Genomic DNA, 144,179 nt, shown 5'->3' with positions numbered 1-144,179 from the left:
TCCTTGATATGATCGATAAAGGAAAAAATTCAATGATATTAAAAAGTCATAAGTGAATTGATATTGATAATAGCCATAGCACATTTTTAAAGATTATTCTTCTGGTAATAAGGTAGTGGAAATGTTGTGAGCATAAAAAGAATTCACTCAATCCCAATATCTCTCCAATCGTTCAAGCTGCAATTAACTATTTGTAAAAGGGATCTCTCAATCATCGTCGAGTTGAAGATTGGTGGATGAGTCAGACCCCTGGGGCCAAAGGAGTCTCAGATCATCTCTAAGTTGAAGGAGTATGTGATGTGTCCTTCCAGAGAAAGTTTAAATCATCGTCAAGTTGAAGGCTGATGCAATGAACCTCCTTTCAATCCCTAAAAGATATTTGATCACTGTTATCATAAAGAGATTTTCAATGAGACAATTTTATCAATATAATTCTTGAGACTAAAGAAGACTTGAATCATCTTCGAGTTGAAAGAGTATGTGACATGCCCTTCTAGGGAAAATTAGAACATCACCAAGTTGAAGGCTGATGTGATGAAATTCTCGCCAAACCCCAAGAGAGCCCACTTTTCATGTCTCAAAAGAATACAAAAGATCATCAAGAGATTTCAATCAGAGAGACAATATTATCACTATAGTTCGTGGGACCAAAAAAGACTCGGATCATCTCCAAGTTGAAGGAGTATGTGATGTGTCCTTTCAAAGAAAATTAGAACATCACCAAGTTAAAGGTTGACTTGATGAAATTCTTGCCAAATCCCAAGAAAGCTCAATCCTTATGTCTCAAAAGAGTGCAAAAAGATTATCATGGGTAAACCTCAGATATCAAACTGCTAAAACTACCAAGAATATTCTTTATTTATGTGAAATTCTTTTATCAATATTCTTTCATTAATTGCTTTTATGATACTGAGAACAATTTTCTTTCTTTTCATATCAAGAAAATAGATAGCTTCCTTGTAGAAACCCAACAACAACAATTTGAACTTGATTCTGGATTCTACGAAGCTAGCCCAATTAGAGGTAATACTCTAGGTAGAAGAAGAAATATTTTTTTGCACGGATGTGCACATTTCAATTATTTTGAATCAACTGCAATTTTTAGCATTTTGGCAATATTTTCTAGTTATCCTGATATGAAGCAAGAGCTCGATGTCCATTTTGACACATCCTGGCATCACCTTATGCCTTCTTTAGAGGATTGCCTTATTTATCTTTTGCGTTGTTGAAAGATTTGTCACACTCATCTCTGAAAGGATAGCCATATTCGTCTTTCGTATTGTCAAAAGATTTGCCTCACTTTTTCTCCGAAAGGATAGCCTTAGTCGTCTTTCACATTATTGAAAGATTCACCCCACTTTTTCTCCAAAAGGATAGCCTTAGTCGTCTTCCGCGTTGTCAAAAGATTCACCCCACTTTTTCTTTGAAAGGATAGCCTTAGTCCTCTTTCGCATTGTCGAAAGATTCGCCCCACTTTTTCTCTAAAAGGATAGCCTTAGTCGTCTTTCGCGTTATCGAAAGATTCACCCCACTTTTTCTCTGAAAGAATAGCCTTGGTTGTCTTTCGCGTTGTCGAAAGATTCACCCTATTTTTTCTCTAAAAGGATTGCCCTATTCGTCTTTCGCGTCATCAAAAGAATTGCCTCACTCCTCTTCAAAAGAGTCACCTCATTCATCTTTTGTAATTGTCGAAAGAACCACCCTTGCCCCTCTTTGAGAGAGTTGCCTTATTTGCCTTTTGCGCTAATGAAAAATTTGCCTTATACTTCTTCGAAAGAATTTCCTTACTCATCTTCTGAGTTGCCTCCTGCAAACCCCCATTTTTTTCCTTTTGCAAACCTCTCTCGGATTTATTGTGCAAAATCCGAAGGTGCCATCACGGTTTCTTTATTCGAGGATTGCGTTATCCATACCCGTTCAGGTTAAGGGTTACACCTGAGCCACATTTCACGAGGGATATCCATGCCCTTTCAGGTTAAGGGTTACACTTGAGCCAACTCCGTGAGGTATCTTTCGTCCCATCCAGGTTAAGGGCTAAGCCTGAGCCTCATCTCGATGAGGTGAATTTTCTTCTCCATTCTCCATGTCATATCCACCATCATCACCAGAGCAAATTCTTTTATATCTAGTCAGATTCTTCTAACTGAGGCATTTTTATTTTCCAAATTTGGTATGTTTTTCTTTGCCACTAAGCTCGTCTTTCAACCAAATTAGTAGTAAAGAGGGGCATCTGTACACACCCCAAAATTTCTACCTTCGCTCACAAACCCTTTTCTCTTTCCACTAGGACCCGCTCTCTAAATCCTTCGAGGAACCAGTTGGCCAACATCTGAGCCAGGGCTATTCAGAGAATGAATTTTGTCCCAAATTCAAATATTTTAGAATTCAATCCTTATTTTGGCTTAATTTCAATCATCAATTTTTGCCTTCGAACATAAATGTTCAATTCTCTATCTCTGCTAGGGGTCCGGGACTTCAAATCCCTTATCCAGGGTTTGCCTTTTGCATCTCATTTCATATCATTTTGTATCATTGCATGCCAATTCATGTCATTTCATTGCATTGCATGTCATTTTTGAGATCCAACACTCTAGTTTTTCAAAATCTTTCAATCCAGATTCAATTTTAAAACCCTATTTCGAAATCAATTTCAAAAACCTGGGTTTTAGATCAATATTTGTCATTTACAAACCCCCAGGATCTTATATTCCTTTATTTCAAAATAAAAGCAATCTGGATTTATTTTAAAATCAATTCTCAGATGAGACCCATCTAGGTGGTGTCGCTTATGGATTCCTTCATTTCTCAAATTTCAGAGTTTTAGTTGAATCAGGACTATGTCTTTTCACATTTTTGAACCTTTTTAAAATTCTATTTTTGTTTTAAATCAGAGGTAATTTTATCTCTCATCAATTTCTTTCATTTTGGCCAAAATCTTAGAGTTTCGATTGGACTAGGACTCTATTGTAGAGTTTTAGTCAGATTAGGACTCTATCTCAATTTTATCATTTATTCCTGTTTTTCACTTATTTTCCAAAACCTTCTCATCTGACTTTCAAAAAGACAAAAATCTTAGAGTTTCAGTCGAACTAGGATTCTATCATAGAGTTTTAGTCAAACTAGGACTCTGCCTTTCATTTCTATTTTACTTGTTTTCAACAAAATCTGTCAAAATCTTTCATTTGGATCAAAATTTTAGAGTTTCAGTTGGACTAGGACTCTATTTCAGAGTTTCAGTCCAATCAGGACTCTATCTTTCATTGCTATTTTTACCTATTTTCAAGAAAACCTTTCAAAATCTTTCGAAAGAAGTCAAAATTTTAGAGTTTGAGTTGGATCAGAACTTTGCTCCAGAGTTTCAGTTGGATTAGGACTCTAACCCTGACTTCATTTTTGACAAAATCTTTCAAAAACTTATTCATTTATCTTTCAAACAATCAAATTTCAAAATTTTAGGACTTTATTGTAGACTTCCAAAATTTTAGGACTTTATTGTAGAGTTCCAAAATTTTAGGACTTTGTCCCAGAGTTTCAATCAGTCAAGAGCTCTACTCTAATTTCCTCTTTGTACTTTTATTTCACTTGTTTTTCGAAAATAGATTCAATTCTAAGAGTTTCAAAATTTTGGGACTCTATTCTAGAGTCCCAGTTGATTAGGACATTAACCTTGGTTTCGTCTTTTGTTCATTTTTACTAATCTCTAAGAAACTCTTTTAAAATCTCTTTGTTTATCCTTCAAAAACCAAAATTTAAGAGTTTCAAAATTTTAGGACTCTAGCTAGGAGTTTCAGTTGGTTTAGGACTCAAATTTTCTTGAATTTTATCATTTACTTTTATTTTCATCTATTTCAAAAACTTTTTTTTAACCTGTTCAAAAACTCAAATGCGGGGCCCACATACCTAGCGCCAGATTCGAGAGACTTTCAATTCATCTGGGACTCTAGACGATTTAGAATTTTAATTTTTACATTTTTGTTTTAAAACCCTTTTTTTGAAAATCTTGTTTTTAACCCCTTTATTTTCAGGTTTTTAAAATCATTTTCTAAAAAACAAGTGGGGCCCAAAATAGCTGGCGCCATATTTGAAAGTATCTTGGTTTGCATAGAAATAGCTAGTGTCCTAGTTAGGTTAGAGTCAAAATCGATTTTAAAACCTCACTTTCATTTTCATATTTTTAAAACCTTGTTTTTAGTTTTTATTTAAAGCTTAAAAATCAAATGTGGGCCCACAGTAGGTGGCGCCACATTTGGACTTATTTTAGATTAATTAGAACTCAATTAGGTTATATAGAGTCTAATTAGGAAGGTTGAAAATTCAAACCCAACTGAAAAAATCTCACCCCTTAATTGATTTAATTAGAAAGAGTTTTAAAAAATAAAAACTCATTAATTAACACTAATTAAGGAGGTTTTGAAAAACTATAAATTGGGGACTCTAGGGGGGGTCAACCCATGATTTTTCTCTCCTCTCTCTCTCCCAAATTTCTGGCTCTCTCTCCTTCAAGCTCCAGCCATCTCCATTAAAGCTCCAAGGTAAGGTCTTCTCCCCTTTTCTTAATTTTTGTTTATTTTTCATTAAAATCACCATTGTCGCCTCTTTTACCATGCTTGTCCTTTTTTTTTATTTCAAAAAAATAATGTGAGGACCTCAAGATGATGATAAGATGATGTTTGATGGTCCCTTACATATTTTTTATTTATTAATAATATTTATTTTTCATTTATAATGTTAAATGCTCAAAAAAGATCGAGATTCCACCATTCAATGGTTGAATCACTCTTTTAATGGCTAAATCAAATTCCAACCATGTTTTCCCTAATTTTTTTTGTTTATTTTATCATGTTAATATTTATTTTATATGTAAAAACATTAAATCTAATTTTTTTAGGTTATTTATTGCTTTTTCTTTATTATTTTTCATGTTTAGATTAGGTATATTCATGCCTTATCGATAAACTGTGCATCTCAATCCCAAGCACACAAAAACCATATTATTTTATATTTAATTTTTTGTCAAAAAAATACAATTTTTTTAGGGTTGATCTATGCATTTGTCAGTGATTTTTTTATAAAAAATCAGATTATTTTGGGCTCTGCAACCCTGCCAAAAAATTGAAAACCGAACTATGCTTTTTGAACCATGAAAACATTATGTGGATTTGAGAACAACTTGCCGATGCGATATCTCCCTCATCAAAGATCTGATTGATGATCCGTAAGTTGAAGTGTATTTGTTATTTTGTCTAGTATTTCCTGTAAAATTTTCTAATTTTTATATATCTGTTTGCTATTTTTCCTTTGACAAAAAGCATAAACTGTCTTAGAGAGCCTGTTATGCATTGTCTAAACCGTAAATCGACTTGTGTGGATCATATCTCCCTCATCAGAGATCCGATCGATAATCTGTAAAAAGTAGCATATTCATATATGTGTTAACTATCATATTATAAAACTTTATAATTTTTAATTATAGTTTGATATATTTTCCTGCACCTGAAACTAGATTCATTTATTTCAACTTGTTGTATATTCTCCAGAATCAAGCATATATTGTCGGAGGGATATCTCCCCAACCGAAGATGATTTTTCTGATATGTAAATAGTAAAATTTTTGTTTAGTTGTCTAGTATCTCTTTGTAAATTATTATGAATTTCTATGGTAGTTTGATACCCGATTCGGGTCTGACACTGTGACAGGTACGTGCCCGCAAGCAAAATTGCATATTTTTAGGTTTTATTTAATTTTCTTATCGAAATAATGTCAAAATTTCTATTTAGTGTTATTAGAAGTGTCCATGCTGATTTTTGTTAATTTTTGAATTTATTTGGTAGTTTATTTGGTTAAATCATAAAAACAGGATGTTCGCGGAGTCCTGATTAAACTGAAACACGAACAAAATTGATATTTTCATGATATTTCATTTTTTTAGAAACAATTTTAGACTTTTAAGGTATGATTATGTTTATAATCATGCTAGGGTGCTTTATACCCGATTTGGTGTTGATTTGAATCTGTTTGATCCCCGAATCAAGTATTTTACAAAAAACTTTTCTGAAAACCCTAATTTCAAGACCATAGTCTTGTTTGCAGGGGCATTTTTTGTCATTTTTCCCAAATTCTAAATTTTAAAATTATTTATTTTTATTATTTATTCAATTTTTATATTATCTTTTATTATGTTTATCTCAGAGAAGCATGGAAAAAGGCTTATATTTGGATAAATCCAGCAATTTCTAGATATTGCTGGATAAATCCTAAAAAGCCAACATATTTTCACTAACAAGTTTGCTAGTTTTGCAGGAACATTCAACTCTATATTTTCTTTATTTCAATTTATTATTGATATAAACTGTGAACATTGAAATAAGAATTTAATTTCCTGCTTAGAAAAAGGTTGTATTGCATATAGTTTACTTTTTTATATAAATATCAATGTGTGATGGATGATGGATAATGGATGATGGATGATGATTCATGCATGTTCAAATTTGTTGAGAAACTATGTTTTGATGATACATAATATTATATGCTTTAATATGATATGATAAATATGATATGCCTTCATGAATATGTTATATTATGACTGAATATGATTTGTCATGCATTTAATGAGTATTTGATGCAAGGTTATTTCACCTAAGAGGAATAGAGACAACCTGATCAAGTACAACTATTTGGTGCAATCATACTCTCTGAAGAAAAAGCTTGATGGGCCATACATTCATAAAGATCATCCAAGGAGATCGGCTACTTCAAGTTGAAGATTGTTTTTCTTCTTTAGAGTCATATGTAACAGAACCTTCAGAAGCATGCATATTTCATATTTCATATACTTTAAATATCATACAAGTCATCCATTTACAAAAAGCTAAGCTTTTCATAAAAGGATACGATATTTCAAAAACACCTTTTTTGAAAACAAATCATTGTACATTCTTACAAGCATTTATGAAAAAGACAACTTGACAAGATATAATAGTTAATGATTTCAAAAGCATTAATTGTACCTTCTAACATGCATTTATGAAAAAGACAACTTGAAAAGATATAAAAGCCAATGATTTCAAATATGAAAGAAAAAGACAAAATGAATTTACTCATAATACACAATCGTCTATCTTGAATTGACAATTTGAGAACACAAATATTATTTTACATACAAAATTACTTATTGATTAAACAAGACAATTGAGTTTGGAAAAGACTTTATTTATTTTTTAAATACACACTCAAGAATGTCGACTTATGCTTAAAGTCATCATTCTTTCTGTAAACATTAAATGCCACCTCAAAAAGCATTTGAGAAATGACCATTTATTTATTTAATAATAAAATCCATACTCAAGAATGTCGACTTATGCTTAAAGTCATCATTCTTTCTGTAAACAATAAATGCCACCTCAAAAAGCATTTGAGAAATGACCATTTATTTATTTAATAATAAAATCCATACTCAAGAATGTCGACTTATACTTAAAGCCATCATTCTTTCTGTAAACATTAAATGCTATCTCAAAAAGCATATGAGAAATGACCATTTATAAATAAAGTACTTAACAAAGCATTTATTGTACTTACATGCATTTAACTAAAGAAGTGACAATTTGTAAGAAAAATATTAATATACTACAAATCATTAAATTGAGTAAAGACAAAATTACATGATAGATTATACTCCAACGTTCAATGTACTACAAATCATTTATTATGAGAAAGGACCCATTACAAATTATATCTGATTTAAAATACAACAACGAATAGTGTACCCCAAATGCTATACTTATAGAAAGAAGACTTTTTAAAAAAGCAATATAGTACACATATCATTTCACACAAAGTTGTTTTTGAAATGACCTAACATCTCATATCCCAAAAGGACAATCATTTCAAAAAGGCAACGACTATTTTCTTAAGACTACATATATACAAACAAAATAGTATTTCAACAGACAAAAGTGAGCTTTCAAAGAGAAAAAAACTCCTATTCGATATTCTGAAAAAGAGCTTAGGAAAAAAAGAGAGAAAAGAAAGAGAAAAGGTCAAGAAAAGCTCTTTGACAAAAGAATCAACTGTGTGTGAAAAGAAAAGAACATTCTGAGAATCTTCATTCGTGCATTCTTATCATTCTGAAGGTTCTATAGGAAAGTATTGTAACTTTCTGTTTTCTGTTGTATCCCTTCTTTGTTGAGAGAAGTAGACCTCTGTGAAAGAGGGTGTTTCCCTTCTCTGTTGAGAAAAGTAGACCTCTGGGAAAGAGGGTGTTTTCCTTTTCTATTGAGAGAAGTAGACCTCTGGGAAAGAGGATGTTTCCCTTCTCTGTTGAGAGAAGTAGACCTCTGAGGAAGAGGGTGTTGTACTATTTATTCGGTAACACAGATTTTATAGTAAAAGGCTCAAGTGTTTTACTTGTGGACTGGATGTAGGTCAGTAACTCGACCGAACCAGTATAAATCTTGTGTTTACTGTGTTGTGCCTTATTGCCTTTAGATTTTATTTTATCGATCTATATTGTATTTCACTATTCACCCCCCCTCTAATAGAATTTCAAAATTCACCATGGTCTACACGAATGGCATATGAACTAGCTTCTAAGGAGTTGATAAACTTGGTGGGTTTCGTATTTGTGGCCATAGTCAGAATACGAACGAAACCCAAATTTATCATCTTTTTCTAAGCCATAAATGGCCTATACTGTTAGGCATTTTGAGAAACCATTGCATATTTCAAAGTTTTTCAAAATATTTTCTCTTTTTAGAATCAAATGAACTATATTTCATACGTATTTGTGGCCATAGTCAGGGATATGTAAAGAATTTATTTCATCTAATTTCTATAAGGTACAAAATCCTTTTATCAATGATTTTCCTTAAATTCTTCAAAAAATATTTTTGTAAATTGCATTCATTCATCTAGGTTAGATTACATCATAAAAAGATTTCACAGAGCCACACACCCATCCTTTTGATCAATTCAAGAGTTCAAAACTCAGAAAAATCGATTTTCTTAAAAATCATTCAAGTTTTCTACATAATCGATTTTCTCAACAACTCGGACTTGGATTGTGGGGATCGCCGGAATACTTCCTATCAACAGATACTCGGTATATCAATATCGATTAGATCCGAGATCTGTTATTGAATTGCTCATTCAATGAGCATTCTCAATATTATGCCTTGAAGAGGACTCGAACCTCCACGCTCTTTAGCACGAGATTTTGAGTCTCGCGTGTCTATCATTTCACCATCAAGGCATCTTGAAAGTGAATCGTATTCCATGAATATGATATCTATCTAGTATGATATATGGAATATATGACAAAGATGGAGTGTTGGAGTATTTCTATCGATCGGTCATGTCATATAGGGCCGAGTCGGACATCAAATTACTTCGATTTGAATTATCTGGAGGATCCCTTATATATATAAAAAAGATGTACAATCAAACCTATTTCTCGATTCAATAGAAGCCCAAAGAAGTGAATATGGTACCCAAATAACGATAGATATGTAAAAAGCATGTTCGATTACGCCTCTTCCTAATCCTAAATGGAATGTAACAATGCGGGGATCCGTATCTGTATCTATTTACATACGTTCGAATGACCCCTTCTCATAACATAATGAGAATGTACATAACCCTATTTTGTTCTGGTCCGCTATGGAATGAACTTATAATCTGATGATGGAACATCAAAATTTCTCAAAAATCAAATTTTCTTTTCTTCAGAAATATTTTTCAAATGCAATTCACGATTTTTAATCATCTCTTTTTCAAGTATTTCCAATATTCAAAGCAAACATCATGTTTTTCAATCTGCATTTTCTAAAATTCATAACACATGCCTGATTCTTTGTGCATTTAGGAATAGAACATCAGTTTGGACAAGTTGAGCAAAGCAAAGAAAATCAAAGCACTAGATTGATCCTTGATTTGATTACCTCTGGTTATGGTGTCAGGAACGGTTGACCCTCATACCAACAGGCAAGTCCCATTCTTTAGAATTATCTCGCATTTTAAAACTGTGGCAAGTTATTTTTAAAATCTTTTTCAAAGGTTAGTTTGACTTGCAAAAGTAAAAATTTGCAATGATCACACAGTTGTATATTTCTATCATGATTAGTTGTACCATGTTATCGTAGATGGTAGATTATGTTGGTATTCACAACCATGTTGGCACAATGCTTGTGTTTCTTAGTTATATGCTTTGCTTAGTTGCTCAATTGCATGGGTTGTGATTTCCATGCACGATTGTTACATAATGTTTAGTATTGCTTATGCTTATGGTTATACCTGCTTCCATGTGATATTGTTGAAATAGATCAATGTGTATACATTGCATATGTTTTTCATGTGATGGTAGCTATGTGATTTCTCACCAACTCGCGAGAGTATTGACCCCATTTTATGAGGATGTAGGTGATAACTACTAGAGCTACGATGGTGACAGTTGCACTATAGAGACTTGGGACCCAAACTTTAGACATATGCGGTTCAGACAGTCTATTTTGGGGGAAAACCTCTAGTATCTTGCAAGACTTTTGTAAAGTGACCAAATGTATATCGTTTGTCTCATACTTATAAAGCATTAATGATTTTGTGGTTCTATATGATGATCTCCCTATAACCTCTCCAAGGTTCCAACTATTTTCCCTTTTTGCTTTCGTTTGCACAAAAGTTTTCAAAAAAAAAATTAAGTCTAAAATCTAAGGATTTTCAAAGTTGGGGTTTTGGGGCGTTACAATTCTGGTATCAGAGCAGAGTCCAAGTGTGATCCAAGACTTTAGCGTGCATCATCCATCACACTATAAGTATGTTTAACTTAGTAGCTTTCTATGTTTCCTGCCTTATTTACTTTCCTTGTTGTACTATATTGTGTGTGGCTAGATGTAGTCCGACGAGAGACTCAACATAGTACTTGAGGCTTTGTATAGCTTAGCTCAAGGTATCAAAGGTCAGAACCAAGCAATTTAGACCATTATGAGCAATGTTAGAGCGATTGCACATCAAGCACTTTGTGTGCTAAATGCAAGCTAGGACATGTGGGACAAGACTATTTCTGTGAATTAAGTGATTATCCATACTATGGCATTAGATGGCATAGCAAAGCAAAGATGTTGGACATCTCAAAGCGATTATTGTAGATTTTACTCATGTCGCCATTGAGATGGTGTTACTAGGATACAACCCTGTTTGAAGATTATAAGCGATGAATCATATGCTTTTGTCATCCAACTCAGTTGGATATCTCTTTGTGACCCTCTCATAGTGGAAAGGGTATTGGGTATAAAGTACTGTATTAGTTGCTGGACAAACAACTTTTGCTTGTTTGATCATGATGCTTCACATTCTTCTATTCCTATTAGATTCGCTAGGAGTTTGTCTACTCCTGTCAAACCGTTAAGTTTTTTGTCGGAGGAGCATACTCCGATTGGTGATCCTTCTTTTGTGTAGAATGCATTCCTAGTATTTCTATGTCAGTGGCAGGAAGGAATCTACCAGCTGATATAATTATGCTAGACATAACCGAATTTGATGTCATTCTAGGCATGGATTGGTATTTCAAATATCGTACTCAAGTTTTTGGTAGAGAAGGCCGGATAGTGCTTCCTCCGCCTGATTTCTCTGATTTTGGAGATTCGTCTCTCCCGTCCAGTGGGAAGTCATCGTATGATCTCAGTATTTAAAGCCTAGAAGTACCTGCATAAAGGTGGTACTGCTTTCTTAGTCAGCTCAAAGCTGACTAAATCTGAAGAACCTTTTTATCAGAAGCCTAGATGTGGTTCGAGAGTTCCAAGTGAATTCCTTGAGGAACTGCCTAGACTAACCCTGAACAAGGAATCAAGTTTTGTATTGAGTCATTACCTAGAACAACTCTGATTTTTAAAATCACCTTATCGTATGGCTCCAGCCGAACTCGAGGAGCTGAAGCGTCACCTGCAGGAGTTAATGAAGCAAGGATTCATCTGACTGGGTGCATCTCCTGGGGGTGCACCTGTTTTGTTTGTAAAGAATAAAGACAGATCTATGAGGTTGTGCATTGATTATAGGATGCTCAACCAAGCTACGATAAAGAATAAGTGTTCATTGTCGAGAATCAAGGACCCCTTTGACCAATTGCAGAGGCCGTAGGTGTTCTAAAAAATTGACCTTAGGTCAGGTTATAATTAGCTCCAAAATTAGGAGGGATGAGGTTGTAAAGATAACTTTTTCCACTAGATTTGGGTTGTATGAATTCATAATGATGCCTTTCGCCCTCACTAATGCCCCGGTTGCGTTCATGGATTGGATGAACCATATCTTCCATCCATTTATGGACATCTTTGTAATAGTGTTCATCGACGATATCTTGATCTACTCAGAGAGTTCTGATCAACATTGAGAGCATTTATGTATCATCTTGGGAGTACTTCAGGAGCATAGATTGTTGCCAAGTTCTCCAAATGCGAGTTTTGGCTTAGACAAGTCATGTTTTTGGGTCACGTGATATCAAGTGATGAGTGTCAGTTGATCCAGCAAAGGTTGAAGCCGTGTTAGGCTAAAAGCAACCTCAGAATGTCTCAGATATTCATAGTTTTCTTAAATTAGCAGGATACTACCAGCGTTTCATTCCAAATTTTCCTAGAATTGCGCTACCGATGATGAAGCTTTTGCGTAAAGGAGTCAAGTTTGAGTGGACTGACTTATGCGAAAAGAGCTTTCAGATCTTCAAGGCGAAGCTAACGACATCTTCAGTGTTAGCTTTACCTTCTGGTAGAGGTGGTTTTGTGGTGTACACAGACGCCTCAGGAACAAATTTGGGTTGCATGCTAATGCAGCATGACAAAGTTATCGTGTATGCATCAAGAGAGTTGAAAGTTCACGAGCGAAACTATCCAACTCATGACTTGGAATTAGCAGCTATAGTGTTTGCCTTGAAGTCTTGGCGACATTATTTGTATGAAGATACATATCAAGGTGTTTGACTTGTCAACAAATCAAGATTGAGCACCAATGTCCCAGAGGTTCCATGCAGAGGATCGAGATTCCTCAATGGAATTGGGAAGATGTTACTATGGGTTTCGTGGTAGGATTACCGCGAACCAAACGAAAGCACGATGCAATTTGGGTAATCATGAACAGACTCACCAAGTTTGCTCATTTCTTACCTATCTAGATCAGTCAATCGCTTAAAAGCTTAACCGATTTGTATATTTGAGAGATCGTACAGTTACATGGTGTACCAATATCGATCATTTTGGATCATGATCCCAGATTCACATCGCAACTGTGGGGACAATTGCAGTCAACTTTTGGGGATAAGGTTGAAGTTCAGTACAACCTTTCACCCTCAGACTGATGGACAGTCAGAAAGAATGATTCAGATGTTAGTAGATACGTTGCAAGCTTGCATGCTCAAATGAAAGGTGATTGGGATACACACTTGTGTTTAGTCGAGTTTGCCTACAATAACAACTATCACGCTAGTATCGGGATGACTCCGTAAGAAGCCTTATTGAAGAGACCTTGTCGATCACCGTCATATTGGGATGATATCAATGATAGATTCAAAGAATCGTCGATTGTTCTTCAGCACTACACTTAGCAAGTGCAGAAGATTCGAGAACGTTTGAAAGCAGTTCAAGATAGACAAAAGAGTTACGCCAATAAAAGATAACAAGAGATTCATTTTGATGTTACCAACGAAGAGTGTCTTTCGTTTCAAAAAGAAAGAAAATTTGAGTCCTAGATACGTCAGACCATTCAGGATTCTCGAGAGAATCGGAGAAGCAACTTATCGAGTTGAGCTACCTCAGCAGTTTGCCCAACTTCATAATGTTTTCCATGTATCGATGTTAAGGAAGTACATTTCTGAATCCATCACACATCATCCGATATGAAGACATGGAAGTACAAGAAAATTTTACGATAGCCGAAAGCCTGTCGAGATTGTTGATTGTCAAAAATTAAGTTTTGCATACCAAGACCATTATGTTGGTTAAAGTGCCTTGACAACACCATGGCATCAAAGGATGCACATGAGAGCCTAAAGCGAGTATGAGGGAGAAATACCCTGATCTCCTTGTTGATTGATGTTTGTGATTTCGCAAACGAAATCCTTTTTAAGGAGGGTAGGATGTAAGACCCATGAATTTTTTTAGAAAAATTCAATACATGATGAAATTTCAAAAAAAATATATATGTGTTTATGTGATCTATGTATATATATATATGCGTGTGAAACCCTAAAACATATATATATATATATATATATATATATATATATATATATATATTGTTATGCATTTTTCATCGAACCTCTAAGTTTCATTCAAATTGCATAGAACTAATCAAATTGCATATCAAAGAGTTTAAATGATTTAAAACCCTTTTATTTTATGTAATTTGATAAAGAATTGAGGTTTGTGAAATTCTTAAGTTTCACCGAATATTAGAAAGAATATTTCAAATAAAGTAAAATAAATAAAAATATTCACTCAAGAGGGTGTGTGGGGCCATTTCTGAAAGGTTTTCAAACCCTAGAGGGCATGTGGGGTAGTAGAAGGGCATTTTTGAAAGAGTTTTCAAAAGAATTTAAATGAAATAAGCCTATAGGGGCGGTTTTGGGCTGGAGGGTTTATTTACAAAAGTGCCACCGCCTAGAAGGGTGTGACACTTAAGTGAATGAACCACAACAGTTCATTCCTTTGATTATGTCCCAACCCTTGGATCAAAACCCTAAGGGAGGAGGAGGAGCCCATTCTCTCCTCCATTTTTCTCTCTCCCTCTCCCTTCCAAAAACTGTGGGGGCCTTCTTAAAGGGAACCGCCTTGGTATGCCTTAGTGTAGTGGTGGGTACCTATCATGGGACTCCCCCCTACACTATAGAACAAGGAGAAAGCGGTTTTTCTACCTCCTCCATCCGACGACTTCATAAGGTGAGGAAAAACTATGTCTTTCATGGCTTCTGTTCTATGAAAAATGGTTTAGTTAGCATGAAGTCCTGATTTTTCCATGGGGTTCTATGCCACATGTGAAAGGGGATGAATTAGATGTATTTTAAAGGTATTACGGTCTGTATTTTCCCTTCTTGATCTTACCCACCATGTTCACGCATCTTGCACCATGGATTTGTTGTTTCATTCTTGCAAAATGTGTTGGGTTTCCATTTTTTTTTTTTTGCATCCACGAGGAAACCGTGTGGTGGTGGTGGACCAAACTCCCAAGGTTCGAACATGCCCCTCTTTAGTCAGCCATAGGCCTATCTAGGCTGCAGGGAAACCACCTATAATGGTCGTTCTGCAGCAGGGTGACCCCTCTCGCCGCCATCTCCCCCTTCATGCTTGTTGAGAACCTCGATTGATGGTGGTTCTGGTGCTTCAGAAGCACCTGGTCCTTATTGTGGACTAGGCTTGGGTTTTGTCCGAATATGGCAACAATCCAGACCGTGAAAAGCAACAAACCATTGGCAGCTGTGATGCCATAGCCTGGGCCCTAACCGGTAGCTAGGGCCACTCTTCGGAGTTGGTTTCGGCCAGCCTGCTGCCAGATCAGGCCGAGCTCCATCAGTGTAGATCCTCCTCATGTTGTTCCTCCTCCTTTCCCCTATTTTGTCATGATTCCTAGCAAGCTTTGTAGCAAGTTGTTCTCGTCGCGAAATTTTCCCCCGTCTTCCCTCCCTTGCGGAAGAGAGAGGAAAACACTTTCGCGCTTCAAACTTGACCGGATTTTGGAAAATGTTTTTGAAATACTCGCCTCCATTTTGAAAATTGCGGGAAAATCCATGGGATGGGGCTCGACCTGTCGGTACGAGGTTCGACCGTTCCTGCCGCCTTTAACAGGTGTAATCGAACCAAGGACCAAAATTGTGCTTGACTTAGTTAAATCATCAAAATCATGTTCTATCCTAAATGCACAGAGAATTCAGGCATGTGCTATGAGACTTTGAAAAATGTAAGTTGGAAAACATGATGTATGCTCAGAAAACATTTTGAGTTGAAAAGCATTTCCCAGGAAATCAATCTTTCAGGAAACTCAGACGAAGAAGATTTGAAATCTCTGGAAAGTTTATAAAGATTTGGAAAATCTCGAAGAAGTGAGAATCTCGAGAAAATCTTGAGAAAGTTTATAAAGACTTGGAAAATCATGAAAAAATGGGAATCTCAGGGAAATGGAAGGAATTCTGGAGAAAAGATGAATATTTGAAAAGAAAAACACTGGTCAGGAAAACTCGGACTTTGAGAATTTTCTTAAGAAAATGATGGAAATTCATTGGAAAACTCTTTGAAGAAGGAAAATCAAGACTTGGCAAATTGAAATCCCGAGAATCTTGTCCTTGAAATATCTGAAAATCAACTTTGATTCTTGAGAAAGATGAGAAATTCATTTTTGAAATTCTTAAGGAAATAACATTTCCAGGGAAAATCAAGGGAAAACTTTGATTTTGGAAATCCAACTTCGGAAATTTTAGAGGTTTCTTGAGAAACTGATTTCCATGAAAGATTGTGAAAAACTTTCTTTGGGAAAACCGATTTTGGAAAAATCTTCAAAATTTCTTGAGAAATCGATTTGAGAATGAAATTTTCTCAAGAAAATTTTGAGAAAACCAATGATTTCATGATGCAAATGATATGAGTGAATGAATGCACTTTGAGAAGATTTTCTGAGAGATTTCATTGGAAAATGTGTATTAAGTCGAAATGAATCCTTCCCATATTCTGACTGTGGCCATGAATATGTTCAAAGTTCATTTGAATTAATTCACAATATTTTGAAAAACTGAAAATATGATGTGCATTTTAAGATAGCCTAAGAGTGTAGGCTCAATGTGACTAGTAGAAAGATGATGGATCTGGGTCTCGTCCATATTCCGACTAGGGCCGTAAATATGGATTCCACCGAGTTCATCAACTCCCTAAGAGTTGGTGCACGTGCCATTCATGAACATCCATAGTGCTTTTGAAATAAAATGCATGAATCATAGAAACAGGATATTGCATGAATTTAAACTATATGATATGCACCCTAGTCTAAGCAGGAAATTAACTCTCTTATTCCAAAATTTACATTATTACATCACTAAATAAATGAAATAAAAGAAATTTGCAGACTTCAGCTCTTTCATTTGAATGTCCCTGCCAAACTTGAAATGGGGTTAGCTCAAATATGTGAGTTTTTCCAAGATGTTCCAATAATATTATGAAATTATTGGACTTAATTGGATATAAACTCTATTCTCATACTTCCTTGATATTTGAAATGATGAAAATGCAATAAATTCAGTAGAAAATAGTTTGAAATTCGAAATGGTGGTCAAAATGACCAAAATACCCCTAATTATAAAGTTATACCTTTAAAATCAGGGTTTTTTGAAGGAAAACTTGGTAAAATTGAGATTTCGAAATTCAAATTGAATCAAATGATGATGAAATGCAGTATGAGACATGATGACATGCTGATAAACACATTAGGACTGTAAAAGCATAATTTGACATTTTGCAATTTATCCAAAATAACGAATTTCTCTTATTTTTCACTTGGATCCGGGTCCCGCGGGGCCCTGTTTTGATGATATGGCTAAATCAAGCCTCAAATGAATTCCGAATTAAACCAAATTCGGTATGAAGCATCTACCTACTCTGATAAACAGCCTAGAATGCTAAAAAACACGAAATGATATGATTGAAATGCTAAAATTTGAAGAAAATCTTAAAAAGGGTGGATTTCGCCTACGGACCCGAACCAAATGCAATGCTTAATATGATAATGAAAAATTTACAACATAAAAACTTTTGATATTTTTCAGACTTATAAAGACCCGAAATGGAACATTTTTGGTTTTTACATCCTTGGGATTTTAGCCATGGTGAGTTCGGTAACAGGGATTTGGTTCTGACGGAGGTAAAAATCAATCTAATCTAATATAAAATGCTAAACAAATAGAAAACAGCCATGGAAATTTCTGATATTTAACAGAGCTACTCAAGACACCCACCGAAACAACTTTCATGTTCATGAATTTGGCATTTGATCAACATAAACATGGATAAAAAATATAACTTTTCATTCCTAAATCGATAGAACAGACAAATGTGACCAAACAGGTGACTGACAAAAAAAATCCGAAACAGATATCACAACTGTTCAAAAAATCACAGGCTTTTAGGTTCAAATAGAGTACATCTCGGACATAACATTCAATTTTTACAGATTTGGATTTGGATCAATACCCAAAGAGAACCCATCGACCTAAGTCGATCCAAAGTCTCAGAGGCCCAAATCAGGCTCTGACACGTGTCCCGCCCTATCGGATTTTAGTCAGACATAAAAAAAAACTAGAAAAATCTGAGAAAATCCGGTTGACAACTAGACATCCGTTCGAATTCAGAACATCTTTCGGATCGAAAATCGGATCTCCCATGAGGGAGATCTCGATTTTACAAGTCAAAAAAGACATTTTAAAATGCATCCCGGGTAATAAAACCCGACTCACCCTTTTGAATGTTTACCCCAGTAAACGAATTCAAATCTCTTCGAATTTTGGCACATTTCTAGGGACACCTAAGGGCGCATTCCAGGATTTTTTTGGATTTTTTAACAAAAATTACACGCATGAAATGACGTGTGGACTGACTGACAAAAACAGAGAACTACTGAAACTGAGCAGAATTGAAATAAATGCTAAATGAATCCTAATTAACTCATGAAACATGCTAAATTAACGAAATAAAATACAAATTAAATCTAGCTAAATGCATGAATGCTAAAAATCATCAAGGAAGCATAATTATGTATTCTTATATTTGTCGTTTTATGAGAATAACTCAATCCATTCCTCGGATGAGCTCTTTCTTCAAACGACACCTGAATCAAATCATGATATGAAATCAAGAGGAAAAGAGGTGCACCTTGCTTCGTTACGCAGCTTTGAAACTCTTGAAAGGGACCGCTATCAAGGGCTTCGTTCGTCCTTCGATCCGGGCTTCGGATGATCCACCAAGATCGACCCATGCTTGAATCGAATTGGCCACAACACGAACAATGTAGGTACTTCACTGCACCTCCTCCACTGAGCCCAAGGGGGTGTGAATTCCAAAGTTCAAAATCGGGTTCTGAAGAAAGTCTAGGTCGAATTTCAAAATCCAAAAGAAGCTCTTCTAGGCTGGGCATGGAGCCTTGTTTTTATAGATTTTTTCTGAAAATTTTGAATTTCAAACAAGCTCAATCTGAGCCCTCCACGTGGCGCCATCTCAGAGAGTGCTATTTTGATTTTTTGAGAAAATAAAATGGGAAAATTTGTGGGTGAAACACCTCAGCAGAATTTGAAATTTTTTAAAATTGGGGTTTGCTTGATTTTCTTTGCAGAAGGCTCCCAGATTGCGTCACCTCAGAGGGTGCTCTCTTGGAGTTTGAAATTCAAATTCCTAATTTTCTGAAGCTTCTCAAATGGTGCCACCTTAGGGGGCTAATTTTATAAAAAAATAAAATAAATAAAAGAAATGAAGCCAAGTGAGGCTCTGGAATGGCGCCACCTCAAAAGGAGGTTTGAGGTGTAAAGTTGGAAACAGTAGGAGCATGCCATGTGGCACCACCTCTGGAAGCTCTTGACACATGTCAGAAGGACAGGAGTGGAAGAAACAGACTGTGCCACCTCAGGGGAATTCAAATTCTACTTTTCTACACGAAAGGAGAGGCTGACATGTGGCGCCACCTCCAAGTTGCTCCACACTGCCATGTGGCAGGAGAACAAGGATGGAAGAAGCAAAATGTGCCACCTGAGAGGGGGGTTTTTTCTACTTTTTCTGATGCAGGGAGGTCTGGACATGTGGCAGACAAGTGTCAGCTGTCTGGAGAAACCTTCTCAAATGGCGCCACCTCAGAAGGTGATTTGAATTTCAAATGGGGGGTTGGCTCTGGAGGAATGGAGGATGGACATGTGGCAGTTCCTCAGAGTGTCTCCTACAATGCCATGGGGCAGGATGGAAAAGCAAGGAACATGTGGCGCCTTCATAGACAAAGTAGAAAAAGGTAGAACTCCAGGATTTGCGCCACCTAGCTCTTGTCTGAAAATTTTTGAATGGTTGCTTTTTCTGAAGAAAGCCAAGAGTGACATGTGTTCTCTACTTTTTCTGAAGGAAGCTAAACATGACATGTGTCATCTACTTTTCTGAGAAAAGTAGGGGAAAGACATGCGTCATCCTGCTTTTTCTGAAAGAAGCAGAGATTGACACGTGGCAGAGGGAAGAGAAGGAGGTCCAAGCCATGTGGCGCCATCTCAGACAAAATGGAAAAGGTGAAGTTCAAAATTTGCGCCACCTCTGGAGAGATTTGATTATTTGAATTCCAGTTTTTCTGAAGAGAGCAAGAAATGACACGTGGCATCTACTTTTTCTGAGAAGAGCAGAGAATGACACATGTCACCTGCTTTTTCTGAAAAGAGTAGAAGATGCCATGTGTCCTCTGCAGGAGACAAACTTCAAATGGCGCCACCTCAGAGGAGACAAGCCTACCTTTTCTGGAGGAAGCTAGGAGTGACACGTGTATCCTACTTTTCTGAGAAAAGTAGGAAGAGACATGTGTCAGTCTACTTTTTTTTAAAAGAGGGAGAGGTTGACACGTGTCCTCTGCAGGAGACACTCTTCAAATGGCGCCACCTCAGAGGAGACAAGTTTTTCTTTTTCTGGACAGAACAACACATGACACTTGGCATCTCAGGATGATCTTTGGAATGACACATGGCGCAGGGTGAAGATGGTGGATGCTGATGCTTGGTGGAAATGTTAAAGAGATGAATGAAAATTTAGGGTGTTTACAGATGCCCCTCTTTGCTACTAAGCCGGCTCGTGGCCGAGCTTAGTGGCAAAGAAAAACACACCAAATTTGGGCTATAAAAAAATGCCCCAGTTAGAAGGATCTGACTGGGTGTGAGGAAATTAGCCCGAGGAAAATGGTAGATATGAAGCGAAGAATGGAGAGAAAAGATTCACTCTATGAGAGTGAAGTTCAGGTTTTTATGCCCTTAACCTGGATGGGACAGAAATACCTCGTATGGCACGAAACTCAGGTTTGACCCTTGACCTGATTGGGGATTGAAATATCTCATAGAAATGAGACCCAGGTTTATACCCTTACCTAATCGGGTGGAAGATGGAATACCTCTTTGAATGAGGCTCAGGTTTATGCCCTTATCCTGATCGGGCAGAAAATGGAATACCTCTTTGATTGAGGCTTAGGTTTGTACCCTTATCTTGATCGGGCGGAAAATAGAATACCTCATCAAAGGAGGCTCAGGTTTGTACCCTTATCATGATCGGGCGGAAAATGAAATACCTCTTTGAGTGAGGCTCAGGTTTATACCCTTATCCTGATCAGGCAGAAAACGGAATACCTCATCAAAGGAGGCTCAGGTTTGTACCCTTATCCTGATCGAACGGAAAATGAAATACCTCTTCAAAGGAGGCTCAGGTTTGTACTTTTATCCTGATCGGGCGGAAGATGAAATACCTCTTTGATTGAGGCTCAGGTTTGTACCCTTAACCTGATCGGGCAGAGAATGGATGGAATCCTCGAAGGAAGAGACCATGATGGAACCTTCGGATCTTGCACAATAAATCCGACAAGGGTTCTGCAAAAGGAAGGAAAATGGGGTCCCTAAAGCTTGAAAAGGGATTGATTTTTGGCGTCTCATTGCTGAGACTAAATAGCTTTTGAAATTGCCTTTTGCGGGAAATGATTGGTGGTTCGACCTCGAACCAAAATGGGACTGTCTATGGTGGGACAGTGGGGACACAGGAAAGTGTGCAATCTGAGAGTTCATGCTCTCAAAGAAGGGAAGGAATCAAGTCCTTAAGAGGGATTTAAAATTGGTGTCAGGATGTATCAAAAACGGACATCAAGCTCTCACTTCACGTCAGGATAACTAGAAAATATTGTCAAAATGTTAAGAATTTTGTTGTTGATGCAAAGTATTTGAAAATGATACGCATTGTTGCAAAATATTCTTTCTTTTCTACCTGAAGCATTACCTCCAAACAAGGTTCACTTCGTAGAATCGAGATTGGAAATCCAAATTGCTTGCGATTGACCTTCTTTAAGGAAGCTATCAATTTCCTTGGTATGAGCAGGAAAGAGAATTTGATATTGTGAAAGCAGTTGATGAAAGAGTATTGATAATAGAATTTCACAAATTTAAAGAGGATTCTTGATAGATCTGGCAGTTTGATATTCTGAGAGCTTCTCTCATGCTAATCTTTCTGCACTCTTTTGGCTTTCTGGTGTTTTGGCTACATTCTCCTTCATTTTGGAGACGTTCTTACTTTTTCTCTCTTTCTTTTCTTCTCTTTCTCTCTTTTGGAAGGGTACGTCACAAGCTCCTTCATTTTGGAGATGTTTCGATCCTTCTTGGACGATATTGACTCATGGGCTAAAGATCTTTGGATGATAGCTAAAATTAAATATCTTTTAGGGATTGTCGAGAGGTTCATCGCATCTGCCTTCATCTTGACAGTGCTTTCAACTTTTTCTGGAAGGATCCGTCACAAACTCCGTCATCTTGGAGATGTTTCGAATTTTCTTTGGCCCCCGAGGTCTACTCGCTTAGTTCGCCTTCATCTTGACGATAAGTGAGAGATCCCTTTTGCGGATATTTAATTGCAGCTTAGGTGATTCTGAGGAGACAGGACTTGGGTGAATGCTCTCTTTTCTAGCGCTTAGGATATTTCAATTGCCTCATTTTACAAGAATAGTCTTTAAAGATGTATCATTGACTGCGATCAGTATTGATCATCTACGGCTTTTCAATAACCTTGAATCTTCTTTTCTGGCCATATCGAGGATTTATCCTTCATCCTTTTGGTTGGCCAATAGAAAGAATTTGAATTCTGAATCTCTTTTCGCAAAAGCTTCATTCTTTTGGAAGTAATGCTGAACGTAAATTGAGATAGAGATTAGTGCAATAAAGATTCTAAAATCAACAAGTAATTTGATTAACAGACTGACAAAATTTTCTCGAAATCCTTGGTGAAGGTGAGTATTTGAAGTCCGGCTCAATACATCCGTGACGAAAATTCTCCTCTCTTTTTCCCTAAAAAGAGAGACTCAGGCTTAGCCCTTACCTGAATGGGAAGTGGGAAATACTCTTCTCTTCCCTGAAGAGGAGGTGTTTGCAAAACGGACTTTCGAAGAGAAATTAAGCTTTCGTCAAAGCTCCCTAATATTAGGCTTCTCTTATGGAAAGGGGGCCGATAATAGTGAGGTCTGAAAATTGGGTCATGAAAGGAATGAGTCCATCACACTCTCCCTGCCAGGAGGGTCTTTCATGACGAAAATGGCCTAGTATGAAATTGGGGGGTCACAAGAAAAACGAGTCTCTGTCGATCCTCTCCCTTAAAAAGGGTTCCTCGTGTGAAATTGGAAATTGTTTTTGCAAACGGTTCACAAAGACGCGAGTCCCTTCAAACTCTCCCTGAAAAGGGGCTAAGTGAACGAATTGGATAGCATGCGAAAAGAACGAGCTCCCTCGAACTCTCCCTAAAAAGGGTCTCTCGCAAGAGAAAATGATTGAAATTGGATATTGAGATTGATTGACCCAAAGGTCGAAATTGGAAATTGGAAAATTGGTTGCTGGAAATTGAATGACCCGAAAGTCGAAATAGGATGACCTGACGGTCGAAATTGAGAATTGGTTGACCAAAAGGTCGAAATTGTGAATTGAGTGACCCGAAGGTCGAAATTTGGAAATTGGGTGACCCGAAGGTCGAAAATTTGGAAATTGATTGACCCGAAGGTCGAAAATTGGAAATTGGTAATTGAAATTGAGAATTGGAAATTGGGTGACCCAGAGGTCAGAATTGGAGAATTGCCTGATTTGAAGATTTAAATTAGAATTTGGAGGGCAAAATATCAAATTTGAGCAGTTGACAGACCCTGATGATTGAAATGACTTGGATCAATCAAAGTAGAATGATAAGTTCGAGTCAGAGCTCGAATAAAATACAGAGATCACAAGTCGGAACCCGGATCAACAGAAGAAAATGAAGAACTCGAGTCAGGGCTCGAATAAGGTAATGAGATCATGAGTCGGAACCCGGATCAACAAAGGAAAATGAAAGGCTCGAATCAGAGCTCAAATAAGATAATGAGATCGCGAGTCGGAACTCGGACCAACAAAAGAAAATGAAGAGCTCAAATCAGAGCTCAAATAAGATAATGAGATCGCGAGTCGGAACTCGGATCAACAGAGAAAAATGGAGAGCTCGAATCTGAGCTCGAATGGATAAAGAGATCTCGAGTCGAAACCCGGATCAACAAATGAAAATAAAGAGCTCGAATGAATAAAGAGATCTCGAGTCAGAACTCGGATCAAAAAATGAAAAAATGAAGAGCTCAAGTTAGAGCTCGAATGATGAGATCTCGAGTCGGAACCCAGATCAACAAAGGAAAATGATTTGAATAAAAACCCGAGTCGGAACTCGGTTTTCCGAAAAGTTGGGATTTTGAAAATGTACCATTTTGAACACTGGATTTTGAAATAATACCAGTTCGAGCACTAGGTTTTGGTTCAGTATTGGTGATTACCTTTCAATTTTGAATCATTTAGGAATTGTGATGGGACAGTTTGTTGAAATCCCAATACTGACCGGATTGTTGTTAATGCAGTTGAATGCAAATGAATATGAATTGATGCATATGAATGCACACGTGCGTGAAATGAGGAATTTGTTTATCCTGCCTGCATACAGAATAAAATTTTAAAAATGCCCCAGTGTAACTGGGAAAAGGAAGTTTGATCATTATTTAAAGAATATAGGAAGATTACAAAGGAAGAGTAAATGCTTTAAGTATAGAACTTTTTCAAGTGTCGAGCATTAATGGGATCTGACAATTCTACCCCATCAACATTGATGAGCCGATATGAGTTGCGGGGTAATGCTTCTTTGACAACATAGGGACCTTCCCAATTTGGCGACCATTTGCCGTCGGGGTGATGCTTGAGATAAGCTGTGGATCGAAGTACTAAATCATTGACTTTGAATCTTCTTTCGATGATAGACTTCGCATATTGCCTGACTACTCTCTGGCGATAGGATTGAGCATGCTCTGCTGCTTTTAGAATTCTCTCGTCGAGTAAGTCTAGTTGTACTAGTCGCTGCTGTTGGTATTGATCAAGAGGTAATTCTAGAAGCGACGCGAATTTCAAAGCGGGCTTTTGAACATGTAGCGGCAATACTACTTCTGTCCCATATACCAATTCTGATGGTGTAGCATTCGTTGGAGTGCGAACGGTGGTCCGATAGGCCCATAGTGCATCGTGGATCTTCTCATGCCAGTCACGGCCTGTTTCTACAGTTCGCTCCAAGATGCGTATTAAAATTTTGTTGGTGGCCTTTGCCTGACCATTCCCTTGAGGATAGTAGGGAGCGGAAAAATGATGACAGATTTTGAACTTTGAGCAGAATGTCTTTATTTTTTCATTTTTGAAATGACTACCATTATCTGACACGATGTCATGTGGGATGCCGAAACGGCAAAGGATGCTCTTGTGAATAAAAGAGACCACGTGTTGGCCTTCTACTGTGCGAAGAGTGATAGCTTCTACCCACTTGGTGAAATATTCTGTTGCGGCAAGGAAATATTTGTGGCCATTTGAAGCTGAAGGAGTGATGGGACCTACGACATCGAAGGCCCACATAAAGAACGGCCATGAAGAAACAACAGATTGTAAATAAGTTGTCAGAGCATGAATAGAAGGTGCATGTATTTGACATTGCACACACTTCTTCACATAATGATAGCAGTCTTGTTGCATAGTCTTCTAGTAGTAACCTGCTCTGATGATTTGCTTGACAAGGATTTGGTAGCCGACGTGGCCACCACAAATGCCTTCGTGTGCTTCTCGCACAACCTCTTTGGCTTCGTCTTCATCTAAACATCTGGAATACTCTGAACTGAATCCACGACGATATAGGACGTTCGCCAGAATGAAGTATCGAGTGGACATACGCTGGATTGCTCGCTGCTCTTTCTTTGAGAGTTCGGGAGGAAATTCACCAGTTTCTACGAAAGTTTTGATATTGTAATACCAAGGTTTCTTTCTTTGCTCAACTTGGTTTACATGCTCTATTGGAAGGAAAGCAGGTTGGTCAAGTCTGCCAATTTCAAAAGAGCGACAAGATTCTCCATTTTTAAATGCCATAATGGAGCCTAAACTGGCTAGGCTATCGACCACTTGATTAAAATCTCTCTTGATATGGAATAGCTGAAATTCTTCCAACTTGCTGACAAGAGCTAAAACAATTTTCTTATAAGGAAATAACTTTTGATCTTTGACCTGCCATTCGGCTCGGACTTGATTGACAACAAGTAATGAGTCACCATAGGCATGCACTCTCTTAACATTGAAGTCTAATAGAATCTTTAGACCTTGAATCAGGGCTTCATATTCAGCCATGTTGTGAGTGCATTGAAAGTCTAACTTGAGAGAAAATTGAATCATTTCTTTCTCAGGAGTGATTAGTAAGATTCCAATGCCTATTCCAGCCATATTCTTAGAACCATCGAAAAATAAATTCCAAACTGGATGTTGCTGGATATTGCATATTTGCTCATCTGGGAAATCGTCTTCGGCTTTCACCTCTTCTGCCAGAGGAAAATCCGCCAATTGATCTGCAATTGCTTGGCCTTTGATTGACTGCTGCGAGACATATTCTAAGTCATACTGCACCAGTAAGACTTGCCATTTTGCGACCCGTCTGCTTAGGAAAGGTTGCTCCAAGATGTATTTGAGAGGATTGAGTTTGGACAAGATTTTGACTTCAGATGCCAGCAAGTAGCATCTTAGCTTCTGACACATCCATACCAGAGCTAGGCAGGTCTTCTCTATTGGAGAGTATCTCTTTTCATAATCTATGAAAGTCTTACTCACATAATAGATGGCATGTTCTATCAAGCTGCTTTCTTTGTATTGCGCTAAGAATCCGCCGCATGCGACTTGATTGACTGAGATGTATAGCAAAAGAGGTTTTCCCAATTCTGGCGGCTTCAAGATGGGAGTATTGAGAAGATACTTCTTGATTTGATCGAACGATTGCTGACACTCTGGTCCCCATTCGAACTTCACTCCTTTTCTGAGAAAGTGATTGAAAGGTTCGCATCTCATTGCCAAATTGGAAATAAATCACCAGATTGATTGCATACATCCTTGAAGGCTACGCAATTCTTTGAGGTTTGTTAGGGGTGGCATATCAATGATAGCCTTTGCTTTTGCTGGGTCAATTTCAATTCCCTTTTTGCTGACCAGAAAACCCAACAGTTTGTCTGATTTAACTCCAAAAACACAATTTTGCAGGTTAAGCCTTAACTTATAAAGGATGAGTCGCTTAAAGACTTGATGAAGCGCTTCGAGGTGATCTTCTCCCTCTTTAGATTTCATGAGGATATTGTCAATATACGCATCCATGATTTTGCGCATCTGATCGTGAAAGATAACGGCCATTGCCCGTTGATACGGTGCTCCAGCATTCTTGAGCCCAAAAGGCATAACTGTATAGCAGAAAGTGCCCCAAGGCGTGGTGAAGGAAGTTTTTGATTGATCGCGGGCTGCCAACTTAATCTGATTATAGTCGGAATATCCATCCATGAAAGAGAACATAGCATGTCCTGCCGTGCTATCGACTAGAAGATCGATGCTTGAAAGTGGATAATCATCCTTTAGAGTTGCTTTATTGAGGTCTCTGAAGTCTATGCAGATCCTTTCTTTACCACTTTTCTTTTGGACAACGACGATATTGGCTAACCAATCTGGGTAGTCAATAGCTCGGATAAATCTGCTTTGAGCAAATCTTTGAGTCCTTCTTTGACTTGTTGTTCTATTCTAGGATCCATTTTTCTCAGCTTTAGCATCTGGCTTTAGAACGAGTCGGTGTTCGACTAATTTTGGGTCTAAACCTGGCATGTCTTTATATGTCCATGCGAACACTTCTTCATGTTGCTTGAGAAAATTAGTAAGTCTTTCCTTCTCTTCTGGACTCAAACTGGTTCCGATCTAGAAAATTTTAGGATTTTCCTCTAAACCGATATTGACATCTTCAGTCGGATCTTGTACTAGAGGAGATGGTTCATCCTGCTTCTGAACTGCAGCGAACTCTGGTAACTCTTGAAGAGACTGATCATATTCTGTATAATCATCTGACTGCTTTGCACTCTTGCCATCTTCGGTGCTTGCTTTGACTCTGTGAATTACTGTCGACTTCTGAAAAGCCTTGGGATTGAGAACGAGCTTCTTGATTGTTCGAGAAGTCATTCTGAAATTTTGGATAAGAAATTTGGTTCAGATAAATCGGCCTATAGTAAAACAAGCAATCATTTGAAGAGAACTTATGCATAAAATGGCATTTAAAATTATAAAATGAAGAGATAGACGAAAAGGAGATAGATGGCATCCAGATAGATAAAGAAACTTGGAATTTTATTGATTTTGAATTGATCAAAGATGTTGATAAAATGAGACATTTATTTTAGAAAGAATAGAAAGAAATAACAAATGGTCTTTATTGTGCCCCTTTGACAAAAACAATCTTCTTTGGCGTGCTTCCGCCGGAGAACCCTAGTCCTGCTATGTGAGGACGATGCTTCTGGATCACTGGCTCGATGCGGCCATCTTCGTTCTTACCCAGTCCCTTGAAGGGTTGATAACCATGCTTCAAAAGTAAATCGAATCCCTTTCTTGCCTTCATGAATTATGGAAACAATGGGTGATCCTTAATGGTATTGTAGTTGATTCGACCTCCAACCTTGAGGAATTGATGACCTCTCCATCGGGTCATGGCTACGATGTGCAGAGATGGTTCCAATAATGCCTGGAGTATTCTTGATTCTCTCCGTGACAGATCTCTTCACTTTCCCTGATACTGGGAATATCCGCGGTGAATGATGGCCGGGGAATCATGGGCTGCGGGAGCCTTTCTTCTGGGTCTTCTCCCAGTATTGTGGTAATCATTCCACCTTTTGACCATTTTACACATTGATGGAGGGTGGAAGGCACAACATTTGCATTATGAATCCACGTCCTTCCGAGCATCAAGTTGTAGGTGGGTGGCACATTAACCACATGGAAAAGTACTAAATGCACTGAATAGTTGATGAACACTTCCAGAAATATCTTGCCTTTTGCCGTTAAACCCATAGATAGTGATGGGATCTGGAATATATTCTTCGTCCTTGATCCCTAATGCCTTTGCTATCATCTCGGGACAAATATTGAGGCTACTGCCTCCATCTACCAGCACATGTGGTACTGTCATTCCCCTGACTCGAACGACAATGTACAAGGCATTATTATGAAATGAATGAGGCTTTGGAAGGTCCTCATCCGAGAAGGTGATTGGTGCATTGGTCATGAAAGAGTTCACAATCTGTGCCATGTCTTCAGGAGTGGTACTGGGCTTAACTTTGATTTTCCTGAGTAAATCATCCAGTATTCGTTGGTGCTTGCTAGAATTCTTGGCCAAGTAAAAAATGGAGACATTGAATAGAGCGGTCAGAGGCTTATGAGTTGAAGTTTCCAGCCTGGGTTTGATGATTTTCTTGAGGAAGTTAGGAGTTCCCTTTGACTTGGGGCTGACTTTACAGGTGCTTCCGAAACTTTCATTTTGCCGAATGTTGAAATTAGGTCCTTCTTCTTAGAAGCTGGAGCTGCCTGTCGTAGCATTGACACCTGATGCTGAACCTGGAGATCTTGTGCGGAACACGGCTTGATGTGTTCGTGAAGCAGGAATGGTTGTGCGGACACCACTGCCGTGGTGTGCGAAGGGAAGGGATGATTGAGAATGTCCATTTTCTCTTCTTCTTCTTCTTCTCCTTCTACTAGAAGATTTTTTTCAATGAGATCTTGTATAATGTTTTTGAGAACAAAGCAGTTTTCAGTGTTGTGTCCTACTGTCCTGTGGAACTTGCAAAATTGATCCTTCCACTTCCCCATAGGCACAGGGGGATCAACCAATCTGGGCAACTTGACCATCTCTTTTGACAACATATACTCGAGCACATCCTCGAGTGTTTGGTCTAAAGGAGTAAATTTTTTGTCGTAACTCCATCCTTCATGTCTAGTCTTCTCACGCAGTTTCGGCCCTTGATCCTGCTGAGGAGGCTTGCTGTATTGAGGGGCAGGCTTTGCTTTCTGATGATGCATAAATATCATAATTTATTAATATAATTTCACTGCATAAATGCATCATCTATAGGTTTAAAGTATACACTTAGGTGCATAATGATGTTAGGGGGCTCTGGTTCGAATTTCATCAAAATCGGAGTTAATTTGAAGGAATTATGGCATTTACAGTGTAACGGGTAAAATATCGAATCCGATTTGAGAGATTTGGATCCAGATGCTCATTTAGACTTTGGATCTGAACCAAATTACATGGATTTAACCTAAATCCAGCCCACTTAAGTTTTGTAAAAACATTTTCTAAAAACCCCCTGCAGAAAGAGGCGCCCAACAAATATTTTTATTTTAAACCTATTTTTGAAAATAAACCCAAAGTAGCCAAAACGTCAAAAGGGAGAGGGGGCGCCCATTCCAGTTTGTCTTTGTCTTGATTTTCGTGCCCTAGGGGCACGATTCTAACTCATCCACCTTCTCCCTAGCCGCCCCTCTCATCCACCTTCTTCCTCATCCATGGAGGCCATCTTCAATGGAGACGCCACCCTCTTCTTCCATTCTTTTCTTTTCACATCTTGTCTTTCTTCTCCCCCTGCTGAAACTAATCATTGAGGTTGCCTTTTGCAGGTATTTGCAGCATTGGAGTGTTCTAGCCGTGGTAGGGGTGCAGTCTACTTCTCCATGGCCGGTCGTCTCTACCCCCGTACGGCCCTCTACGCATCTTCACCACTTCTTCTTCTTCTTCCTCTTCCCGGAACACCACCACCTGTGGATCCCTGCAAAAGTACAGCAAAGAGATGTTAGACAGCATCAACGAGGTTCCTCGTGGCATGGAGTCAAGCAAAGTCCGCTCTTCTCTTCATCCCCCCATTCTTCGGATCGACCCAAGAGGTAGGTCTTCTTCTATCTTCTCTTCTAGCTAAAACCTATCATGTGTGTGAGTTAGGTGTGCTGTGTTTTCTGTATTTTTGTCAGCCTTAGTGTAGCTTTTGTTCGTGCAAAAACCAGCACGTAGTGTGTTTAGGTTTTGTGTTAGTGAAAATAATGTTTTTAACCCAACGATTGGGAGTTTTTATGTCTTTTTGGGTGTGTGTGTGCTTAGAAATGGATTTTCTTTAGTGTTTACGTTCTTTCAGTAGTTCCTATCCTCATGTACTTCGTTTTAGTTGAACCTAATATATTAGAAACCGTGTATAGGTTAGTTCTTGTTTTTGACGTTTTTAGATTTTGATAAAAGTAAGTACCGATTTTTGTTTTTCTGTTTTTTAGGTAGAACGTCCAGCAGTTTGTAGCATTTTCTGTAGTTCTTTTCTTTGTTATGTTCATGTCAATTTGTTCATTATTGTTTAGGTTTTTCATAGATTTTAAATCGTGTATGGTGTTTAGTATGAATTTCTGTTTTGTGTTTTTGGTGCTAGTCGAGTTGTAGCGTTGTGTAGAATTCATTTTTCAGTTTTTATTTTCATGTCCAGCATAGTATTTTGTTCATTTCTTCATGTTTTTAGTTTTAATAGTTTAGTTGTATCATGTGTAAGATAGTATAATTCGGTTTTGCTTAGAATCCTTAGTTTGTAGTTTCTATGTTGCTAGCTTAATGTAGATTGCATATTAGGTTTGTTCAATTCATGTGTTGCTTAAAATTTCTGTAGATAGTAGCTTATAGATGATTGTTATTGTGTTTGATAAGTAGTTTAGGTATGTGTTCTTTAGAATAATTATAATCTTTAATTTTCGTTTTAGCTAAATTAACATTAGTATAGAATTTCATTTTTCTTAGTGTAGTGTTAATTCAATAGAGACTTTCCAAAGTTGTGATTTCTTATGCATACCCTTAGAATAATTTATATAGATAGTAAGTTAGTAGATTAATTTTATTTTAGCCTAGGTATGTAAATAATGTATATTTTCGTTAAGGGCAATGTGGTCAATGTAGTAAGAGACGTTTTTTGGTAGAAGACCAATCCCTCTAAAATCGTGAATTGCAATTAAGAGGAAAGCCCTAATTCCCAACAAAGTCATAAATGACTTCTCATTTTCAAAGAGGAAACCTTTGGAATTCCAAGGACTCTTTAAAAAGCATGTACACATTTTTTTGGAAAACCTTGGGAATTCCAAAGGATCTTCTAAAAGTGTCTACACGACTTTTGGAGCACAATTTGAAATTCCAAGTTTTATTTAAAGCTAACCCCAAAAATCGTGTGGGATGCTTTGGGAAAGAATTTCAAAAAGAGGATTTAATGCTTGTATTTTCAAAAGAGTTCCAAAATGATTTACTCGATTTTGGCAAGAAGATAAATGCTATCTCTTCTTTCAAGAGCTAGCCAAAAACGTGTAGTGTGTTTTTGGGAAAGAATTCAAAAGGTTTTAATGCTTTTAATGCAAATATGGAAAAACGTGTGGATTTTAATAACTGGACGATTTTTGAAATTGAAAGCTTTCCTTAAGTGCAATTAAGGCAATAAAGAGGAGAGGATTCATACCAAATTCGTGGATTGCTATCTTTAAAGCCCTATTTAGTATTGCTTAGATTGATTTAGTCTTAATTAGGTGTTACTTAAATTAGTAATGTAGTAATAGTATAGATTTTAGAAATTCGTGTATTCTAATTAGGTTAGTGTTTATGGAATTAAATTAGGTTTGTAAATTCGTGTAGGTTTAATTAGGTAGATTCTAATTGTAGTTTATATTTAATGTAGTAATTAATTTAGATTAAATTTAGTGTTTTTAGGAACTAACCATGAATTATTATAGCATTTAATCTTAGTCTAAATCCTAGTCGCCCCTAGCTTAGTCAAACCCCTAGTTTGTCTTAACTAAACCCATAGTCAAACCCTACCTAATCCCAATAGTCGAACCCTATTAACCCTTGTTAAACCCTATCCTAACCGTACCCCCTACTAAACCCTAGCCGACCCTACCTTAGTTAGATGAGTTAGTGACTCTAGGGTGGTGTATAGTCAATGCCATATCCTTAACCGACCCCCTATTCTAAACCTTAACCGACCCCTACCTTATCCCATCCGACCATAGCAACCTTAGTTAATCAACCCTAATCATTAGATAATTAGGTAATCCTAGGAGCCTAATCTTAGTTAACCTCTAACCCTAGTTAGAGTAAACCTTAGTTAGTTAGACTAATTAACCCTATTCGACCTTAGCTAACCATAGGTATTAACCCTACCTTATCCATAACCGATCTCTAGTTAGACTAACCTTAGATTTAGTTAACCTTAGTTAGCGAATTAATCCTAGATAGTTAGTTAACATAGTTAGTGTGTAATTTAGTTAGTTCCTAACCCTAGGTAGTTAGTTAACATAACCGTAGGTTAGATAGTTAATTAAGTTAGTTAGTAAAGTAGAATTAATATTAGAATAGATAGTTAATTTAGTTAGTGATATTAGATGTTATATATTAGGTTTAATTAGAGTGTATACTTATTTAGGTATCTTATTTAGAGTATTAGTGAGTTTAGGTTAGGTTAGTTCTTATATTTTGTAACTTAACTTAATTGTTATTCTTTGCTGTAGTTTAACAGTAGGTTGGGTTCAGTTAGGACTGTTTTTATACGTAATTCAATGTCCAAATGTCAAATGTGGATTAAAAGGGATGAATAGTGCACTGAACCAAAACCCTAATTTTTACCCGATCGTGCACTAGCTAGTTCATGTAGATTTTTCGTGAGTTTTCTGAATATTATTTTTCTATTCTCCACATTGGTGTGTTAACTGTCTGCAGACCAAATTTCAGCTCGATACGAGTTGATTTGGTTGGGTTTTTAAGCATATTATGAAAACAGCTTTTTCTGATTTTGAAATTTCGGATCCAGCGATTTCCCAAATTATCCTGATTTTGAAACGCTTCGTTCTGGAGATCCAGAACGTATTTTTCACTTCTGTAAAATGTGTCAGTTCCTTAGATCTGTCTTTTACAGAATAGAAGTTATTTGACGAATTTTGGAATTCGTTTGACCCCTCAAACAGTCATTTTGCGAAAAGCTGTCAGAATCCATTTTTGCCTTCTTTAGGGACAAAACAGTCTTTTAACTATTTGTCTGATTTCGTGTAGTTTTACTGTTTTCTAGCAGTGTAGTTAGTGTATTAACAGTATTTAGAGTAATTAGAGTTATTTAATTTAGTTAGTTTACTTAGTTAGTATAATTTTAGTTTTAGATATTTAAATTAACTGTAGTTTAATTTAGAAATAGTATAGAATTAGTGGTAGATGTAATGTAGATTAATTCTTGATTTAGTTACTGATTTTGTGTTTTTATTGTGTAGGTTGTTAAGTTAGAACAGGTTCACAGGTGTAATCCAATTATACTGTGCGACTGCACTTGATGTGAAAAGACAGAAATGCCCTTGGAGACCTGCAAAAGACTTAGCCTCCGATTTTATTTTATTTTCATAGTTTAGAATGTTATTTAATGTAACTTGTAAACACTGACATAGATTGTAAACTTTGTTTTTATTAATAAAGTGTTATTTTGGAATTAATTAAGAATATTCCCATTCCCTGTGGATTCGACCCGTACTCGCCACTTCGGTGGAAAGTCGGTTTTTATATCTTTGGTTGACGATTTCCCATGTATTTCATTGAAAAATAATGTTTAAAAATATCAACTCCAAAAAGTCCAACCAAATTTTGGCGCCGTTGCCGGGGAACGGCGATATATTATGAATATTTCTGAGATATCATTTTATTAATATATGTGTTTAGTTTAGCTTAGTTTATTTAATTGTTTTAGCTTGTAGAATTAACATTGTTAGAAAAATATAGGGTTTATTTGCTGTTTTTCTTAAAGATTCACTGAATTCCATGCTTCAATGATCAATTAGATAGGTGATTCTTAGAGAAATAGTTGTGAATTCCTGTGTTTACTCACTTAGTTAATTAATTTAGATTATCTTTCATTGCATAGATTAATTGAATAGTTTAATCATAGTTTAACATAGTTTAGTGTTTAACTTTCTGATTTAGAGTAGATGTATCTTTTATTTCGTAAAGTAATTAGATTGTTCTGACATAGAGTAAAGTAGAGTAATTACTAATTTTCTGACTTAGATTATATTGATTATCCTAGTTTAATTCTAACATAGGTTAGCTGCTATTTTGTTTAGTGTTTTACTGATTTAGATCTAGATTTAGGTTATTAATTGCATTGATAGAATAAGTCTAACATAGTCTAGTTGTTTTATGTATTAGTGTTCTTAGATTATTAACTGTAGTGTATGATGTATCATATGTAAATTAAAATAAAGTAATTAGTAGTCATGTATTTTATTCTGAATTTTATTTTGATTTCATTTAAATTGCATTGTTTACATGTATGAACATCCGATCCATCAATGTATGAGTTCAAGTAATCGAATATGAAGAAGCCTTCAAGAGTAGAACATTGACCAAATGAGCAGAAAACTATGCATTTGTACATGCATAGTGGTAGTGCAGAGTCCAGTCAATCGACAACTCCAGAGGATCGAGCATACCAGGTTGTATCAATCCTTTCTTCTTAGTCATTTTATTGTTCTATAGTGTGCATCTGCATTGCATATTTGCACTATTTTGTATGCCACTAGGGACAGTGTCATTCAAGCATGGGGGGATGGTTTAGATGCACAAATTTTAAAATTTTTTCTTTATGTCTGTTTGATTGAAACTCATAAAAGTAGGTCTTTTAAGAATAAGTTGTAGCATTTATGATTGTATTTCTGCATGATCTGGCAAGTTAGAAATGTACAAGCCCCATGTGAATTTTTTTTTTCTCATCTGATTTAAATAGAGTAGTTGTTTATGAAATAGAAAAGAAAAGATAGTATTTGATATGTTAGAAAGTTTTGATTCACTTAAGTATAAGTATGCACAGTGTGTTTTATGAGAAAAATGAACAATTGAATTATGTTTTTGAAAAATGAGCTTAATAGAATAGAGCTACGTTTAGTTGTTGATTTCTTCGTGAATCCAAGTAGTAGAACTCAGACACGAGTTGAAATGTTTGAGTCTCTTACGAAATGGATAATGAAGGAGATCATTCTCTTATCCAGTCGATATCTGTGGCCTTTGTAGTTCGAGTAAGTAGAATCTGAAGGGTGTTTTACACCTGGTGCCCTAAAGCCAGCTGGTTTAGGAGTCATCAATTCGAAAACTTGTTACATGGACTGCATAGAAAGCCTAAGAGATAGAGACATTGCACGTGATGAGAGGAAAACTATACGTAACTATTAGAATTGAAGGTTTAGTGACTCGAGCAATTAAGTCCGAGGGATACTTTGTATCTAATGCCCTAAAGTACGGCCGGCTTGGGAGTCACTGACCTAAAGCTCGCTACATGGGTCATGAGACTTGATATTCGAAATAGTGCTCAATTTAGAAGAATGAAAAAGAGTGAAAAATAGAATATCAAAAGAAAAAGAATGAGTTTAAAGAGAGAAATTCAATGCTTATGAATAATTAATGAATTACTGTGCAGAAAATATACAGGTGAGGATAAATGAGTAAAACATGATAATACTTGATTTTCTAAGAAAATTCATAAATAATTACAAGTTTAGAAAAGTGAAAGAAAAATGATATTTACTGTGGTGGCATAGAAATTTCTGAATTTGTTTTGAAAATGTAGATTACATGAAATATTTGTTTACATTGAATTCTTAATTGCCTATTAATTCTGAAAAATTATTCATGCATGATTTTGATGTTTGTGGGTAGCATCTCTGCAAACCCTCACGAGACCTTACTCGTCCATTGGGGTAACCCAGGGGTTTAAAGGGCTTGTTGCATAAGCTAAATGCAACCGTGATTCCTACGAAAGTGAGTTAGTTTTTATTTCTTCAGTATTTTTTATTTTTATTTAATAAGAGCTTTCATGATTATTGGGTAGTCCATATTTTTATTGCATGTTAGAGTGTATTGCTAGGGACTAGCAATTATTCTAGCATGGGGGTATTTGATGATGCATAAATATCACGTTTTATTAATACAATTTCACTGCATAAATGCATCATCTATAGGTTTAAAGCATACACTTAGGTGCATAATGATGTTAGGGAGCACCAGTTCAAATTTCATCAAAATCGGAGTTAATTCGAAGGAATTATGGCATTTACAGTGTAACGGGTCAAATATCGAATCCGATTTGAGAGATTTGGATCCAGACGCCCATTTGGACTTTGGATCTGGACCAAATTACATGGATTTAACCTAAATCCATCCCACTTAAGTTTTGTAAAAACATTTTCTAAAACCCCCCTGCAGAAAGAGGCGCCCAGCAAATATTTTTATTTTAAACCTGTTTTTGAAAATAAACCCAAAGTAGCCAAAACGTCAAAAGGGAGAGGGGGCGCCCATTCCAGTTTGTCTTTGTCTTGATTTTCGTGCCCTAGGGGCACGATTCTAACTCATCCACCTTCTCCCTAGCCGCCCCTCTCATCCACCTTCTTCCTCATCCATGGAGGCCATCTTCAATGGAGACGCCACCCTCTTCTTCCATTCTTTTTCTTTCACATCTTGTCTTTCTTCTCCCCCTGCTGAAACTAATCATTGAGGTTGCCTTTTGCAGGTATTTGCAGCATTGGAGTGTTCTAGCCGTGGTAGGGGTGCAGTCTACTTCTCCATGGCCGGTCGTCTCTACCCCCGTACGGCCCTCTACGCATCTTCACCACTTCTTCTTCTTCTTCCTTTTCCCGGAACACCACCACCTGTGGATCCCTGCAAAAGTACAGCAAAGAGATGTTAGACAGCATCAACGAGGTTCCTCGTGGCATGGAGTCAAGCAAAGTCCGCTCTTCTCTTCATCCCCCCATTCTTCGGATCGGCCCAAGAGGTAGGTCTTCTTTTATCTTCTCTTCTAGCTAAAACCTATCATGTGTGTGAGTTAGGTGTGCTGTGTTTTCTGTATTTTCGTCAGCCTTAGTGTAGCTTTTGTTCATGCAAAAACCAGCACGTAGTGTGTTTAGGTTTTGTGTTAGTGAAAATAATGTTTTTAACCCAACGATTGGGAGTTTTTATGTCTTTTTGGGTGTGTGTGTGTGTGCTTAGAAATGGATTTTCTTTAGTGTTTGCATTCTTTCAGTAGTTCCTATCCTCATGTACTTCGTTTTAGTTGAACCTAATATATTAGAAACCGTGTATAGGTTAGTTCTTGTTTTTGACGTTTTTAGATTTTGATAAAAGTACGTACCGATTTTTGTTTTTCTGTTTTTTAGGTAGAACGTCCAGCAATTTGTAGCATTTTCTGTAGTTCTTTTCTTTGTTATGTTCATGTCAATTTGTTCATTATTGTTTAGGTTTTTCATAGATTTTAAATCGTGTATGGTGTTTAGTACGAATTTCTGTTTTGTGTTTTTGGTGCTAGTCGAGTTGTAGGGTTGTGTAGAATTCGTTTTTCAGTTTTTATTTTCATGTCCAGCATAGTATTTTGTTCATTTCTTCATGTTTTTAGTTTTAATAGTTTAGTTGTATCATGTGTAAGATAGTATAATTCGGTTTTGCTTAGAATCCTTAGTTTGTAGTTTCTATGTTGCTAGCTTAATGTAGATTGCATATTAGGTTTGTTCAATTCGTGTGTTGCTTAAAATTTCTGTAGATAGTAGCTTATAGATGATTGTTATTGTGTTTGATAAGTAGTTTAGGTATGTGTTCTTTAGAATAATTATAATCTTTAATTTTCGTTTTAGCTAAATTAACATTAGTATAGAATTTCGTTTTTCTTAGTGTAGTGTTAATTCAATTGAGACTTTCCAAAGTTGTGATTTCTTATGCATACCCCTAGAATAATTTATATAGATAGTAAGTTAGTAGATTAATTTTATTTTAGCCTAGGTATGTAAATAATGTATATTTTCGTTAAGGGCAATGTGGTCAATGTAGTAAGAGACGTTTTTTGGTAGAAGACCAATCCCTCTAAAATCGTGAATTGCAATTAAGAGGAAAGCCCTAATTCCCAACAAAGTCATAAATGACTTCTCATTTTCAAAGAGGAAACCTTTGGAATTCCAAGGACTCTTTAAAAAGCATGTACACATTTTTTTGAAAACCTTGGGAATTCCAAAGGATCTTCTAAAAGTGTCTACACGACTTTTGGAGCACAATTTGAAATTCCAATTTTTATTTAAAGCCAACCCCAAAAATCGTGTGGGATGCTTTGGGAAAGAATTTCAAAAAGAGGATTTAATGCTTGGATTTTCAAAAGAGTTCCAAAATGATTTACTCAATTTTGGCAAGAAGATAAATGCTATCTCTTCTTTCAAGAGCTAGCCAAAAACGTGTAGTGTGTTTTTGGGAAAGAATTCAAAAGGTTTTAATGCTTTTAATGCAAATATGGAAAAATGTGTGGATTTTAATAACTGGACGGTTTTTGAAATTGAAAGCTTTCCTTAAGTGCAATTAAGGCAATAAAGAGGAGAGGATTCATACCAAATTCGTGGATTGCTATCTTTAAAGCCCTATTTAGTATTGCTTAGATTGATTTAGTCTTAATTAGGTGTTACTTAAATTAGTAATGTAGTAATAGTATAGATTTTAGAAATTCGTGTATTCTAATTAGGTTAGTGTTTATGGAATTAAATTAGGTTTGTAAATTCGTGTAGGTTTAATTAGGTAGATTCTAATTGTAGTTTATATTTAATGTAGTAATTAATTTAGATTAAATTTAGTGTTTTTAGGAACTAACCATGAATTATTATAGCATTTAATCTTAGTCTAAATCCTAGTCGCCCCTAGCTTAGTCAAACCCCTAGTTTGTCTTAACTAAACCCATATTCAAACCCTACCTAATCCCAATAGTCGAACCCTATTAACCCTTGTTAAACCCTATCCTAACCGTAGCCCCTACTAAACCCTAGCCGACCCTACCTTAGTTAGATGAGTTAGTGACTCTAGGGTGGTGTATAGTCAATTCCATATCCTTAACCGACCCCCTATTCTAAACCTTAACTGACCCCTACTTTATCCCATCCGACCCTAGCAACCTTAGTTAATCAACCCTAATCATTAGATAATTAGGTAATCCTAGGAGCCTAATCTTAGTTAACCTCTAACCCTAGTTAGAGTAAACCTTAGTTAGTTAGACTAATTAACCATGTTCGACCTTAGCTAACCATAGGTATTAACCCTACCTTATCCATAACCGATCTCTAGTTAGACTAACCTTAGATTTAGTTAACCTTAGTTAGCGAATTAATCCTAGATAGTTAGTTAACATAGTTAGTGTGTAATTTAGTTAGTTCCTAACCCTAGGTAGTTAGTTAACATAACCGTAGGTTAGATAGTTAATTAAGTTAGTTAGTAAAGTAGAATTAATATTAGAATAGATAATTAATTTAGTTAGTGATATTAGATGTTATATATTAGGTTTAATTAGAGTGTATACTTATTTAGGTATCTTATTTAGAGTATTAGTGAGTTTAGGTTAGGTTAGTTCTCATATTTTGTAACTTAACTTAATTGTTATTCTTTGCTGTAGTTTAACAGTAGGTTGGGTTCAGTTAGGACTGTTTTTATACGTAATTCAGTGTCCAAATGTCAAATGTGGATTAAAAGGGATGAATAGTGCACTGAACCAAAACCCTAATTTTTACCCGATCGTGCACTAGCTAGTTCATGTGGATTTTTCGTGAGTTTTCTGAATATTATTTTTCTATTCTCTACATTGGTGTGTTAACTGTCTGCAGAACAAATTTCAGCTCGATCCGAGTTGATTTGGTCTGGTTTTTAAGCGTATTATGAAAACAGCTTTTTCTGATTTTGAAATTTCGGGTCCAGCGATTTCCCAAATTATCCTGATTTTGAAACGCTTCGTTCTGGAGATCCAGAACGTATTTTTCACTTCTGTAAAATGTGTCAGTTTCTTGGATCTGTCTTTTACAGAATAGAAGTTATTTGACGAATTTTGGAATTCGTTTGACCCCTCAAACAGTCGTTTTGCGAAAAGATGTCAGAATCCATTTTTGCCTTCTTTAGGGACAAAACAGTCTTTTAACTATTTGTCTGATTTCGTGTAGTTTTACTGTTTTCTAGCAGTGTAGTTAGTGTATTAACAGTATTTAGAGTAATTAGAGTTATTTAATTTAGTTAGTTTACTTAGTTAGTATAATTTTAGTTTTAGATATTTAAATTAACTGTAGTTTAATTTAGAAATAGTATAGAATTAACGGTAGATGTAATGTAGATTAATTCTTGATTTAGTTACTGATTTTGTGTTTTTATTGTGTAGGTTGTTAAGTTAGAACAGGTTCACAGGTGTAATCCAATTATACTGTGCGACTGCACTTGATGTGAAAAGATAGAAATGCCCTTGGAGACCTGCAGAAGACTTAGCCTCCGATTTTATTTTATTTTCATAGTTTAAAATGTTATTTAATGTAACTTGTAAACACTGACATAGATTGTAAACTTTGTTTTTATTAATAAAGTGTTATTTTGGAATTAATTAAGAATGTTCCCGTTCCCTGTGGATTCGACCCGTACTCGCCACTTCGGTGGAAAGTCGGTTTTTATATCTTTGGTTGACGATTTTCCCAAAGCTTTATTGTAAATAATTGTTTTAAAAAGATCATTTCAAAAAGTCCAACCACTTTCTGATCTCCTTTGTTGTTTGAACTTCATGCGTCGTAGCAGTAATCCCTCTTCTGCCCTTTGTGCTGATTTCGGCCTTTGTTGTTGTTGTTGGCAGAATAAGTAAAGTGAGCTTTCTTCTTCTGCTCACCTTGGGAGTTGCTTTTGGAAAAAGTGAAGCCTTCGTAGACTCTATTTTCCACACTCAACTCGAGCCATTCGGCTCGTTCAGTCAACTCGATGAAAGTCCTGGATGGTGCTGTGGAGATCAATCCTCTTAAAGGCTGCGAAAAGTTGTTCAGGATTAGGGACAATGCATGCCTTTCCGAGATAGGATCTCTCATTTTGTTGCAGGCCGATCTCCATCTGTGAATGAAATCCCGTGCCTTTTCCTTCTCATTCTGCCTTAGGTTGCAGAGATGACTCAATGTAGGCAGCGCTTCTGTGTTGAACAAGAAGCGTTCAATAAACAGATTTATAACTTTATCGAACTCCTTGAGCTCGATGGGGTTGATATGCTCATCATACCACTTAGCTGCAACTCCTTCCAAGCTGCGGGGGAAACATAGAAATAGTGCCCGGTTGTCCCTCTTGAACCTCGAGCATTCAACAAAGAAAGTGGCGAGATGAGCTTTTGGGTCGCCAGAACCGTCGAATTTGATGAATTTTCAGGGAAGATTTTCCAGATCATCATCCCCCTCTAGGCCGTCATAGAAGTCCTCACTGGTGAAGACTTTCTTGCCCTTGTCGCGGGCTTGCAGATCCTTGACAACTCAGGCCATTTCCCTGAACTGTGCTTGCAGGGGCTTTTCTGCATCCTGACTCTGAGATCTGTGGCTTTTTCTTTGTTCTCGGCCTCGCTTCTGAAATACCGGAGGCACTTCATATTCTTCGTCTGTATCTTCAGTGGAGTCTGTTCCATCTGAGATTTCTTCCAGCTGGATTTGCTTTCTGGAAGTCCTCTTATCCCTTTGGCCATGAAACTTTTCTCTGAATGGGTTTCTTTCTGAGCTGGTCCCGGGATGCTCATTCATCATTTTGTTCATCATTTTTCGAAACATGGCATACATTTGAGGGTCTATGCCATCATCTTCTTGTTGCTGCTCTTGGCTCCTCTCAGACCGGGGGGAACCCATCTCTTCTTCTGAGGCTGACGAGTACTGCGGTGTTGTTGTTCTTTTGCCTGATCTTGTTTGAACCATCAAATGTTGTAGACGCTCTCTGCATGGCAAAGACCTGATTAGACTCTGTAGGACTTGGTTTTTGGAAGAAATATTTGCTGAAAATATGGTAGACAATTTGAAAAAGATATCCCATTACTAGGGACTGAGTCGTCGCGAGAATCACGACAATTGTGTTGTCATTCTTTTTGCAAAAGAAATAAACAACGAAAATATGCCTTGTTACCTAGGCGAGGTCGTCAAACCACAATGGAAAGAGAGAGAGAATTTTATTGAAATGAGGAAAATGTGATTTTATTGATCTTGACAAAGAGGTGGAGGACAGACAATTTGCCACCATTCATGATAGTCGGCAGACACTCTAGGACCTGGAAAGATTTTAAGAGAGACAAAGGAGTCCCAGCCGTAGCGGGCAGAATGATATGCCCCGGACCATTGGGCGGAGGTGAGATCGAACTCTGCCATAGCTCCTGATAACAGTCGGGCTTCGACGTACTGCTGCCTCTGGGAGAACTGTCGAACACATCTCTCTGGTTGGTAATAAGTGCAGAAGAATGGTCCCAGCAACTTGAACCGCTTACCATAAGCGTATGTATATCTGGGAGGGGATAATTGCCGATCAAAATAGTCCCAAACTATGTCATCTTCTTGAATGCTGTTGATCATGGATCGGTACTGTGACACTGGGAGAAGTTCTTGACCATTGTATCTGAAAGAGCTTGCTCGGGCTGGAACATGTTGGAAGAACCAGGATTGAAGTGCGTAGATGCAGCCTTCAACTAAAATGGATTCTCCAAGTGAAAATCGAGTCAGACCTCGATATAGGAAAGCGAGCACTGCCATGGCTATGGAGAGGCGATTGGTTTGCCGACTTCCCCATCTTCTCATAAGCTGGATTATTCTGATATCCATGTAGTTTTGTCCATTTGGAAAGAGGGATAATCCTACAGTGCACAACACCATTGCATTCTGAATCCTTTCTTTAGTTGTCCTGGATAGCGAACTGACTTCAACGAAGGTCTCGTACTGGCGGTACAACTCGAGCCGGTCAACATATTCATTTCCCTCCAACTGGATCAGGGGCCAAGATCGGCGGCCTGTCATACGAGCTAAGGAGTCTCGGGGGTCCAAACCCTTGACATTGATAAGGAATTGATGTTCTAATGGATCGCTTGGTTGACCGGCTCGTTCTGGTAACCCCATGATCTCTGAAAATTCATCTATTAAAATGGTCATTTCTCCCCATGGGAACCAGAAGGTATACGTTCGAGGATTCCATCGCTCTGCCATTGCATGGATCAGGTTGCCGTTGATGGTCTGCTTTCCGACTGCTGACGCCAATTCTAATCTGCACTCGCTCAAATGGTCCGGGAACATTCGGAAAAAGCTTTTGAGCCAAGAATAGTACCACCGGGGAATGAAAGTTCCGGTGCTGAGGGCTCGATGTTCAGGACGACCTTGTCGCACCTCGTAGGAGATGTGACCTTCAGGAAAGATTTGATCGACTTGACTGGATGCCATCGAACTGAAAATAGAGAAAGACTCAGAATGAGACTTTTGGGAAAATGTGGGAAATTTTGGAAAATTATGCAGGCAGGATATAAAATGCAGTTGGAAATTCGAGATCCAGTAGAAAGAGAGAATGAAAAATCTCCTAGAGTTTTGAAAGAAATGGGATATTTGAGAAAATTATCCAGGGTTTGAGAAAAAGACCTTGTGAAAAATAAGGATATTTTGAAAAAGGTCTAATAAATTGGAAAACATTGGGAAATATAAAGAATTGAGGAAATAATACACATACAATCACATCCTGCACAAACATTTATGCACATTCAGCATTCCCTAAAAGGCTGACTCTAGATGCATCACTTTGAAAACAACTGTAGGACCCTAATCCTAACTCTAGGTTTAGATCATCTTTGTCAGATCCAGTTATGCCGATATACCCGAATTAAAATCCGAGGTACGTGGCATACATTCTCAACTCCGGTTCTAAGGTAAGGTTTTCCAACATCCTTGAGCGCCTACCGATATACTTCGGACTGTCGCCCGCGGTACGTGGTAGGGGGGTGTTAACCCAAATAATTGGCCCAGTTGTGAGGCTCTGTCCCGAACTAGGGTTCTGGAAGAGAGCCCAACAACGTGAAGACCGGGTAATGATAGGTAATGGAGATTTTGAAAAATGATCACATGCAAGAAATAGAGGGCTCTAAAACCTAGAGAGATAGATTTTGAAAACTTTGAAGAAGCATACATTGTTTGCATTCAGATCCTAAATTAAGGAGAGTCGTATTTAGACCTAAGTCTATGTGAACATGAAAATATCTCCTAAATCTGGTCCTACCAAACCATGCCTAAGCTATATGTAATAAATGTCAGCTAGGTTAGAATCTAGGCTCCTAGGTTCGCATGATATCAAAATAAAAGAGCTGACATTTTGTGAACATAATTTCGATAATTGAACTAAGTCAAGCACAATTCTGATCAGGCAAGGACAGGTCCCATCACGGTCGCCAAACCTGTTCTCGTCACGAAATTTTTCCCCGTCTTCCCTCCCTTGCGGAAGAGAGAGGGAAACACTTTCGCGCTTCAAACTTGACCGGATTTCGGAAAATGTTTTTGAAATACTCGCCTCCGTTTTGAAAATTACGGGAAAATCCATGGGATGGGGTTCGACCTGTTGGTACGAGGTTCGACCGTTCTTGCCGCCTTTAACAGGGGTAATCAAACCAAGGACCAAAATTGTGCTTGACTTAGTTAAATCATCAAAATCATGTTCTATCCTAAATGCACAGAGAATTCAGGCATGTGCTATGAGACTTTGGAAAATGTAAGTTGGAAAACATGATGTATGCTCAGAAAACATTTTGAGTTGAAAAGCATTTCCCAGGAAATCAATCTCTCAGGACACTCAGACGAAGAAGATTTGAAATCTCGGGAAAGTTTATAAAGATTTGGAAAATCTCGAAGAAGTGAGAATCTCGAGAAAATCTTGAGAAAGTTTATAAAGACTTGGAAAATCATGAAAAAAATGGGAATCTCAGGGAAATGGAAGGAATTCTGGAGAAAAGATGAATATTTGAAAAGAAAAACACTGGTAAGGAAAACTCGGACTTTGAGAATTTTCTTAAGAAAATGATGGAAATTCATTGGAAAACTCTTTGAAGAAGGAAAATCAAGACTTGGCAAATTGAAATCCCGAGAATCTTGTCCTTGAAATATCTGAAAATCAACTTTGATTCTTGAGAAAGATGAGAAATTCCTTTTTGAAATTCTTAAGGAAATAACATTTCCAGGGAAAATCAAGGGAAAACTTTGATTTTGGAAATCCAACTTCGGAAATTTTAGAGGTTTCTTGAGAAACTGATTTCCATGAAAGATTGTGAAAAACCTGCTTTGGGAAAACCGATTTTGGAAAAATCTTTAAAATTTCTTGAGAAATCGATTTGAGAATGAAATTTTCTCAAGAAATTTTTGAGAAAACCAATGATTTCATGATGCAAATGATATGAGTGAATGAATGCACTTTGAGAAGATTTTCTGAGAGATTTCATTGGAAAAATGTGTATTAAGTCGAAATGAATCCTTCCCATATTCTGACTGTGGCCATGAATATGTTCAGAGTTCATTTGAATTAATTCACAATATTTTGAAAAATTGGAAATATGATGTGCATTTTAAGATAGCCTAAGACTGTAGGCTCAATGTGACTAGTAGAAAGATGATGGATCTGGGTCTCGTCCATATTCCGACTAGGGCCGTAAATATGCATTCCACCGAGTTCATCAACTCCCTAAGAGTTGGTGCACGTGCCATTCGTGAACATCCATAGTGCTTTTGAAATAAAATGCATGAATCATAGAAACAGGGTATTGCATGAATTTAAACTATATGATATGCACCCTAGTCTAAGCAAGAAATTAACTCTCTTATTCCAAAATTTACATTATTATATCACTAAATAAATGAAATAAAAGAAATTTGCAGACTTCAGCTCCTTCATTTGAATGTCCCTGCCAAACTTGAAATGGGGTTAGCTCAAATATGTGAGTTTTTCCAAGATGTTCCAATAATATTATGAAATTATTGGACTTAATTGGATATAAACTCTATTCTCATACTTCTTTGATATTTGAAATGATGAAAATGCAATAAATTCAGTAGAAAATAGTTTGAAATTTGAAATGGTGGTCAAAATGACCAAAATACCCCTAATTATAAAGTTATACCTTTAAAATCAGAGTTTTTTGAAGGAAAACTTGGTAAAATTGAGATTTTGAAATTCAAATTGAATCAAATGATGATGAAATGCAGTATGAGACATGATGACATGCTGCTAAACACATTAGCACTGTAAAATCAGAATTTGACATTTTGCAATTTATCCAAAATAACGAATTTTGCTAGTTTTTCGCTTGGATCCGGGTCCCGCGGGGCCCTGTTTTGATGATATGGCTAAATCAAGCCTCAAATGAATTCCGAATTACACCAAATTCAGTATGAAGCATCTACCTACTCTGATAAACAGCCTAGAATGCTAAAAATCATGAAATGATATGATTTAAATGCTAAAATTTGGAGAAAATATTAAAAAGGGTGGATTTCGCCTATGGACCCGAACCAAATGCAATGCTTAATATGATAATGCAAAATTTACACCATAAAAACTTTTGATATTTTCAGACATCTAGATGACCCGAAATGGAACATTTTTGGTTTTTACAGCTATGGGATTTGAGCCATGGTGAGTTCGGTAACAGGGATTTGGTTCTGACGAAGGTAAAAATCAACCTAATCTAATATAAAATGCTAAACAAATAGAAAACAGCCATGGAAATTTCTGATATTTAACAGAACTACTCAAGACACCTACAAAAACAACTTTCATGTTCATGACTTTGGCATTTGATCAAAATAAACACGGATAAAAAATATAACTTTTCATTCCTAAATTGACAGAACAGACAAATGTGACCAAACATGTGACTGACAAAAACAATCCGAAACAGATATCACAACTGTTCTAAAAATCACAGGCTTTTAGGTTCAAACATAGGATATCTCGGACATAACATTCACTTTTTACAGGTTTGGATTTGGATCAATACCCAAAGAGAACCCATCAACCTAAGTCGATCCAAAGTCTCAGAGGCCCAAATCAGGCTCTGACAAGTGTCCCGCACTCTCAGATTTTTGTCAGGCATAAAAAAAAATTAGAAAACTCTGATAAAATCCGGTTAACAACTAGACATCCGCCCAAATTCAGAACATCTTTCGGATCGAAAATCGAATCTCCCATGAGGGAGATCTTAATTTTACAATTCGGAAAAGACATTTTAAAATGCATCCCGGGTAATAAAACCCGACTCACCCTTTTGAACGTTTACTGCATTAAACGAATTCAAATCTCTCCAAATTTTTGGCACATTTCTACGGACACCTAAGGGCGCATTCCAGGATTTTTTTGGATTTTTTAACAAAAATTACACGCATAAAATGACGTGTGGACTGACTAACAATAACAGAGAACTACTGAAACTGAGCAGAATTGAAATAAATGCTAAATGAATCCTAATTAACTCATGAAACATGCTAAATTAACGAAATAAAATGCAAATTAAATCTAGCTAAATGCATGAATGCTAAAAATCATCAAGGAAGCATAATTATGTATTCTTATCAAATGAGCTCTTTCTTCAATCCATTCCTCAGATGAGCTCTTTCTTCAAACGACACCTGAATCAAATCATGATATGAAATCAAGAGGAAAAGAGGTGCACCTTGCTTCGTTACGCAGCTCTGAAACTCTTGAAAGGGACCGCTACCAAGGGCTTCGTTCGTCCTTCAATCCGGGCTTCGGATGATCCACCAAGATCGACCCATGCTTGAATCGAATTGGCCACAGCACGAACAATATAGGTACTTCAATGCACCTTCTCCACTGAGCCCAAGGGGGCATGAATTCCAAAGTTCAAAATCGGGTTCTGAAGAAAGTCTAGGTCGAATTTCAAAGTCCAAAAGAAGCTCTTCTAGGCTGGGCGTGGAGCCTTGTTTTTATAGAATTTTTCTGAAAATTTTGAATTTCAAATAGGCTCAATCTGAGCCCTCCATGTGGCGCCATCTTAGGGGGTGGTATTTTGATTTTTTGAGAAAATAAAATGGGAAAATTTGTGGGTGAGACACCTCAGCAAAATTTGGAAATTTTCAAAATTGGGGTTTGCTTGATTTTCTCTGCAGGAGGCTCCCAGATTGCGCCACCTCAGAGGGTGCTCTCTTGGAGTTTGAAATTCAAATTCCTATTTTTCTGAAGCTTCTCAAATGGCGCCACCTCAGGGGGCCAATTTTATAAAAAAATAAAAGAAATAAAAGAAATGAAGCCAAGTGGGGCTCTGGAATGGCACCACCTCAAAAGGAGGCTTGAGGTGTAAAGTTGGAAACAGTAGGAGCATGCCATGTGGCACCACCTCTCGAAGCTCTTGACACATGTCAGAAGGACAAGAGTGGAAGAAGCAGACTGTGCCACCTCAGGGGAATTCAAATTCTACTTTTCTGCAGGAAAGGAGAGGCTGACATGTGGCGCCACCTCCAAGTTATTCCACACTGCCATGTGGCAGGAGAACATGGATAGAAGAAGCAAAATGTGCCACCTCAGAGGGGGGGTTTTTCTACTTTTTCTGATGCAGGAAGGTCTGGACATGTGGCAGACAAGTGTCAGCTGTCTGGAGAAACCTTCTCAAATGGCGCCACCTCAGAAGGTGATTTGAATTTCAAATGGGGGGTTCGCTCTAGAGGAATGGAGGATGGACATGTGGCAGTTCCTCAGAGTGGCTCCTACAATGCCATGTAGCAGGAGGGAAAAGCAAGGAACATGTGGCGCCTTCATAGACAAAGTAGAAAAAGGTAGAACTCCAGGATTTGCGCCACCTAGCTCTTGTCTGAAATTTTTTGAATGGTTGCTTTTTCTGAAGAAAGCCAAGAGTGACATGTGTTCTCTACTTTTTCTGAAGGAAGCTAAACATGACATGTGTCATCTACTTTTATGAGAAAAGTAGGGGAAAGACATGTGTCATCCTGCTTTTTCTGAAAGAAGCAAAGATTGACACGTGGTAGAGGGAAGAGAAGGAGGTCCAAGCCATGTGGCGCCATCTCAGACAAAATGGAAAAGGTGAAGTTCAGGATTTGTGCCACCTCTGGAGAGATTTTAATATTTGAATTCCAGTTTTTCTGAAGAGAGCAGGAAATGACACGTGACATCTACTTTTTCTGAGAAGAGCAGAGAATGACACATGTCCCCTGCTTTTTCTGAAAAGAGTAGAGGATGCCATGTGTCCTTTGCAAGAGACAAACTTCAAATGGCGCCACCTCAGAAGAGACAAGCCTACCTTTTCTGGAGGAAGCTAGGAGTGACACGTGTATCCTACTTTTCTGAGAAAAGTAGGAAGAGACATGTGTCAGTCTACTTTTTTTTGAAAGAGGGAGAGGTTGACACATGTCCTCTGCAGGAGACACTCTTCAAATGGCGCCACCTCAGAGGAGACAAGTTTTGCTTTTTCTGGACAGAACAACACATGACACTTGGCATCTCAGGATGATCTTTGGAATGACACATGGCGCAGGGTGAAGATGGTGGATGCTGATGCTTGGTTGAAATGTTGGAGAGATGAATGAAAATTTGGGGTGTTTACACAAGTCGACTGCAGCTGGGACACTTTGGGTGTTGGCGTTAGGCGGATGACTGCAACCCGGGCCAGACCATTCTAAGCCTGGTTGTGTGTGTGTGTGTGTGGTCTGGACATGAACCATGTCCACACCAGCCACCCCTTTTGGGCACCTACTTCGACCTCCCCTTCCACCATCCATTTATGGTGCCCTGTAGCTGGACGATTTCCCCTATGACATCTGGGTGCCTTTCAACCGTCAAATGCATTAGTCTACTGATGCCTGGACCGAGCTAAGTCCTTGTCGCAGGCATTTATGTGTGTGTGACCGGTCTGGACCTGAACCATGTCTAGACCAGTCACCTCTCGGACGCCAAGGCCGACCCCCTTGCTCTTTTTTAGGTTCACTTTGTGCAGCTCGATCAAGGGGCCCATGATGCCCTGTCCAAGGTACCCTTGGAGTTGATTGTTTGGCTAACGTGGCCCTGTAATTTTCCCTTCATTCCTTCCCTCTCTGGTGCCCTTCAGTCCAGGCAAATCTGAGACAACTCGTGCCTTCATCTGGGCTCTCATTCTGCCAATGTTGCAGTAGCATGCTGCAACATGACTCAGCCCCATGCTGGCCTTCCCGAATGCTTCTTAGGTTGTACTTCCCTATTGTAGTAGTGTTGTGGCAGGCATCATTTCACAACTGCACAGGCTATAAAACGCACGCCGTTGTGGCCACTTTTCCCTACTGTGCCTCCTCTGGACTTAAGCACCTTGCGAGCAGCATTTTGCGACTACCGCTATCCATGATCTAGGCCCTCCTTAGCAGTAGCATGTTGCTAGAAGATTTCTGACAAATTGGGCCCTATGGCAGCCCTTAGCTTGTTGTTAAATTTCCCCCTATAATGCGCTCTATGGAAGCGGGGTGTATGCTATAGCAGACCCGTATTTTTTGGGTCTCGCGACATGCCTGTATGGATGCCAATACCCTGCAGCGTTAGGCAACCTAGCAACACTGTGCAACTGCACTTTTTTCCCACATTTGTGGCACTCTCAGCAGTGCATTTGGTTGCTGTGAATTATCCCTGCATTGGCAATGCTTGCAGCCACCATGCTTGTGGCATCTACCCTACGACATTCGACACGTAAGGTAGCTTTTCTGTGGGCAGCGAAAATTGAGGTTTTTCGTTTTGGTCACATCCATTGGCAGCTTGCATAAGTCAATGAAATCACACGAGTTGGGTTGCTAAAATAACACTACGGCATGCTATGAGAATTGTCACATAACACAAGCGCCTAGCACACCTTGTCACGGGAACATAATGCATGTGTAGAGCAGTATGTGACTTGCTTAATGTATGTAGTTTGCATTGTAGCATTATGAAATTTATGGTATGGTAGCGTAAGGTTTGTCGCAACAAACCTGAGGTAGTGGGCCTTTTGGGCAACACTGTCCATATCGCAGTACCACCCAGTCTTGTCGCGCTTTATGGTAGCACATTGATTTCTGCAATAGCGGTAATATCAGTGCTTGTGATAGCACCTTGCTGGCTGCATTTGTCCCATAGTTTGGCATCACTTTTTTGGCTTTTGTTCTTGTTGTTTCTTGCCTTGCGTATTTGCACTTAAAGCAAGTACAATGCATCAATGAAATTGCATATTTTTCACTTTAAAAATATATTGTAGCATGCCAAATATAATGCCACATGACACCTGCACTTTTCATATATCTGGACACGAATGCGAATGTCTTTTTTTTTACGTGTATTGACATGCAAGTATTGTAGTTGTAGCATGAATGAAAACAAGTCACTTGCATCGTGGCACATCATGAGTTTTGATTGAAGCATGCTTATAGTCAAGTGTCTTACTCGTTTGATGGAATAATGAATGTGTGTAAACACCCCAAATTTTCACCCTCATCCAGTGTTTATATATTTCATGTGTCATTGCATATCATTGCATGCATTCGGCATACCATTTAATTGCATTGCATAGCATTGCATGTCATTACATCTCATTTTCGAGATCCAGCACTCCTGTTTTCAAAATATTTAATCCAGATTCGGGTTTTAAAACTTTTCTATCAAAATCAATTTTTAAAACCTGGGTTTTTAATCAGCATTTTGTCATTTGCCGACCCCCAGGACCTTATATTTTGAAATGTTTTCTCAGAAAACAATCTGTATTTGTTTTAAACTCAATTTTCAACCGATTTCAATTCTCAGATGAGACCCATTTAGTTAGTGTCGCTTCTGGATTCCTTTACTTGTCAAAAATCTCCAAAAATGTCAGAGTCCTAGTTGGATCAAGACTCTTTTTCCAGAGTCCAGTCGGATCAGAACTCTACTTTTCACTACCTTTTTATCTGTTTTCGGAGAAAACCTTTCAAAATCTTCTGTTTTGGCCAAAATTTCAGAGTCTTAGTTGGATCAGGACTCTTCTTTAAGAGTCCAGTCGGATCAGGACTCTTCTTCAGAGTTTTAATTGGACTAGAACTCTAATCTTTTACAATATTTTATCCATTTTCAATCAAATCTTTCAAAATCTGTCAAAATGAGTTAGAAACTCAGAGCTTTAGTCAAAACAGGACTCTGTTCAGAGAGACCTAGTTGGATCAGGACTCTGATCCTGATTTCAATTTTGAGAAAATCTTTCAAAATTCTTTCCATCTATCAAAATTGTTACACCTTTATCAAAGAATTTCAAAATTCTAAGGTTTTATCCCAGAGTCCTGATCAAATAAGGACTCTACCCCAGAGTCTTGATCGAATCAGGACTCTATCCAAAATTGGTTTTCTCACTTCATCTTCACTGGTTTTCAAAAGCTTTGTTTAAATTTTATCATTTGCTTATCAGAAAACCAAAATTCTTAGAGTTTTGATCGAGTTAGGACTCTTTCTCAGAGTCCTAATCAGATCAGGACTCTAAACCAAAACTTCAATTTTATCATGTTTTCAACTGTTTTTCAAAATTCTCTTACTTGTTTTCTCAAAAAATCCAAAAATCTGAGAGTTCTAGTTCAATTAGGACTCTGTCCTCAGAGTCTCGGTTGAATCAGAACTCTGTTTTATTCCAATATTTGTTATTGTTTTCACTGTTTTCATTGTTTTCATAAGTTCTTTCATCAATTTTTCAGAAAAAAACCAAAAAAAAATAGAGTTTTAGTCCGATCAGGACTCTGTCCCGGAGTCCTAATCCAGTCAGGAGTTTGTTTTAAAGTTTGTTTTACTTTCATTTTCATTTATTTCCATTTGTTTTCAAATATTAGGTCATTTTGTCGAGTCTAGTTAATTCAGGACTCTATTTCAGAGTTCTGATCGAGTTAGGAGTCTAACCCTGACTGTATTTTTTTGACTCGTTTCACTATTTTTGATAAAATCTTTTCAAAAACTCCTTCACTTGGCTTTTAAAACTCAAAATCTCAGAGTCCTAAAATTTCAGGACTCTAACCCGGAGTTTCAGTTCGCCTGAGACTCTATTTTCAAAGATTTTGAATTTCAATTATTGATTTTAACCTCTTTTCAAAGCTATTTTCAGTGTTTATTTCAAAACCTGGTGTGGGCCCACTCAGTTGGGGCCACCTCCAGAGGAGTTCTAACCCAGTTGGAACTCTATGCCATTTCAAAAATTTTAATTTCAAGTTTGCTTTTGAAAATCTTTTGAAAACACTCTCAATTTCAAGTTTTAAAATCATTTTTTTTTTGAAAAACTCAAGTAGGGCCCACTCGGGGTGGTGCCACTTTTGAGAAAGTCAGGGTTAGTCTAGGCTTAGTCAGTATCTTGGTTAATTTTATAAGTTTAGAAGAGTCAAAATCTATTTTGAAAACTCATTTTTAAAGTTTGGTTTTTAAACTAGTATTTTTAGAGGTTTTTAAAACTTTAAAAACCCAAATGTTGAAAAACGCCAAGTGGCGCTACATTTGGGGGCTTTTTAGGATTAGCTAGGTGTTAATTAGGATAATTTAGACTAGGGGTAGTTAGGTAACTCCACCCAAAAATCGCCCCCCCCCCCCCACTTTAGAGTCCAAAATTTTCAAAATTCTCAATTTTTAAACCTAAAAAAATTCTATAAATAGATGCCATAGGGGGGTCGACTTTTCCATTCACCTCTTTAGCAATTCTTGGAGCTTCTCTCACCTCTCCAGCCCTTCCTCCATTGCAGCAACCTCAAGGTAATTATTTTTTTAATTTTTAGCTTTTTATTTAATGTTTTTAATGGTTTAAATCAATTTTAACCATTGGCTCCATCTATTACATGGATTCAAGTCCAAGAACCTCAAGATAGGTTCTAGAAGATGATCTAACTCTGTTTTGATGTTTTCTAGGGAATTTAATCCATTAGAATCGATTATATTGTGGTTTTTCATGTTCTTAACCATTAAAACATGCGATTTACCCGTTAAATGGGTCAAATCCATGCTTTTTAAGGTAAAATCAAATTCCAGCCATGGATTCCCTGTTTTTATTTATTTTCTTTGCTTAGTTATATTTATTACAAGTGTTTTAACATATAAATCAATTTTGTTTTACTGTTTACTATTTTCCTTATTGTTTTCATTAATTAATGCATGGTTTATTAGATTTCATTAGATTTCCGTGTGTTTTTAAGAATGGTTCAGCAAAGAATATGTTATTTCGTATTGAAGCACTTACTGTAAATTTCTGATTTTTTAATATGTGAAAAATAGATATGCTAGTGAACTACTGTAAAAAATTAGGATGTTTTGGAATTCAGAAACTCTGTCAGAAAAATCAGATATCAAACCGTGATTTTAAATCTTTAAAATCGTTATTTAAATCCAAGAGGTAACTTGCTGTTATGTTATTTTTCTCATCTGATATCTGATTTGAGATCGTAAAGTTATGTGGATTCATGTTGAAAGGATCTATTTACTGTTAAATTTTGGTAATTTTTGGCCTCTGTTTAGTATTTTTTCTCTGACAGAAAGTCTGATTTTAAATTTAAAACTCGTTAGGGTTTGCCAAAACCCTAATCAGACTTGTAATGACCATAGATTTGAAACCACAGATTCGATTCATGATCTGTAAAAAAGGAGTTTCTATATTTTTTTGTCTACTATTCACTACTAAAATTTAAGAAGTTTTTTATTAGGTTTGTTATTTATTTCTGTATTTTCAAACCGAAGTAGCTGTTTTAACCCCTGTTAGATTTGTTATAGTTTAGTTCAAATTGCGGGAAGGGTTTCTTCCTAACCAAAGATGCTTTTTCCAATCTGTAAAAAAAAAAACCTTTGTTTTTATGTCTAGTTTGCCTCTGTAAAACTTCATAAGTTTTCATGGAGGATTGACCCCTGATTTGGGTCTAGCTCTGAAACTGGTTTGTGACCTAAGTCAAAAATAGCATATTTTAGAGTTTTAATGCAATTTTTGGATTAAAATAATGTAAAAAACTTATTTTTATGATTTCAATATGATTTTAGAGACATAACAAGTGAAGGTACCAATTTTTATGAAATTTGAAATATGTTTGATGCCTAAATTAACAAATTACAAAACAGGGCACCCGTAGGATCCCGAAACACTGCCAAAATCACAATTTTTGTGATATTTCTTGATTTTCGTGCATAAGTGTGTGTGTTTTAGGGTTTGTTCATGTCCATAATCATATTAGGGTGTTTCATATTTGATTTTGTGTTTATTTCAAACATAAATTCTAAGTTTTTATCAAGACCTATTTCAGAAAACCCTGATTTCAAGGCCATAGTCTTGCTATCAGGGGAAATTTGGTCATTTGACCTCAATTTCAAAATTCAAAACCCTAATTTTCTTATTTTTAATCATGTCATATTATATTTGGTTTAATTTATCCATATTTGGATTTTAAAAGTTGTATTTTATATAATATCTTTTTGAAAACCCTGATTTCAAGGCCATAGTCTTGGTATCAGGGGTATTTTGGTCATTTTGACCCCAATTTCGAATTTTCAAATCTTATTTCCATTATTTATTCAATTTTATTTCATATTTCATTAAGTTTATATCAGGGAATTATGGAAAAAGGCTTATATCTAGCAAAATCCAGTAATTTCTAGATATTACTGGATAAATCTAGAAAAGCCAACATATCTTCACTAACAAGATTTCTAGTTTTGCAGGAACATTGAAGACTTTATTTTCCTTTATTTTCTGTATTTAAATTTGATTAGTGATGTAAATTGTAATTAATTTTGGAATAAGAATTTCGATTCCTGCATAGAATAGGATGCATTGCATATAGTTTTAAGCTTTGATATATAACTGCTATGTATGCCAATTCATGCATATTTTTACCAATTCACTATGGTCTACACGAATGGCACGTGCACTAGCTCTTATGGAGTTGAGAAACTTGGTGAAGTTTGTATTTATGGCCATAGTCAGAATACGAATAAGACCCAGATTTGTAATCTTTGTATTAGCCACATTCAGCCTACACTCTTAGGCTAACTTCAAAATGCACTACATTTCTCAAAAATACAAAAAGGATTTTCTCAATTCCTCAAAATCAAGTCTTTCAAATCCATATTCATTCAATTCATTCATTTACAAATTTCAATTTCAATTCAGAGAAATAAATTTTCTCAAATTTTTTCTGTCTTATTCTAAAATCGATTTTCTCAAAACTCTAAGTTTTCAAATGATATTTCAAGTATTTTTCAAAGTTCAAAATTCAATTTTCCAAGTTATAGCTTCAATTTCCAAGTTCTAATTCAAAGAAACCAAATTTTTCCTAGTTATTTAAAATTCCTCAGAAATCGATTTTCATAAAACCTCTGGATTCTTCAAAAATCGATTTTCATTTTCCTCAAAAATATTCTCTCATTAACTTCATGATTTTCCAAATGTTATCTATTCCAAGAATCTCCAAATATTTTCCAATATTCAAAGCAAACATCTTGTTTTCAAATATGCATTTTCAAAAATTCATAGCGCATGCCTGATTCTTTGTGCATTTAGGAAATAGAACATGATTTAGACAAGTTGAGCAAAGTTAAGCACACAATTGATCCTTGGTTCAGTTACCCCTGGTAAAGGCGCCAGGAACGGTTGAACCTCGTACCGACAGATGAGTCCCATTCTTCGGAATTAAACTGCATTTTAAAATGGAGGTGAGTTATTTTCAAAATATTTTTCAAAGGTCAGTTTGACTCGCAAAAGTAAAATTTTGTGATGATAACAAGTTTGGCGACCGTGGTGGGACTTGTCTTCGCCTGATCAATCGTGTGCTTAACTTAGTTCAAATTGTCAAAATCGTGTTCCATGGAATGTCAACTTTTATTTCATGATATCATGTGAACCTAGGAGCCTAGACTCAAACCCAGCTGACATGAATTGCATATAGACTATGTATGGTTTGGTAGGACCATATTGAGGAGAATTTTTCATGCTCACATAGACTTAGGTCTAATACAACACTCCTCAATCTAGGATTTGTATGAAAACAATGTTTGCTTCTTCAAAAATTTTAAAATCTCTATCTCTTTAGGCTTTAGAGCCTTTTGATTTTCTTGCATGTGATCATGTTTTCAAAAACCACCCCACCTATCTTTACCCCGTCTTCACGTTGTTGGGCTCTCTTCCAGAACCATATTTCGGGACAAAGCCTCAAAACTGGGCCACCTATTTGGGTGAAAACCCCCCTGCCACGTACCAAGGGCCATAGTCCAACGTATATCGGCAGATGCTCAAGGATGTTGGAAAACTTGAACCTAGAACCAGAGAAATTGATTTTATGCCACGTACATCGAGCCTTGGCTCGAGTATATAGGTATAGCATGATTGGACACAAATGATCTGAACCTTAGAGTTAGGATTAAGGTCCTACAACTATTTCAAAACTTGTGCATCTAGAGTCAGCTTTTAGGGAATGTTGTATGTGCATACTTGATTGTACAGGATGTGATTGAATGTTAGCTTCTTTCCATTTTATTACAAGTTTTCCAAAATACTGGACGATTTTCATAAATCTCTAAATTTTTCCATCTGTTTCCATATACTATCTAAAAATCCTGTTTTATTCAAACCCTGGACGATTTTACAAATTCCCCTTTATTTCCTTCAAAACTCCAGGTGATTTTCATCCTTTCGTTCTTCTGGATCTCGAATTTCTTGCTTTATAATCATGCCTGCATCTTTTTTAAAATCCTTATATTTTCCCAAGTCTTATTCCAAACTTTCCATGTTTTCCAGTCTGATGGCATCTAGTCAACTTGATTCGGTCTTTCCTGAGGGTCACATCTCCTATGAGCTGTGACAAGGTCTTCCAGAACATCGAACTCTCAGCACCGGATCCTTCATTCCCCGGTGGTATTATTCATGGCTCAAGAACTTCTCTCGTATGTTTTCAGACCATTTGGATGAGTGTGGATTGGAACTGGCATCCGCAGTGGGAAAGCAGACAATTAACGGCAATTTGATCCACGCATTGGCAGAGCGGTAGAACCCGAGTACTAGTACCTTCTGGTTCCCATGGGGGGAAATGACTTTGTTGATGGACGAATTCTCAAAGATTATGGGATTACCTGAACCAGTTGGTCAGCCTGGAGATCCATTGGAGAAGCAGTTTTTGATTAATGTCAAGGGTCTGAATCCCCAAGACGCTTTAGCTCGCATGACAGGATGCAAGTGTTGGCCATTGATAAAGGAGAATGGAAGTGAATATGTGGACCTGCTTGAAATCTACAGACAGTATCGGGCATTTGTGGAAGTCAGTTCTTTATCTTGAACAACTCGAGAGAGAATCCAGCATGCGATGGTCTTATGCACTGTGGGATTAGCTCTCTTTCCAGATGGACGGAATTACATGGATATCAGGATAGTTCAGCTTTTGCGAAGGTGGGGAAGTCGACAGACCTGCTGCCTCTCTATAGCCATGGCCGCACTCGCTTTTCTCTACCGAGAGTTAACCCCTTTCACACTCGAAGAATCAATTCTAGTCGAAGGGTGCACCTATGCATTGCAATCTTGGTTCCTCAGGCATGTGCCAGCCCGAGCCAGCTCATTCAGATACACTGGTGAAAAGCTTCATCCAGTTGCTCGATACCAGTTCTTGATCGACAACCTTCAGAAGGAAGAAGTCGTATGGGACTACTTTGATCGTCAGGAATCACCTCCCAGATATACTTATGCATATGGCAAGCGATTCAGGCTACTTGGCCCATTCTTCGGCACATACTACCATCCAGAGCGGTGTGAGGCAGTTCTCTCAGAGACAAAAGCACATAGAAATTTGCCCACTATCAGGGATCTTGCCAGAGTTCGATCTCACATCAGATTAGTGGTCCGGAGCATACCATTCTGCCAGACATGGCTGAGACTCTTTTGTTACTCTCACTATTTTTCCTGGTCCTCATGTGTCCTCTGATTATCAGGAGTGGTGGAAAATTGTTCGACCCCCTCCCCTTTGTCAAGTTTATAAAATCATGTTTTTCCTTTCTTCAATAAAATTCCTTTAAATTTCATCCTATCTTAGTTTGACGACCTCGCCTAGGTAACAAGGCATATTTTTCAGTTGTTTATTTTTGCAAAGGATTGACAACGCAATTGTCGTAATCCCAGCGACGACTCAATCCCTAGTAATGGGATGCTCTTTCAATTGTCTACCAAAATTCTCATTAAATGTTTTTCCCAATCGAAATTTCTTTCAAAAGCATAACCATCAATTTTGCCCTACAGAGAGCGTTAGTGACATTCAAGAGAGCATATGTATCCTTACATGGTTCAGACAAGGTCCGGAAGGAAGACCGCACCAGTCCAGCTTATCAGTTCTATGTCAGCTTCAGTACGAGAAATGGCCTCTTCATAATCTGCTGGAAACAGAAGTCAGCAAGCTACTGATGACATCGACCCACAGATGTATTCGTTGTTCCGAAGAATGCTGAGCAAAGTATTGTCTGAGGAAACAGGGGCTGGTTCAGGAAAAGCCCACAATAAAAAGGTTAAAAGTCGAACAACGAAGAAGAGTGTGAAGATCAGCAGAAAACAGAATCATCGCGAAGAAATATCTGATGAATCAACAGAAGATACTGATGGCGAATATGAAACTCACCAGGAATTTAGAGGGTCTACTCAAAAGCAGGAGTCAGCTTATAAATTTGGGAGTCAGTCAGTCAATGACCCTAATCAGCCACAACTCCGAGATGTGATGAAAATAGTCAAGGATCTGCAGGCCCGTGACAAGGGTAAAAGGGTCTTTACGAGCGAAGACTTTTATGACGGACTGGATGGGGATGATGATCTTGACAATCTCCCTAAGAAATTTATCAAATTCGATGGTTCGGGTGACCCAAAGGCACACCTCGCCCTTTTCTTTGCAGAATGTTCCAAGTTCAGGAGGAATAACCGAGCCTTATTTCTTTATTTCCCTCGCAGTCTGGAGGGTATTACAGCAAAATGGTATTCAGAGCATATTAATCCCATAGAGCTGAAAGAGTTTGATAAAGTGGTCAATTTGTTTATTGAACGCTTTTTATTTAACGCCGAAGCCCTCCCGACTCTCAGCCACCTCTGCAGTCTGAAGCAGAAAGAAAATGAAAAAGCCAGGGATTTTATTCATAGATGGAGATCTGCTTGTAACAAGATGCGTGATCCAATATCAGAAGGACACACACTGTCCTTAATCCTGAGTAACTTCTCGCAACCCCTAAGGGGATTAATGTCCACCTCTTCATCAAAAACCTTCATAGAACTGATAGAACAAGCCGAATGGCTCAAGTTGAGTATAGAAAATGACTCTTATGAGAGCTTCATGTTCAGTAAGAACAACGGTCAGCAAGAATAAAAGAAGAAAACCCACTTCACATACTCTGCCAATAACAGCAAGAACCAAAATAAAGGAAATGGGAAAAATCACAGTTATGGTTCCAGAGGGTCAAATCCCAACAAAAGTGATCAGAAAGGCAAATCGATCCCTCAGTATGACAGACAACCACAGCAGATTCTTGATCAAGGGTCAAAATCTCAAGAAAAGCCAAAGCGTGAAGGGTGGAGTTATAATCGCAAATTTACTCCTCTAGATCAGTCTCTTGAAACAGTCCTAGAATATATGCTCGGCAGTGACATGATTAAGCTCCCAAGGGTAGACGATCCACCAGCAGTCATGGGTAAAATGAAAGACCGATTCTGCAATTTCCACCGAACAGTGGGACATGACACTAAGAACTGTTTCGTTCTCAAAAATATTATACAAGATTATATTGATAAAAACCTGTTGATGGAAGGGGCCGAAGGTGAGAAGATGGAAATACTAAATCAGTCGTTCCTCCAGCATTCAACTGTAGTGATATCTGATCATCCTTTTCAGCCACAAGATCACATCCAACCGTGTCCTAGCAGCGATATCGATGTACAACATCAGGTGTTAGTGTTGCATAAGGTTCAATCCAATTCTCAGAAGATGGACCTCGTTTGAGCTCTCAGTAAGTTGAAAGTTTCAAAAGAGCCTACTGGGGTGTCTTCAGAAGTAGCCAAAAGAATGCCATGGTTTCCCAAGGGCTTTATCAAACTCGTTTCAGAAAAAGGGAAAGCATCAGAAAAACAGGTCGATACAGTGCAAAGACCAATCACTGCTCTCTCTAATATCCCTATTCTTGAGTTGGCGCGTGCCTCTCCTAAGCATCAGCAAGTCCTGGATGATTTATTGCGGAAAATCAAGGTCAAGCCAGGCACCACACCTGAAGACATGGCTCAGATAGTTAATCAGGCCATGACGAATGCCCCCATAACCTTCTCAGATGAGGATCTGCCCAAGCCTTTTCATAATAATGCTTTATACATTGTAGTGCGAACCCAGAGAATGATTGTACCCCATGTGCTTGTAGATGGGGGCAGTAGCCTTAACATTTGCCCCAAAATGACTGCCAAGGCTCTGGGCATAAAAGAAGAAGAATACACGCCGGATCCAATCACCAGTTATGGATTTGATAATCACGGACAAACAGCAAAGGGCAAAATCTTTTTGGAAATATTTATCAACTACTGTGTTCACATGGTGATTTTCCATGTTGTCAACGTGCCGCCAATGTATAATCTTCTATTGGGAAGAACCTGGATTCACAATGCCAATGCGGTGCCATCCACCCTGCACCAGTGTATTAAATGGTCTAAAGGTGGCATGATCACTACTGTCCTGGTGGAAGATCCAGAAGAGAGGCTGCCTCAGCCTATGATTCCTCGACCGACCTATACTACCGATATCTCTAGCATCAGGGAGAGCGAAGAAGTTGTTCTTAGTGAAAGTCTGAAAATGTTAAAGTTAGAAGCAACACCAGAAGCAAACATACTACAACAATGGTCCAATGGCAAGGGCCACATTTCTTTAAAATCGGGGGAAATCTCGATTACAGCACTTTCAAGGACCATCCTCTTTTCCCGCAGTTTGTAAGAGCCAAGAAAGGGTTTGACCTGTTACTGAAGCATGGTTATCAGCCTTTCAAAGGTTTGGGCAAGAACGAAGATGGTCGACTAGAGCCAGTGGTCCCGGACCATCATCCGCGCAGGGCAGGATTGGGGTTCATGGGCAAAGGATCTCACAAAAATACTGTCTTCATTAAAGGGATTCATTAAAGTCTTCTACCATTTGTCTTTCTTCTTTTCAGGCATTTTCTGCAGTTTGTAGGGAAAATGTCCCATTTCAGTTTATGTCGTCATTACATTTTAAGTCTTCAATAAAGCTATCAATTTTCTCGTCTATCTAGATGCCATCTTTCTCTTACTCCTTTGCAATTTGTCTTTAAGTATCATTGTTCTTATCCTTTTCCATTTCATGCAACTTATGCCATAATGAACGAACTTTTTCTGAAAGCTACTCCTTTTCGAAATTTCAGAATGTCTTCCCAATCAATAAGGAGATTAGTCATCAATTCGTCAATCACATCGAAACTTGCAAAGATTTATCGGGTCAGGGCAAGAGCGGAGGACAGTAAGGTCACAAAGCAGCCAGAAGAAATGGGAAAATTTGATTCAGCTCTTCCAGAATTGCCAGAATTTGCAGCGATTCAGAAATAGGATGAGCCATCGACCCTAGTTCAGGATCCAACTGAAGACATCAATATTGGTTCAGAGGATAATCCTAAAATTCTCAAGATCGGCTCTTGTCTAAGCATAGATGAAAAGGAAAAGCTCATCCATTTTCTCAAGCAATATTAAGAAGTGTTCGCGTGGACTTATGAGGATATGCCAGTGTTAGATCCTAAATTGGTGGAACATCTTCTTGTTTTGAAGCCTGATGCGAAGCCAGTTAAGCAGAAATTAAGAAAGATGGATCCTTGAATCAAGCAGCAGGTCATGGAAGGACTTGAGGATTTGCTTAAAGTAGGATTCATTCGAGCAATAGATTATCCGGATTGGTTGGCAAATATCGTAGCAGTTCCCAAAAAGAATGGTAAAGTTTGAATCTGTATCGACTTCCGTGATCTCAATAAGGCTACTCCTAAGGATAACTATCCGCTCTCAAATATTGATCTCTTGGTCGATAGCACGGCTGGTCATGCCACGTTCTCTTTTATGGATGGATACTCCAGATATAATCAAATCAAACTGTCCGCTCGTGACCAATCCAAAACATCCTTCACTATACCATGAGGCACTTTCTGTTACACAGTCATGCCGTTTGGGCTCGAGAATGCCGGAGCAACCTATCAACGCGCAATGACTGCCATATTCCATGACCAGATGCACAAGACCATGGATGTATATGTGGATGCATCCTAGACAAATCCAAGGAAGAAGAAGATCATATCGATGCTTTAAGTTAGGTCTTCAAGCGACTTATTCTTTATAAGCTAAGACTTAACCCTCAAAAGTGTGTCTTCGGAGTTGGATCAGGCAAGTTATTAGGCTTCTTGGTCAGCAAAAAGGGAATAGAAATGGATCCCGCCAAAGCAAAGGCCATCATTGATATGTCACCCCTGACTACTCTCAAAGAATTGTGTAGTCTTCAGGGACGTATGCAATCAATTCGGAGATTCATATCCAATCTTGCCATGAGATGTGAGTCTTTCAATCATTTGCTTAGAAAAGGAGTGAAGTTTGAGTGGGGACCAGAATGTCAGCAATCATTTGATCGTATCAAGAAGTACCTTCTTAACCCGCCTATTCTGAAGCCACCAAAATTAGAAAAGCCTCTTTTATTGTATGTTTCAGCCAACCAAGTCGCTTGTGGTGGATTCTTGGCACAGTACGAGGAAGGCAGTCTGATTGAGCATGCCATCTACTATGTGAGCAAGACTTTTATTGATTACGAGAAAAAGTACTCCCAGATAGAGAAGACATGTCTAGCACTGGTTTGGATGTGTCAAAAGTTAAGGCATTACTTGTTAGCATCAGAGGTCAAGATTATCTCAAAACTTAATCCTCTCAAGTACATTCTCGAACAACCATTTCTCAATGGACGGATTGCCAAGTGGCAAGACCTTTTAATGCAGTATGACTTGAAATATGTTTCTCAGCAATCTATCAAAGGCCAAGCAATTGCAGACCAATTGACAAATTTTCCTTTCGCAGAAGATGTTAAAGCTGAGGATGATTTTCCCGATGAGCGGATCTACAATGTTCAGCAGTCTCCAGTTTGGAACTTATTTTTCGATGGTTCCAAGAATATGGCCGGCATAGGAATCTGCATCTTACTAATCACACCAGAGAAAGAGATGATCCCCTTTTCTCTAAAACTATATTTTCAATGTACCCATAATATGGCTGAGTATGAAGCTTTAATACAAGGTATGAGAATTCTGCAAGACTTCAATGTCAAGAGAGTACACGCTTTCGGTGATTCATTGCTTGTCGTCAGCCAAGTCAAAGCTGAATGGCAGGTAAAAGACCAGAAGTTGCTTCCTTATCAAAAGATCGTTCTAGCCCTCATCAATAATTTCGATGAATTTCATCTTTTCTATATCAAAAGAGAGTTTAATCAAATAGCCGACAGTTTGGCCAGCCTAGGCTCCATTATGTCTTTCAGAAGCAGAGAAGTTTGTCGTTCTTTTGAAATTGGCAGACTTGATCAACTTGCTTTCATTCCAGTAATGCAAGTCAACCAGGTGGAACAGAAAAGGAAACCTTGGTACCAAAATATTAAAGATTTCATTGAAACTGGTGAGCTTCCACTGGAATTATCAAAGAAGGAGCAAAAAGCGATTCAACATATGTCGGCCCGTTATTTTATTCTCGCCAATGTTCTTTATCGTCGTGGGTTCAGTTCTGAATATTCTAGGTGCTTAGATGAAGAAGAAGCCAAAGAAGTCGTGCGAGAAGCGCATGAAGGCATTTGCGGTGGTCATGTTGGCTACCAAACCCTTGTTAAGTAAATCATTCGAGCAGGATAGTATTGGAAAACCATGCAGCAAGATTGTTATCGCTTTGTAAAGAAGTGTGTTTCGTGTCAGGTGCACGCACCTTCCATTCATGCGCCAGCTACGTACTTGCAATCAGTCGTGTCTCCATGGTCATTCTCTATGTGGGCCTTCGATGTAGTGGGACCCATCACTCCTTCCGCTTCCAATGGTCATAAATATTTTCTTGCCGCAACAGAGTACTTCACCAAATGGATTGAAGTTGTCACTCTGCGTATGGTAGAAGGTCGACATATGGTCTCGTTCATTCATAAGAACATTATTTGTCGTTTTGGTATACCGCATGACATTGTGTCAAATAATGGTACTCATTTCAAGAATGAGAGAATGAAGATCTTTTGTTCGAAATTCAGAATTCATCATCATTTTTAAGCTCCTTATTATCCCCAAGGGAACGGCCTAGCAGAAGCGACGAATAAAAATTTGATCTGCATCTTGGAAAGAACTGTTGAGACGGGCCGTGATTGGAACGAGAAAATTCATGATGCACTCTGGGCATATCGAACCACCATTTGAACCCCGACCAATGCAACTCCTTCAGAACTTGTTTATGGGACCGAGGTGGTGCTACCCCTTCATGTTCAAAAACCCGCTCTTAAATTTGCATCTCTTCTAGAGATACCACTTGATCAGTATCAGCAACAAAGATTGGTACAACTAGATCTACTCGATGAGAAAAGACTTAAAGCAACAGAGCATGCCCAGTCTTATCGTCAGAGGATAGCAAGGCAGTACGCCAAGTCAGTCATCGAAAGAAGATTCCAAGTTAATGACCTGGTCCTTAGATCAATGACTCATCTCAAGCATCATCGGCGTGGCAAATGGTCACCAAACTGGGAAGGTCCCTACGTGGTGAAAGGAGCACTACCCTGTAATTCATATCGTCTGATTAATGCAGATGGGGTAGAACTATCCGACCCCATTAATGCTCGACATCTGAAGAAATTCTACACTTAGAAAATCTCTATTCTATCTTTTGTATGCTTCAAAAATCCTTTCAATAAATGATGAATTATTCTTCTATAATTCTCAGAATATACTGGGCATTCTTGTTATAAAGTTGTCTTTTATTCAAAACAACCTGTGTGCAGGCAGGATCTAATAAATCTCTCATTTTGCACGCATGTGCACTCAGTTGCATCCTTTGCATTTGCATTCATCTGCATTCATTTTACATCAAGCTTTTTCACCCATTCAGGATAAGGGATAAATCTTGAGACCTCAGCAAGGCGTTCAAGTCATCGTCAGATGATAATCTTTTAAAACCCAGTGCTCGTACTGGTAATCTTTCAAAGCACGGTGCTCGTACTGGTAACCTTTTAAAATCCAGTGCCCGTACTGGTAACCTTTTGAAATCTAGTACTCGTACTAGTAACCTTTTGAAATCCAGTGCTCGTACTGGTAGCCTTTTAAAATCCAGTGCCCGTACTGGTAATGCTTGGAAACCCAGTGCCCGTACTGGTAATCCTTGGAAACCCAGTGCTCGCACTGGTAATCTTTTGAAATCCAACGCTCGTACTGGTAGTCTTTTAAAAATCCAGTGCTCATACTGGTATTCTTTTAAAATCCAGCGCTCGTACTGGTAACCATTTAAAATACAGTACTCGTATTGATACTTTGTCAAAATTCGGTCTTCATACTGGTCGCAACATAAATCTCACATTGGGGTTCAGACTCAATGCTAATCTTCAGATCTACGAACCAAACGATCTTTATCTGACCCTTGGGTCACTCCATTCTGTTGATTTGACCTTCGGGGCAACAAGTTGTTAGACCGCTGGTCATCCATTTTACCAAGCAAACCTTTGGGTTATCAAATCCTATCAATATCGATCATATTTGTCTGACTTCAATGTTGTACCTTGCAATCATAGTCTTTCAAGATTCGACCATTTATGTCGAATTCGTCTGCCAATTAATTCAGAACCAATTATCAATCTTTTCTCTTGCGAGGGACCCTTTTTCCAAGGAGAGTTCGAGGGAGCTCATTCTCTTCGCATGTCTTTATTGTTCGTTCGTTGAACCCCTTTTTCTAGGGAGAGTTTGAAGGGACTCGTGCTTCACGAACAGTTTGCAAAACAATCTTTATTTTCATACAAGGAACCGTTTTTCTAGGGAGAGTTTCGACGGAAGCTCATCCTCCTTGTAACCCTAAATGTCTTTTGTTAGGCCACCCCTGTCGTCGAGGACCCTTTTTCCAGGGAGAGTGTGATGGACTCGTTCCTTTATGATGTCCTTTCAACATTTGTTAGCGGCCCCCTTTCCATAAGAGAATCCTAGAAATAGGGAGTTTTGATAAAAACTTTATTTCTCTTCGAAAGTTCGTTTTGCAAACACCTCCTCTCCAGGGAAGAGAGGAGTATCTTTTTATTACCCGTTCTGGTAAGGGTCAAGCCTGAGTCTCTCCTTTGGGGAGAGGAGAGGAGAATCTAGTCACGGATGTGTCATTTAGATCTCAAGTGATTTCTTTCACCAAGGATTTCAGGAATATTTTGCCAACTTGCCATGAAAAATAGTTGTTGATTTCAAAATCTTTATCACATAAAATTGTACCTTAAAATACCTTCAGTATTACTTCCGAAAGGACAAAGCTTTTGCGAAAAAGGATTCAAAATTCAAAATCTTTCTGTTGGCCAACCAAAAGGATGACGAATAAATCCGCGATATGGCCGGTAAAGAAAATTCAATGTTGTTGCAAAGCCATGAGTGGTTGATATTGATCGCAGTCAATGGCACACTTTTAAAGATTATTCTTGAGAAATTAAAACAGTCAAAATATCCTGGGTGATACAAAAAAATCCACTCAATCTCTATATCTCCTCAATCACCTAAGCTGTAATTAAATATCTGCAAAAGGGATCTCTCAATTGTCATCAAGATGAAGGCGAATTAAGCGAGTAGACCCCCGGGGCCAAAGAAGATTTGGATCATCTCTAAGATGACGGAGTTTGTGATGGATCCTTTCAGGGAAAGTCCAAAGCATTGTCGAGATGAAGGCATATGCGATGAACCTCCCGACAATCCCTAAAGGGTATTTAATTTTTGCTATCACTAAGAGATTTTCAACCAAAGAGCCATTAACCATCAATATAATCCCTGAGAGAAAGAAGGATCGGAACATCTCCAAGATGAAGGAGTTTGTGACGTACCCTTCTAAAAAAAAAGAGAGAGAAAGAAAAGTCAAGACATCTCCAAAATGAAGGATGATGTAATTCTCGAAAAATCCAAGAGAGCTCCAATTCTGTTAAAAAGAGAGTGCAGAAAGATCATCATGAGAAAAGAATCCCAGGATATCAGACTGCCGAATCTATCAAGAAGCTCCTTTAATTTTGTGAAATTCTTTTAACAATATTCTTTCACTAATAGCTCTCGCAATATCAAGAATACATTTTTTTCTATCCATATCAAGGAAATTGATAGCTTCCTTGAAAGAAAGTCAATGGCAATGATATTTGAACTCGAATCTTGATTTTACGGAGTTAAGTCCAGTCAGAGGTAATACTTCAGGTAGACAAGAGAGAATATTCTGCATATATATATGTGCTTATCTTTCTTCAATTAACTATAATTTTTTCTATCTTATTGGCAATCTTTTCAAGTTATCCTGACATGAAGGGAGAACTAGATGTCTATTTTGACATATCCAGGCGTTGTTGTTATCCCTTTTAGGATCGGATGATGGGAGTTGTCCAAGATCCTTCCCTTCTTGTTTTAATCTGAGTGCCTGGTCCCTCAGATTCGCACACTTCCCTGTGCTCCTCACTATCCCACCATAGACAGTTCTCATTCAGGTTAAGGGTTAAACCTGAATTTTCTGCAAAAAGGTCATCTGTCTTAAAAGCCATTCAGTCTCAGTGATGAGGCGTTCAAGATCAATCCCTTTTCAAGCTTTAGGGAACCCCGTCTCTTCCTTTTGCAAACCCCTCTCGGATTTATTGTGCAAAATTCGAAGGTCCCATCATGGTGTTTTCATTTGAGGATTCTGTTTATCGTCCCCTTTCAGGTTAAGGGTTAAGCCTGAGCCTCGTTTTTCCACGAGGTATTGTCCCCTTTCAGGTTAAGGGTTAAGCCTGAGCCTCGTTTTTCCACGAGGTATCATCCCCTTTCAGGTTAAGGGTTAAGCCTGAGCCTCATTTTTCCACGAGGTATCATCCCCTTTCAGGTTAAGGGTTAAGCCTGAGCCTCGTTTTTCCATGAGGTATCGTCCCCTTTCAGGTTAAGGGTTAAGCCTGAACCTCGTTTTTCCACGAGGTATCGTCCCCTTTCAGGTTAAGGGTTAAGCCTGAGCCTCATTTTTCCACGAGGTATCGTCCCCTTTCAGGTTAAGGGTTAAGCCTGAGCCTCATTTTTCCACGAGGTATCATCCCCTTTCAGGTTAAGGGTTAAGCCTGAGCCTCTTTTTTCCATGAGGTATCGTCCCCTTTCAGGTTAAGGGTTAAGCCTGAGCCTCATTTTTCCACGAGGTATCGTCCCCTTTTAGGTTAAGGGTTAAGCCTGAACCTCATTTTTCCACGAGGTATTGTCCCCTTTCAGGTTCAGGGTTAAGCCTGAACCTCGTTTTTCCACGAGGTATCGTCCCCTTTCAGGTTAAGGCTTAAGCCTGAGCCTCGTTTTTCCACGAGGTATCGTCCCCTTTCAGGTTAAGGGTTAAGCCTGAGCCTCATTTTTCCACGAGGTATCGTCCCCTTTCAGGTTAAGGGATAAGCCTGAGCCTCATTTTTCCACGAGGTATCATCCTCTTTCAGGTTAAGGGTTAAGCCTGAGCCTTGTTTTTCCATGAGGTATCGTCCCCTTTCAGGTTAAGGGTTAAGCCTGAGCCTCATTTTTCCACGAGGTATCGTCCCCTTTTAGGTTAAGGGTTAAGCCTGAGCCTCATTTTTCTACGAGGTATCATCCCCTTTCAGGTTAAGAGTTAAGCCTGAGCCTCGTTTTTCCATGAGGTATTGTCCCTTTTCAGGTTAAGGGTTAAGCCTGAACCTCGTTTTTCCACGAGGTATCATCCCCTTTCAGGTTAAGGGTTAAGCCTGAACATCGTTTTTCCACGAGGTATCGTCCCCTTTCAGGTTAAGGGTTAAGCATGAACCACATTTTTCCATGAGGTATCGTCCCCGATCAGGTCAAGGGGTTAAACCTGAGCCTTACTCTGATGAGGTATTTCATCTTTCGTCCCATCCAGGTTAAGGGCCTACCCTGAGCCTCATTTCGATGAGGTGAATCTTCTTCTTTGTTCTCTGTCCCATATCGACCATCATCATCTGAATTAATTCTTTCATACCCGGTCAGATTCGCCTAACTGGGGCATTTTTTTATAGTCCAAATTTGGTGTGTTTTTCTTTGCCACTAAGCTCGGCTTAGTAACAAAGAGGGGCATCTGTAAACACCCCAAATTTTCACCCTCATCCAGTGTTTATATATTTCATGTGTCATTGCATATCATTGCATGCATTCGGCATACCATTTCATTGCATTGCATAGCATTGCATGTCATTACATCTCATTTTCGAGATCGAGCACTCCTGTTTTCAAAATATTTAATCCAGATTTGGGTTTTAAAACTTTTCTTTCAAAATCAATTTTTAAAACCTGGGTTTTGAATCAGCATTTTGTCATTTGCCGACCCCGAGGACCTTATATTTTGAAATGTTTTCTCAGAAAACAATCTGAATTTGTTTTAAACTCAATTTTCAACCGATTTCAATTCTCAGATGAGACCCATTTAGGTGGTGTCGCTTCTGGATTCCTTTACTTGTCAAAAATCTCCAAAAAATGTCAGAGTCCTAGTTGGATCAGGACTCTTTTTCCAGAGTCCAGTTGGATCAGAACTCTACTTTTCACTACCTTTTTATCTGTTTTCGGAGAAAACCTTTCAAAATCTTCTATTTTGGCCAAAATTTCAGAGTCTTAGTTGGATCATGACTCTTCTTTAAGAGTCTAGTCAGATCAGGACTCTTCTTTAGAGTTTTAATTGGATTAGAACTCTAACCTTTTACAGCTATTTTATCTATTTTCAATCAAATCTTTCAAAATCTGTCAAAATGAGTCAGAAACTCAGAGCTTTAGTCAAAACAGAACTCTGTTCAGAGAGTCCTAGTTGGATCAGGACTCTGATCCTGATTTCAATTTTGAGAAAATCTTTCAAAATTCTTCCCATCTATCAAAACTGTTACACCTTTATCAAAGAATTTCAAAATTCTAAGGTTTTATCCTAGAGTCCTGATCAAATCAGGACTCTACCCCAGAGTCCTGATCGAATCGGGACTCTATCCAAAATTGGTTTTCTCACTTCATCTTCACTGGTTTTTAAAAGCTTTGTTTAAATTTCATCATTTGCTTATCAGAAAACCAAAATTCTTAGAGTTCTGATCGAGTTAGGACTCTTTCTCAGAGTCCTAATCAGATCAGGACTTTGAACCAAAACTTCAATTTTATCATGTTTTCAACTCTTTTTCAAAATTCTCTTACTTGTTTTCTCAGAAAATCCAAAAATCTGAGAGTCCTAGTTCAATTAGGACTCTGTCCTCAGAGTCTCAGTTGAATCAGAACTCTGTTTTATTCCAATATTTGTTATTGTTTTCACTGTTTTCACTGTTCTTTCATCTGTTTTTCAGAAAAAACCAAAAAAATCTAGAGTTTTAGTCCGATCAGGACTCTGTCCCGGAGTCCTAATCCAGTCAGGAGTTTGTTTTAAAGTTTGTTTTACTTCTATTTTCATTTATTTTCATTTGTTTTCAAATATTAGGTCATTTTGTAGAGTCTAGTTAATTCAGGACTCTATTTCAAAGTTCTTATCGAGTTAGGAGTCTAACCTTGACTGTATTTTTTTGACTCGTTTCACTATTTTTGATAAAATCTTTTCAAAAACTCCTTCACTTGGCTTTTAAAACTCAAAATCTCAGAGTCCTAAAATTTCAGGACTCTAACCCGGAGTTTCAGTTCGCCTGAGACTCTATTTTCAAAGATTTTGAATTTCAATTATTGATTTTAACCTCTTTTCAAAGCTATTTTCAGTGTTTATTTCAAAACCTGGTGTGGGCCCACTCAGTTGGCGCCACCTCCAGAGAAGTTCTAACCCAGTTGGAACTCTATGCCATTTCAAAAATTTTAATTTCAAGTTTGCTTTTGAAAATCTTTTGAAAATCTTTTGAAAACACTCTCAATTTCAAGTTTTAAATTCATTTTTTTTTAAACTCAAGTAGGGCCCACTCGGGGTGGCGCCACTTTTGAGAAAGTCAGGGTTAATCTAGGCTTAGTCAGTATCTTGGTTAATTTTAGAAGTTTAGAAGAGTCAAAATCTATTTTGAAAACTCATTTTTAAAGTTTGGTTTTTAAACTAGTATTTTTAGAGGTTTTTAAAACTTTAAAAACCCAAATATGGAAAAACGCCAAGTGGCGCTACATTCGGGGGCTTTTTAGGATTAGCTAGGGGTTAATTAGGATAATTTAGACTAGGGGTAGTTAGGTAACTCCACCCAAAAATCACCCCCCCCCCCCTTTATAGTCCAAAATTTTCAAAATTCTCAATTTTTAAACCTAAAAAATTTCTATAAATAGATGCCATAGGGGGGTCGACTTTTCCATTCACCTCTTTAGCAATTCTTGGAGCTTCTCTCTCCTCTCCAGCCCTTCCTCCATTGCAGCAACCTCAAGGTAATTATTTTTTAAATTTTTAGTTTTTATTTTATGTTTTTAATGGTTTAAATCAATTTTAACCATTGGCTCCATCTATTACATGGATTAAACCATGGATTCAAGTCCAAGAACCTCGAGAGAGGTTCAATAAGATGATCTAACTCTGTTTTGATGTTTTTTCAGGGATTCTAATCCATTAGAATCGATTATAGTGTGGTTTTTCATGTTCTTAACCATTAAAACATGTGATTTACCCGTTAAATGGGCCAAATCCATGTTTTTTAAGGTAAAATCAAATTCCAGCCATGGATTCTCTGCTTTTATTTATTTTCTTTGCTTAGTTATGTTTATTACAAGTGTTTTAACATAGAAATCAATTTTGTTTTACTGTTTACTATTTTCCTTATTGTTTTCATTAATTAATGCATGGTTTATTAGATTTCATTTGATTTCTGTGTGTTTTTAAGCATGGATCAACAAAGAATATGTTATTTCGTATTGAAGCACTCACTATAAATTTCTGATTTTTTAATATGTGAAACATGGATATGTCAGTGAATTACTGTAAAAAATTTTGATGTTTTGGGATTCAGGAACTCTGTTAGAAAAATCAGATATCAAACCGTGATTTTAAATCTTTAAAATCGTTATTTAAATCCAAGAGATAACTTGCTGTAATGTTATTTTTCTCATCTGATATCCGATTTGAAATCCATAAAGTGTTGTGGATTCGTGTTGAGATAATCTAATTACTGTGAAATTTTGGTAATTTTTGGCCTCTGTTTAGTATTTTTCCTCTGACAAAAAGTCTGATTTTAAATTTAAAACTCGTTAGGGTTTGCCAAAACCCTAATCAGACTTGTAATGACCATAGATTTTTAACCAAAGATCTGATTCATGATCTATAAAAAAGGAGTGTCGTTATTTTTCTGTCTACTAGTTTAGTTCAGATTGTCAGAAGGGTTTATCCCTAACCGAAGATGCTTTTTTCAATCTGTAAAAAGGAAAACCTCTGTTTTTATGTCTAGTTTTCCTCTGTAAAAATTCAAAAGTTTTCATGGAGGAGTGACATCTGATTTGGGTCTAACTCTGAAACTGGTTTATGACCAAGGTCAAAAATAGCATATTTTAGGGTTTTAATGCAATTTTCGGATTAAAATAATGTCAAAAAATTATTTTTATGATTTCAATCTGATTTTAGGGACATAACAAATGTATATACCAATTTTTATGAAATTTGAAATATGTTTGATGCCTGAATTAATCAAATTACAAAACAGGGCACCCGTAGGATCCCGAAACACTGCCAAAATCACAATTTTTGTGATATTTTTTTATTTTTGTGCATAAGTGTGTGTTTTTAGGGTTTGTTCATGTCTATAATCATATTAGGGTGTTTCATGTTTGATTTTATATTTATTTCAATCTTAAATCCTAAGTTTTTATCAAGACCTATTTCAGAAAACCCTGATTTCAAGGCCATAGTCTTGCTATGAGGGGCAATTTGGTCATTTGACCTCAATTTCGAAATTCTAAACCCTAATTTTCTCATTTTTAATCATGTCATATCATATTTGGTTTAATTTATCCCTATTTGGATTTTAAAAGTTGTATTTCATAAAATATCTTTATGAAAACTCTGATTTCAAGGCCATAGTCGTGCTATCAGGGGTATTTTGGTCATTTTGACCCCAATTTCGAATTTTTAAATCTTATGTTCATTATTTATTCAATTTTATTTCATATTTCATTAAGTTTATATCAGGGAATCATGGAAAAAGGCTTATATCTAGCAAAATCCAGTAATTTCTAGATATTACTGGATAAATCTAGAAAAGCCAACATATCTTCACTAACAAGTTTTCTTGTTTTGCAGGAACATTGAAGACTTTATTTTCCTTTATTTTGTGTATTTAAATTTGATTAGTGATGTAAATTGTAATTAATTTTGGAATAAGAATTTCAATTCCTGCATAGAATAGGATGCATTGCATATAGTTTTAAGCTTTGATATATAACTGCTATGTTTGCCAATTCATGCATATTTTTACCAATTCACTATGGTCTACATGAATGGCACGTGCACTAGCTCTTATAGAGTTGACAAACTTGGTGGAATTTGTATTTATGGCCATAGTGAGAATACGAATGAGACCCAGATTTGTAATCTTTGTATTAGCCACATTCAGCCTACACTCTTAGGCTAACTTCAAAATGCACTGCATTTCTCAAAAATACAAAAAGAATTTTCTCAATTCCCAAAAATCAAGTCTTTCAAATCCATATTCATTCAATTCATTCATTTTCAAATTTCAATTTCAATTCAGAGAAATCAATTTTCTAAAAAATTTTCTAAGTCGTATTCTAAAATCGATTTTCTCAAAACTCTAAGTTTTCAAATGATATTTCAAGTATTTTTCAAAGTTCAAAATTCAATTTTCCAAGTTATAGCTTCAGTTTCCAAGTTCTAATTCAAAGAAATCAAGTTTTTCCAAGTTATTTAAAATTCCTCAAAAATCGATTTTCATAAAACCTTTGGATTCTTCAGAAATCGATTTTCATTTTCCTCAGAAATATTCTCTCATTAAGTTCATGATTTTCTAAGTGTTATCTTTTCCAAGAATCTCCAAATATTATCCAATATTCAAAGCAAACATCATGTTTTCAAATATGCATTTTCAGAAATTCATAGCACATGCCTGATTCTTTGTGCATTTAGGAAATAGAACATGATTTAGACAAGTTGAGCAAAGTTAAGCACACAATTTATACTTGGTTCAATTACCCCTGGTAAAGGCGCCAGGAACGGTTGAACCTCGTACCGACAGGCGAGTCCCATTCTTCGGAATTATCCCGCATTTTAAAACGGAGGCGAGTTATTTTCAAAATATTTTTCAAAGGTCAGTTTGACTCGCAAAAGTAAAATTTTATGATGATAACAGGTTTGGCGACCGTGATGGGACCTGTCTTTGCCTGATCAATCGTGTCTTTAACTTAGTTCAATTTGTCAAAATCGTGTTCCATGGAATGTCAACTTTTATTTCATGATATCATGTGAACCTAGGAGCCTAGACTGAAACCCAGCTGACATGAATTGCATATAGACTAAGTATGGTTTGGTAGGACCATATTGAGGAGAATTATTCATGCTCACATAGACTTAGGTCTAATACAACACTCCTCAATCTAGGATTTGTATGAAAACAATGTTTGCTTCTTCAAAAATTTTAAAATATCTATCTCTTTAGGTTTTAGAGCCTTCTGATTTTCTTGCATGTGATCATGTTTTCAAAAACCACCCCACCTATCTTTACTCGGTCTTCACGTTGCTGGGCTCTCTTCAAGAACCATATTTCGGGACAGAGCCTCACAACTGGGCCACCTATTTGGGTGAAAACCCCCCTGCATCGTTCCAAGGGCCATAGTCCAACGTATATCGGCAGGTGCTCAAGGATGTTGGAAAATTTGAACCTAGAACCGGAGAAATGGATTTTATGCCACGTACATCGAGCCTTGGCTCTAGTATATAGGCATAACATAATTGGACACAGATGATCTGAACCTTAGAGTTAGGATTAAGGTCCTACAACTATTTCAAAACTTGTGCATCTAGAGTCTGCTTTTAGGGAATGTTGTATGTGCATACTTGATTGTATAGGATGTGATTGAATGTTAGCTTTATTCCATTTTATTACAAGTTTTCCAAAATACTGGACGATTTTCATAAATCTCTAAATTTTTCCATCTGTTTCCATATACTATCTAAAAATCCTATTTTATTCAAACCCTGGATGATTTTACAAATTCCCCTTTATTTCCTTCAAAACTTTAGGTGATTGTCATCCTTTCGTTCTTCTGGATCTTGAATTTCCTGCTTTATTATCCTGCCTGCATCTTTTTAAAATCCTTATATTTTCCCAAGTTTTATTCCAAACTTTCCATGTTTTTCAGTCTGATGGCATCTAATCAACTTGATTCGATCTTTCCTGAGGATCACATCTCCTACGAGGTGCGGCAAGGTCTTCCAGAACATCGAACTCTCAACATTGGATCCTTCATTCCCCGATGGTATTATTCATGGCTCAAGAACTTCTCTCGTATGTTTCCGGACCATTTGGACGAGTGTGGATTGGAACTAGCATCCGCAGTGGGAAAGCAGACAATTAATGACAATTTGATCCACGCACTGGCAGAGCGGTGGAACCCGAGTACTAGTACCTTCTGGTTCCCATGGGGGGAAATGACTTTGTTGATGGACGAATTCTCAAAGATTATGAGATTACCTGAACCAGTTGGTCAGCCTGGAGATCCATTGGAGAAGCAGTTTTTTATTAATGTCAAGGGTCTGGATCCCCGAGACGCTTTAGCTCGCATGATAGGACGCAAGTCTTGGCCATTGATAAAGGAGAATGGAAGCGAATATGTGGACCTGCTCGAAATCTACAGACAGTATGGGGCATTTGTGGAAGTCAGTTCTTTATCTCAAACAGCTCGAGAGAAAATCCATCATGTGATGGTCTTATACACTGCGGGATTAGCTCTCTTTCTAGATGGACAGAATTACATGGATAGCAGGATAGTTCAGCTTCTGCGAAGGTGGGGAAGTAGACAAACCAGCCGCCTCCTTATAGCCATGGCCGCACTCGCTTTTCTGTACCGAGGGTTAACCCGTTTCACACTCGGAGAATCAATTCTAGTCGAAGGGTGCACCTATGCATTGCAATCTTGGTTCCTCCGGCATGTGCCAGCCCGAGGCAGCTCATTCAGATACAATGGTGAAAAGCTTCTTCCTGTTGCTCGATACCGGTTCTTGATAGACAACCTTCAGGAGGAAGAACTCGTATGGAACTACTTTTATCGTCAGAAATCACCTCCCAGATATACTTATGCATATGGCAAGCGATTCAGGCTACTTGGCCCATTCTTCTGCGCATACTACCATCCAGAGCGGTGTGTCAGGCAGTTCTCTCAGAGACAGAAGCGCATAGAAATTTGCTCTCTATCAGGAATCTTGCTAGAGTTTGATCTCACATCAGATTAGTGGTCCGGAGCATACCATTCTGCCAGACATGGCTGGGACTCTTTTGTTACTCTCACTATTTTTCCTGGTCCTCGTGTGTCCTCTGATTATCAGGAGTGGTGGAAAATTGTGTTACGACAATGAAGCCATACATGATACTTCAAGTACAAGGTTTTGATGATGCACAAGTGGAATCAACTGCATTTCAGCTAAGGCTATGAAGAAATTGAAGAATTCGATGAAGAATCTTTGAAGACTAGTGTGCAAATGTTTAATTCATTAAAAGTCTTTGATTCTTGTAAGAGCCTTACTTAAGAGTGCATATTTAGGTTGCATTTCACCTTAAAAGTCTTTAGAAAAACTTTTCTAAAAGAAACCCTCTTGAAAATCTTTTTAGAAAACTCTTTTCTTAAATTTTCATGTTTATTAGTCGACCAATAGACTTACCAGTCGACTAATCCTTTCGCGCCATATTTTCTATAAAATGTCATTCTTGTCAAATTAGTCGACCGAAGGTTTTATCAGTCGACTAGACAGAATGTCTGTTTTCTGGAAAATTAGCAGCAGTCGACTAATGGTTTTATCAGTCGACTGGACAGAACATGTGTTTTCTAAAAATTTAGCAGCAGTCGACTAATGCTTTTATCAGTCGACCGAATAGAATGTTTGTTTTTCAGAAGATTTTAGCAGCAGTCGACTAAAAGGTTTTTCAGTCTACTGATGATATTATCAGTCGACTAACTTTTCTCTAGTCGACTAAGTTTCAAAAGTTCAGATTTTCAAACGGCTCGATTAACAGATCAGTTGACCGCTGATAACTGTCAGTCTACTAATAACTAACTATTAGTCGACTAACTGATGTTTCAGTCGACTAATTTTGCCGTTTTCCTGAAACTTCAAAAAAGTGTCTTTTCATTTTTCAAACGTTTTGATCGTTCAAAATGGACAATTTTAACACCCTTTCATACTCTCAATGTATGAAAAACTTTAACTATAAATATGAGTGCATTTTACACTCAGAAAAACAAGAATTCAATTGATTTGAATCATTTACTTATTGCTTTTCACTCTTATTCAGTCAAGTATTTGTTTTCTCACTCACTTGATATTTTCACTTCAGTTTTTCACTCAAATCACTTTGAGAGATAGTGAATTCATGAGTAGAGTATTTCAACAACCTCAAAAGCCAATTGCATCTCATTCGTATTCAAAAGAAAGGCTCATAAGTTGTATTGTAAGTTGTTATTTCTTTTCTGTAAAAAGGACTCCTTGGTGTAAAGGAGTTGTTTGCTTTCAGTAGGGTTGTTACTGAAAGTGGGACCAGTTTTGGTCTGTGTGATCTTGTAGTTAACAAGGTTGATAGTGGAAATCTCAAGCGGGTTTTGCTTGGGGACTGGATGTAGGTCGGGATAGACCGAACCAGGATAAAATCTTGTGTTCTTTGTGTGTTTGCTTTTCGATTTGCAAAATTCTTCAATATTCCATTGATTATTTTTTAAAGCACTATTCACCCCCCTCTAGTGCTCGTTGCCTCGATCCTAGTGCACTTTCATTTGGTGTCAAAGCACAGGTTAGCTATTACTTTGATTTGACCATCATCTAGCATGACAACTACAACATCTCTGCACAAAGAAGGAAGCTCCTCTGTTCGTCCTCCTCTCTTTGACGGAACAAACTATGGATACTGAAAAGTAAGAATGACAATATTCTTACAATCCATGGATTTAGATATTTGGAGAATTGTTTCAGAAAAGTACCAAACTCCATCAACTGATTTCAGCCGATGGACCGACGAAAAAAAGAAGACTGCTTCACTTAATGTCAAGGCAATGAATGCATTATATTGTGGCGTTGACAAGGTAGAGTTTAATCGCATCTCTCAATGCTCTACAACAAATGAAATATGGCATACTCTTCTCGTGACTTATGAAGGTACGTCAAAGGTAAAGGAATCTAAAATTGCTTCTTTAGTTCATAAATTTGAATTGTTTAAAATGAAGCAAAATGAATCTATATTGGATATGGTAACTAGAATGACCAATATAACTAACACTTTGAAATCCCTTGGAAAAAATTATTCACAAGTGGATTTAGTCAGAAAGATTCTAAGGTGTTTAACTCCTGAATGGGAGAGAAAAACCACTGCTATTGAAGAAACAAATGATCTCAATACTCTCTCTCTTGAAGATTTAGTTGGTAACCTTATGGCATATGAGGTCCAACTTCAAGACAGACAAGAAGAGCCCAAAAAGAAGTCTTTTGCTTTTAAAGTTACTTCTGATTCAGAAAATTCAAAAGAAGATGAAGATGAATATATTGCCCTCATCACAAGGCAATTCAGAAGATTCATCAAAAAGGAAAGATTTCAAAGAAAGGTAAAGAAAGCAGATTCTTCCAATCCCAATAAAGTCAAGTGCTTTAACTGCAAAAAGGCAGAACATATCAAGAAAGATTGTCCTCTTCTCAAAATCAACCCCAAGGAACAATTCAAGAAGAAAAAGGCATTTCAAGCATGTTGGGATGATAGTTACTCCTCTTCCGATGAAGAAACAAATAAAGAAGTCGCCAACATGTGCTTTGTAGCACAAGAAAATTCGGTAAGTCAATTTGACTATGATGAGTTATTTGAAGCATTCAATGATTTATATGCTAAATTTAAGAGTCCAAGTTCTAAAAATAAAGAGTTAAAAACTGAAAATTTAACTCTTGACTCTCAAAATAAAGTGTTACTTCATGAGATAGAAGATCTCATAAAGGAAAACTCTTGCCAAGCTTTTGAGATAAAAGAAATTGGAGTTAGAACCAATCTCTTACAAAAAGAAATATCTAGTCTTAAAGAAAAATCAAATGATCTTCTTTCCATAGTGACCAAATTCACAAATGGTCAAGAGAATCTAGAAAAACTTCTTGGTTCTCAAAGATGCTCAGTTAATAAAACCGGATTGGGATGTAGCTTCTTTGATACTCAAAATAGACCAAACTATGTGGTGAAAAATCAAAGACATTATTCTCAACCTTTTGTTCTAGAACTAAACTTTCTAGTTCTAATAGAAATGCATCTAATCATGGAAACTATAATGCTTATATGCCTAGACATGCTAAATCCTTTCATAGAAAGAATATTTATTATCAAAGGAAACCAAAATCCAAATGGATATGGGTTTCTAAGACAAGCTCTCATGGACCCGAAAATAGAAAGGGGTCAAATGCTCTGTTTTCTAATTTTGTTGTAGGTACACAACATAAGGAGCAAATAGATATTGGACAGCAGCTGTTCCAAACATATGACTGGAAGGCCGGAGTTATTTTCCACCCTCCAAAATAAGGATGGAGGAACCATCACCTTTGGTGACAATAACAAGGGAAAAGTAATAGGTATTGGTAATATTGGTAATCCAAAATTTCCCTTGATAGAAAATGTTCTTTTAGTAGATGGTTTAATGCATAATTTAATTTCTATTAGTCAATTATGTGATAAAGGTTTTCATGTTTCTTTTGAAAATGATTTATGCTTAATTTCTGATTTTCAATCTAAAAAGATCATTTTTAAAGGTAAAAGAAGGAACAATGTGTATGAACTATATCTAGATGAATTACCCACTTTTAATGAAAAATGTCTTATTGTTTCAAATGAAATTCAATGGTTATGGCACAAGAGACTTGGACATGTTAAATTTAAAATTATTTCAAAATTATCCAAGAATGATCTTGTAAGAGGCCTACCTAGAATACCATATAAGAAAGATCACTTATGTGATGCTTGCCAAAGGAGTAAACAAATCAAGAGTTCTTTTAAAGCAAAAAATATAGTTTCAACAAAACGTCCTCTTGAACTTTTACATTTAGATCTATTTGGACCATCTAAAATTCAAAGTTTGAATAGTAGCAAGTATGCTTTTGTTATAGTAGATGATTATTCTTGGTTTACATGGGTAATTTTTCTAAAAAGCAAAAATGATGCTTTTTCGGAATTTTCTAATCTTTGTAGAAGAATTACAAATGAAAAAGCTACATCTATTATTAAAATTCGTAGTGATCATGGTGGTGAATTTGAAAATGAATCTTTTCTAAAGTTTTGTGATTTACATGGTATATCTCACAACTTTGCTTTTCCTAGAGCGGCTCCTCAAAATGGAGTTGTTGAAAGAAAGAATAGAACTTTGCAAGAATGTGCTAGAACCATGCTTCAAGATAAAAATTTACCAAAATACTTTTGGGCTGAAGCAATTAATACAACATGTTATGTTCTAAACCGTGTTCTTATTCGACCAATTTTATATAAAACATGTTTTGAATTGTATTATGATCGTATACCAAAGATCTCATATTTCAAAATATTTGGTAGTAAATGTTTCTTGTTAAATACCAAAGATAATCTTGATAAGTTTGATTCAAAATCAGATGAATCAATATTTCTTGGATATTCTTCTAGAAGTAAATCTTATCGTAATTTCAATAAGAGAACATCTTGTATTGAAGAATCTTTACATGTTGCATTTGATGAGAATTGTGAGCAGGTTATACCTCTAAGCGAAGGAGAAGAAGTAATACTTCAAGAAGAACCCTTGATAGAGAATACTTCTCAAGAAAATATTCCTCTTCAACCGGTTTGGAAAGAAGTTCCTAATTATCCACATGAACAAGTTATTGGTGAAATAAAGAGTGGTGTCCAAACTAGAAGGCAATTAGAAAAATATATTGCAAATGTTGCTTTCATATCTAAATTAGAACCAAAGAATATCAATGAGGCTTGTGATGATGAATGATCATGCATATATTTTAGGGACTTTTCATATAAAAATATGCATGATTTCATGAGAAAATGATTTAAAAACTCAATTTTATGTTAGTTTCGAGTAAATGTGCTAAAATGATTTAAAAATAGAAAATGCATGAAAAATAGTTTTATTTTATATTTTAATGCCTATTTTAGTGTTTGACATAATTGTAGTAGTTTAGTTTTTGAAAATCATAAAAAATTAGAGTTAAAATAGACTTAGTTTTGTATTTTCTAAAACATAGTCATTTTGAGTTGTTTTGTAAATAACTTTTTGAAGAGAGGTTTTTGAAATGCAATTTTACAAAGAAGAGAGACTTATGGAGAAAAGTTCAAAATTATAAATATCATACGTAGGGGGAAGAGAGGCTTGTCTTCTCTCTTTTGCCCAAGCCCTCTCTTCTTCCCCTTCCTCTCCACCTCTTCTTACCTCTTCTTCTCCTTCTCCCTATTTTCCCCTCTTTTTCTGATCTTCTTTCCGGTGGAGAATTCCAACAAAGGCTGAAGCAAGAGAGAGGATTCCACCTCTCTTCTAACCCCTCCGGTGAGTTTTTCTTATCTTCTTCTTCTTCTTCTTCTTCTTCTTCTTCTTCTTTTCTCCTCTCTGAATTTTCATTTAAACTCATGTTTTGGAATTCATATTTCATGTTTTGATTTACTGTATGTAGATTCAGAAATTTCTAGATTGCATTGTTTAATATTTTTTTTCTGCAGGTTTTATTGCATTTGATCTATTGCATTCGATTCCAGTTTTTCTTGATTTCGATTTACTGTTTTTCTTCTTTTTCTTATGATCGATAGCAATTTGAAAAAAAACAAAAACAAAAATCGATCATCTGATCGATTACATCCAATTGATTCTGGTTTTGATAAGCTTGAACTTCATTTGAGCATTTGATTGATGATCAACGGAACTCCATCTACCGGAATCGTAATCTGATATTGAGCAAAAAAATCGGGATCCATTCCAGCTAACCGGAATCCACTCTTTTTCACAATAATTTTTCCAGTCACTGTGAAAATTTGTCTCACGATGAAATAAAATCATCTGACTTCCGATGATTGAAACATGGCATGTGTGAGCATGGATCGATCAAACTGATTTCCTGTATTAATCAGAGAACTGGAATAACTTCAGCCGCCGGAGCTTACCTTCAGCCGCCGGAGCTTATCTTCAGCCGCCAGAACTCGTCTTCAGCCTGCCGAGAAGTTCCAGATCTGTAAGATCTGCTAGAATCGCCATTGCCTCTTCCGGTGGATCCTTCTTCCGCTGTCATCCTGCCGGAATTCCCTGTGAAATTACAGATCTTCCCTGTTAGCTGCTGGAATCATTTTTTGGAATGCCTTTACATTGTCCGCAAGTTTTCTATCCACTGGATTTCATTTCTTGCTCTGCCGGATTCTTCTACTAGATGAAATCCTCATCTCTAGATCTGCCAGATTTCTTTGTTTGCCGTCACCTTCACAACTTCCGATCATTTTCCAGTTCTCCGGCAACTCCCCTCACTGAGCCACTGTGAGAACCAATCTTACCTGTGTGAGATTGAGCATTGTGATTCAAATGTGAAAAATGAGTTTCACGATAATATGTTTTTGATTTTCACAGTCTATTGATTAAAGAAAAAAAAACTGATTCTCACGGTTGTGTTGATTTTAAAACTGATTTTCACTGAAATTTCTACTGTTTTTAACTGCTGGTTTTCACTAAAACTTGTAATGTTAGTTAATTGAAAAAATTAGTTAGCTATTAGTTTATTGAGTAGTTAGCTGTTAGTTTACTAAATCATTAGTGATTAGTATAAAATTTTTGTTTGAAGTAGTCAAGTAATGTGTAATTGTTAGCTTAGTTACTTTTGCTAAGTAAGTAGTAGATATTAGTAAATTGTTAGTTAAGTGTTTTGGAATTAGTTAGTTGTTATTACATTTAAGTAGAATTAGTTGTCAACTGTAATCAGTCAATTAGATTTCGTTAATGATTTCTTTCGTATTCTTAGTATTTAGTTAGTCTATTTTGTTTAGTATAGTTTTATTCTTGTGTACTGCTCGTGTTTCCTTTGAATTGTGCAGGATTGCAAGGGAATGGAACGGAAGTGATTGCTTGACACGAAGTACGAAGAATAAAGCTTCTTTTTACTTTTCAGTTTAGAATTAGGAATTTAATTGGGTTTGTAAATATTGCACTTTACGCCCTCTGCGAAGGGTATTCATTTGTTGTAATAGTTAGTTGTTTTTAATTTTCTCGTACATTTTACATTTCAATAATTCGGCAATAAAGAATAGTTTAGATTTGTGTACTTGAATACGAAATATTCCCGTTCCCTGAGTTCGACCCGGTCTCATCCACTAGTGAGAACCGGTTTTTATTATTTGATGTCTGGTTTTCACATGTTTTTCATATAAAAATCTTTTCAAAATTACAACGATTTAAAAGAAGACATCAAATTTTTGGCGCCGTTGCCGGGGAACGACGTAATATTAGTATTCACTTTATTGCCTAGTGTTTGTGTTGCATTTAGGTTTAGAACCACGTATGTGCATATCTTAGAGACAAGCTTACTTTTCTGCACAGCCCACCTACTAGGAACCCCTTAGAGGTGACTGTGTACGATTGGTACCGTACACATAGTTTTTATATTTCTTTGCATAATCTCTAGTATGTGTAACTGCGTGGTGTTTGTTTAGTTTTTGTTGTTTTTAATTTACTCGCTTTGTGGTTTGCGTGGTTTGGCCGCTTAGTGCGTTAGTTAGGTAGAAAACCCAAAATTAGGACGAGTGTTACACCGGTCTACTTCAAGGTGTATGCACAGGCAACGATCACTCGACCCGAGCTAATTGAGTCCTGAGTTTCTTGTTAGGAGAACTCCTCATCTTATCACCATGGCCGAAAATCGGTCGTTGTTCCGTACCCTTAAGGAGTACTTCATGCCCACCATATACACTCCCACCTCCTGCATCACGAGACCTGATGTACGAGCCAATCAAATTGAAATAAAGGCCAGTATCATTCAAATATTACCATCATTTCATGGCCTAAGCAACGAAGACCCATATAGTCATATTGATGATTTTCTGGAGATCTGCTCGACAGTGCGGATCAACAACTTTGGAGATGACGCATTGAGGTTGACGTTGTTTCCATTCTCTCTCAAAGATAAAGCTAAACATTGGCTAAAGGCTCTCGATACGGTTCAGATTACCACTTGGGAAGGAATGCAGCGCGAATTTCTTAAAAAGTACTTCCCAATTGGTAAGACGAATCAGTTTCGTAAAGCCATAATCAGTTTCTCGCAGATTGAGGGAGAACAATTCTACGAGACTTGGGAGAGGATGAAAGATCTTCTCCGCAAGTGTCCCCACCACCAGGTGCCTCGTTGGCAATTGGTGCAGTATTTTTACGATGGCTTGACCGAGAAGGACAGGCAAATAGTGGATTCATCATGTGGGGGCACTTTTATGCTCAAAAGTGAGGACGAGGCGTGGTCTCTATTTGAGACCTTGAGTGAAAACATGATGCATCATACCTTGTCTTCACGGCTAGATAGGACTACACCTGTATCTAGTGGTCCTAGGAAAGTTGGGATTTCCGAAGTTAGGTCAGAGTTAGAATTGCGTACCAAGGTTGACCAGTTGACTAGGAAGTTAGATCGATTCCTAGCCAATTCTTCAAGAAGTCCAGTAGAAAGAGTGTGCGAGCTATGTGCTAGCCCTGCACATTGTGTTTCAGATTGTCCGGCAGCGCCTTTATATCCTGAATTCGTTCAGGAGCAGGTGAATGCTGCCAAAGGTTTCGCTAGACCCATGCCCGATTCATTTACACCATCATATACCCCAGGTTGGCGAAACCAATCCATTCCCCTATCCCATCAACCCTCCCAGACACAGTATAGACCCAGTAACCCTTCACAAGGTTACTCGCACCCCATTTTTCCACAGGTTCATCCTAAAGCCCAACATGCTTATACTCAACCCCATTCTCATGAGCCTTCATTTAGTCAATTCTTCCAAGATAGGATATTACAACTTTTGAGTTCCCATACGCAGTCAATAGCCAAGCTAGAGACTCAAATGGGACAATTGGTTGAGACCTTCAGTAGGCAAAGAGAGGGGAACCCATCTAGTCAGTCTGTTGTCACATCCAAGGGAGAGGATTCCATGTCATTTGACTTGCAACCTACTTCACATCATGAGCCAGTCAAATCTGTTACATCCCTTCAGTATGGGAAGGCGTGTCACTCTACTCAGGAATCGACTCATGAACCTCATATCATTTCTACTGACGAGTCGATCTCCATGATACCTCAACAGAAGGGGCCTTACTCACAGCATACATTTTCATCATATAAAGCCCCATTTTCTCAGCCTTTAGGATCACCAATTTTTAGTAAGCAAGAGGTACAGACGCAGAAGGTGCTTGACCAAGTCAAGCATGATCATATTCATCACTTGTTTGAAGTTGAATTCATTGATAGTCGGTCGGTCCTGGACTCTCATTTATTGACCAGTCTCTCAGATGAGACTAATCTCCGTTCTTCATGTCAAGAGAGTCATGATACTACATTTGGAGGTAGAAGGGATGGAAACACAGTGCGTAGTGTCACAGATGACACTCTTTTCTTCATAGAGCCCGGTTGAGTCTGACTTCATGTCCATTGATCTCATGGACGATGAAGGTTTTTCCAGGGATCCGTCTGGCTGGGGACGTGAAACTTAGCGCTTTATGGGAGGCAACCCATATCTTGTATATTATTAGATTTGATTAGAATTTATAGATTTTATTTTGTTTTTACTTTTTCATGAGTTTTTCATGTTCTTTTTGTTTCATTCTATGAGTTTTAGGTTTTGTCATGTATACATTGCATTCATTACATTCATTACATTCATAGAACGTATATTTTTTCATGTCAGGTCATTCTACTCTTTTCCCTCATTTATTTCTCTCATGTGCATTCACTTAGTTTCATTCAAGCATGGGGGAGTACCACTGGGACAGTGTCATTCAAGCATGGGGGAGGGTGTAGTTTGCACACCTTGATATTTCTGTTTACGTTCTTGCACATGTTTACACATCTCTCATGAAAAGTAGATTTTTAAAGAAAGAGTTTGAACTTATATGAATGTTATTTCAAATCTGATGTTTTTAGAGGATTTTTTAAGCCCCACAAAATTTTTTTCTGATATAGATCTAAAAATTATGGTTGTTTATGCGGATTTCGAAGAAATGATGATAGATACATGTTAGAATTTATTTTGAATCATAAAAATGAATATGCACAGTTCTATTTTTGAAAAACTAAGCAAATGAACAAAAGCGTAAAAATGAGCTCAAAAAGTGAGAAAAAACATGCGTTAGGTTGTTTGGATAATTTCACAATCCTTAGTAGATGGAACTTAGATGTAAGTTGAAACTTTTAATTCCATTTTCAAAAAGGAGAGTGGAAAACTTTGTGATCCTAAGTAACTGAGAACAGATACAAGTTGAAATATTTGACTCTCATGTTATAAAGGTGAATGAAGGAAGTCACTTTTATGTCTTAGTTGATATCTTTTTGTATGTATTGAAAAAGTATAGAAGATATTGACAGTGCACAAGGCATAAAAGCAGACCACACGCAAGCTATAAGAGAAGAATAAGTGCACAAAAGAAAAAGCGTGAAAAAAATGAAAAAATTGAGAAAAGAGCTGAAAAAGAAAGAAAAGTTCAGTGCTTAGAAGTGCGATTGAGAAAACCTGTGCAGAAAACATATGAGTGAGGATAAGTAAATAATAATATGTTTTTATTGGATTTTCTAAGAATAAAACATAAATAATTGTGATATTTAGAAAAGTGAAAGAAATTCTTTTTCTGTGGTGGTATATAAAAGAATCTAATTATATTTTGATTTTGAGATAACAGGAAATATTTGTGAAAACAAAGTCTTTAATTACTTACTGCTTATGAGAATGTGTAATATTATGCATACATGACAGAGATGTTTGTGGGTAGCATCACTGCAAACCCTCACGAGACCTTACTCGTCCACTGGGGTAACCCAGGGGTTGAAAGGGCTTGTTGCATGAGCTAAATGCAACCGTGATTCCTACGAAAGTGAGTTAGGTGATAGTTTGATTTCGTGCATTTTTCTAGTTTGCTCGAGGACTAGCAAAACATAAGCATGGGGGTATTTGATCATGCATATATTTTAGGGATTTTTCATATAAAAATATGCATGATTTCATGAGAAAATGATTTAAAAACCCAATTTTATGTTAGTTTCGAGTAAATGTGCTAAAATGATTTAAAAATAGAAAATGAATGAAAAATAGTTTTATTTTATATTTTAATGCCTATTTTAGTGTTTGACATAATTGTAGTAGTTTAGTTTTTGAAAATCATAAAAAATTAGAGTTAAAATAGACTTAGTTTTGTATTTTCTAAAACATAGTCATTTTGAGTTGTTTTGTAAATAACTTTTTGAAGAGAGGTTTTTGAAATGCAATTTTACAAAGAAGAGGGACTTATGGAGAAAAGTTCAAAATTATAAATATCATACGTAGGGGGAAGAGAGGCTTGTCTTCTCTCTTTTGCCCAAGCCCTCTCTTCTTCCCCTTCCTCTCCACCTCTTCTTACCTCTTCTTCTCCTTCTCCCTATTTTCCCCTCTTTTTCTGATCTTCTTTCCGGTGGAGAATTCCAACAAAGGCTAAAGCAAGAGAGAGGATTCCACCTCTCTTCTAACCCCTCCGATGAGTTTTTCTTATGTTTCTCTTCTTCTTCTTCTTTTCTCCTCTCTGAATTTTCATTTAAACTCATGTTTTGGAATTCATATTTCATGTTTTGATTTACTGTATGTAGATTCAGAAATTTCTAGATTGCATTGTTTAATATTTTTTTCTGCAGGTTTTATTGCATTCGATTCCAGTTTTTCTTGATTTCGATTTACTGTTTTTCTTCTTTTTCTTATGATCGATAGCAATTTGAAAAAAAACAAAAACAAAAATCGATCATCTGATCGATTACATCCAATTGATTCTGGTTTTGATAAGCTTGAACTTCATTTGAGCATTTGATTGATGATCAACGGAACTCCATCTACCGGAATCGTAATCTGATATTGAGCAAAAAAATCGGGATCCATTCCAGCTAACCGGAATCCACTCTTTTTCACAATAATTTTTCCAGTCACCGTGAAAATTTGTCTCACGATGGAATAAAATCATCTGACTTCCGATGATTGAAACATGGCATGTGTGAGCATGGATCGATCAAACTGATTTCCTGTATTAATCAGAGAACTGGAATAACTTCAGCCGCCGGAGCTTACCTTCAGCCGCCGGAGCTTATCTTCAGCCGCCAGAACTCGTCTTCAGCCTGCCGAGAAGTTCCAGATCTGTAAGATCTGCTAGAATCGCCATTGCCTCTTCCGGTGGATCCTTCTTCCGCTGTCATCCTGCCAGAATTCCCTGTGAAATTACAGATCTTCCCTGTTAGCTGCTGGAATCATTTTTTGGAATGCCTTTACATTGTCCGCAAGTTTTCTATCCACTGGATTTCATTTCTTGCTCTGCCGGATTCTTCTACTAGATGAAATCCTCATCTCTAGATCTGCCAGATTTCTTTGTTTGCCGTCACCTTCACAACTTCCGATCATTTTCCAGTTCTCCGGCAACTCCTCTCACTGAGCCACTGTGAGAACCAATCTTACCTGTGTGAGATTGAGCATTGTGATTCAAATGTGAAAAATCAGTTTCACGATAATATGTTTTTGATTTTCACAGTCTATTGATTAAAGAAAAAAAAAAAAACTGATTCTCACGGTTGTGTTGATTTTAAAACTGATTTTCACTTAAATTTCTACTGTTTTTAACTGCTGGTTTTCACTAAAACTTGTAATGTTAGTTAATTGAAAAAATTAGTTAGTTGTTAGTTTACTAAATCATTAGTGATTAGTATAAAATTTTTGTTTGAAGTAGTCAAGTAATGTGTAATTGTTAGCTTAGTTACTTTTGCTAAGTAAGTAGTAGTTATTAGTAAATTGTTAGTTAAGTGTTTTGGAATTAGTTAGTTGTTATTACATTTAAGTAGAATTAGTTGTCAACTGTAATCAGTCAATTAGATTTCGTTAATGATTTCTTTCGTATTCTTAGTATTTAGTTAGTCTATTTTGTTTAGTATAGTTTTATTCTTGTGTACTGCTCGTGTTTCCTTTGAATTGTGCAGGATTGCAAGGGAATGGAACGGAAGTGATTGCGTGACACGAAGTACGAAGAATAAAGCTTCTTTTTACTTTTCAGTTTAGAATTAGGAATTTAATTGGGTTTGTAAATATTGCACTTTACGCCCTCTGTGAAGGGTATTCATTTGTTGTAATAGTTAGTTGTTTTTAATTTTCTCGTACATTTTACATTTCAATAATTCGGCAATAAAGAATAGTTTAGATTTGTGTACTTGAATACGAAATATTCCCATTCCTTGAGTTTGACCCGGTCTCATTCACTAGTGAGAACCAGTTTTTATTATTTGATGTCTGGTTTTCACATGTTTTTCATATAAAAATCTTTTCAAAATTACAACGATTTAAAAGAAGACATCAATGAATTTTGGCTTTTGGCCATGTCTGAAGAACTTAACCAATTTACTAGGAATGATGTTTGGGATCTAGTTGATAAACCAAAGGATCATCCAGTAATTGGAACAAGATGGGTCTTCCGAAATAAGCTGGACGAAAATGGTGAAGTCATTCGTAACAAAGCAAGGCTAGTAGCACAAGGCTATAATCAAGAAGAAGGCATAGATTTTGATGAAACCTATGCACCAGTGGCTCGATTAGAGTCAATTCGAATGATGCTTGCTTTTGCTAGTTACATGAACTTCAAATTATATCAAATTGATGTTAAGAGTGCATTCTTAAATGGACACATCAATAAAGAAGTTTATGTAGAGCAACCTCCAGGCTTTGAAAATGAGAAATATTCAGAAAAAGTCTACAAATTGAAAAAAGCTTTGTATGGACTCAAACAAGCACCAAGAGCGTGGTATGAAAGACTACAAAATTTTCTAGAACAATCTGGTTTTTCCATTGGTCGGGTATACTCCACTTTATTTATTAAACAATTTAATTCACATATTCTTATTGTGCAAATTTATGTTGATGACATAATATTTGGTTCTACTAATGATTCTCTTTGTAAAGAATTTGCTAAGGCTATGCAGAAAGAGTTTGAAATGAGCTTGATGGGCGAATTAAACTACTTTCTTGGACTTCAAATAAAGCAAACTGAAGAAGGAATCTTCATCAATCAGGCTAAGTATACAAAAGAACTTCTCAAGAGATTTGGGATGGACTCATCGAAATCAAGAAGGAATCCTATGAGTACAACTACTTTTCTTGATAAAGATGAAAATGGTAAAAGTGTAGATACTAAGCTCTACAGAGGTATGATCGGATCTCTATTATACTTAACTGCTAGTCGACCTGATATTATGTTTAGTGTGTGTATGTGTGCAAGATTTCAAGCTAATCCAAAGGAATCTCATTTAACTGCCGTAAAACAAATTCTTCGTTATTTGAAAGATACTTCAAATTTTGGTTTGTTTTACCCAAAATCATCTTCCTTTGATTTAGTTTCATATAGTGATGCAGATTTTGCAGGAAGTAAATCTGATCGCAAGAGTACTAGTGGAACTTGTCATTTCTTAGGAAATTCCTTAGTCTCTTGGTTTAGTAAAAAGCAAAATTCAGTATCACTCTCAACAACTGAAGCTGAATATATAGCAGCTAGTTTAGCATGTTCACAAGTACTTTGAATGAAACAGACCTTAAAAGATTTTGGTTTGAATTACTCCACAACAACTATTTATTGTGATAACACTAGTGCTATAAATCTTTCGAAAAATCTTATTCAGCACTCAAGAACTAAGCATATTGAAGTTAGACATCATTTTTTAAGAGATCATGTGTTAAAAGGAGATATTTCGTTAAATTTTATTTCCACTAAAGAACAACATGCCGATATCTTCACTAAACCTCTTAAAAATGAAGATTTTATGAAAATTAGAAGAGAACTAGGTATTTGCTCGTTTTTGGATTTATAAAAATGCTGATTTTTGAACAAAATCGCACTTTATTAGTCGACCGATAAAATTCTAGTCGACTGATGATATTTTTAGAATGAGTCGCACATTTTAGTCGACCGATAAAGTTTTAGTCGACTAAAATTTTTAAATGAAGGGACCCGACACCCCTTGGATTTTTTTTTAAAACCCATTTTTTTTATAGGCATCGTTTCACTTCGTTTTCGTACCTTTTCGTTTTTTTTTTTAAAACGAAAACCCTATTTCTCTTTTGCCTCTCTCTCTCTTCCAAAAAACCCTCGGAGTGTCGTTCGATCCCATCTTCGCCGGGATTTTCTTGCCGTGACAAGGAGACGCCAGAGTCTTCTGACCGTGATCTTGAAACGTCGGAATCCTCTTGCAGTAACTGGCGCATCTTCAAAACACGTCGGAACTCTCTTGCCGTGATAGTGTATTTTTCTGCCATTGCCAGAATCCTCTTGTGGCCGACTTCACACTCACTGTCAGCCACCGCATCGTCCTTCATTTCTGAACGCCGGACAACATTTTCCTTTTGCTGAACGTCATTTGAAAGCCGACATTTTTTTTGGTAACTCTGTTTTTAACCATGCCTCGTACGAAGTCTGCATCTGCAAAAGGTTTAGATTCTCCGCCTCCTACACCTTCTTCAAGACATGGTTTTTCACTCAGATTACTCCGAAATCCTCTTTTATATGATACTTTTGGATCAATTTCTGCACTACCTATTTTACGAGGCCGAAATGTACTGTTTCATCTGTTTTCTCGTTACAACATAAGAGAATTATTTCCAGGTATTTCACATCTTTTGATGCCTGTGCAAACACTCTTCATTATCCTTTTCTGATTCACTTTTGATTATTTTGGCTCAATTTACAGAATTGTTACTTTTTTATTATTTTGGCCACTGCCAATGTGTATTTTACAAATTTTTGGAAACAAAAACCATTTCTTCCTTATGGTTGTCTTTTAACTCGTATTTTTAGACATTTCAAAGATCCCTTAACAAATGAAAAATACATTGAGCAAAAAGAGTTCTTTGATCAAACAATTTTTAAAAGAATGAAAATTAAATATCTGCCTCCTATAAATGTTGATCAAACTGAACCATCTGATCCTACTGAACCATCAATTTATGAACCTTCACCTTCTGCGACACCTTCATCTCATGCAAAAAGAAAGAAAGTTTCGACAAATCAAGACAATGATGAAGTTATGCAGAGACTGGAAGCTTTGGAGCTGCATCAACACACTTTTCGTGAAGATGTGACTCAACAACTATCTTCGATTCAGAAAGAGATTACTTCAATCAAGGATTTTCTCAACTCACTTTTTTGATCTTTGTTGTCTAAACTTTCATACTTTATGGGTTGTAATATTTTAAACTTATATCTCTATTTTGCTTATGCTATTTCTGCCCTTACTCTTTTTGATTCTTACAAAGGGGGAGAAAAAGTAAAAGATAGCATTACATTGAAATTGCAGGAGATCTTGCATGAGAATTGCAAGGAAATTAAGAGAAAAAGTAAGCTTTGAATGAATGTATGAAATAATGATGAATGGAAATGCAAACCAATCAATATGTGATATATGTGCTTTAAATGTGCTAAGTTTTAATGTTTTGCAGCATATTGATAGGGGGAGTAAAATCTCTATCTATGCATCTAAATGCTTTATCTTTGATTAAGTTTGTCATCATCAAAAAGGGGGAGATTGTTACGACAATGAATCCATACATGATGCTTCAAGTACAAGGTTTTGATGATGAGCAAGTGAAATCAACTGCATTTCAGCTAAGGCTATGAAGAAATTGAAGAATTCGATGAAGAATCTTTGAAGACTAGTGTGCAAATGTTTAATTCATTAAAAGTCTTAGATTCTTGTAAGAGCCTTACTTAAGAGTGCATATTTAGGTTGAATTTCACCTTAAAAGTCTTTAGAAAAACTTTTCTAAAAGAAACCCTGTTGAAAATCTTTTTAGAAAATTCTTTTCTTAAATTTTCATGTTTATTAGTCGACCAAAAGACTTACCAGTCGACTAATCCTTTCGCGCCATTATTTCTATAAAATGTCATTCTTGTCAAATTAGTCGACCGAAGGTTTTATCAGTCGACTGGACAGAATGTCTGTTTTCTGGAAAATTAGCAGCAGTCGACTAATGGTTTTATCAGTTGACTGGACAGAACATGTGTTTTCTAAAAATTTAGCAGCAGTCGACTAATGCTTTTATCAGTCGACCGAACAGAATGTTTGTTTTTAAGAAGATTTTAGCAGCAGTCGACTAAAAGGTTTTTCAGTCTACTGATGATATTATCAGTCGACTAACTTTTCTCTAGTCGACTAAGTTTCAAAAGTTCAGATTTTCAAATGGCTCGATTAACAGATCAGTCGACCGCCGATAACTGTCAGTCTACTAATAACTAACTATTAGTCGACTAACTGATGTTTCAGTCGACTAATTTTGCCGTTTTCCTGAAACTTCAAAAAAGTGTGTCTTTTCATTTTTCAAACGTTTTGATCGTTCAAAATGGACAGTTTTGACACCCTTTCATACTTTCAATGTATGGAAAACTTTAACTATAAATATGAGTGCATTTTACACTCAGAAAAACAAGAATTCAATTGATTTGAATCATTTACTTATTGCTTTTCACTCTTATTCAGTCAAGTATTTGTTTTCTCACTCACTTGATATTTTCACTTCAGTTTTTCACTCAAATCACTTTGAGAGATAGTGAATTCATGAGTAGAGTATTTCAACAACCTCGAAAGCCAATTGCATCTCATTCGTATTCAAAAGAAAGGCTCATAGGTTGTATTCTAAGTTGTTATTTCTTTTCTGTAAAAAGGACTCCTTGGTGTAAAGGAGTTGTTTGCTTTCAGTAGGGTTGTTACTGAAAGTGGGATCGGTTTTGGTCTGTGTGATCTTGTAGTTAACAAGGTTGATAGTGGAAATCTCAAGCGGGTTTTGCTTGGGGACTGGATGTAGGTCGGGATAGACCGAACCAGGATAAAATCTTGTGTTCTTTGTGTGTTTGCTTTTCAATTTGCAAAATCCTTCAATATTCCGCTGATTATTTTTAAAAGCACTATTCACCCCCTCTCTAGTGCTCGTTGCCTCGATCCTAGTGCACTTTCAAATTGTTCGACCCCCTCCCCTTTGTCAAGTTTATAAAATCATGTTTTTCCTTTCTTCAATAAAATTCCTTTAAATTTCATCCTATCTTGGTTTGACGACCTCGCCTAGGTAACAAGGCATATTTTTCAGTTGTTTATTTTTGCAAAAGAATGACAACGCAATTATCGTAATCTCAGCGATGACTTAATCCCTAGTAATGGGATGCTCTTTCAATTGTCTACCAAAATTCGCAATAAATGTTTTCCCAATCGAAATTTCTTTCAAAAGCCTAACCATCAATTCTGCCTTGCAGAGAGCATTAGTGGCATTCAATAGAGCATCTGCATCCTTACATGGTTCAGACAAGGTCCGGAAAGAAGACCGCACCAGTCCAGCTTATCAGTTCTCTATCAGCTTCAGTACGAGAAATGGCCTCTTCATAATCTGCTGGAAACGGAAGTCAGCAAGATACTGATGACATCGACCCACATATGTATTCGTTGTTCCGAAGAATGCTGAGCAAAGTATTGTCTGAGGAAACAGGGGCCGGTTCAGGAAAAGCCCATAATAAAGAGGTTAAAAGTCGAACAACGAAGAAGAATGTGAAGATCACCAGAAAACATAATCGTCGCGAAGAAACATCTGATGAATCAACAGAAGATACTGATGGCGAATATGAAACTCACCAGGCATTTAGAGGGTCTACTCAAAAGCAGGAGTCAACTTATAAATTTGGGAGTCAGTCAGTCAATGACCCTACTCAGCCACAACTCCGAAATGTGATGAAAATAGTCAAGGATCTGCAGGCCCATGACAAGGGTAAAAGGGTCTTTACGAGCAAAGACTTTTATGACGGACTAGATGGGAATGATGATCTTGACAATCTCCCCAAGAAATTTATCAAATTCGATGGTTCGGGTGACCCAAAGGCACACCTCGCCCTTTTCTTTGCAGAATGTTCCAAGTTCAGGAGGAATAACCGAGCTTTATTTCTTTGTTTCCCTCGCAATCTAGAGGGTATTGCAGCAAAATGGTATTCAGAGCATATTAATCCCATAGAGCTGGAAGAGTTTGATAAAGTGGTCAATTTTTTTATTGAACGCTTTTTATTTAACGTTGAAGCCCTCCCGACTCTGAGCCACCTCTGCAGTCTGAAGCAGAAAGAAAATGAAAAAGCCAGGGATTTTATTCATAGATGGAGATCTGCTTGTAACAAGATGTGTGATCCAATATCAGAAAGACACACACTGTCCTTAATCTTGAGTAACTTCTCACAACCCCTAAAGGGATTAATGTCCACCTCTCCATCAAAAACCTTCATAGAACTGACAGAACGAGACGAATGGCTCGAGTTGATTATAGAAAATGGCTCTTATGAGGGCTTCATGTTCAGTAAGAACAACGGTCAGCAAGAATCAAAGAAGAAAACCCACTTCACATACTCTGCCAATAACAGCAAGAACCAAAATAAAGGAAATGGGAAAAATCACAGCTATGGTTCTGGAGGGTCAAATCCCAACAAAAGTGATCAAAAAGCCAAATTGATCCCTCAGTATGACAGACAACCACAACAGATTCTTGATCAAGGGTCGAAATCTCAAGAAAAGCCAAAGCGTGAAGGGTGGTGTTATAATCGCAAATTTACTCCTCTAGATCAGTCTCTTGAAACAGTCCTAGAATATATGCTCGGCAGTGACATGATTAAGCTCCCAAGGGTAGTCGATCCACCAGCAGTCATGGGTAAAATGAAAGACTGATTCTGCAAGTTCCACCGAACAGTGGGACATGACACTGAGAACTGTTTCGTTCTCAAAAATATTATACAAGATTATATTGATAAAAACCTGTTGGTGGAAGGGGCCGAAGGTGAGAAGATGAAAATACTAAATCAGTCGTTCCTCCAGCATTCAACTGCAGTGATATTTGATCATCCTTTTCAGCCACAAGACCGCATCCAACCGTGTCCTAGCAGCGATATCGATGTACAACATCAGGTGTTAGTGTTGCATAAGGTTCAATCCAATTCCCAGAAGATGGACCTCATTTGAGCTCTCAGTAAGTTGAAAGTTTCAAAAGAGCCTGCTGGGGTGTCTTCAGAAGTAGCCAAAAGAATGCCATGGTTTCCCAAGGGCTTTATCAAACCCGTTTCAGAAAAAGGGAAAGCATCAGAAAAACAGGTCGATACAGTGCAAAGACCAATCACTGCTCTCTCTAATATCCCTATGCTTGAGTTGGCGCGTGCCTCTCCCAAGCATCAGCAAGTCCTGGAAGATTTATTGCGGAAAATCAAGGTCAAGCCAGGCACCACATCTGAAGACATGGCTCAGATAGTTAATCAGGCCATGACCAATGCCCCCATAACCTTCTCAGATGAGGATCTGCCCAAGCCTTTTCATAATAATGCTTTGTACATTGTAGTGCGAACCCGGGGAATGATTGTACCCCATGTGCTCGTAGATGGGGGCAGTAGCCTTAACATTTGCCCCGAAATGACTGCCAAGGCTCTGGGCATAAAAGAAGAAGAATACACGCCGGATCCAATCACCATTTATGGATTTGATAATCACGGACAAACAGCAAAGGGCAAAATCTTTTTGGAAATATTCATCAACTACTGTGTTTACACGGTGCTTTTCCATGTTGTCAATGTGCCGCCAACATATAATCTTCTATTGGGAAGAACCTGGATTCACAATGCCAATGCGGTGCCATCCACCCTGCACCAGTGTATTAAATGGTCTAAAGGTGGCATGATCACTACTGTCCTGGGGGAAGATCCAGAAGAGAGGCTGCCTCAGCCTATGATTCCTCGACCGACTTATACTACCGATATCTCTAGCATCAGGGAGAGCAAAGAAGTTGTTCTTAGCGAAAGTCTGAAAATGTTAAAGTTAGAAGCAACACCAGAAGCAAAGCATACTACAACAATGGTCCAATGGCAAGGGCCACATTTCTTCAAAATCGGGGGTCGTCTCGATTACAGCACTTTCAAGGACCATCCTCTTTTCCCGCAGTTTGTAAGAGCCAAGAAAGGGTTTGACCTATTACTGAAGCATGGTTATCAGCCTTTCAAAGGTTTGGGCAAGAACGAAGATGGCCGACAAGAGCCAGTGGTCCCAGACCATCATCCGTGCATGGCAGGATTGGGGTTCATGGGCAAAGGATCTCACAAAAATATTGTCTTTATTAAAGGGATTCATTAAAGTCTTTTACCATTTGTCTTTCTTCTTTTCAGTCATTTTCTGCAGTTTGTAGGGACAATGTCCCATTTCAGTTTATGTCATCATTACATTTTAAGTCTTCAATAAAGCTATCAATTTTCTCGTCTATCTGAAAGCCATCTTTCTCTTACTCCTTTGCAATTTGTCTTTAAAATTCATTGTTCGTATCCTTTTCCATTTCATACAACTTATGCCATAATGAACGAACTTTTTCTGAAAGGTACTTCTTTTCAAAATTTCAGAATGTCTTCTCAATCAATAAGGAGATTAGTCATCAATTTGTCAATCACATCGAAACCTGCAAAGATTTATCGGGTCAGAGCAAGAGCGGAGGACACTAAGGTCACAAAGCAGCCAGAAGAAATGGCAAAATTTGATTCAGCGCTTCCAGAATTGCCAGAATTTTCAGCGATTCAGAAACAGGATGAGCCATCGACCCTAGTTCAGGATCCAACTGAAGACATCAATATTGGTTCAGAGGATAATCCTAAAATTCTCAAGATCGGCTCTTGTCTAAGCACAGATGAGAAGGAAAAGCTCATCCATTTTCTCAAGCAATATCAAGAAGTGTTCGCGTGGACTTATGAGGATATGCCAGGGTTAGATCCTAAATTGGTGGAACATCGCCTCGTTTTGAAGCCTGATGCGAAGCCACTTAAGCAAAAATTAAGAAAGATGGATCCTCGAATCAAGCAGCAGGTCAAGGAAGGACTTGAGGATTTGCTTAAAGCAGGATTCATTCGAACAATACATTATCCGGATTGGTTGGCAAATATCGTAGCAGTTCCCAAAAAGAATGGTAAAGTTCGAATCTGTATCGACTTCCGTGATCTTAATAAGTCTACTCCTAAGGATGACTATCTGCTCCCAAATATTGATCTCTTGGTCGATAGCATGGCTGGTCATGCCACATTCTCTTTTATGGATGGATACTCCGGATATAATCAAATCAAATTGGCCGCTCGTGATCAATCCAAAACATCCTTCACTATACCGTTTGGGCTCAAGAATGCCGGAGCAACCTATCAACGTGCAATGGGTGCCATATTCCATGACCAGATGCACAAGACCATGGATGCATACGTGGATGACATCCTAGTCAAATCCAAGGAAGAAGAAGATCATATCGATGCTTTAAGTCAGGTCTTCAAGCGACCTATTCTTTATAAGCTAAGACTTAACCCTCAGAAGTGTGTCTTCGGAGTTGGATTAGGCAAGTTATTAGGCTTCTTGGTCAGCAAAAAGGGAATAAAAATGGATCCCGCCAAAGCAAAGGCCATCATTGATATGTCACCCCCGACTACTCTCAAAGAATTGCGTAGTCTTCAGGGACATATGCAATCAATTCGGAGATTCATATCCAATCTTGCCATGAGATGTGAGCATTTCAATCATTTGCTTAGGAAATGAGTGAAGTTTGAGTGGGGACCATAATGTCAGCAATCATTTGATCGTATCAAGAAGTACCTTCTTAACCCGCCTGTTCTGAAGCCACCGGAATTGGGAAAGCCTCTTTTACTGTATGTTTCAGTTAACCAAGTCGCTTGTGGTGGATTCTTGGCATAGTACGAGGAAGGCAGTCTGATTTAGCATGCCATCTACTATGTGAGCAAGACTTTTATTGATTACGAGAAGAAGTACTCCCAGATAGAGAAGACATGTCTAGCACTGGTTTGGATGTGTCAAAAGTTAAGGCATTACTTGTTAGCATCAGAGGTCAATATTCTCTCAAAACTTAATCCTCTCAAGTACATTCTCGAACAACCATTTCTCAATGAATGGATTGCCAAGTGGCAAGTCCTTTTAATGCAGTATGACTTGAAATATGTTTCTCAGCAATCCATCAAAGGCCAAGCAATTGCAGACCAATTGGCAGATTTTTCTCTGGCAAAAGATGTTAAAGCTGAGGATGATTTCCCCGATGAGCGGATCTACAATGTTCAATAGTCTCCAGTTTGGAACTTATTTTTTGATGGTTCCAAGAATATGTCCGGCATAGGAATCGGAATCTTACTGATCACACCAGAGAAAGAGATGATCCCCTTTTCCCTAAAACTAGATTTTCAATGTACCCATAATATGGCTGAGTATGAAGCTTTAATACAAGGTATGAGAATTCTGCAAGACTTTAATGTCAAGAGAGTACACGCTTTCGGTGATTCATTGCTCGTCGTCAGCCAAGTCAAAGCTGAATGGCAGGTAAAGGACCAGAAGTTGCTTCCTTATCAAAAGATCGTTCTAGCCCTCATCAATAATTTCGATGAATTTCAGTTTTTCTATATCAAAAGAGAGTTTAATCAAATAGCCGACGGTTTGTCCAGCCTAGGCTCCATTATGTCTTTCAGAAGCGGAGAATTCTGTCGTTCTTTTGAAATTGGCAGACTTGATCAACCTTCTTTCATTCCAGTAATGCAAGTTAACCAGGCGGAACGGAAAAGGAAACCTTGGTACCAAAATATTAAGGATTTTATTGAAACTGGTGAGCTTCCACCAGAATTATCAAAAAAGGAGCAAAAAGCAATTCAGCATATGTTGGCCCGTTATTTTATTCTCGCCAATGTTCTTTATCGTCGTGGGTTCAGTTTTGAATATTCTAGGTTCTTAGATGAAGAAGAAGCCAAAGAAGTCGTGCGAGAAGCGCATGAAGGCATTTGCGGTGGTCATGTTGGCTACCAAACCCTTGTTAAGCAAATCATTCGAGCATGATATTATTGGAAAACCATGCAACAAGATTGTTATCGCTTTGTAAAGAAGTGTGTTCCGTGTCAGGTGCATGCACCTTCCATTTATGCGCCAGCTATGTACTTGCAATCAGTCGTGTCTCCATGGCCATTCTCAATGTGGGCCTTCGACGTAGTGGGACCCATCACTCCTTCCGCTTCCAATGGTCATAAATATTTTCTTGCCGCAACAAAGTACTTCACCAAATGGGTTGAAGCTGTCACTCTGCGTACGGTAGAAGGTCGACATGTGGTCTCGTTCATTCATAAGAACATTCTTTGTCGTTTCGGTATACCGCACGACATTGTGTCAGATAATGGTACTCATTTCAAGAATGAGAGAATAAAGATCTTTTGTTCAAAATTCAGAATTCATCATCATTTTTCAGCTCCTTATTATCCCCAAGGGAACGGCCAAGCAGAAGCGACGAATAAAAATTGGATCCGCATCTTGGAAAGAACCATTGAGACGGGCCGTAATTGGCACGAGAAAATCCATGATGCACTCTGGGCATATCGAACTACCATTCGAACCCCGACCAATGCAACTCCTTCAGAACTTGTTTATGGGACCGTGGTCGTGCTACCCCTTCATGTTTAAAAACCCGCTCTTAAAATTGCATCTCTTCTAGAGCTACCACTTGATCAGTATCAACAACAAAGATTGGTACAGCTAGATCTACTCGATGAGAAAAGACTTAAAGTAGCAGAGCATGCCCAGTCTTATCGTCAAAGGATAGCAAGGCAATACGCCAAGTCAGTCATCGAAAGAAGATTCCAAGTTAATGACCTGGTTCTTAGATCAACGGCTCATCTCAAGCATCGTCCGCGTGGCAAATGGTCACCAAACTGGGAAGGTCCCAACGTGGTGAAAGAAGCACTACCCCATAATTCATATCGTCTGATTAATGCAGACGGGGTAGAACTATCCGACCCCATTAATGCTCGACATCTGAAGAAATTCTACACCTAGAAAATCTCTATTCTATCTTTTGTATGCTTCAAAAATCCTTTCAATAAATGATCAATTATTCCTCTATAATTCTCAGAATATACTGGGGCATTCTTGTTATAAAGTTGTCTTTTATTCAAAACAACCTGTGTGCAGGCAGGATCTAATAAATCTCTCATTTTGCACGCATGTGCACTCAATTGTATCCTTTGCATTTGCATTCATCTGCATTCATTTTACATCAAGCTTTTTCACCCATTTAGGATAAGGGATAAATCCTGAGACCTCGGCAAGGCGTTCATGTCATCGTCAGTTGATAATCTTTTAAAACCCAGTGCTCGTACTGGTAATCTTCCAAAGCTCGGTGCTCGTACTGGTAATCTTTTAAAATCCAGTGCTCGTACTGGTAACCTTTTGAAATCCAATGCTCGTACTGGTAGCCTTTTAAAAATCCAGTGCCCGTACTGGTAACCTTTTGAAATTCAGTGCTCGTACTAGTAACCTTTTGAAATCCAGTGCTCGTACTAGTAACCTTTTGAAATCCAGTGCCCGTACTGGTAATCCTTGGAAACCTAGTGCTCGCATTGGTTATCTTTTGAAATTCAGCGCTCGTACTGATAGTCTTTTAAAAATTCAGTGCGCATACTGGTATTCTTTTAAAATCCAGCGCTCGTACTGGTAACCTTTTAAAATACAGTACTCGTATTGATACTTTGTCAAAATTCGGTCTTCATACTGGTCGCAACATAAATCTCACATTGGGGTTCAGACTCAATGCTAATCTTCAGATCTGCGAACCAAACGATCTTTATCTGACCCTTGGGTCACTCCATTCTATTGATTTGACCTTCGAGGCAACAAGTTGTTAGACCGTTGGTCATCCATTTTACCAAGCAAACCTTTGGGTTATCAAATCCTATCAATATTGATCATATTTGTCCGACTTCAATGTCGTACCTTGCAATCATAGTCTTTCAAGATTCGACCATTTATGTCGAATTCGTCTGCCAATTAATTCAGAACCAATTATCAATCTTTTCTCTTGCGAGGGACCCTTTTTCCAGGGAGAGTTCGAGGGAGCTCGTTCTCTTCGCATGTCTTTATTGTTTGTTCGTTGAACCCCTTTTTCTAGGGAGAGTTTGAAGGGACTCGTGCTTCATGAACAGTTTGCAAAACAATCTTTATTGACATACAAGGAACCCTTTTTCCAGGGAGAGTTTCGATGGAAGCTCATCCTCCTTGTAACCCTAAATGTCTTTTGTTAGGCCACCCCCGTCCTCGAGGACCCTTTTTCCAGGGAGAGTGTGATGGGCTTGTTTCTCCATGATATCCTTTCAACCTTTGTTAGCGGCCCCCTTTCCATAAGAGAAGCCTAGAAATAGGGAGTTTTAACAAAAACTTTATTTCTCTTCGAAAGTTCATTTTGCAAACACCTCCTCTCCAGGGAAGAGAGGAGTATCTTTTTATTACCCGTTCAGGTAAGTGTCAAGCCTCAGTCTCTCCTTTGGGGAATGGAGAAGAGAATCTAGTCACGGATGTGTCATTTAGATCTTAAGTGATTTCTTTCACCAAGGATTTCAGGAATATTTTGCCAACTTCCCATGAAAAATAGTTGTTGATTTCAAAATCTTTATCACATAAAATTGTACCTTAGAATACCTTCAGTATTACTTCTGAAAAGACAAAGCTTTTGCGAAAAAGGATTCAAAATTCAAAATCTTTCTATTGGCCAACCAAAAGGATGACGAATAAATCCGCGATATGGCCGGTAAAGAAAATTTAATGTTGTTGCAAAGCCATGAGTGGTCGATATTGATCGCAGTCAATGGCACACTTTTAAAGATTATTCTTGGGAAATTAAAACAGTCAAAATATCCTAAGTGTTTCAGAAAAATCCACTCAATCTCTATATCTCCTCAATCACCTAAGCTGCAATTAAATATCTGCAAAAGAGATCTTTCAATTGTCGTCAAGATGAAGGCGAATTAAGCGAGTAGACCCCCGAAGCCAAAGAAGATTTGGATCATCTCCAAGATGACGGAGTTTGTGACGGATCCTTCCAGGGAAAGTCCAAAGCATTGTCGAGATGAAGGCATATGCGATGAACCTCCCGACAATCCCTAAAGGGTATTTAATTTCTGCTATCACCAAGAGATTTTCAACCAAAGAGCCAATAACCGTTAATATAATCCCTGAGAGAAAGAAGGATCGGAACATCTCCAAAATAAAGTAGTTTGTGACGTACCCTTCTAAAAGAAAAAAGAGAGAGAAAGAAAAGTCAAGACATCTCCAAAATGAAGGATGATGTAATTCCCGAAAAATCTAAGAGAGCACCAATTCTGTTAAAAAGAGAGTGCACAAAGATCATCATGAGAAAAGAATCCTAGGATATCAGACTGCCGAATCTATCAAGAAGCTCCTTTAATTTTGTGAAATTCTTTTAACAATATTCTTTCACCAATAGCTCTCGCAATATCAAGAATACATTCTTTTCCGTCCATATCAAGGAAATTGATAGCTTCCTTGAAAGAAAGTCAATGGCAATGATATTTGAACTCAAATCTTGATTCTACGAAGTTAAGTTCAGTCAAAGGTAATACTTCAGGTATACAAGAGGGAATATTCTTCATATATATATGAGCTTATCATTCTTGAATCAACTACAAATTTTTTTATCTTATTGGCAATCTTTTCAAGTTATCCTGACATGAAGTGAGAACTGGATGTCTATTTTGACATATCCAGGTGTTGTTGTTATCCCTTTTAGGATCAGATGCTGGGAGTTGTCCAAGATCCTTCCCTTCTTGTTTTAATCTGAGTGCCTGGGCCCTCAGATTCGCACACTTCCCTGTGCTCCCCACTGTCCCACAATAGATAGTTCCCCTTCAGGTTAAGGGTTAAACCTGAATTTTTTGCAAAAAGGTCATCTGTCTTAAAAGCCATTCAGTCTCAGTGATGAGGCGTCCAAGATCAATCCCTTTTCAAGCTTTAGAGAACCCCCTCTCTTCCTTTTGCAAACCCCTCTCGGATTTATTGTGCAAAATTTGAAGGTCCCATCATGGTGTCTTCATTTGAGGATTCCGTTTATCGTCCCCTTTCAGGTTAAGGGTTAAGCCTGAGCCTCATTTTTCCACGAGGTATCGTCTCTTTTCAGGTTAAAAGTTAAGCCTGAGCCTCATTTTTCCACGAGGTATCGTCTGCTTTCAGGTTAAGAGTTAAGCCTGAGCCTCATTTTTCCACGAGGTATTGTCCTCTTTCAGGTTAAAGGTTAAGCCTGAGCCTCATTTTTCCATGAGCTATCGTCCCTTTTCAAGTTAAGTGTTAAGCCTGAGCCTCGTTTTTCTACGAGGTATCGTCCCCTTTCAGGTTAAGGGTTAAGCCTGAGCCTCGTTTTTCCACGAGGTATCGTCCCCTTTTAGGTTAAGGGTTAAGCCTGAACCTCATTTTTCCACGAGGTATTGTCCCCTTTTAGGTTAAGGGTTAAGCCTGAGCCTCATTTTTCCATGAGGTATCGTCCCCTTTCAGGTTAAGGGTTAAGCCTGAGCCTCGTTTTTCCACGAGGTATCATCCCCTTTCAGGTTAAGGGTTAAGCCTGAACCTCATTTTTCCATGAGGTATCGTCCCCTTTCAGGTTAAGGGTTAAGCCTAAACCTCATTTTTCCACGAGGTATCATCCCCTTTCAGGTTAAGGGTTAATCCTGAGCCTCATTTTTCCACGAGGTATCGTCCCCTTTCAGGTTAAGGTTTAAGCCTGAGCCTCATTTTTCCATGAGGTATCATCCCCTTTCAGGTTAAGGGTTAAGCCTGAGCCTCGTTTTTCCACGAGGTATCGTCCCCTTTCAGGTTAAGGGTTAAGCCTGAGCCTCGTTTTTCCACGAGGTATCGTCCCCTTTAAGGTTAAGGGTTAAGCCTGAGCCTCATTTTTCCACGAGGTATCGTCCCCTTTCAGGTTAAGGGTTAAGCCTGAGCCTCGTTTTTCCACGAGGTATCATCCCCTTTCAGGTTAAGGGTTAAGCCTGAACCACGTTTTTTCACGAGGTATAGTCCCTTTTCAGGTTAAGGGTTAAGCCTGAACCTCGTTTTTCCATGAGGTATCATCCCCTTTCAGGTTAAGGGTTAAGCCTGAACCTCATTTTTCCATGAGGTGTCATCCCCTTTCAGGTTAAGGGTTAAGCGTGAGCCTCGTTTTTCCACGAGGTATCGTCCCCTTTCAGGTTAAGGATTAAGCCTAAGTCTCGTTTTTCCATGAGGTATCGTCCCCTTTCAGGTTAAGGGTTAAGCCTGAGCCTCATTTTTCCATGAGGTATCATCCCCTTTCAGGTTAAGGGTTAAGCCTGAGCCTCGTTTTTCCACGAGGTATCATCCCCTTTCAGGTTAAGGGTTAAGCCTGAACCTCGTTTTTTCACGAGGTATAGTCCCCTTTCAGGTTAAGGGTTAAGCCTGAACCTCGTTTTTCCACGAGGTATCGTCCCCTTTCAGGTTAAGGGTTAAGCATGAACCACATTTTTCCATGAGGTATCGTCCTCGATCAGGTCAAGGGGTTAAACCTGAGCCTTACTCTGATGAGGTAGTTCATCTTTCGTCCCATCCAGGTTAAGGGCTAAGCCTGAGCCTCATTTCGATGAGGTGAATCTTCTTCTTTGTTCTCCATCTCATATCTACCATCATCATCTTAATTAATTCTTTCATACCTGGTCAGATTCTCCTAACTGGGGCATTTTTTTTATAGTCCAAATTTGGTGTGTTTTTCTTTGCCACTAAGCTCGGCTTACAACCGGCTTAGTAGCAAAGAGGGGCATCTGTAAACACCCCAAATTTTCACCCTCATCTAGTGTTTATATATTTCATGTCATTGCATATCATTGCATGCATTCGGCATACCATTTCATTGCATTGCATGGCATTACATCTCATTTTCGAGATCCAGCATTCCTGTTTTCAAAATATTTAATCCAGATTCGGGTTTTAAAACTTTTCTTTCAAAATCAATTTTTAAAACCTGGGTTTTTAATCAGCATTTTGTCATTTGCCGACCCCCAGGACCTTATATTTTGAAATGTTTTCTCAGAAAACAATCTGGATTTGTTTTAAACTCAATTTTCAACTGATTTCAATTCTCAGATGAGACACATTTAGGTGGTGACGCTTCTGGATTCCTTTACTTGTCAAAAATCTCCAAAAATGTCAGAGTCCTAGTTGGATCAGGACTCTTTTTCCAGGGTCCAGTCGGATCAAAACTCTACTTTTCACTACCTTTTTATCTGTTTTCGTAGAAAACCTTTCAAAATCTTTTGTTTTGGCCAAAATTTCAAAGTCTTAGTTGGATCAGGACTCTTCTTCAAGAGTCCAGTCGGATCAGGACTCTTCTTTAGAGTTTTAATCGGGTTAGAACTCTAATCTTTTACAGCTATTTTATCCATTTTCAATCAAATCTTTCAAAATCTGTCAAAATGAGTCAGAAACTCAGAGCTTTAGTCAAAACAGGACTCTGTTCAGAGAGTCATAGTTGGATCAGGACTCTGATCCTGATTTCAATTTTGAAAAAATCTTTCAAAATTCTTTCCATCTATCAAAACTGTTACACCTTTATGAAATAATTTCAAAATTCTGAGGTTTTATCCCAGAGTCCTGATCAAATCAGGACTCTACCCCAGAGTCCTGATCGAATCGGGACTCTATCCAAAATTGGTTTTCTTACTTCATTTTCACTAGTTTTCAAAAGCTTTGTTTAAATTTCATCATTTGCTTATCAGAAAACCAAAATTCTTAGAGTTCTGATCAAATTAGGACTCTTTCTTAGAGTCCAAATCAGATCAGGACTCTGAACCAAAACTTCAATTTTATCCTGTTTTCAAATTTTTTTCAAAATTCTCTTATTTGTTTTCTCAGAAAATCCAAATATCTGAGAGTCCTAGTTCAATTAGGACTCTGTCCTCAGAGTCTCAGTTGAATCAGAACTCTGTTTTATTTCAATATTTGTTATTGTTTTCACTGTTTTCATAAGTTCTTTCATCTGTTTTTCAGAAAAAAACCAAAAAAATCTAGAGTTTTAGTCCGATCAGGACTCTGTCCCAGAGTCCTAATCCAGTCAGGAGTTTGTTTTAAAGTTTGTTTTACTTTCATTTTCATTTATTTCCATTTGTTTTCAAATATTAGGTCATTATGTAGAGTCCAGTTAATTCATGACTCTATTTCAGAGTTCTGATCGAGTTAGGAGTCTAACCCTGACTGTATTTTTTTTACTCATTTCACTATTTTTGATAAAATCTTTTCAAAAACTCCTTCACTTGGCTTTTAAAACTCAAAATCTCAGAGTCCTAAAATTTCAGGACTCTAACCCGGAGTTTCAGTTCGCCTGAGACTCTATTTTCAAAGATTTTGAATTTCAATTATTGATTTTAACCTCTTTTCAAAGCTATTTTCAGTGTTTATTTCAAAACCTGGTGTGGTCCCACTCAGTTGGTGCCACCTCCTGAGGAGTTCTAACCCAGTTGGAACTCTATGCCATTTCAAAAATTTTAATTTCAAATTTACTTTTGAAAATCTTTTGAAAACACTCTCAATTTCAAGTTTTAAAATCATTTTTTTTTTAAAACTCAAGTAGGGCCCACTCGGGGTGGCACCACTTTTGAGAAAGTCAGGGTTAGTCTAGGCTTAGTCAGTATCTTGGTTAATTTTAGAAGTTTAGAAGAGTCAAAATCTATTTTGAAAACTCATTTTTAAAGTTTGGTTTTTAAACTAGTATTTTTAGAGGTTTTTAAAACTTTAAAAACCCAAATGTGGAAAAATGCCAAGTGGCGCTACATTTGGGGGCTTTTTAGGATTAGCTAGGGGTTAATTAGGAATTAATTAGGATAATTTAGACTAGGGGTAGTTAGGTAACTCCACTCAAAAATCGCCTCCCCCCCTTTAGAGTCCAAAATTTTCAAAATTCTTAATTTTTAAACCTAAAAAATTTCTATAAATAGATGCCATAGGGGGGTCGACTTTTCCATTCACCTCTTTAGCAATTCTTGGAGCTTCTCTCTCCTCTCCATCCCTTCCTCCATTGCAGCAACCTCAAGGTAATTATTTTTTAAATTTTTAGCTTTTTATTTAATGTTTTTAATGGTTTAAATCAATTTTAACCATTGGCTCCATCTATTACATGGATTAAACCATGGATTCAAGTCCAAGAACCTCAAGAGAGGTTCAAGAAGATGATCTAACTCTGTTTTGATGTTTTTCCAGGGATTCTAATCCATTAGAATCGATTATAGTGTGATTTTTCATGTTCTTAACCATTAAAACATGCGATTTACCCGTTAAATGGGTCAAATCCATGCTTTTTAAGGTAAAATCAAATTCCAGCCATGGATTCCCTGTTTTTATTTATTTTCTTTGCTTAGTTATGTTTATTACAAGTGTTTTAACATAGCAATTAATTTCGTTTTACTGTTTACTATTTTCCTTATTGTTTTCATTAATTAATGCATGGTTTATTAGATTTCACTAGATTTCTGTGTGTTTTTAAGCATGGATCAACAAAGAATATGTTATTTCGTATTGAAGCACTCACTGTAAATTTCTGATTTTTCAATATGTTAAACATAGATATGTCAGTGAGCTACTGTAAAAAATTAGGATGTTTTGGGATTCGGGAACTCTGTCAGAAAAATCAGATATCAAACCGTGATTTTAAATCTTTAAAATCGTTATTTAAATCCAAGAGGTAACTTGCTGTTATGTTATTTTTCTCATCTGATATCCGATTTGAGATCCGTAAAGTGTTGTGGATTCGTGTTGAGATGATCTATTTACTGTGAAATTTTAATAATTTTTGGCTTCTGTTTAGTAGTTTTCCTCTGACAAAAAGTCTGATTTTAAATTTAAAATTCGTTAGGGTTTGCCAAAACCCTAATCAGACTTGTAATGACCATAGATTTGAAACCACAGATTTGATTCATGATCTGTAAAAAAAGAGTTTCATTATTTTTCTGTATACTATTTACTGCTAAAATTGCAGAATTTTTATATTAGGTTTGTTATTTAATTCTTTATTTTCAAACCGAAGTAGTTGTTTTAACTCCTGTTAGATTTGTTATAGTTTAGTTCAGATTGCCGGAAGGGTTTCTCCCTAACCAAAGATGATTTTTCCGATCTGTAAAACAGAAAACCTTTGTTTATATGTCTAGTCTGCCTCTGTAAAAATTCAGAAGTTTTCATGGAGTATTGACCCCTTATTTGGGTCTAGATCTGAAACTGGTTTGTGACCAAGGTCAAAAATAACATATTTTAGGGTTTTAATGCAATTTTCGGATTAAAATAATGTCAAAAAATTATTTTTATGATTTCAATCTAATTTTAGGTACATAACAAGTGCAGGTACCCAATTTTGTGAAATTTGAAATCTGTTTGATGCCTAAATTAATCAAATTACAAAACAGAGCACCCGTAGGATCCCGAAACACTGCCAAAATCACAATTTTTGTGATATTTCTTGATTTTCATGCATAAGTGTATGTTTTTTAGGGTTTGTTCATGTCTAGAATCATATTAAGGTGTTTCATGTTTGATTTTGTGTTTATTTCAATCATAAATCCTAAGTTTTTATCAAGACCTATTTCAGAAAACCCTGATTTCAAGGCCATAGTCTTGCTATTAGGGGCAATTTGGTCATTTGACCTCAATTTTGAAATTCGAAACCCTAATTTTCTCATTTTTAATCATGTCATATCATATTTGGTTTAATTTATCCTTATTTGGATTTTAAAAATTGTATTTTATAAAATATCTTTCTGAAAACCCTCATTTCAAGGCCATAGTCTTGATATCAGGGGTATTTTGGTCATTTTGACCCCAATTTCGAATTTTCAAATCTTTTTTCCATTATTTATTCAATTTTATTTCATATTTCATTAAGTTTATATCAGGGAATCATGGAAAAAGGCTTATATCTAGCAAAATTCAGTAATTTCTAGATATTACTGGATAAATCTAGAAAAGCCAACATATCTTCACTAACAAGTTTTCTAGTTTTGCAGGAACATTGAAGACTTTATTTTCCTTTATTTTGTGTATTTAAATTTGATTAGTGATGTAAATTATAATTAATTTTGGAATAAGAATTTCAATTCCTGCATAGAATAGGATGCATTGCATATAGTTTTAAGTTTTGATATATAACTGCTATGTATGCCAATTCATGCATATTTTTACCAATTCACTATGGTCTACACGAATGGCAGGTGCACTAGCTCTTATGGAGTTGACAAACTTGGTGAAATTTGTATTTATGACCATAGTCAGAATACGAATGAGACCCAGATTTGTAATCTTTGTATTAGCCACATTCAGCCTACACTCTTAGGCTAACTTCAAAATGCACTGCATTTCTCAAAAATACAAAAAGGATTTTCTCAATTCCTCAAAATCAAGTCTTTCAAATCCATATTCATTCAATTCATTCATTTACAAATTTCAATTTCAATTCAAAGAAATCAATTTTCTCAAAATTTTTCTAAGTCTTATTCTAAAATCGATTTTCTCAAAACTCTAAGTTTTCAAATGATATTTCAAGTATTTTTCAAAGTTCAAAATTCGATTTTTCAAGTTATAGCTTCAATTTCCAAGTTCTAATTCAAAGAAATCAAATTTTTCCAAGTTATTTAAAATTCCTCAGAAATTGATTTTCATAAAACCTCTGGATTCTTCAGAAATCGATTTTCATTTTCCTCAGAAATATTTTCTCATTAAGTTCATGATTTTCCAAGTGTTATCTTTTCCAAGAATCTCCAAATATTTTCCAATATTCAAAGCAAACATCATGTTTTCAAATATGCATTTTCAGAAATTCATAGCACATGTCTGATTCTTTGTGCATTTAGGAAATAGAACATGATTTAGACAAGTTGAGCAAAGTTAAGCACACAATTGATCCTTGGTTCAATTACCCCTGGTAAAGGCGCCAGGAACGGTTGAACCTCGTACCGACAGGCGAGTCCCATTCTTCGGAATTATCCCGCATTTTAAAACGGAGGCGAGTTATTTTCAAAATATTTTTCAAAAGTGAGTTTGACTCGCAAAAGTAAAATTTTGCGATGATAACAATGTGCGATGTCACTGCTGAAATAAGTGTTCTAATGGAATCATGGATGTTTTCACATAACATAAATGTATGTTTGCACATTTGACACTTGATGCGTCTCTAAATGAAAAGGGGACATGGAGCACTATAGTAGGGTTATGACACATTATTGGAAACCTTGTTGGAACTCTGTGGTGAGTTGTGTTGGGTGATAGACCCATTTCGTAAGTTGAGCTCACTTGTGCATAAATGTCATAAACCCTTAAATAATGAATGTTGATGTCACCTTCACCAGTGAAGTGCTCTTCTTGGCTGTTAAGCTAGAGCACATGAATGGGCAGGCTAGACCTTTGTGTGATTGTTTATGTTGCCCTGCGGGGAATACAAGGTCAGATGGGCCTAAGTACCTCAAAAGGAGGGAATGTTACTAACTAAGCCTAAATAAGATAAACCGTCTATTCGCTCATTCACAAAATGGTTCACATTGGAGAGGGTAGATGGTACAACCCCGAGTGATAGGTCATTTTCATGACACGTTTTAGAGGAGCAAGGCATCCTCATGGCCTCTAGTCACTCAAAGTTAAGGAGGTCGAGGTTACCTGTTGAGGTTCCTCAGCTACTGCAGTAGTGTGGATTGCAATCCGTACCTATGTGAGGTTTTCTCTCAGCCACGGGCTGCCCGCATGAGGTTAACTCGGTCTGTAGGTACCATCGGTTATCACATGAAAATGAAATAACAAACGCCGGTGGTATTTTTCATAAAATGCGAGATTCCTTCGCGTACCCGAAGGAGTAATCAAGACAGAACAATTAAACTAACTTGTTGACTACTGACCTACTAGTTGTGTATTTGGCGTATATGTTCTTACCTGTTTTGGTTGTTTCTTACTTTTCTGTTGTTCGTACTTGTTTGAGTTATAGATCTTACTTATAGTCATTAGATTGATATCTTGTTGTGACTGCTTTATCTTCCTTTGAGTGGATTATGATTCTTTGGCTATATATATGCTCATCTTGCAATTGTATATTTCAATAATGGTTAGTTATACCATGTTATCGTAGATAGTAGATTATGTTGGTATTCACAACCACGTTAGCACAATGCTTGTGTTTCTTAGTTATATGCTTTGCTTAGTTGCTCAGTTGCACGGGTTGTGATTTTTATGCGCGATTGTTACATACTATTTAGTATTGCTTATGCTTATAGTTATACCTGTTTCCATGTGATATTGTTGAAATAGATAGATGTGTCTATTTGTTCATCATACTACACTGCATATGTTTTTCATGTGATGGTAGCTATGTGATTTCTCACCAACTCGCAAGAGTACTGACCCTGTTTTATGGAAATATAGGTGATAACTACTAGAGATGCGATGGTGACAATTGCACTGTAGAGACTTGGGACCCAAACTTTGGACATATGCGGTCCTGATAGCCTATTTTGAGGGAAAACCTCTAGTATCTTGATAGACTTTTGTAGAGTGACCATATGTATATCTTTTGTCTCATACTTGTAAAGCATTAATAATTTTGTGGTTCTATATGATGATCTCCCTGTAACTCGTCCAAGGTTCCAACTGTTTTCCCTTTTTCCTTCCGTTTGCACAAATGTTTTCAAAAAAAATATGTCTAAAATCTAAGGATTTTCAAAGTTGGGCTTTTGGGGCGTTACATGTTCCATCTAGAAATCTCTCCAGATCAACATATTGAGATGTTGATTCCATTTAAATGGACCCTTTTGGCTGGATTCTTAGGAGGGAATCCCAGGTATCCCCACGAATATCAGTTTGCATTCTAAGAACTACATTCGCTGTGAAAGTTTACAATGTTGGTTAAGTTCGCCTCAATACACCATGACCTTTTCATGATCCAGTTAAGTAATATCGAGGATATGTTGAAATTCAAGGACCAGTGGTGTGCACATAGTGAAAGAGAGTATAGAGAGAAGAAGAGGGAATAGAGGGGAAACTAGGAAATAACCTGCAGTCAGAGAGGATTTATCCACATTGGATTGTGTTCCTATTGTACTCAGGGCAAGGGGATTTATTCACCTCCCTTGAGTAGCAATTTTTTTATTCATAAATCTTGTAATCACCTCCTTACAGTTATATTGAATACCTAAAGTGTGGGGTTTGTAACCCTCATAATTCTTTAATTGAGCCCCCCAAGTTAGTGGGTCATTGGATTCCATTGTGAGCCCCTATGGCTACACTAGATCCAATTATCAAGATCCAACATCTCCCACTTGGCCATACGGGGCAAACAATCATATTATATAGCATTTCATGACAAAACATGCACCAAACAACCATGCATAATTCCTTTAGTTATATCAATATCAAAGTATGATATTTTTCTCACAAGCTATGGGTTATTTTTTCACATAGTCATGTGGGTTTTTTATCATCAATTTTCAAGTATGAGTTTTTTACACATGCTATGGGTTATTTTCCATCATTCATATTCAAGTATGAGGTTTTTCGTAAATTCTATGGGTTATTTACCACATAGCTATGTGCACTTTTCTTCATTTTCAAGTATGATATTTTTTACATATGCTATGAGTTATTTCTCATATACTCATATGGTATTAAAATCATCATATGAGCCATGATTCTTTTCACGTATGGTATGAATTTAGCCATAATATTGTCCTTGCATGCACTAATTTTACATAACCATATATGTTTTCCATAATGTCATAATTTAAATTTAACCTTTAATGTGCAATACCATATATAAACAAATATATTATATTGGGGGTCTCACTTTCTTAGTTAGTCATGGGGTTCTTATGGCTCTTCCATGACCATATCATAAGACACGGTCATGTCCACATGCATACTAGTAGAATACTATGGATTTTATCAACTCATGAATCCATGATAAAATATACCTTGCCAAAATAGTAAATACTTTTACTTTTCAATACTTTCACCATAGTCCTTCTCTTACTATCCACATGCATCGTCATCACATGCAACATTCTTAAATTCTCATCAGGTTAACCATCACTTGGTTTGGATCGATATATATGCATATCCAAAATATTACTAAAAAAATAAGAATAATACTATGTTGCAAACCATGCATAAGCTTCTAACACATGAAAATATCCCTTCATGTATTCATACAAATAAACCATAAGGAGCATGCTTTATGATGATGATTTATTGTCATATATAAATAAATATCCTTATGTATTTGAAAAGTTATAATTCATTTTCTACTTTTTTAAATATCACAAACTAGAAGCAATATGCATTAAGAAGTAAAACATAACATAAGTCTTCATATCTAAATTCAATTTGGATATGCACTAGATCCATATTCAATAAGAGTTCTTCCATTACCATTTGGATATGTCAAACATAATAAACATATTCCAAGGCTTTAATCTTATGATAATAAGCAACTTAAACAATATGTCACCATACATGATCTATTACTGAATTCATACAAAAATTTAAATCCCAATTTATTGGATTTGTATGAGTTCATATCCAAACCTGATTTAAGATATTATCATCAAGTCCAACATGATCCATAAGAAAAATGGATCACATGCAAGCTTAAATAACTCATGCAAACCCATACAACACAAGAGATTTGACGATAATCCAAATTTATATGTTCTAAATTCAATTAGATACACACAACATATCCAACATTATACTTATCTGGATCTATCCATATCAAACCAGAACCCATATAGTATATATTATTAGGTCCAAATATCTGGCTTGATACTATCCAAATCCATCATAAAACCTATAACAAATCTAAATCCATACAATATATCTACCAGTATATTTTATATTTGTCTCTATATTAAATCTGGATTCATATCTCATTTTTAGGAATTATACTTAAACAAATCCATCACTAGATTCGTCCAATAAGAGGACCCAACAAGGAACTATCTAAAAAATTATACATGCATCAAATCATCAATTGTTTCACATAACCAAGTTAAATAAACTGAATAACATTCATGTACATATTCAATTTAAAACAAAACTAGGTTCATATCATATTATGAGCTAGATATTTGCTCAATATCCAAATAACCTTAAAAATTCATAAAATGACTTATTCAAATAAAATAATATTGCAAGCATGTTCAATGATGTTTCTTGGATCCAAAAACATTCAATTAGATCTAAACTCATTCAATTGGATCTATTTCACCTTAGGTTCAACCAGATTCAAAATATATTACTGAATTCAACCAGGTCTATGTCACCTTACTAGATCCAAACATCTAATTCAATACTGATCATATCCAATATTGATCTAAATATCAGATGTAATGGATCCTAGTTAACCTTCATCTATCATAAAGACTAGAACAATACTAAGATATAATGGATCCATATATTAGTATGATCCAAAACATGAATTAACTCATAAAACATATAAAAAATATTTTGGAATTACACAGTATTTCAGGATCTAATATAGATGCATGCTAAAAAGAATAACCTCTCCCATACCAGGATAGAGATCCAATCTAAATTATAACTAGATCCAAGAAAACCAAACCAATAATGAGTTTTTGGATCACAAAAAAAGTAATATATCTAAATTTCATGGATATTACCTTATTTTCTGCAAAATCAAAAAAGTCAAAAGGTAATTATGGAAAAAACTACAAACCAGAACATTAAAACATAGTTTTTAGAACTTTTTGAGTTAAACAAAAGATCTAGGTGGTTTTATATAATTTCAGAAAGTCCAATAGTTGTTCTGAACAAAACAGCAACAATAACCCTATCTCGACTATTTTTTAGAGAAATAGGATTGATTCTGAAATTTTCAAAAAAATAGGGCCCCTGTTTAAAAAACAGAAGAACACAGACAGAATAAATCAAAAAAAGCAGGGTATATTGGTAATCAAACTTAACAAAAGGATACTAATGAAAATAACCAAAAAAGTAAGGGGGCAGGATAGTAAAAACAATTTAAAAAATGTTTATTAAGAACCCTAACCACCCTCTCTCCTTTCCCTTTTCACTTTTTTCTCTCATTTTTCCCTTTCTCTTTCTTTCCCTTTTTCTCTTTCTTTTCCTTTTCTTTCTCCCTTTCTTTTTTTGATTTTTTTCTTTCTTTCTTTCCTCTTCTTCCACAGGTTCATCTATGGTCATTGTCGTGGGTTCTGATGCAACCACCTGATAGGGTATCTCCAGCATCTCTAGCCAATCCACCCACCTCCAAATGCTTCCCTGCCCCTAACACCAACAACAGGGGATTCTCCTCCGCCCCTATATCTCTACCACCTCCTGCGGTTCCACCACCTTTCAACAACTTCACCAGTTTTCATGGAAGCACCATAGCCTCTCACAGAAGCATCGTCGCCTTTGTGTAGCTTGCTGACCTCCTCTATAATTTCTGACACTTTTTTGGAGTTCACTGCCCTCTTCTGCAGTTTTGGCCGCCTCTCACGATGAGTGTCGCCACCATCAAGGACACCACCATTGTTGTCCTTGCCCACCACCACCACTGTCAAGGACACCACCATTATTGTCCTTACTCAGTGCCACCACCGACATCGACCATATGACAACTTTGGTTGTGGCCATGAACGACATCGTGATGTGGGTCCTCATTTCCCTCTTGAGCTCTGGCAAGTCATTGCTTATCTCCCTATGTGTGCTTCTCTACGAGATCGAGCTCGTCTTCATCACCAGGATCCAATAGGAATATGGCAATGAACAACTCGCTAACCTTCCATAACATCTCTTGGACAGAATTTCAGTTGACAATGAAGGTGGAGGTGAGCGGGGTGAACCCCACCATGAAGAAGTGAAGTTGCAAGAACATGATGAGGTTCACTGTAATACCCAAGATTTTTTTATGAACTTTTTATGATTATTAAAAAAATAAAAATAAAATTTGGTCTTAATCGTATTTTAAAATTATATTAAGTATTTAAATTGGTATTTAATTTTAATTTATGTTTAAATACCCATTTGGAAGTTAGTTGGGTCTAATATGGTATTTGGACCTAGTGAGGGATGCCCTAAATAACGTTATTATTGTTCTAACAAAAATTACAACTGAATGGTAGCTAATCTCTTAAATTAAATTTGACCTTTATGTTCCTCATTTTGATGGCATCGAAATCTACTATCTACATGCCCAAATTGGTGTTGATGTTAGAATTTTAATGTCATCCAAAGTTTATGCCTAATTATATGTCAAAATTTAACATTTTTTGGTGTCAACTATTTTTCAGTTGATCTGTGCATGTATGATTAAATCTAAGACAATCATGATGATCTACATTTCAAGGGCTATCAAATTGAATATTTAAACATCAAATTTGGTTGAGTCTTCATGTCTGCAGGCCTCCTAGAAGGTTGCCTTGTCACCAAACTCCATGTAAGACTTCATATGAGGATAAGTGAAACTCTCATTTTATTTTATTAATTAAATACTCAATTATGAGAAGTTCTACATATCTAATTAAAAAACCTATGGGACTGAAATGATAGAGTTTTGGGTAAGTGAGGAGACCGCTCCCATCACATTAATTTGATAATTTCTCTCTCTTCTATATTTCTACCTCATGTTCTCATAGGTCTATACCTCCATTAAAGAAGGTTGGAGGTTTGTATCTGGTGTGAATGTACATTCATAGTGTGAAATGGAGATGAGAGATCCTCTACAGTGTCAGAATTCCATTTTGGTGTTCGGTATCGTGTTTTTTGCCTTTTCAAGGTAGGATTTCATTGACTTGTGTACGTGCATAGCACCAAGGGTACATGTGCATGCTAGATTAAATTTTCATACATGTATATTGGATGATATCAGTCCTAAACATGTGTTTGAGCTGATATCTCATGATTTTAGAAGGCTATGGGTCTTTGAATTGATTTTTACCAAAAACGTTTTCTAAGAAAATCCTATATCTTGTTCGTAGTTTGTGAAAATCATGATTTATATTTTCAGATTATATTGCATGTCTTTCATGTGATCAACATATTTGAATAATATTGAAATTGATATTTATAGTATTTAATCAAATAAAATCTGAAAATAAAAATAAAAATAAAAATCCTAAACATAAAAAGTCAATTTTAGAGATTTCAGGTTTCTTTTCAAAAAAACTGAGTTTAAATATTATTTGCAATTATAATTTATGTTTATATGCATATATTGAATGATCTAAACAATATCCATGTGTGATTCCTATTTTTATTGGTGGCTGAATTTAAATATCATAAATAAAATTCAATAGTTCATACCGATTAGGGTTTATGGGAGACTTTTTTCAGAAAAAATTATGAGTCATGTGACTTTGTTCATGATATGTATTCGATTTATGCATGATCAACCTATGTTTTGTCCATTATCTTAGATCTAACATATATGTGCATGATTTGTATTCAATTCAAAATTTATTTCTATTTTTAGATATTTATTTTAGTGTAGGAGAGCATGTTTTTTAAATAAATGGTTTCTTGTGTGTCTCAAATTCAATCTCATATATTCGATTAATTTATTTATAGCATAAAATCATGTGGATGCATGTGTAAGTTGTTATTGATCATATTATGATTAATCGAATCATGAAAATTATGTTTATATGGTTTATTTTGTGAAAATTATAAAATATACATAATTTTCCATGAAAATGCATATTGTCTTGTTTTTCACGGTCTCAAACACTTTTCAAGAATGTTATCGTACGCTCAAACGGCTTGGGCAAAGATTTTCAAAATTTAGAGGGATGTTTCAAACTCATAGGGAAAGTCACAGAAGAAATTTTTGCTCCATTTGAGTTTTAGATAAGAAGTTATAGTCTCTGAAGGTTGGAACAAGATTTTTATCCTAATAGACATCATGTATTTTGACCATTCTGAATTATAGATTTTATTTCTCTTAATATGTACTATGGTTATGGCTAAAAAATTTATGTATGTTAGTTTGTATATTGAAGAACATCCAATAAAATTTAATGCATAGATTCATTATGGTTTATGAGTTAAAAATCATGAAATTTAATTTAGGAATCTAAAAATATTTGAAGCTTAGCCTGTCCAAGAACCTAAATAGGCTGCGGTCAGTGGATTTTAATTTACATCTTTGATGGCGTTTGGATCTAATCTATATGACAGATGGTTTTCGATGTTCCTCTATCTATTATAATTTTTACAAAAAATTTATGATTTTGTAAGGTTACTGATTTGAGGGTTTTTTTGAGGGACTGAACTAGAAAAACCAGTTTCAGTAAAATAATTATTTCTCCCTACTCTGAACTCCAATTGAGGCAAGGTTTATAACTAACACATCCCTGCATCTACTGTTAAAGTTTCTGATTTTTTCCCACTATAATCGGACTGAAACAAAATTTATACCGACTGATAAAATTCAGTCCCTATAGTTTCGAATTGGAACTATTGTGGTACATGTGTTCGGGTTCTGAAAGAGGACCACTTGGACAAGTCTTGATTCCATAATTGAATATTTAAGACACACTAATGGTTAGAGACCAGTGTGTGGGTTTTGAATAATGTTTATGATGTGCCATGTCATGATTATACATGTGCTAAATGATATTTGCCTATTCAAATGAATACATGATCTGTTTATGTGCTTACATGAGTATGATATGCAATGTATGTTATGACATGATTTATGTGCATGTATCATGATGCTTAATTGTTGTTGTTATATACCATGATATATAAATTTCATGATGCATAATTGATTGCTCATGTGTAAGCTCACAGTTTAAGGAACTGATCGGTACTTGAGAGCCTATATTAATGTGTTGCATATACTCATATGAATGTACTTTGCATTTGTGCATAACTGTGGGGATAAGGTCATATGATTTTCTTATGTTATAAGGCATATGTGTGACATGCAATCATATGAGATTTACTCAAATGTGAGCGAGGGATTGTGAGAACCTGATGGGGGTGTTGATTGTGCCCTAAATTATAAAAAAAATAAATATCATTAACCTATGGTCTTAATTAAAGATAATTCCATACTGGATGGTTCCAAGTACCTAGAAAGGGGTGCAGGAATTTTTAGGATCTAACATCCCAAGTCTACTTAGATAGGGTAAAGGGTACAAGCTTCTAGAACATTATGTTGTTTGGAGAGCGAGGTGTCTCCTTTGGTTCTCCAGTCTCAGGAGTGAGCGGGAATCGAACTACAATGTAGCCTAGGTGGTAGTTCTTTTGACCTGCAAAGTCTTTTTACGAGATTGATCATATTTTATGCCACCATTAGGAGATTTTCTCTTGGTTGTTAGACGTTCTCTATTTTGGTTGTCATTTAGTTAGTCATTCGAGTTATAATAAAACACAGTAAAATAAATACCCGAATGTTCTCGACTGGATGAAGAATTTTGTCTGGAGGTGCCTACAAGATTAAACAAGAGAAATAATTAATTAGATGATTAGGATCACTTTACTTTTATTACAGTTTTGTTTATCCTTATTGCTTCTATTGAAAGCATACACGTGATAATATGATGTTTAATAATGGCATGTTATGATAATGTGTTTTATGAAATTCATCTGTTATTCAGATTCAGTTAAATACCTGCTATGATGTGTTATGTGTTATAATTGAATAATGCTTATGTATGCTTAGTGTTGTATATGCATGCAACTTTAATATGTATCCTACTAAGACCCGGTTGGGAGTCTAAAACTCTACTTAAAATTTTTAGATAATGAGTGAGTTGAGGAGCAATTGTGGGGGCGCCATGTGAACCTGTTCTTTTATTTTATTTAGATTCTATGGATTATACTTTACTCTGATAACTATTTATTTAAATGAACCATTAATATGAATCATTTAATTATAAAATGAATGGTTTAAAATAGTTTATGGTTTGTTGATATTGTTTTAAATACCTGTAACTCGCCTAGAATGTTTAACTATTTTTAAATTATTGTTTCCGCTATTAATTTTAAATGAATATGAGATTTCAAAATAAATGTTTTAGCAGTTGAATGTCTTTTCTCAGATTCTATTATAGGGGAATAGTAAACATTGGTACCTGTGCAGGCTAAATCCTTAAAGTTTAATTCGGTTAAGACAATGCCATAAATGAGGCCTCATATTTAAAAAAAAATATGTATTTTTCGGTTAAAATTTTGGGGTGTTACATTCACGGCCAACTTCTGAAGGTCTGAGTTCAATTGCTCTGAGAACCACAGGTGACACATCACCCCACTCATCATCATCAATATGAGATGGTTTAGATCTCCTCTACAGTCATTTACGCTAGCTCCTCCGCATGGTGAAATTCCACTAGAGGGGGGGTGAATAGTGAAATACGATGCAAGTTGATATAATAAAAAATAAAGCAATAACGCACAACACAATAAACACAGGATTTATACTGGTTCGGTCAAAACCCTGACCTACATCTAGTCCCCAAGCAAACCACTTAAGCTTTTCACTATAACATTTGAGTCACCGGATAAATAGTACAACACCCTCTTCCTCAGAGGTCTTCTTCTCTCAACAGAGAAGGGGCACACTCTCTTCCACAGAGGTCTTCTTCTCTCAACAGAGAAGGACAACACCCTCTTACACAGAGGTCTTCTTCTCTCAACAGAGAAGGGCAACACCCTCTTTCTCAGAGGTCTACTTCTTTCAACAAAGAAGGAATACAGTGAATAACAGAAAGTCACAATACTTCCTATAGAACCTTCAGGATGATATGAATGCACGAATGAAGGATTCTTAGAATGTTTTGTTTGTCACTCAGAAGATACTCTTTGTCGAAGAGTTATTTTTGACTTTTTTTTCTCTTTTTTTTTTTTCTTTTTCTAGGCTCTCTTTCAAATATCGAATAGGTATTTTTCTCGTGGTAAGCTCACTTGTCTATTCCATTTCCTTCTGCTTTGAATAGTTCATTTGAGTGTGTTTTTATAGCTTAAAAAAATAGTCGTTGGCTTTTTGAAATCGTAGCCTTTTTGAGATGTGAAATGTCATGTCATTTCAAAAAACATCTTTAGAGAAATTCGAGAGTCTTCTTTCCATAAAAGTAAAATATAGGGTACACTAGTCGTTGTAGTATTTTAGGTAATACATATTTTATGTAAAAAGTCTATTTCTTACAATAGTACATTGAACGTTGGATAGTAGGCTATTATGTAGTTTTGTCTTTATTCTATATTTGAAATCATTTCTTTAAAGAAGGTAACTAGAGTCTTTTCAAAACATATTATATTTGTTTTGTGTAGCCGATTTCATGTTTTGTCTTTTTCCTATATTTGAAATCATTTCTTTAAAGAAGGTAACTAGAGTCTTTTCAAAACATATTCTATTTGTTTTCTTTGTGTAGCCGATTTCATGTTTTGTCTTTTTCTTACTTTTAAAATCATTACTTTTCAAGTTGTCTTGTATATGATATAAGGTACAATTATTACATTTTGAAATCATGTCAAAATACCTTTTTCATAAAGGGTTGTAAGAAGGTACAATTATTTGTTTTCAAAAAGGAGCTTTTTGAAACTATCGTATACTTTTATGAAATAGCTTTTATGAGTGAGTATGTAATATGCAATATGCATGCTTCTGAAGGTTCTGTTACAAATGACTCTAAAGAAGGAAAAATCTTCAACTTGAGGAAGCCGATTTCTTTAGATGGTCTTTAGGAGTGCATGGCTCAACAAGCTTTTTCTTCAAGGAGTATGATTGCATCATAGTTGTACTTGAACAAGAGGTCTTCATCCTTTTTGAGTGAGATATCCTTGCATCAAATACTCGTTAGATATATGGCAAAACATATCTAGTCATTATATAACATTTTTCAAGAAGACATATTATCATATCATATGAAATCAAATAAGACAGTGTATCATATTATGTGACATCAAAACAGAGTTTCTCAACATTCTCCCCCTTTTTGATGATGACAAAATATGCTCCCTTTGTCAGAAAGACATTATGCATAGAAATAATACTTATCATAATAATATTGAAAAAATGTTAAATACGAGTATTTTTCTCCAATAATGGAGATAGGATTTCTCCCCCTTTGTCATGGACAAAAAGGAAGGGATCAGAGTAAGAGAGTTATTACAGACCAAAAAAATAATGTAAAGTTATTATAGACCAAAATTAATTAAAAGTTATTACAGACCGAATAAAGTACAGCTAGTACAGTCTAAAGAATAAGTTGTTGGACGTTGGAGCATCTTCATCAGAGCCGGGAAGGTGCAGGGACCTTAGATTGAAGGAAGTAGCATCGACGATCTGAGAGGGATGGAGTATGACTTCGTTTTGAAGGGGTACTTTGAAGTATTTTAAAATGGGAGTTATAAAACACCGGAAAAGAAGAGGCTGAAATTTTTTATAACGAATAAAAAGGTCGAAAAGAATGTTGGACCAGTTTATCGGAGTAGAAGAAAAAATTGCGTAGAGAAGAAGAGAGATTTTTCTTGGTACTAATCCCTTGCGTGGAGGCTTGGGATAGATATTGTGGAGAAGAATCTGGGCAAGCAGTTGAGCATGAGGTTGAAGATTCCTCATGTGCCAGGAAAGTTGTGAGCAGTTGGTGCAGAGAAGAATTTTTCGAAGTACCGACCGGTCGAGTGGTACTATGTTGTCTAGGTTTATGTCGGTGGAAGGAAGGTTTAGAATTTTGCCTAATGAGGAAGCATGAAAGAACATCAGGCATCCGTGTACTTTGGTGGTGATGGTAGTTTGCTCATGATCAGAGGAAAAATTTGTGTAGAAGAGTCGGACGAGTTCATAATAGTAAGCAGCTTGGGATGAAGATCCTAGTAAGTGTTTGAGTTCAGGGAGAGATCTTTCTAGGTCAAATAATACGAAGTCGTCGTAGTTAACCAATTTACCTTCATGAATTGGTCGAGAGCAAAGGGAGTTGTAGAAGTGAAATAGATCGGGATACCTTAAGTTGGCGGCAGTGATTGCAGTGTTTGAGGAGGAAGCCATGGCAAGAGCTTAGAAAGAACGAGCAAGAGAAAAAGACTTGGAAAGAGTAAGAGTTTGTAAGAGAATAGAGAAAATCGTGGGAATGAGATATGAATCAATCTAATAAATAGAAGAAGAAAAATAATGGTGATAAGAAATGAATGACATTGGAAGTGAAGGATTTTTTGATTTTAGTGGAAAGAGGAAATGCGTGAGTTGTAAAATAAGAGACTTGTGAATGACAAATCAAATCAATTTTGGAAGAAAGTGTATTATATTAGTATAGATATTAAGAAGGACATAATTTTGAAATAATTTTTCTATATATGTAACAAATTTACTATGGGCAATCTTGTTGGACAGTGAGAAGAGTCATGAATTGAGTATGGAGTGTCATATTAAACGTAAGAGAAATAATGATTCAAGAGTTTTTAAAGATTTTTGTGAAGATCATGAAGAATAAAGAGTGAATAATGGCCTAATAAGAACAAACAACTTTTTCACGAATTTACTTTATGTGAAAGCATTCCAAAATCGTGAAGAGGGAGTTTGGAATAAGACAAACATGAGAGTATGAGGAAATGCAATAATTTCTTATTTAAGAAGTGTATATTTTGATATACGTGAAAGGAGTGTGAATAGATATAAAGGAGGGTGATACGGATATGTAAAGAAATGAGAGTGGTTATAAAGGACACCAATCACTTGAAGTTGGATAGGAGATGTATGACATAAAGTGGAGTGAAGGACAAGGTTTTAATGAATCTCGATTGAAGAGAGATATAAAATATATGAGAGAGTCATGGTCACGGATGAAAAGGTACTTCGTATAATGTAGAGAGAGAGAGAGATATATAAAAAAATGGTGATACAAATCGTACAAGTTTTTGAAAAGAGAATTTTACAACACTTTTTCGTAAAAGATGTAAAGCATGAAGAGATGATAATAGATTGTTCTTAGGCTATGATATAGTAGATGATATAGTAAAAATTTTACGTGAATAATAACTTAAAAGGTGGTACGAGAGGATAATCATTTGAATTTTTCATGAAAGACATTAATGTTTTAGTGAAGTGTCTCAATAGGAGGAAAGGAAGACATGATAGAGTGTACGTAATATATGATATAACAAATGATATAGTAAAATTTATACGTAAAAACATAGCAACTAGATCTTTAGAAAAAAGAACCAAAAAATAATCATTCGATTTTGACTAAAATTTGAAAAGCAAGATTTCTCATAAAATAATATGTTATCATGTTGAAGGTGAACCAACTTATCGTAAGAGAAGTTTTCACAAAATGAAAAAATAATAAAGGAGTTATGAGATGAGTGATGTGAACAATGTCATGATGGCTTTTACTTTAATATAATTAGTTCTTATGGATATGAGTGAAAGGAGATAGGACAAGATGTCATTATGGATGTGTACTTGAAAGATGACAAGTTGAAAGACATAAAGAATGTGTCTTATAAGAGTTTAGAGTATACGTGAATATGGAAACCTAGTTTGACTAACAAAAAATCGATAAGAAGAAAAATCTTTTAAAATAAGATTTTAACATAACTTATAAGAAGTATTAATTATAATAAGTGTGATTAATTTATAAGTCACATAGTTTGCATATTCCTAGTTCTCTTCTAATTCGTGTAAAGTCTTTATGTTTCAATGGTTTAGTGAATATGTCTGCTAACTGTTGATTAGTGGGGATGAATTCGAGTTTAATTATGTTGTTTAAGACTTGTTCTCTTAAGAAGTGGTGTCTTATTTGAATGTGCTTAGTTCGTGAGTGTAAAATAGGATTCTTAGATAAGTTTATAGCACTAGTATTATCATAGAAAATAGTTGTATTTTCAAAATTTAAACCAAAATCTTTTAAGGTTTGTTTCATCCAGATAACTTGTGTACAAGCTAGGCTAGCAACAATGTATTCAGCTTCAGTAGTTGATAAGGATACACAGTTTTGTTTCTTACTGAACCATGATACTAGTGAGTGCCCTAGCATATGACATGTTCCACTTGTGCTTTTTCTGTCAGATTTACTTCCAGCAAAGTCAGCATCGCTGTATGAGATTAAATCAAATGTAGAGGATTTTGAATAGAATAATCCAAAATCAACTGTGTCTTTTAAATATCTCATTATTCTTTTTACAGCTTTAAGATGTGATTCTTTTGGATTTGACTGAAATCTAGCACACAAGCAAACACTGAACATAATATCTGGACGGCTAGCAGTTAAATATAGTAATAATCCTATCATACCTCGGTATATCTTTGTATCCACACACTTACCATCTTCATCTTTGTCCAAAACAGTAGTAGTGCTCATAGGAGTGGTTTTTGAAGCAGTTGAGTTCATGTTGAACCTCTTCAGAAGTTCACGAGCATACTTAGATTGATTGATGAAAACTCCATCCTTGGTTTGCTTAATATGCAGTCCAAGAAAGTAGTTGAGTTCTCCCAACATACTCATTTTTAATTCCTTCTGCATGGACTTAGAGAATTCTTCACAGAGAGTGTTGTTAGTAGATCCAAAGATGATATCGTCTACATATATTTGAACAATTAGGGTATGATTATTCATTATTTTCACAAATAATGTTGAGTCTGCTTTGCCTACAGAAAAACCAATTTTTAATAGAAAGGTTTTGAGTCTGTCATACCAAGCACGAGGTGCTTGTTTTAAGCCATATAAAGCACGTTTTAGTTTGAAAACATGATCTGGATATTGTTCATTTTCAAATCCTGGAGGTTGTTTTATATAAACTTCTTCATTTATAAAACCATTTAAAAAAGCACTTTTAACATCCATTTGATATAATTTGAAATCCATATAGCTTGCATATGCTAAAAACATTCTAATAGATTCAAGTCTAGCAACAGGAGCAAATGTTTCATCAAAATCAATACCTTCCTCCTGGTTGTATCCTTGAGCTACTAGTCTGGCCTTGTTTCTTATAACATTACCTGTTTCATCTAGCTTGTTTCTGAAGATCCATCTTGTCCCAATGATCGGATGATCCTTTGGTCTTGGTACAAGATCTCAAACTTCATTCCTTTGGAATTGATTCAGTTCTTCAGTCATGGCTAGCATCCAGAACTCATCGATGATGGCTTCATCAATCTTCTTTGGTTCAAGTTGAGAAATGAATGCCATATTTGCAATCCGTTCTAGCTGAGCTCTAGTCTGAACCCCCTTTGTCAGGTCTCTCAAAATCTGCTTTTGAGGATGATCTTTGATATCGACAAATGTTCTTTGATGATCATCTTCATTAGACTTAGCTGTGTTATCTAAAAATAAATTTGTACTTTCAACATCATCATCGTTAGTTTGCTTATGAACAGATTGATCAATAGATTCACAAAAACTAACATGCATAGATTCTTCAATAGACTTGGAACTCTTATTGAAAACCCTGTATGCTTTACTATGACTTGAATATCCTAAAAATATGCCTTCAATAGATTTATCATCAAATTTATCTAGGCTATCTTTTGTGTTTAGGATAAAGCATTTACAACCAAAGACTTTGAAATAGTCTATTCTTGGAGTTCTGTCATAGTTTAATTCATAGGGAGTTTTATTTAATAAGGGTCTAATGAGAACTCTATTTGTTATGTAGCATGCAGTATTAACAGCTTCTGCCCAAAAAGATTTAGCAAGATTATTGTGTTGGAGCATAGTTCTAGCAGATTCCTGAAGGGTTCTATTCTTTCTTTCTACTACACCATTTTGAGGTGCAGCTCTAGGAAAGGCAAAGTTATGAGAAATACCATGCAAGTTACAAAAATCTACAAAAAGTTCATTTTCAAATTCTCCTCCATGGTCACTACGGATTTTAACAATAGAACAAGATTTTTCATTTTGTAATTTTTTTACATAAAATTTCAAATTGACAAAACATATCACTTTTGTTTTTCAAAAATATTACCCAAGTAAATCTTGAGTAGTCATCTACAATGACAAAAACGTATTTAATGTGATTATGACTAGCTACTCTAGAAGGACCAAAGAGATCCAGGTGGAGAAGCTCTAGAGGTCTTTTGCTTGAAATGATATTTTTTGATTTAAAAGATGATTTAGATAGTTTTCCTAATTGACATGCATCACAAAAATAATCTTTTTTAAAAGATATTTTGGGTAACCCACGTACTAACTTATCTTTAGCTAATTTAGACATGTACTTAGAATTGACATGACCCATTCTCATGTACCATAAATGTTGAGAGTCATTATTAGCTATGAGGCAATGTTCTATGATGTTTTCTAGGTATAGTTCATATATATGATTTTTTCTTATACCCTTTAAGATAATATTTTTGTTGGTATCTGCTATAAGACAAGCATTATGATTAAAACTAACATTATAACCTGTATCACACATTTGACTAATACTTAGAAGGTTATGTTTTAAGCCTTTCACCAGGAGAACGTCTTTGATAAGAGGTTTATCTATATTTCCAATATTACCAATACCTATTATCAAACCTTTGTTGTTATGTCCAAAGGTGACGGTTCCTCCTTCCTTTTTATGAAGAACAACAAAGAGGTCTAAATGTCCAGTCATGTATTTTGAACATCCACTGTCTAGTATCCATCTGTTCTTCTTGTTTGGAGCCTGCAAATCATTAAGTAAAATTTCTTTTTGGTACCCAGTCGGGTCCCTTTTTGTTAGACTTTGGAACCCATATCCATTTAGATTTGGGTTTGTCTACAGCCTTAGAGGAGTTCAAAAAGTTAAAATTATAATACTCTTTTTTGGGTTCAAAAGAACTTTTCACAAACGTGGTCTTTTGATTCATACAAGAAGGCTTGTTAAAATGAGAGTAGCCAATGCCATTCTTGTAAAAAGACACTTTTTGAGAGGATAGGAGTTTATCCAAGTTCTCTTTTCCTTTAGTAAACTTGAAAACCGTTTTCATAAGGTTCTCGGTTTTACTTTTTAATTCTGAAATTTCTACTTGCAGATTTTTAGTTTTGGAGCTGGTAGAAGAGATTTCAGAAGTAATAAGAAGATTTTTCTTTTGTAACTCAGAATTTTCAATACTGAGTTTTTCATTTTTCAAAAGGAGCTCTAGATTCTCAGATTTCAACTATTTATTTTTTAGAATCGTTTTCCTTGATTCTTCAAAAAGTTCCTGAAAAGCATTTTGAAGATCTTCAAAGGAGAAATCAAGAGATTCCCTTACAGAGCTTTCTGCCTTGAAGCACATGTTGGCGGTTTCTGCTTCATCATTATTTGACTCTTCACTGGTGGATGGTTCTGAATCATCCCATTGAGCATGCAGAGCCTTTTTCTTGAAGAACCTTTTCTTTGGTTCCTCAGTCTTGGATTTTCTTTTGAGAAGAGGACAGTCACGTCTCAGGTGACCTGGCTTATTACACTGGTAGCACATATAATCTTCTTTTGGGTCTTTTCTTTCTTTGTGCTTATTTGGAAGCCGGTTCCTTCTCATAAAGCGCTGGAATTTTCTGGTGAGTAGCGCAATCTCAGTTTCTTTTTCTGAGTCCTCATCCTCAGAAAGGGCTGGAAAGGCTAGAGTTTTCTTCAACGGTTGTTCTTCTTCCCTTCTTTCCTTCATGTGGACTTCATAGGCCATAAGATTGCCTATTAGATCATCCAGGGTAAGTTTGGATAAATCTTGAGCTTCTTCAATAGCAGTAGTCTTTTTCTCCCAATCAGTTGTGAGAGATCTCAAGATTTTCTTCACCTTTTCTGTCTGAGAGTGGGTTACACCTAGAGATTTCAGATCGTTGGTGATGTTGGTGAATCTGGTGAACATCTCTGTGATGGGTTCATCTTTGTTCATTTTGAACAACTCATATTTTCTGACAAGAGATGAGATTTTGGCTTCTTTCACTTTGTTGGTTCCTTTATGAATAACCTCCAAAGAATGCCAAATATCATATGCAGATTCACATATAGATATTCTATTGAATTCATTCTGATCGATGGCACAATATAAGGCATTCATAGCCTTTGCATTTAGGTTTTCCATTTTCTTTTCTTCATCAGACCATAAGTTATAGTCTGCGGAAGGAGATGTGTATGGATGCTCAACAATTTTCCATACAGCAAAATCTATGGATTTGAGAAATATAGCCATTCTGCATTTCCAGTATCCATAGTTGGAGCCGTTGAAGAAAAGAGGACGAGATGCGTGTTGACCTTCAATATCACGAGCATAAGAAGTAGATGCTATATGTGCTGGAAGACTTGTTATGTCGAAACCAGCAAACCTGCTCTGATACCAAATGAAATTCCACTAGAGGGGGGGTGAATAGTGAAATACGATGCAAGTTGATATAATAAAAAATAAAGCAATAAGGCACAACACAATAAACACAGGATTTATACTGGTTCGGTCAAAACCCTGACCTACATCCAGTCCCCAAGCAAACCACTTGAGCTTTCCACTATAACATCTGAGTCACCGGATAAATAGTACAACACCCTCTTCCTTAGAGGTCTTCTTCTCTCAACAGAGAAGGGGCACACCCTCTTCCACAGAGGTCTTCTTCTCTCAACAGAGAAGGACAACACCCTCTTACACAGAGGTCTTCTTCTCTCAACAGAGAAGGGCAACACCCTCTTTCTCAGAGATCTACTTCTTTCAACAAAGAAGGAATACAGTGAATAACAGAAAGTTACAATACTTCCTATAGAACCTTCAGGATGATATGAATGCACGAATGAAGGATTCTTAGAATGTTTTGTTTGTCACTCAAAAGATACTCTTTGTCGAAGAGTTATTTTTGACTTTTTTTCTCTTTCTTTTTCTAGACTCTCTTTCAAATATCGAATAAGTATTTTTCTCGTGGTAAGCTCACTTGTCTATTCCATTCCCTTCTGCTTTGAATAGTTCATTTGAGTGTGTTTTTATAGCTTAAAAAAATAGTCGTTGGCTTTTTGAAATCATAGCCTTTTTGAGATGTGAAATGTCATGTCATTTCAAAAAACATCTTTAGAGAAATTCGAGAAAGTCTTCTTTCCATAAAAGTAAAATATAGGGTACACTAGTCGTTGTAGTATTTTAGGTAATACATATTTTATGTAAAAAGTCTATTTCTTACAATAGTACATTGAACGTTGGATAGTAGGCTATTATGTAGTTTTGTCTTTATTCTATATTTGAAATCATTTCTTTAAAGAAGGTAACTAGAGTCTTTTCAAAACATATTATATTTGTTTTGTGTAGCCGATTTCATGTTTTGTCTTTTTCCTATATTTGAAATCATTTCTTTAAAGAAGGTAACTACAGTCTTTTCAAAACATATTCTATTTGTTTTCTTGTGTAGCTGATTTCATGTTTTGTCTTTTTCCTACTTTTAAAATCATTACTTTTCAAGTTGTCTTGTATATGATATAAGGTACAATTATTACATTTTGAAATCATGTCAAAATACCTTTTTCATAAAGGGTTGTAAGAAGGTACAATTATTTGTTTTCAAAAAGGAGCTTTTTGAAACTATCGTATACTTTTATGAAATAGCTTTTATGAGTGAGTATGTAATATGCATGCTTCTGAAGGTTCTGTTACAAATGACTCTAAAGAAGGAAAAATCTTCAACTTGAGGAAGCCGATTTCTTTAGATGGTCTTTAGGAGTGCATGGCTCAACAAGCTTTTTCTTCATGGAGTATGATTGCATCATAGTTGTACTTGAACAAGAGGTCTCCATCCTTTTTTAGTGAGATATCCTTGCATCAAATACTCGTTAGATATATGGCAAAACATATCCAGTCATTATATAACATTTTTCAAGAAGACATATTATCATATCATATGAAATCAAATAAGACAGTGTATCATATTATGTGACATCAAAACAGAGTTTCTCAACACATGGCACCCTTATTCGGTGAGAATGGCATTCGCCCTACATCGCCGCCTCTCTCTAGAGGCTCTACAAATGCATTCTGTGTCGGCATCAAGAAGGCTTCCAGACTTAGACAATCACTGGATGGAAGGTTTCTCCATTCTCTGGATGCTGACAGATATGCCACTTGGATTGGCCGCTTGACGTAGCACCAAAAAAATGGCCAGTAGGGCAGATAGACAACATGAAAGGTGAAGCAGGTCATTGTCTCTGGCTGTCTCCTCTAAAGTTGGTCGATCTTCCTCCTTTTCTTTCTTTTTTTTTGCAAGGGTCGCCTTGCACAATCGATACTCTGTGGATGCCTCTCTCAAGCAGCTGCCTAACAAAGGTTTCCTCTCTCCTTTACAGTCGATTTCCTCAGGCATCACCGTCGACCGAGTTCATCGATTCATGGGTTTTTCAATGGTGACTATCCACTCCAATCTTTGAGTGGCAATCTGTCAATTCTTTGCACACTCTAGAACCTGAATCTGGTACGAATATTTGAATTCAAGACTAGTGGTGTGTGCAGAGTAAAAGAGAAGAGAATAAGAGAGAATAGAGGGGAAACTAGAAAACAACCTGCAGTCAAGGGGATTCATCCACATTGGATTATGTCCCTATTGTACTCAGGGTAGGGGGATTTATTCACCTCCCTGGGTAGTCATTTTTCGGACCAGAAATCATGTAACCACGTCCTTACAGTTACATTGGATACCTTGAATATGGGGGTTTGTAACCCCCACATCTCTTTAATTGGGCTCACCATGTTAGCGGGTCATTGAATTCCATTGTGAGCCCCTATGGCCACATTAGATCTAATTATCAAGATCCAACATATGGCTCATGTTCTCTAAGGATGTCCTTGGATGGTAGCAGGCTGCACCTTAGTGGCTCATCAATGTGTTTCAGGAATGGAACTGAAACTATAGTTGTTCAATTGAGTTCCTCTTTGGATCTGGATGCCTGAGATGTTTGTTGAATGTTGGACGCGTGATGTTTTTGAAGGGATCAAATCATACTTTCAAGGACAACTTATTCAGGTCGATGATAAAGCCCATGCCATGGAGAGATGCGCTTATAACATTTGCATAGCCGTGCCATTGGACTTCACTCCCAAAACAAATATAGATATAAAATCTTAAATCACTGCATATTTTAGCAAGAGATTATTTATGAGCAAAAATCCTTCTTTTGCCCTGAATGTGGATTGAAAAACCACTCCTCAGTGACCTATCCAATCTGAAAAATAATGCTCAAAGAGAATGCCAAACCATCCTCAATAGAAGAATGGAAGAAGGTTAAATTGCATAGGCGCCTCAAACCTACCTAAAAACAAAACTGGAAGGATCCTACATCGAATTGGTTTTCAGTCCTTTCCAAAGGAGACAAATACAAGTAAGATTCTTTGGCCGATCAGTCTTTGCCTACAACAAAAGAAGTATATGGCCAAGACTCAGGGGTTGGTGGTCATGGAAGTGGACACTTCCAGGCTCGAGAACAAGAGTAACAAGCCAATGATCGATGAATACAAATTCTGAAAAATGTTTCACCCAAAGCGTATCGAACTCTAGGACATCCAAGGAAACCTTGAAAGATGGAACGAATGAAGTCGGTTCCAATGGTGGATCTTCCACCATTGAAAAATCATTTCCAGTGTTGGATTCTTCTCAGACGTCAAAAGTTGTTACCCTAGGGCTGCTGAAGGAGTTACGCAACCACCGACGATCGGGAAACAAGCCCTTAGCACGGTCCCAGAGCCACGGTGGCCATGCAACCACAAAGTTGACTACGAAGTCGACCCTCACGCAGTCCATTAAGTCCCAGACTAATGCCATGCATCTCACCAAATCACACTCCTCTAGAGGTGAGACTGAAGACAAATAAAATACACTTGTTTGTGAGGGGTGTTCTACGAAGCTTTTAGCATCAGATGCCTCTCGGTCTTGCTACCATTACAAGGCGGGGGGGGGACCTTTAGGGTATGTTTGATGGCTTGTCCAGGGTTGTTGGACTAAATGAACAAAAAGAATGGAACAAAACATTGGTTTTGTTCACAACTGTTCCAAGTCCATTGTTTGTTTGGACCGTACTCAAATGCTATGTTCCAAATGTCTGTTGTTTGATGATTATATCCTGACAACTTGGATAGTCATGGATAATGGGTCAAATTACTTCATTTTGTATCGTATGACCCAATTTGTTCACCATTTTACATGTTTTAACAAGTTTATTATGGTTTTTTGCCTGGATATGGATCCAATTATGAAATTATGTCTAAAAATCATGATTTTTTGCCGTGAATATGAATTTGAAATTTGATTTTTGCCTCGAATATGGATCTCGAATTGAATTTTCATATTCTTAAATTCTCATAAAGCAAACAAAATTCACACCAAACTGCCAAGATTTCAATTTTTACCACTATCATATTTTGTAGCATCAAGTTGATGACATTTTGATGAACAATGAAATAAACAAATGAGCTCCATAAAGAAAGAATGAAAGGGTTATTGTTAATACCTTAAAACCTCAACTTCCAAGGCCAAAAATCAACTTTTTTATGCTTAATACCAGCTTTTGTCCTATGTTTGAGTTTGCAGGATAAATTGTCTTGGACAAATACAACTTGTTCTGGAAAAGAAATTTTTGCCAAAAAATACTAACACATTTATGAAAAAATTTAATTTCTTAAACAAGTTTTAATTCCTCAAAAAAAAAACAATAATATATTTTGAATAAAAAATCATCTCTTGAGATTTTTTATGAGCCAATATTTTCCCAATATTTGTGACTATAGTGCAAACCTGTTTGGTAAACCAAAATTATCATCTTCTTGAAAATATAGAACTCCACTTAGGAAAATGATTTCTCAAAATTTATCTTTCTGAATTTCTTTTTCTTTTTTTTAAGAGAACTGAAATATAGATGCTCAAGAAGCAATTTCCCAAGTCCAAGCATACCTCTGCAATCTCCACTTACAAACTACTTGGACTATTCAAGAGATGCATGTTTAGGATATCAAAATTTTCAATTATATCCATATAAAGGCAAATAAAATAACAATATTCAATGTCCCCGAGTATCCTCAGGTTAACTGTTTGTCATGTTATAGGCAACTAGCTGGTGCTAAAGCAAATTATGGACTTCACAAATATTCATATTCTTGTTTTTTTTGCTTCTTCCAAGAAAAGTACTCAATTGATGATAGCCTTGCACCGCACCTTACTCTTGAGGTCCCTCCACACTATACATGATATACGCATGGTATTTGAAAAATGAAGTCCTTGCAATTAGAGACATACATAAAATTCAATAAGATTCGTTTCTTCAACATGATTGACTAAAGTTTCCTTTTCAGATAGAACGGTTCATTAGATAGCAGACTAAAAGGATCACAATATTAAATGATATGCTATGCTAAATGTGGTTATCAGAAGTTTAAAGTAGACAAGTGTAAATTTATGATATAGATGCTAGACAAGAGGTTAAGCAAGTCAAAGACAAAGCTCATAATTTTTGAAAGAGTACTACTTAAGAACAACAGATTCACAACAGTGCCCAGTATTTATCTTTTTCTGTGAAGCAAACTATTGGGATTAAAGCGGATGTATTGGGTCTCCCCACAAGTGTGAATCGATGGAAACAATAAAGCAATGACAGTGGAAGAAATAAAACCAAAACAAACCAACAATGGAAACAAAACAACACACAACGATTTACGTGGTTCTCTCTCAACTGAGGTACATCCACGACGACCAATAGGTCAGCAACTTCCACTTTTTTCCAACAAAGATTACAGAGTGGCCAAAAGGCATAAGCCTTATAAACACACAAGGTGTAACGAAATGAACAAGAGGATATACATCACTGAGGGACAAAGAATGAATGATTTGAAGAACCAGCTTGACGAAGTTGTTCTGAAAGAAGTGTAGCAACACTTCTTGCTTTTGTTCACTCCACACCCTTTTGGTGCCCTAAAAGAGTTTTTCACACCTTTTCGCTCTCTTGTGCTCCTTTTTGCTCTCTCATACATCCCTTAAATAGAGGATGAGACCTGCATTTAATGTGGAAGACTAAACATCTTGCACAACTTACAATGCGCCTGAAGCGCATTAGCACAAATCGCTATCCGCCTGAAGCCACAAATCGCTATCCAGCGACTACTACAAATCGTTATGCAGCGATACCACAAATCACTATGCAACGATACCACAAATCGCTATCTAGCGATACTGCAAATCACTATCCAGCGAGTACTGCAAATCACTATCCAGCGAGTACTATAAATCGCTATTCAGGTTAAAGCACTCTTCGCCAAATCATTATCGACAAATCACTAATCCTCAAACTCTGAACAGCTAAATCATTATTCAGTTGAAAGGACTTCTACAAATCACTATCCAGCGCATACAAAAATTGTCCTCAAGAAGATCAGGCGTCATGCTTGGAATTCTGCAGTGATACTGAATGTGCATCGAACCAATGGATCCCACAAAGGAGGGAAACCCAACAATTCTCCCCCTTCCCGACTAATGTGGAAGCTTCTTCCATTCTTGCTAGGAATTGACACTTCTCATGCTTGTCCTTGGGCAATGACTTGGTCAACATATCTGATGTATTGTCATCAGTATGCACTTTCTCCAGTTGCAGCAAATTTTCATTCAAGACATCTTGAATCCAGTGGTATCGAACATCGATATGTTTTGATCTTGAATGAAACGAGGAATTCTTACTCAAGTGAATCGCACTCTGGCTATCACAGTGAAGAGCATACTCTTCTTGCTTTAAGTCTAATTCTTGCAAGAAATTCTTCACCCACAGCAATGCCTTACTGGCTTCTGTAATGGCGATGAACTCAGCTTCTGTAGTGGAGAGAGCTACACATTTCTGTAATTTCGACTGCCATGCAACTGCTTCCCTTGCAAAAGTATTCAAATACCCAGAAGTAGACTTTCTACTGTCTACATCACCAGCCATATCAGAATCTGTGAACCCATCAAGAATAGGTTCACCCTTTTCAAAACACAGGCTCAACTTCGAAGTGCCCTGAAGATACCTCAAAATTCATTTCACTGCTGCCTAGTGTTCTTTTCCTAGATTTGACAGAAATTGACTAACAACTCCAACAACATGAGCTATGTCTGGTCGAGTACACACCATAGCATACATCAACGAACCTACTGCCGAAGCATAGGAAATTTTCTGCAACTCAATTCCTTCTTCATCATTTCCAGGACATTGATTTGAGCTAAGTTTGAAATGGCCTGCAAGTGGACAATTAACAGGCTTTGCTTTGTCCATGTTGAACCTCTCAAGAACCTTTCTGATATACTTCTCTTGCCATAACCAGATCAGCCCATTTGATCTGTCACGAACGATTCTCATCCCAAGAATCTGGTTTGCTAAACCTAAATCCTTCATGGCAAAGGTCTCACTCAGCTCCAACTTTAACTTGTTTATCCTACTGATGTCTTGGCCCACAATAGCATATCATCTACATAAAGCATAAGAAAGGTAAAATTACCATCTAAAAATTTATTTACAAACACACAATGGTCTGTGGAGGTTCTTAAATATCTATGCTCAGTCATAAAGGAATCAAACTTCTTATACCACTGCCTTGGTGCTTGCTTCAATCTATACAAGCTCTTCTTCAGCTTGCAGACTAGGTGCTTTTTACCCTTGTCAATGAAGCCCTTAGGTTGCTCCATATAAATTTCTTTTTCCAAGTTACCATGCAGAAATGCAGTCTTCACGTCAAGCTACACAACTTTCAAATTCATGCTTGCAGCTATACGGAGCACAGTTCAGATGGAGGACATTTTTACAACTGGTGAGAAGATTTCATCAAAATCAACTCCCTTCTTCTGAGCAAAACCTTTCACTAAAAGTCGTGCCTTGTATCTAGGTGTAAACACCCCAAATTTTCCACATCCATTCTCAAACAACCCTCCTCGTGCAGTGCCAACCTTATTAGGTCAGTGTAGGAGTCAAACCCTGAGTTAGTTTCAGAAAATTATCATTTTACCCATTTTCCTTAGGAAAATTACCATTTTACCCCTAGGTCATCCCGAACCCTAGTCAGTCGGAGTCAACTAAGCTCATTGGTTAGTTCAGAACATTTAGAATATCATCCATTTCAAATTCATTTGAGCTCACAGTGAGAAAGTCATTTTCATTTCTGATCATTCCTGCCAAAATGGGATCATTCCTACCAAAATGGGATCATTTCTTCAGAAATGAGCTCATTTCTTGCTCAAATCCAAGCCAATTGTCTCTGAGTCAGTCATTCATAGTCAGTCATACTCCCCAGAGTCTAACTTGAGCTCACCAGAAGTTCAAGCACTCCAGTTTCAGTTCAAAACCATTTCCAAGTGTCCAGGAGCCCATTTTAGTCCATTTCAGCTTTTTCAGCTGAAATTGAGATGAGTTCAGCCAATTGAGCTAGTGTTCGAGCTTCGATTTTAGTTCATGTCAGTATTATTGACCTTTTTTTTAGCTCAAAGCCAGCTTAAGTTCGTAATTCACTTCACCCCAGTGACCATTCCGTACCATTTCTCTAAAAATGACAGCTTTTCTTAAAAATTCAGTCGGAAAGGTCAGTTGAGTCAGTGCCTGGTCAGTTCATTTGAGTTTTGAAACTCTAAAACCCAGCTCAATCCAGCTCATTTCAGTTCAATCCAGCTCGAACCCCAATTTTCAGTGTCACTCTGACCCAGTAGAGTCCCGAAAACCATTTCTTGAGCTATTTTGCAACTTTTATCAATTTTAATGCTTTTTAAACTGATACAAGTGTCAATCGGGGTTTGACATCCAAAATTCTTTATTCAAGGTTAGCATTTCGCATAGCATTTCATGTCATTTCTCAACATTTCATATCATTTCTCAGCATTTCATAACATTTCATCACATTTCATTTCATTTTCGAAGTTCAGAACTCCAGTTTTATAAATTTCAATCCAGATCAATTTTCAAAAGCTTTCAAAAATCAATTTCAAACCCCGGGTTTTTCAAAATTAACATTTCTACCCGAAAGTCTAAATTTGGAAATATTTTCTTAAGAAAAACAATCTAGATTTCTTTCAAAATTAAATTTTCAAATTTTACACTGAATTTGCTTCGCAATGAGCTATTGAACTTCAAAATCTGAGCTCGTTTCAAAAACTGCCAAAAATAGCTCATTTTGTTTTGAAAATATTTTTCTCAAGAAAAACAATCTGGATTTCTTTCAAAATTAAATTTTTAAATTTTACACTGGATTTGCTTCGCAATGAGCTATTGAACTTCAAAATCTGATCTTGTTTAAAAAACTGCCAAAAATAGCTCGTTTTGTTTTGAAAATATTTTCTCGAGAAAAACAATCTGGATTTCTTTCAAAATTAAATTTTCAAATTTTACACTAGATTTGCTTCGCAATGAGCTATTGAACTTCAAAATCCGAACTTGTTTAAAAAACTGCCAAAAATAGCTCGTTTCATTTTAAAAATATTTTCTTGAGAAAAACAATCTGGATTTCTTTCAAAATTAAATTTTCAAATTCTACACTGGATTTGCTTCGCAACGAGGTATTGAACTTCAAAATCTGAGCTCATTTCAAAAACTGTCAAAAATAACTCGTTTCGTCTGAAAAAAATTTGAAAAGACTATTTTACCCCTCCAATCGTCAAAATGAGTTTCAAATATGGAATTTGGACCTGCTCTGAGATGGCCTATCCATTTGTATTTTCTTGTTTTAATTTATAAGAAAAGAAAAAAATATGTATCTTTTTCTTTATTTTTTTTGTTGTTTGTTTTATTTTATTTTATTTTATTTTATTAATTTATTCTTCCTAAGGTGGGACCCACAAGGGGGTCAACCACCCTAGCCCACCTTCCAGCCCACTTCCTTTCCTTTTTTCCCTCCATTTTCTTTTTTTTATTTTTATTTTTTTTATTTTCTTCTTTCTTTCTTTTCTTTCTTTTTTTTTCTTCCCTTTTCTTTCTTTCTTTCTTTCCTCCTTTTTCTTTCCTCTCCCTCCACTCACGTATGGGAGTCCAGCTTCCCTTTTCCTTCCTCTTTCCCTCTCCTTTCTTTCTTTCTCTCCTTTTCCTTCGCTTCCTTCCTTCCTTCCTTTTCCCTCTTGCCCAACCATTCACGTAGATGGTTGTTCATCCTATTAACCATAATATTAGGAAACTTAGGTTGAAAAAAGATTAGACCCTAAGTTATGGTAAAAAAGAAAAGAAAAAAAAAGAATGGCGGCAGCCTATTCCTCTCAACTCTCTCTCTCTCTCTCTCTCTCTCTTTTGAGTTGCAGCCTCCATGGATGCATTTTCAACCTTTCTTCAGCCACTCCCTCTTGCATCCCTTTGAAGTCCAGCATCTTCAAGTCTCACAGCACCACCAAGGAGCTTCTCTCTCCAGCCAAGGCAGCAGCATCTCCAGCTCTTCAACACCATCAGCCACCTTCACCAAAAAGCTTCAGACTTGTCACCATCTTCAAGTGCTCCTTCTCAGCCTCTTATCACCTCCAGCCGGTTCACAAGCCACAGCATCCATCCAGCCTCCTTGGTAGCAGCTGATACTACCGCAACCTTCAGCCATGTTCAAGCAGCACTCCTTCAACCTTCACCCCCCTTGCAGCCACTTGCAGCAGCCGACCCATTTCATCAAGTTTGCAGCTGCGTGCCTCCTCCACCTCCAGCAGCAACCTCTCCACCTTGCTCCAGCAGCTAACCCCAACCAACAAAACAAGTTGCAGCCACCGCCATTTCCAGCAACAACAAAGGTTTTTTTCGTAGTGGCAGCCTTGAACCAGCTACCCCATCTGGCGTCATCTCTTCTAGCTCCTTCCCTTTTGCAGTCATCGGTCCAGCCAGTGCAAGAATCAAACTTCCGACTCCCTACCTCTGGCCATTGCTATTTCCAATACCCCTCATTAGGTGCAGTGATCTCAGCCTTGAGATATTAAACCAATCAAATCCAAACCAACTTAAGGTAATCTCCTTTGCTCACTTGGGCGTTATTATTGAATTTTATCAAGATCACACATTTTTCACCATTATCATCCATCGGATTTTAGATTCTTAGGCTTGATGCCTATGATGGTTATGCGAAATCAGCCCAAAAGGGGTAAGCCTACCGCAAAAAGAATGGTTTGGTTGCCCTTGAACGACCAAAATGCCTAGATTTTCATCTTATGGGTTTATGCCATCTAAGAGAGGGGATTCATCCACTCAATGGATTGAATCCCCCTTTTTTAGAGAGCAAACATAAAAAAACAAATCATATCTCCATTGGATTTTGTTTTAAGCTTTATATTTTATAAAATTTCATTAAAAACATGCATTTAGGTCACTTTGTTAGTCGTTTCATTCATTTTATATGTTTCATTGTCATTTAACTTAGAATTCATTAGATTTCATTCTTATACAAAGTCCATAGGTTATTTCATGTAAATAATTGCGTCTTTAAATTCTATGAATTTTACTACTGTTAGATCTGTATGACTTTTAGTTACTGTAAAAATTTTGATCTAATTTTAAATCATTATTATCATAAAAAAAAAGAGTGACAATGGGTTTTGGACCAGCCTGAAATTTTCAATTTATACTTTAGCAGACAAGAATCTTTGTAATCACCCCTGTGGGAGATTCAAATCGTTCTTAAAAAATCACAGTGGATTCATGATTGAATATACTAAAGATCTGGAAAATTTAAGATTTTTTTAAGTAGTTTTGACCTTTGTCAAAAATCGGATTTCTCACACCTTTGAGAAAATCTCGATTTTCCTTCGTCAGGGTATAGACAGATCCTAATGCATCGAGTCCATCCAATCTGTAACCTTTATGCAAACACTTTTAACATAAAAGTTGTTCCTCACATAATTTCCTGTCATTTCCCAAAATTTGGGAATTTTTGGATCTGTTTCAATATCTTTTACGGATTTTTAATTTCTGTATGACAGATTTCAATATC

Source organism: Nuphar pumila, chromosome 1, assembly GCF_984573655.1.
Source record: "Nuphar pumila chromosome 1, dmNupPumi1.hap1.1, whole genome shotgun sequence".
NCBI classification, from domain to species: domain Eukaryota; kingdom Viridiplantae; phylum Streptophyta; class Magnoliopsida; order Nymphaeales; family Nymphaeaceae; genus Nuphar; species Nuphar pumila.
This window is presented reverse-complemented; position numbering follows the sequence as displayed.